At 47.9% G+C, this 140,596-nt stretch overlaps 5 protein-coding genes across 15 annotated transcripts; 4 read left to right on the top strand and 1 right to left on the bottom strand.

Moving 5' to 3' along the window:
- The first annotated feature begins 21,096 nt into the window (after positions 1 to 21,096).
- On the top strand, positions 21,097 to 72,165 carry RSPO1 (R-spondin 1). 4 transcript variants are annotated; one of them, XM_084816226.1, is made up of 6 exons: positions 21,097 to 21,609; positions 45,684 to 46,100; positions 53,276 to 53,467; positions 54,469 to 54,618; positions 59,583 to 59,771; positions 68,691 to 72,165. In XM_084816226.1, exons 2-6 carry the CDS (start codon positions 45,998 to 46,000, stop codon positions 68,837 to 68,839), a joined length of 783 nt encoding a protein of 260 aa, XP_084672352.1. In that variant the 5' UTR covers positions 21,097 to 21,609; positions 45,684 to 45,997; the 3' UTR covers positions 68,840 to 72,165. The 4 variants fall into 4 exon arrangements, with proteins under 4 accessions (XP_084672352.1, XP_084672353.1, XP_084672355.1 ...); XM_084816227.1 differs by having other exon boundaries at positions 45,684 to 46,128; positions 68,691 to 69,390; XM_084816229.1 differs by having other exon boundaries at positions 45,684 to 46,230; positions 68,691 to 69,390.
- A 9,772-nt stretch (positions 72,166 to 81,937) lies between these two features.
- Positions 81,938 to 105,462, top strand: GNL2 (G protein nucleolar 2). Of its 3 annotated transcripts, none has more exons than XM_084816253.1 (16): positions 81,938 to 82,060; positions 83,519 to 83,603; positions 87,025 to 87,119; positions 87,363 to 87,502; positions 91,091 to 91,275; positions 91,882 to 91,948; positions 92,291 to 92,449; positions 92,824 to 92,937; positions 94,806 to 94,934; positions 96,046 to 96,150; positions 96,400 to 96,558; positions 97,106 to 97,213; positions 98,052 to 98,449; positions 99,055 to 99,134; positions 99,569 to 99,669; positions 102,885 to 105,462. In XM_084816253.1, exons 1-16 carry the CDS (start codon positions 81,997 to 81,999, stop codon positions 102,894 to 102,896), a joined length of 2,001 nt encoding a protein of 666 aa, XP_084672379.1. In that variant the 5' UTR covers positions 81,938 to 81,996; the 3' UTR covers positions 102,897 to 105,462. The 3 variants fall into 3 exon arrangements, with proteins under 3 accessions (XP_084672379.1, XP_084672377.1, XP_084672378.1); XM_084816251.1 differs by lacking the exon at positions 102,885 to 105,462 and adding an exon at positions 100,718 to 100,875; XM_084816252.1 differs by lacking the exons at positions 81,938 to 82,060; positions 102,885 to 105,462 and adding exons at positions 82,322 to 82,730; positions 100,718 to 100,875.
- On the bottom strand, positions 102,518 to 108,512 carry DNALI1 (dynein axonemal light intermediate chain 1). The gene is made up of 6 exons (XM_084816258.1): positions 108,179 to 108,512; positions 107,945 to 108,081; positions 107,394 to 107,563; positions 104,480 to 104,658; positions 103,835 to 103,999; positions 102,518 to 102,565 (listed from the first exon to the last, which is right to left on the bottom strand). Exons 1-6 carry the CDS (start codon positions 108,257 to 108,259, stop codon positions 102,530 to 102,532), a joined length of 768 nt encoding a protein of 255 aa, XP_084672384.1. The 5' UTR covers positions 108,260 to 108,512; the 3' UTR covers positions 102,518 to 102,529.
- Positions 108,513 to 108,644: 132 nt separating this feature from the next.
- Positions 108,645 to 117,996, top strand: SNIP1 (Smad nuclear interacting protein 1). 2 transcript variants are annotated; one of them, XM_084816257.1, is made up of 4 exons: positions 108,645 to 108,797; positions 109,187 to 109,289; positions 111,077 to 111,663; positions 117,726 to 117,996. In XM_084816257.1, the coding sequence occupies exons 1-4, from the start codon at positions 108,715 to 108,717 to the stop codon at positions 117,859 to 117,861; spliced, it is 909 nt and encodes a 302-aa protein (XP_084672383.1). In that variant the 5' UTR covers positions 108,645 to 108,714; the 3' UTR covers positions 117,862 to 117,996. The 2 variants fall into 2 exon arrangements, with proteins under 2 accessions (XP_084672383.1, XP_084672382.1); XM_084816256.1 differs by lacking the exon at positions 117,726 to 117,996 and adding an exon at positions 115,823 to 117,315.
- Positions 117,997 to 120,793: 2,797 nt separating this feature from the next.
- Positions 120,794 to 131,948, top strand: MEAF6 (MYST/Esa1 associated factor 6). Of its 5 annotated transcripts, none has more exons than XR_014785224.1 (9): positions 120,794 to 120,950; positions 121,114 to 121,229; positions 121,536 to 121,623; positions 122,456 to 122,501; positions 122,997 to 123,186; positions 130,156 to 130,185; positions 130,332 to 130,390; positions 130,932 to 130,965; positions 131,367 to 131,948. XR_014785224.1 is itself a non-coding variant. In XM_084816255.1 (7 exons), the coding sequence occupies exons 1-7, from the start codon at positions 120,846 to 120,848 to the stop codon at positions 131,373 to 131,375; spliced, it is 588 nt and encodes a 195-aa protein (XP_084672381.1). In that variant the 5' UTR covers positions 120,794 to 120,845; the 3' UTR covers positions 131,376 to 131,948. The 5 variants fall into 5 exon arrangements, 1 of the variants encoding a protein (XP_084672381.1); XR_014785222.1 differs by lacking the exon at positions 130,156 to 130,185 and adding an exon at positions 123,648 to 123,813; XR_014785225.1 differs by lacking the exon at positions 130,156 to 130,185.
- The last annotated feature ends 8,648 nt before the right edge of the window (positions 131,949 to 140,596 follow it).

Here is a 140,596-nt window from a genome sequence, read left to right as displayed (position 1 = left end):
AGCACCCACCCACTTGGTCTCCCCACCAACTGGTTTACATAAGCACACCGCCTCTGAGAGCTTTTCTACATGAGGCTGTTAATTAGCTGTTAATCCGTTGTATCTTCTTTTGGTTTCATCACAGAATTGAGATCCGAGCCCTAGATGAGGAGTGTTTTCTTTCCTGCTTCATAATCTCTATGTGGCACCGTGGAATAGCAAAATAGTGCAAATACTCAAGAGAAAGTCGTGGTTTCTTTCACTTTCACAATTAAATGCCACATTTTACCTGCTCTAAAAACTCACCAAAAGTGGTGGTTAGACACAGAAGTGAAATTGGAGGGTCATGACATTGTCTAAAGAATCCATAAACTACTGTGGGTAGGGCATGACAAGCGCACAATAAATGCCTCATGATACTGGAATTAGTATATACCCATCAGGACTAGCAGCCACTGATAGCCTTATCCTCCATAAATTTGTCCAATCCCCTTTTAAAACTATTCAAATTGGTGGCCATCACTACATCTTATGGTAGCAAATTCCATGTGCTTTCTGAAGAAGTACTTCCTTTTATCTCCCACCAATCAGCGTCATGGGATGACAACTGTGTTCTAGTATTATGACACAATACATGTGGCAGGGCACATTTTGGATCTGGTTTTCTGTACTGGATTGAGAGAAAATAATCTGTGGGTTGAGGAGACTCCATTGGCATGGACAGATCATTATCTGATCAGTTTTGACCTTCAGGCCACCTGTAACCTCTGCAGGGTGGAGGACCAAGTCTGATGGTCCGCCCCCAGAGGCTGATGAATCCAAATGGATTTCTGAGGTTTATTGGGGATTCTCCTGTAGGCTTAGCTGACGGTCGTGCTGAAGCTGCTGTCTCTGCTTGGAATGAGGGGATGACCTGGGCTTTTGATATGACTACTCCCAAAAGTCTTTGACCCTGTCATAGAACCATGTGAGCTCCTTGGTATTCGGAGGAGCTGAGGGCAATGAAACTGCTGTGTTGACGATTAGAGTGCAAGTGGTGGAAGATTCATAACCAATACAATCAAACACAGGTAAGAATCCACTTGCAATCTTATTCTGCGGCAGTGATGGCGGCAAAGAAATCTTATGTCTCTGCCACCATTGCATCTGCTCAGTCTCATCCAGCAGAGCATTTTGGGTGGTTAAAGGCCTCTTGGGTGTAGGCTCTAGAATACTCAAACCCTCAATGGCCCACTATAAAGAATTTGCTGGACACTTTGCACATAAAATTGCTCATATCCGTGCTGACTTGGATGCCATTGTTTTGGCAGAGTCTAGTGCACCATCTAGGCATGTTATGGATGCCTTTCAGTTTGTACAACCTGAGGATATGGAAAAAGTGCTTGGAGGACTGAGGCCTACTACTTGCTCCTTATTTCTGTACCCATCCTGGCTTCTGAAATCTTCCAGAGCTGAGCAGGATATCTGGACTTCTGAGAAGGTCAATGCCCCATTGAGTGATGGTAAGGTTCCCACAGCTTTGAAAGAAGCCGTGGTGGGGTCCTTGTTGAAGAAACCAAATCTAGATCCTATGGTTACAGATAACTACCACCCTGTGTCAAATTTGCCATTCTTGGGCAAAGTGCTGGAGTGTGTGGTGGCCTCACAACTCCAAGCAGTGTTGGATGATACTGATGACTTAGATCTATTCCAATCAGGTTTCAGAGCTGGTTATAGGTTGGAGACAGGCTTGGTCACCCTGGTTGATGACTTACACTGAGGAATGGATGGGGGGAATGCAACCCTGTGGGTTCTTCTGAGATCTCTAAGTGGCTTTTGATACCATTGACCATGGTATCCTTCTGGATCATTTATCTGGGTTAGGCTTAGGAGACACAGTGTTAAAATGGTTCCAGTCCTTCCTGGAGGAGTGGTCTCAAAAGGTGGGGCTGGGGGACTTTTGTTTCACCCCATATCTGGTAGCCTGTGGGGTGCCACAAGTTTCCATCCTGTCCCTCATGCTTTTTAACATCTACATGAAACTGCTGGGGGAAGTCATCAGGAGGTTTGGGCTGAAATGACATCAGCATGCCACTGGGAGGATGGGTCCTGGGTGGGTGAGTGCTGTGGGGTAGGTGCTCTGGAGAGCCCCACCAACCGCTCTCCCATGGTGGCATTTGCCACAGTGGGAGAGTGGAGCCAACAGGGATCTCTGGAGCTGCTCCAGAGAGCCCCGCCAGCCCTGCTCTTCCACTGTGGCAAATGCCACCACGGCAGAGCAGGTGGTGGGGCTCTCCAGAGCAGCCATCGCCCATTCTCTGGCTTGACCTGAGAACTGTTCCATGACCAATCTCCAGGGACACCCCCTCCCACGATACTTGGCTCTGAGGAACACCCCTCAGAACCAGGCATTCGGTCTTCACTGGCTCTTTGCAGAGCTGCATCAGCTGCTTTTTATGGCCCACGTGGCTCTACACAGAGCAGCAGTGGTGATGGTGATGGGAAGGTAGGTGGGAGATATGCAGGGAGTGGGGGAGAGATGGTGGGGGCAGCAGTAGGGGGTGGGCAGACACAGTGGAGGTGCGGGAGAGCTTGTACCAGCCCTGCCCTAGTGAAAAATAAAGCTAGAGGCCAAGCACCTCTGCATCATGTCTCTCTCAGACTGAAGTCTTATACACACTTACCTGGGAGTAAGTCCTATTGAACTCAGTGGAACTCACTTCTGAGTAGACATGTGTAGGATTGCTCAGTAAGATATCAAGTTATCCAGGCTTTGGAGGCCTCTTTATGGATGCTGCTAGAAGAGATTTCCATTCTACATTGGTAGCTAGTAAACAAAGACCTTTAAGGCCAGTAATATTCTCCATATGGGATAGTTCAGCATCAGGCTGAGAAGCAGCTTCATAACAGAACTGAAAAGCTTTTCAACTGAAGACTCAGCCAGAGTTACCTTCTGAAGCCAAGACGCTGGGATGCTTCCAGGCCGAAGGCTCCCAGGATTGCCAATTGAAAGGTCTTGTGCAGCTATTCTGTCTTTTCCTCCTTAATATTTTTTTGTGGAAAGAAAAAAGACGGAAGAAGAAAACGTGAAAGTTTCTAACTAATGGAAGACAACATTGTCTGGACCCCCTGTCAAATTCTGTGAATGAGATGGAATGATTATAGCATCATCTGGAAGCATCCAGTTGGCAAACCAGGGCTGTGTTTCAAAAATTTACCTATATGCAATTCTTAGCTGCAAGGAGTTGAGATTTCACATTTAGAAAAGAAGCAGTTGTTGATCAGGAAGGATTCTGGGGCACATGGACAACCATGGTAAACAACAAGCAACCCTCCCCCCCAAATGCCAATAAAAATCTACCCACTGATGAGAGGGATAATGTATGATAAATTAATATCTGCTGGACTACAACAGAAATATTTAAAATGATCCACTTGGTCTTTAGACAGTTAAAAAAAAAAGTAGGTGGCATTCCTTCTTGCCAATGATCATCAAGAAATAACTCAGCACGATTATATAATGTCTACTCAGAAGTAAGATTCACTGAGTTAAATGGGACTTACGCACGGGGAATTTTGGATAGCATTGGCCATTAACATGATTTTCTTGCTCCCTAATTGTGTTTGCAAAAGGGCTGGTTGAATTCTGTGGCTAATGGCAGTTTTTTTAAGTGCCCCTTTCTCAATGGATGCACAAAGTGAGCTCCCTCACCAAAAGCCACCTATTTAAAAAGACAAATACAGCACTGCATCAAAGGAGGATACAATTTATTTTGGAGAGGTCAGCAACTGGTAGTGTGTGCATGGTCAATGCATGCATCACTCATTGAAATCCATAGGATCTTTAAAAGTGCTTGAATGTAGCTGGATCATGCCCAAAGAAAGTGGCAGAAGCCAGGTGTATATATGGATAGTTCTTATAACGGAAAGATTATGGGGTATCCCAAATCTATCTCTGGATTGGACCTTTTGGGGATACTATTTAATAACTTAGAAAAGGGTGTGAACTGCAGGTGACACAATTGGTGAAATGTATTATTTAAATTTACATTGTTTCAGAAAAGGCAGAGAGTAAGGTCTCAAAGTTATAGAACAAGAAGGTGGAGGCGGAATAGCAGATGAATTTCAGTGTGGATTAGTAAAGAGTGATGTACACTGAAGGGGGAAAAATAGCTTAAGTGTCCTTTCAGATCCCCTTCCTGGGCAAAGTGCTTGAGTGGGTGGTTGCCGGTCAGCTCCAGACACTCTTGAGTGAAACTGATCATCTGGATCCATTTCAATCTGGCTTCAGACTTAGTTTTGGAATGGAAACTGCCTTGGTCACCCTGTGAGACGACCTTTGCTTAGAGAGGGACAGGGGGAAAGTGTGACCCTGTTGATTCTCTTGGACCTCTCAGTGGCTTTTAATACTATCGACGGTGGTATCCTTCTGGTTAGGCTGTCTGGGCTGGGTGTTGGAGGCACTGCACTGCAGTGGTTCCGCTCCTACTTGGATGGCCAATTCCAGAAGGTGGTGCTGGGGGATTATTGCTCTGTGCGTTGGCTGTGGGGTTCCATGGGGCTCTATTTTATCTCCCATGCTATTTAACATCTACATGAAACTGCTGGGGGAGGTTATCTGGAGATGTGGGCTGAGATGTCACCAATATGCAGATTGGTGACACCTCATAATTCCAAGTGAGACAGTGGGTGTTCTGAATCAGTGCTTGGGAACAGTAATGTACTAGATGAGGGCCAATAAACAGACTCAATCTGGACAACATGGAGGACGGGTGGTTCGCATGCCTGGGTAAGTGATGGTCAACCTGTTCTGGAGGAGAGGTAACCTCTTGTTCTGGATTACTGCAATGCATTATAAGGCCGCCTTTGAAAATTGTCCAGAAACTTTGTTGTTGTTCAGTTGTTACGTCATGTCCGACTCTTCGTGACCCCATGGACCATAGCACGCCAGGCCTTCCTGTCCTGCGCTCTTTCCCGGAGTGTGCTCAAGTTCATATTCATTGCATCGGTGATGCTATCTAGCCATCTCATCCTCTGCCGTCCCCTTCTCCTTTTGCCTTCAGTCTTTCCCAGCATCAGGGTCTTTTCCAGGGAGTTTTCTCTTCGCAGTAGGTGGCCAAAATATTTGAGCTTCAGCTTCAGCATCTGTCCTTCCAATGAGCAGTCAGGGTTGATTTCCTTTAGAATGGACTGATTTGACCTCCTTGCAGTCTGGGGGACTCGTATGAGTCTTCTCCAGCACCACAGTTTGAAAGCTGGTCCAAAATAGGGCAGCAAAATTATTAATGGGGACTAGTCAATATGAACATATTACACCACTGCTTTATAATCTGCAGTGGCTGCCAGTCCATTTCTGGCCCCAGCTCAAAGTGGTGGTATTAACTTTCAAAGCCCTCAACAGGTTGGGTCCAGGTTACCTGAAGGACCGTTTTCTTCCATACATACCTGCCCAGATCCTACAATCATCTTCAGAGGCCCTTCTCTGGATGCCCCACTGAATGAGGGGAGGCAGGTGGCTACTAAGGAGAGGGCCTTTTCTCCAGGAACCCGAGTAGTGGAAGCCCCCCCCCCCCCGAGAGGCTTGTCTGGTGCCTACATTGAGGTCTTTTCCATGAGAGGTGAAGGCCTCGTTATTTTCCCAGGCATTTTAGTCTTTCAGTTTCTGTCATTTTTAAATCTGTTATTGTATTTTTCAGTATTTATACAGCTGCTGGATTTTACTCTGGTTTTATCCTGTAGATTTAAACTTTTAAAGGTTTACCTGATGTTTTATTGTGCTGTATTTTATGGTTTTCACTGTTGTGAACCACCCAGGGAGCTTCAGATATTGGGTGGTGTAGAAATGTAATAAAAAAATAAATGCCTAGACAATAAATATGTAATAAAGAAATAAGTTCCTAGCATGGCTGTAAAAATGCCTGGATCCACTTGAGCACTGCCTGGGGTCAGCCTTCGGCTGAGTCCACCTGGTTCTTCCCTCTGGCTCTGATGGCTTCCTCCCCTGCCTACTGGATCACCCTTGAGCCCCCGCCCTCCGGATGCCCACCCTGATGGCTCCTTGGGTTGCCTGTGCCCCAGCACCTTGACAGCGATGGCAGCACTGCTCCAAATCAGATTACTGATGGACTGGAGGGGGCAACTGAATGAAAATGACCAGTTGCCCGTTCCTTGCTTCTGTGCCACAATGAGTGCAAGCAACATCTGTCCTGCCAGTTCTTGAAAATGGAAGCAAACATGCCTTGTTTTCCATCCATCTTCCTGGGGTGGGGGTGAGTCACCAAGCTTGGCCTGAGCAATATGTCACCAACTCTCCAGACATGCTCCGGAGAGGCAAAAATGGGCTGGTGCTCATTAAAGCAAAGTTACAGCTTCTGCTTAAGTGGATATTCCACCCAAAACAAGTACCAAATTGTCCAAATGACTTCAAATGTCAATGTGGAAAGTTCAAAGCCATCTGGAGCTGATTGTGACAATAGCCAATGGAAGGAAGAATCAGGCCCCAGCAATACGGAAGAGCCAGAGGACAGAGCTGCTTACCTGTAACTCTTGTTCTCCAAATATAGTATACTGTGTAATCAACATCTGGGACTCAGAAAACAAAGGAAAGTTTTGACAGAAGCCAAGGCACTGATGTTTCTATGCTTCTGGCCAGAGTCCTTGAATCTCACTGCCCACAGCAAGCACTCCAAGCGACCCCTTTGAACTGGGTTGTGTTGGGGGTGCAGAACACGTTGTGGGAAGAAGACTGGGGATGTGGAGGAACACCCAAGGGGGGAAGGGAAAGGCCTCTGTCCAGTGGCCCCAGGGCGAAACAGACAGGCTGCCTCGGGTGAGGAGGTCCCTGGCTCGTCCTCTGGCACTGACTAGCATGTGAGCATGCTGGTTGCTATTCATACTTCAGAGCTGTCCTCCGTGGAGATCTGGATATGGGACTCACATTTCTGTCTTTCCAAACCATAGTTAAGCTCAAACCAGAGGGCAGTTTCAGACCGAAGGCTTAAATGGGTTAGTTACTGCACAAATGATGTGAATATAAAATCTCCACCAAACAGAATGTCCTCTTGTTTCCTCTTCCAAACAACATTCACATAAATAGCAAGGCAGAAGTTTAAAGACTTTTTAGGTCACACCCGAAGAGCATCTTAAGGCCTCTTCCTTGATGCCCCAGTTCTTTCTGAGAGGGGTGGGGATTATGAAGCAACACAAGCCAGCTATAATGGGTGAAAGGAGCTTCTGATGTGCAATAAACATTCCTGGCAATAAACATTAAAGGAATGATGGATAAAGAAGGGCTTAGCTGAAGAAGAATAGACAGATTCACAGACAACAACCAAAGGCTGAGAGTGCTTCCAGACCGGGAGGTGGGTGGCTCTGAGCACTACTAGTCAGAAGACATTTTGCAGCTCTTGTCTTTTCTCCCTTAACTGGTTTTCTGCAGTAAGAAACAGTACTGCAAAAATGGTTGGAAAACATGAAAGCCAGGTGTACACAGCTGCAGGGATAGCACCAGCCCTGCATGATGCATGCATGCCATTTTCATGGTCCCTTTTGCTTCTTTCTGGGCTCGTTCCATCGGTCTAACCATCAAGATGTATTGCCCCATATTCAACCAAGACCTACCCTCCCCTAGCTTAAGCCAGCTGGATCTAGTAGGGCTGTTCTATGATTCTTGCCCGCTGGGGCACCAGAAGGTTTGCCCCCTTTGCCTCCTTCTATAGGGCAGCCAGCCCTTCAGGCATTTGGAGAGTGGTGTCATGTCTCTCTTCAGCCTTCTCTTCTCTAGGCTAAAGACATCCATTTCCCTCAACCTTTCCTCAGAGGATTTGTTTTCTGTGCCCCTGACCACCTTTGCTGCCCTCCTCTGAACCTATTTCCATTTGTTTGCATCCTTCCTAAAGGGCGGCACCCAGAATCAGCCACTAGTAAGATGGATAAAGTGGAACTATTACTGGAAACTATGGCTGTATCAATGCAGGCTAAAACCTCATTGAGCATTTCTGCAATAGTATCACACTGCTGACTCATGTCTAGCTTGTGTCCGGGGGGGGGGGGGGGCGCTGTCACACCCGTCCAGTGGAAGTCGACAACTAAAAATGGTTGCTGCCAAGCTAAAACGATGCTGCCGGCTTGTTCTCTGAAGAACTGGGCTGTCCACAGCCTGCCAAGTAACTATTTGATGAGCCGTTGGGAGCAGTCCCTACTGGTAATCCAGGCACATGCTCTCTGCGTGCCCTGTTTCCCCGCAGAATCGCTGGCATTGCAGCACTGCAGCCACTTCTGGCAGTGGCAGGGTGCAGCCCGCAGCGGGTTGCATGGGGCTAATGCGCCCCCCACTCCAAAGTTGCCCACCCCTGTTGTATGTATTCCTGCCAAGCCAGGTATCCCCCATCCTTTACTGGTGTATTTTATTTGCCTAAATGCATAACTTTGCATTTGTTTCTGCTGAAATTCATTTTGTTAGTTTAAGCCCCATTTTCCATTCTATCAAAGTCCTTCTAGTTATTTATTTAAAACATTTTAAGGCTTTTCTCAAAAGACTTCAAAGCAGCTAACAACAGTCAATTTAAACCATTAACTGCCATAAACATGGCAAAAACGTAATTCAAAAGCACCGAATAAAACAATTAGAACACCTCACAACACATTTGAAACACTTGGCCAAAAGCTTTCCTGACAAGTAAGGTCTTTGCAGTGGGGAAAGGCCGTTAGAGGGGGAGCAAGCCAGGCTTCCCTCAGAAGGGCGTTCCCAAGCCTGGGTGCAGTGGGGCTTGCCAGGTGGGCTAGGAGGAGGATGGCAGCAGCTGTGAGCGGGAGGCCTGGGGCAGGGATGAGATCTTCCGACCCGCTAGGTCTTGGCAGCTGTCCGCCCAGGCCGGCCCCGATGCTGAGCCTATCTGGAGCTCCTGTGGTTGGCGAGGCACCACCACAGTCTTCTTCAAACACTGTTGCTGCTCTGTGGGCAGGCGGCGCATTAGTGAATACTGTGTGGTATCCACAACTAAGTGTCATGCCTGCAACTCCCATGCAACCAGTGCAGGGAAAGAGCAAGGAAGACTTATAGGAGAAAGACGTGGGGGGGCATGAGGGGCGGGGGAATGTCGCAAAAACAATTCTTCTGCTTGAAAGCCTCTCCCACAAGTGAGAGTGAAAACAGTGCCAGATTGGAACACACAGGACTTGGTATACAGAAAAGCAAAGGCAGCCATGCCAGCCACAAGAACAACCCCATAATCCATGTGGTGTAATACCTTTATTAGTCCATCAGAAAGATCACAAAAAACATGGACACTGTCAAGATCTCCTGATCTCTTCATCAGGCAAGATATCACAAAAGGAGGGGGGGGAGGGGAGGAAATATGGGGGGAGGGTTTCTACATCAGTAGAACACTGATGTAGATTGGCCCCTTTAAACATCATGGCCAGCACTTTGAATTGGACCCACAAGCAGGGCAGAAGCCAAGCAGGGCAGAAGCCAAGGCAGTTGTTTCCACAGAGGAGTCCTATACTCCAGTTAGCAATCTGGCCATCACATCCTGGTGTTGCAAGCAGACAATAAGAGATGCAAGAAAGCATTTTGAAGAGCATATTGCTAACAACATCAAGGCCAAAAATAAAAAAAAATTAAATATATCAGAGGCAGGAAACCAGCTAGGGAGACAGCTGGAACACTGGATGACAATGGAACTAAAGGAGTATTGAAGGAGGAAAAGACTGCAAAGAAGCTGAATGAATTCTTTGCATCAGTCTTTATTTATTTATTTATTTATTATTATTGCATTTATACCCCGCCTTTTTTCCTCTTGCAAGGAACCCAAGGCGGCTTACATTATCCTCCTCCTTTCCATTTTATCCTCACAACAACAACCCTGTGAGGTAGGCTGGGCTGAGAGTCTGTGACTGGCCCAAAGTCACCCAGTGAGCTTCCATGGCCAAGTGGGGACTAGAACCCGGATCTCCCAGCTCCTAGTCCGTAGACTGTCCTATATCTTCTTTACCGTAGAAGATATAGGACAGAAACCTCTGCCTGAACTGATGTTTTCAGGAAGGGAGTCTGAGGCAAATAGTGGTGACAAAAGATGAAGTTCTCAACCTTATTGATAAATTGAAAGCGAATAAATCACCCGGCCCAGATCATATCCATCCTAGAGTTCTCAAAGAACTCCAATATGAAATTGTTGATCTTCTAACCAAAATATGCAACAAGTCCCTAAGATCAGCCTCTGTACCCGAGGACTGGAAGATGGCCAATGTAACACCAATTTTCCAAAAGGGATCCAGGGGGGATCTGGGAAATTACAGGCCAGTTAGCTTAACGTCTGTTCTGGGTAAATTGGTTGCAGGCATTATTAAAGATAAAATTAGCAAGCATATAGAAGAACAAGCCCTGCTGAAAAAGAATGAACACGGCTTCCGCAAAGGTAAGTCCCACCTCACTAACCTTTTACAGTTCTTTGAGAGTGTCAATAAACATGCAGATGGGGTGATACGGTAGACATTGTTTACTCGGACTTCCAAAAGGCTTTTGACAAAGTCCCTCACCAAAGACTCCTGAGCAAACTTACCAGTCGTGGAATAATAGGACAGGTCCTCTTATGGATCAGTAAATGGTTAAAGAACAGAAAGCCGAGAGTAGGAATAAATGGTAAATTCTCCCAATGGGGGGAAGTAAATAGTAGGGTCCCACAGGGATCTGTATTGAGACCAATGCTTTTTAACCTGTTCATAAATTATCTGGAGTTGGGAGTGAGCAGTGAAACGGCCAAGTGTCAGGAGCGCCCTAGCTGCCTCTTGCAGTCCCCACCAATAGCCAACTCAGGACACAGACGACGAGGAATTCTTTCCAAGACTTTATTCCTTTATGACTCTTTCAGAATACTAGTAGCTAGCGCCAAAGCAAGGAACAGCACTGGGGAAAGATAGCTGAGTAGCCTAAGCTCCAGGTAAGGCAGTTGGTCCCCATCTGAAGGAGACTCATGGGAAGACCCTGAACTTATGGGCTAGGGAGAGATCCTCCCTCTTTCCCTTGGGTCCTCAGGATGCGACCGTTGTTTGCACGCCAAACGAGCGCTACGCCTCCTTTCCGGGCCCTCCATCTGTCATCGCTCGCTGCATCTGCGCCGAGCGTCCAGCAAGCCCCCCTCCAATGCTCTCTCGCTGCCAGGGTCACTATCTATCCCAGGAATGATGGCAGGAGGAATCTCTGCCAGCTGCTGTGCTTGTGAGAGATGAGCAAGCTCCTCTCCCACAGATTGCTTTTCCTCCTCAGAATCAGAACTGCTCTGGGGATCTATTGGCTCAGTTTCCACCCTGACACCAAGTTTGCCAATGACACCAAATTATTTAGGGTGGTTAAAACAAAAAAGGATTGTGAAGAATCATAGAATCACAGAATAGTAGGGTTGGAAGGGGCCTACAAGGCCATCGAGTCCAACCCCCTGCTCAATGCAGGAATCCAAGTCAGAGCATCCCTGACAAATGGCTGTCCAGCCTTGTCTTGAAGGCCTCCAGTGTGGGAGAGCCCACCACCTCCCCAAGTAATTGGTTCTATTGTCATATTGCTCTTATAGTCAGGAAGTTTTTCCTGATGTTCAGCCAGAATCTGGCTTCCTGTAACTTGAGCCCATTATTCTGTGTCCTGAACTCTGGGATGATCAAGAAGAGATCCTGGCCTTCCTGTCTGTGACAACCTTTCAAGTACTTGAAGAGTGCTATCATATCTCCCCTCAGTCTTCTCTTCTCAAGGCTAAACATGCCCAGTTCTTTCATTCTCTCTTCATAGGGCTTTGTTTCCAGTCCCCTGAACATCTTTGTTGCCCTCCTCTGAACCCTCTGGCAAATGCAGTTCAATGTAAGCAAGTGTAAAGTGATACATGTTGGGGCCAAAAATCCCAACTTCAAGTATAACCTGATGGAATCTGAGCTAGTGGTGACAGACCAGGAAAGGGATCTTGGGGTTGTGGTGGACAGCTCAATGAAAATGTCAACCCAGTGTGTGGCCACTGTAAAAAAAAGGTAAACTCCATGTTAGGCGTAACTAGAAAATGAATTGTGAATAAACCTGCCAATATCATACTGCCTCTATACAAATCTATGGTGCAGTCACACTTGGAATACTGTGTCGGGTTCTGGTCACCACACCTAAAAAAAAGATATTGTTGAGCTGGAAAAAGTGCAGAAAAGGGCAACTAAAATGATCAAGGGGCTGGAGCATCTCCCCTATGAGAGAAGGTTACAACAGCTTGGAATAAATTGTTTAGCTTGGAATAAAGGAGGGTAAGGGGAGACATGGTAGAGGTCTACAAAATTATGCATGGCGTGGAGAATGTGGATAGGGAGACATTTTTCTCCCTCTCTCAAAATACTAGAACCTGGGGTCATCCTATGAAGCTGATTGGTGGGAGATTCCGAACAGAGGGCATCTCTACACCAGCCTAAAATCCTGCATTTAAAATGGGGCTTTCTGCTTCCATTTTAAATGAAGGATCACAACAACTCCCTATTTCACATGCTTCCTTTCCCCGCTCCCCTTTCCCCCTCCTTCTCCCTGTATCAGTCCTTCATTATCTTTCATTCATCTCGCTCCGCTTCTTGCCGCTTTCTCTCTTTTTATGGAGGGAACTCAAACAGAACACAATGATGTAATTTGATAGCTCATTATCTGCGATCTATTTAAAAATGGAACAAAGGGCATTTAGTGCAGGAGACACCTTGGAGGTTAACAGCGTCATGTAAAAAGCCTGCAAACTTCCGTGAAGGAGCAATCTCAATCGCAGGATAAAAGCTCCATGTGAAGAAAGCCAGAGAAAAGGAAGTCCTTCTTCACACAGCACATAGTTAAACTATGGAATTCGCTACCACAGGATGTAGGGATGGCCACCAATTTGGATGGCTTTAAAAGGGGGTTGGACAAATTCCCGGAGGAAAAGGCTATCACAGTCTTGATGGCTATGCGCTATCTCCAGTACCAAAGGCAACGAGCCTATGTACACCAGTTGCTGGGGAACGGGGGGCGGGGGGATGCTGTTGTGTTCATGCCTGCTTGTGGGTTCCTGGTCGACAGCTGGTCGGCCACTGTGTGAACAGAATGCTGGACTAGATGGAACCATGGTCTGATCCAGCATGGGTCTTCTTATTCTGGACCAACTGTAGTTTCTTCCAGACACTTTTCAAAGGCACCCTGTCATAGAGCATATTGCAGTAGTCCAAACACGTTATAACTAAGGGTGCTTCCAGATGAGGCTTTTATTGTGCAATTGCCATGTGTCCTTCACAGAAGTTAACAGGGGGGTCAGATGTCAGTATCTTCCATTTGGAACCCTCGCATGTTTTCCCAGCACTTCTTTTTTTCTTATCACAGAAAATCTGTTAAGGAGGGAAAGACGGAAGGCCTTTTGATTAGTAGTTCTAGCAGCCCTCCACCTGGAAGGGTGGGGGCGTAGACTTCTCAGTTTCTTGGGGTGGGCGAGCATGGGGCTAAACCTGGGGAAGGGGGCTAGGCATTTATTTGTTTGCATTTATTTATATATTTCTATTTATACTTCTGGAAACCATATTTCTTCAACAGTGGATCCTAGAGTGTTTAAAGCCACACATTAAAATAACCAGTACTCAACAAAAACATTGCATTTTAATTATAATATTATGATAGTTTACTCACTACCCTACCAACCATAATTCTATGCAATATACCATCCAGGTTGAAGCCCAAGATAAAAACCAACAAACTCTTTTTATGAATTAAAACAAATGTATTATAGCTAAGCAGAGGGAGCAGTGAAGGGCAGATAACTCAACAAAGCACCAAGGAGAAGAAATACATTCAGCATTTGCACTGCCAGGATTCTTCCACACTGAATGCATTGCTTCCGATTGGTGCTGCCTGGATGAACTCATTAGCTGTAATGTTCAGATCCATCTCCAAACAGGTCTCTTTATGTCCCTGTAGAACAGCCATGTGATTGAGCCTGGCTTGCCCCATGCTTGACTGCAGAAAGGTCTTTATTCTACGAAGGCATGAGAATGACTTTTCTGATGAACATGATGAAGCAGGTATCATATGAAGCAGGTATCATAAGGCTGATTTTGATCAGCTTTGTCAGTTCTGGTAGTAGGTGCTGCAGATGTTTGCCTTGTTTCCCACTCGGAAGATCAACCACATCCTGAAGAGCTGAAACTTAACTTTCCTCTCCCTTGCAATATCCAACAGCATATCACAATGAAGCTGTAACTAAGAAGAATCCATGTCTGTTGTGTAAAAGCCTGCAATGGATGTGCTATCAATCTCTCCAATGACAAACTTCAGTTTTGCTCATATGTTTGCACACATTTGAGAAAAGTGATTGTGTGTAAACTGCTGCTGACATTAACAATCACATCATAAAAGATTTTCCTGTAAAATTCCTCAGGAGACTCAAACTGGTGAGGCTCACATCCAGCATCAGTGCGTCATGAAAGCTTTCTGCGCTGGGGGGGGGGGGGCTTTCTAAATCGAAGTCTTTTGCTGTCCTAGTGGTCTTTGTCCAAGAACTCTTCAAAGTTGTTCCTCGGTTGCTTCGTACTCTGCTTGGCAGACACCAGAAGAAGTTCTGCTTGATGAAACTAGGCTACTTTTTTGAAGTGCTACATTTAGTTTCTCCAGATTAGGGATGGACGGACCCGCCCCTGTTCAGTTTCGGTGGGCACCCATTGATGTGCTGCCCCCGCTTGAGCCCCCGGACCCACGCTCAAGCCGCCACGAGCTCGCTGAGCCTCCTGCACTCACCCTAGATCCCATCCACGAGCACCCGCCATTTTCCTGAGCTTGTTTTTATGAATAAAAGGAGGTCTTTAAAATGCGCATATTTACATATGCGCAAATTCAGGCTGGGAAAGCTTAATATATGTAATATTAGAGGTGTAAATGGGCCATTTATGCCCCTAATATTGCATAGATTATGCCTTTCCCAGCCTGAATTTGCATGTATTTAAATCTGTACATTTTTGAAGACCTCCTTTTTCCGTAAAAACAAGCTTGGGAAAATGGTGGGCGCTCACGGACGGGTCCAAGTGAGTATGGGGAACGTCTGGGAGGGGGCAAGTGAGGCCAGAGGTTCAGCGAGTGTGGGGGGGAGCCCAACGGATTCCTGGTCTTAGTCAGGCGCCTACGCCATCCTAGTCCAAATGGCCAAACACACTCACCAAGAGCAGCGTGACGAAAGAAGCCAACCTCCGCAAGCTTTGCACCTATCCACCTGCTTTTGCCCCAGCATCTCCCCTTTCCTCAGATGCCACATCCTCAAAGAAATCAGTGAGCAACTGACTGCAAGGAAGCTGCTCTAACAGTCCACCTTGTAGGGCAAAATTGTTTCAGATGTATGTTCTCCTCTCCCACTTGAAAGTTTTTAAACCAGGCAAGAACTTCCAGCAAAAGTGATAAAGTCAGCTACTTCACTCAAGCAGTAAGGCCCACGGGGAGCTGAATTCCCCTTTCTTTTTCATTTCCTTTTGCAAGCATGTTGGAATTACTACCACCCCAACTGCTCTCCCTCCACTGTTTCTTCATGAAGATTTTCCCTGGAAGATCCCCCTGTTTATCTCTGCATAACAAGCAAACAAACCCAGCAGTGCCTCCTAAAGGACCTGCTGAATATACAGACAACTGGAGACTGACTGAGGAATTCGCCAGCCAGGCTGTGAGCTTACTGATGTTACCTGGCTGCCTGGAGGGGGCATTGTCCCACAGGAAAATCCTGGGGGGGGCTCCCCCTCCCGTAGTTTACGCCCCTGTCTGCAAGCACCTTAAGGCATTTGTTGCCATGGTCAGATCTGCAGTCTCCAGGAATGGATGTAGCTGGTGAACCAGCTTGAACTGGGCAGGGACCTTTCAGGCCGCAGCTGTCACCTGAGCATCCAGAGACAAGATCAAGTCGAGAAACAATCCCAAACTATGAGCCTGTTTTCATCCTTCACAAGTTGACTCTCTGTCCCGGGCTCGGCAGCTCTACTGACTAGAAGCACCTCTTCCCAGGCTGGATTAAGCTTACATTTGTTAGTCCAAATCTAGTCCATTACTGCCTACAATCATCAGTTTATGAATCTGAAAACCTCCCTGGATTGTGATGGAAAAGACAGAGCTGAATGTCACCTGCATATAGACGACACCACACTCCAAATGATGTCTCCCAGTGATTTCATGTAGGTATTAAGACCAGCAACAGGGAGGCATAGAAAAAGAGGAGAACAAACGTGACGCTAAAACACGGAGTGCCTGTTTATTTTGCACTTGCTCAAAAATAAACTGACATTTTGTGATTTAGTGCCACTTTTGCTTTTTCATGTATATATTAAACAGTATGGGGAAGAACCCTGACAGACACCATAAGGCCAATGGCACAGAGTAACAGCCAAGGTGTAGAACAGGAGACCTGCAGCATCACCTACTGGAACCATCCCTCTAGGAACTATTAGAACCATGGGAACACCATGTGTCCCCTCCCGCAAATCCCAGCCTGGCCAGATGGTCCAGAAGGATACCATGGTTGATGACATAAAGAAAACCACTGAGAGATCCAGAGGAACTAACAGAGACACAATCCCCCCCCACACACACACACACACATCCAGGTCTTGGCATAGATCATCCGCCAGGCTGTTTTTGTCACCATACAATCATAGAATCCAAGCTGGATTGAAATAAATCTACATGATCCATATAGTTAAGAACAATCTGGAGTTGAGAGATTTATTTATTTAATGCATTTATACCCCGCCTTTTTTCCTCTTGCAAGAAACCCAAGGCGGCTTACATTATCCCCCTCCTCTCCATTTTATCCTCACAGCAACAACCCTGTGAGGGGGGTTGGGCTGAGAGTCCGTGACTGGCCCAAAGTTGCCCAGTGAGCTTCCATGGCTGAGTGGGGACTAGAACCCGGATCTTCCAGTTCCTAGTCCAACACTCTTGCCACATTTATTCCTGTGTTCTGATGTGTTAGTTTTCCCTCTCACGTTTGTGTCATTTGCAAATGTGAAAGGATTCCCTTCTAAGTCATAGGTTTAAAAACAAACAAAACAAAACTCTACCTGTCCTGGTCTGGGAGGTGGTCATGATGGACATTGGGTCCACTCTAGCCTCACACCAGCCCTGTGCTCTGGTCTGTCCCTTGCTTCCCCACCCTGCTTGTCTCAGACTGCTCGTCTGCTTTTGGTTTACGGATTTTTCCCATCAGTGAGACATTTTGGATCTGCTTAACCAGAGTTGATTCCTGGCCTTCTTGACATCTTGTTTTCTTGGTCTAAAGCCATGCACAGATCTGATCTGGTGCCTCACAGGCAGAAAGGGAAAGTGTAGGCAAATCCTAAATGGAAAGGCAGTGTCTTGGGTGCAAGCCAGGCTGAAACAGCAGAATCAAGACATCCTGGCAATCATACCTCTGCCTCATGCAACAGAGTGATATCAATTAATTAAATATCATTGAGATAACAGCACGACGCCTTTAGAAAGGCCTCCTGGGCTTTTCCTTGCAATTAATACTACACCTCATTCCCCTGCAGCATCATCCAGACGGGAACACATGAGTTGGCCAGACACTTACTAGAAGTCCCAACATAAAAACCCTCTTGTTTTTCCAAGATCCAACTACCTAGAATACACACCCACATCCATATCAATTAAGTTGCACATACTCCTTGTTGCTGTGTGGTCAAATCCACATTCCTATTCAAACTAGATGTTTTCGACAATTTGTTTTGAGCTAGTTAAATGGATGTGTGCCAAAGAATGAATGGTTTGACGGGGAGTAATAGATGACAGAGACATCATTCCAGGAATGGAGGGGTGGAAGACATAAGAATTCATTTCCCCTGGCCGTGTTTTGTGTGTGTGGAAGTTCTTCTCACTTCAGGTGCGTGCAGACATCCATTAAAAAGAGGCTCCTAGCAATATGAATGCATTTTCAGCTCCCTGTCTGATGTCCATGTAGCTGTAGCATATCAGTGAACTGCAGACTGGAATATCCTCTGTTCTGTGGTGGGGGCAGCCACCTCCTCCTCCTGTAGGGGAACAGCACACCTGGAAGCTGGTTGCCTGGAAGGAGCTACTCCATCTTGGCCTCTTGGCGGGCAGCTGCAGGAGGGGAGGGGGCAAGTGAGAGAGCAGTGAGCAAGCCCCTTCAGCCAAGGGCTTCCCCCCTCTGCCGGCCCTCTTGCTGCGATGCTCTTCTACTGCTTGGAGAGAAAGTGCCGAAAGGCAAGTGCCTGAGATGGGTGTGGCACTCATCCCACTTTTCTGATGAGACTCAGGGTTTCAAGCACTTACCCAGGGTTTGGTTTCTCTTGAATGAGGTCACTGGAGACTTCTCAGCATTTTGCAATATTTGCATTTATTTACAAATTTATAGATTGAATATGGGTGACGATATCATTGCTTAAACCCACTCCAAGAGACACTGTGTCCCCACCCCCCCAGATTTCTAGGGGGCTGCCCAGCTCCTTCAGAGCTCCAATGAAACCCCCCAGCACTGACCTTTTCTCAGACCGACTTGCCTGCAACTATCCAGCTGCTTTCTTTGTTCATACAGATTGAATTAGCACATTCCACAGCTGGGAGGGGTGGTATTGTAAACCCTGATTCCCAAATGGCTGTCTTCTTCCAGAAGAGTCCAGATATTTAGAGAAATTGCCATAACAAAGGGAAGGTACTTGGCCACTCCCCCAGGGCAATAAGGTAATCATCAGCAGCCCCAGCGGTTGGAGCAGTTTGGAATGGATCCCTAGAATACCACTTACTACATCTCCAAACCCATAATAATATGCCACAATCATACCTATATTAGAAAGACAGCTCAAAGTGCATTCACAGCACAGTGAGCTTCTTTTGATGTCTGTTTGTCTTCTCCCTTAGTTGGAGTTCTTCAGTTTAAAAACTCCATTCACCTTTCAGACACACACTCTATAACGTCTGTCGGTCTGTCTGTCTGGCCTTTGAAGTCTCTAATGGAGTGGCCTCAGACTCAAGGTCCATCTAGTCCAGCACCCTGTGTTTCATGGTGGCCTTCTGAAGAGGAAGCCCATAACAGGAGCTTGAGGGCAACAACCCTTCCCATCGTTTGTCCCCAGCACCTGGTATCCACTACACGTAAGATGCAGACATTCAAACCCAGCTCTTCTTTCCTACTGGCCCTAAATGTGACCAGAGGCAATTTTGCATTACTTTTAAAAGAAGAACCTGAGCCGTCAGTGCATTATCCCAGAGGTCCCAAACAGACACCTCCCTTGGCACCTACCAGACTCCCTGCACCCCCTTTCCTATTTTTAAAGACTATTGTTTTTAAGTGGGAGGTAGGCATGCTGCAAAATGAAGTGCTGGCTTGAGGGCCACCTTTATTTCCAGCAATGCCATACATGGCATCCCAAGGCATCCTTAGGAAATAAAAATGTGAGTCGTGACGTGACAACCCAGAACTGCAGCCTGAAGTGTATGAACTGCCCAGAAAAAAGGAAGGGGAAAGCTGGGGATGGTAGGGAACAGCAGGGCACCACGGGGGGAGGCTAGACAGCTTGGTGGGGAGCCAGAGGGGGTTCTGGCCAGTGCGGTGTGCACTTTGCCTTGGCTGGCTCTGTGTGCAGCAGCTTCTTGGCTAGTTCGTCTTTGTGTCACATGCACTTTGTCTCTGTGCGCGTTTGGCTGGGTTCTGGTGCACTGCAGTGCGTTTTCCTGGGTGGCTTTTGTTTGGCTGTGGCTGTGTGGGCGTCTTGCCTGTATGTGCGAGCTCAGACCCCACGTTGGCCTTGTACTTATGCTCTTGGACGCTTTACTTTTCTTTAAGGCTCACCAGTTTGGCTTCTGGGAAATGGGTGTTTTGTAACTCGCCACACCCACCATTGCAGCCATTTTGTGAATGGGCAAGGCCCTGGCAGCCATTTTGTGAGAGTGCCCATGGCACTCTTAAAATTCCAGTTGTGCCTGCCAGCCCAAAAGGTTTGGGAACCCTGTGGAGTAATATATTGCTTCAGAATGTTCATAAGGTATCTGCTGTTCATTTAGTTCTTTGGGAAAGATTTATGAAAATAACCTTCCTGTTTAAGAAAGGAAACGTGGTCCTACCCAGGGTGGGCTCATAGCCCTGGGCCATCCCAGTGGTGCCAGGTGGGACATATGCTTCTAACAGCTGCCATCCTCTCATGGCATGCTGCCAGCGACATCTGATCAGGGTTTTGACTGCCCTGCCTCTCCTTGTTTTGTATATATAATTTGGCAAATGGAGACACAGGAAAGAGGATGGCAGCCATGGTCCAGATGTCAACCTGAAAATCTCAAGAAACATTCATTGCCAGGGCCTGCAGTTTCTGTCTTCCAGGTGAGTCTCTTCCTACTATGGACCAACCCTGGCTCCACTTAGCCTCCCAGATCTGAGAGGACCCATGTGCTGCTGTGTGGCTCCCGGCCAGAACAAACATGATCCTGAGCATCATCTTTTAGCATGTCTCCTGGGACCAAAGTAGGCATCCCAACGTAGGCTGTCATCCACTGAGCTGGAATTGCAGGACAATGTACACTGCATTAGTGCCATCTGTTCCTCTGAGACAAGGAAACTGAGTTGCAGGCCAGGGCTCCCAATACAGGGGTCCCAGTTAACTGTTTTGAAACTGGCCTGATTGTTGCTGTTTGTTATCCCATGAAGATTAATTTCAAAGTAGCAATTGGGCCCTGGGGAGGGGAGGGGAGGAGACACCACTCTGCTGGAATCAAAATGTGGACTGCAGCCAGCTGCGTCTCAATCGCCCTCTTCCACGGTTCGCATCCAGCTCCCAGCCCAGGCCACACAGCTGGGATGCGATCCCTTCACCACCACCACCAGCAGCAGCCTCTGCTTCAGAAACCACCAGGCTCCCGGGCTGTCCTTCCAAGCCGCTTAATATGTGGCATGTTCATTAGCAGTCGCAGCGGCAGCTCTCGATGACCCCCTGTCGTCCGTGGCATGGGGAGAACTCTCCCTGATGCAGCTCGCTCCAAGGGGGCTTTTTGTCTGGGCCCGCCCCCGCCCCTGCTGCCCGCCCTCGGCGGTTCACTGAGCTCCTGCGGGCTCTGGGCAGAACTCTGCAAGCTCCAGTCCAGGTTTTGCGGCAGTCGCAATATTTTGGCAGGAGATTGTCTTAGGAGGTGGTGGGAGTGGGGTGGGACTCCCTCCTGCTGGAGCTCGCACTAGACGCCTCGCGAAGCTGGAGGCGTTTGGAGGAATGGGAGCAGTGATCGAGGGGAAACCGTTCGGGCGCGCAGGGGCTGGGACCTGCTGCACCACAGCCAGGAGCTTGTTATGTGCGAATTGCTCGGATAGGATCGCCTTCTTCTTTTGCTCAGCATACCCAGGGAGACGTGTGGGCTGATGGAGTTCGAACGAGCTCAGGCAGCTTTTCCAACTCACTGGAGAAGGGTTCATTTCCCTCCACAAAATTGGGGAACTGTTAGGTACCTGCGTGGCTTGGGAAGGAGCAAGGGTTTTTAAAATATTTTTTTACCCAGACCGAAGGTACAAAAACTAGCAGAGGAGAAAACTGGTGCTGGGTAACTTTTCTGGTGGAATGGATGATTGTTGCTATGACTGTTGAATCTGGAGTCTAACCACAGTAGCAGAGGAGAGTTTCTCCAGGCAGCAGTAAGCAACTGACAGCTCAGAGGTAAGAATTTTACGGGGGGGGGGGATTGTCGCGAGGAGGGCTAGTGGTCCGGTGTGCATGCCACATTGCTTGGGAAGAGCACGCCTTGTGCAATGTGGATCAAACTTTTGGCAATGCTGGGAAGCCACTGTAGGACAGAACATGGAAGGTTTCTCGCTATCAAACCAGGGACAGGATATTTCTGGCATGATTCTGGCTCAGTATTTAGGAAATTATTTGGAAATATTGCTCATGTTCTTAGATGACGGATCCAGAGTGAGAACCTTCTATAGAAAACTATACCGCTTGAGAATGTGTACATGCGGTATGAGGCTTCTTTGCTATAGTTCTACCTGACCAGTCCTTTCTTTTGGCATTAGCACGTAGCCTTCGACCTGATGGCCAATGATGGCACCCAATGAAATGTTTCAGAAGGGAAACTAGCTGAACAGCTGTGGCGGTGACGGCACATTGCTTCTAATTACATCCTCTACATTAACTCCCAAATCCTGGGCTGACATTCAAGAAAAATCTCTTTACTTTCCAAAACTGAGGGGGAAAGGTTGAATCCTATGCATACTTACCAGGGAGTAAGCCCTTTTGAACACAGTAGGACTTAGTTCTGAGTAACAATGCAAAGGATTGTGCTGAAAACTCTATCGGCAAAGTTCAGAGATACCCAATCACTTTTCACAGGGTTTAAATGGCATGATAGGACCATTCTTGCCCATGGTGTACAAATGCACGCCCTCTGCCTCACTGCCATCTCTGATTGTGCCTGGCATGCTGTCTCACCAGCAATTCCAGTGAGATGAGGGTGCATCAGATGGCTCCATCATGCCACCTTCGACTTCCTTATGCATGAGAACACCCTTCTCTTTTGAAGAGCTTGCAGGTGACCCAGTGGCAGCAACATTTCCCATGGCACACTGTACACGCTTGTTTCTTGGGTCCCTGTGTTGCCTCAGGCTGGAGAGATTTTGTAGAAGTTCAAGTAGTGGGATAAGTCTGCACAGCACGAGCAGCAGCGATGCCTCTCAGGCCTCCTGGAAAAGGAGCCCTTTGGCACCATGGGGGGGGGGGTCCCAAGCTCTGTGTACCTAGCTGCCCTTAGGGGGCTGTGCTGCCCTCCTGCAGCTCACAGGACACAAGAGCAAGACGGTGGAGGAGATCCCTTTCACCCCATGAGGGGAGGCAGCTGCTGCCTGGCTCCAAGGGCCCAGCACAGCCTTTCCCCCAAGGGGTTATCCAGCACCCCCACCTGCTTCACTGTAGGGTGACGGGTGATGAGCAAGGGCAGCATCTAGCCCTGCAGCAGGACCATCCACACCTGAAAGAGCAGCACCTTGGAATCTGGGTGTGTGTGGCAAAACACCAACAAGAAGTGTGTGCAGTTGCCCCATGGACACAGGGGCTCTCCCTCTCCCTGGACTCCCCCTGGGGCTGGAGCCAGGGGGAGCGCTGGGAGCAGGAAGCCCCAAGCAATGAGAAAAGTCAGTGGGAAGGAAAAGAGTCCTGCAAGCAGGTGATGGTTCTACCCTTGCAGGCAAGGAAAATGAGCAAGCTTTTTTTTTTAAGCCTCACTGAAAAACAACAGGAAATTGTAAGATCTGGGCACAATTACAGTAGTTAAAGGAGGACAGTATAAGTCCACTTCCCTCCCTCTAGCAACTCCAAAGCTGAGCCTGTGAGACATCCCTCTTCTCTCGCCCTGTCAGTCGCCCAGCAAGATCACACTCAAGCGAGTGCCACAGTGGACTTAACGGTAAACCCTCAATCCCTGAGAACTTGGTCTGCACCTGTGCACCCAGCTTGCTTCCTCTAAGCTGACACATCACACATCACAAGCCGGTTTCGCCATGCTGACCCAGTCTTGTGAACTTTACCAAGAACCTTCAGAAAGTACGGTGACCCCGGACCAAGGGAGTCATAGTCAGGGCATTCACAGAAGTGGTTCAGCCCTTTCAGATCCACTGAATAGGTGTGTGACAGGCCTTGGGCAGAACCAGTTTTCATACTGCTGTGCTCATGGACAAACTGGGTAGCTGCCTCCTATAAGAGATTTGTGAGCTGTCAATTTGAGTTCTTTTATATTGACTGTTGCTGAAACGACATCAGGAACGCTGGCATCCTGCCTGTGACATGGCTTTTCATTGTGCCTTCCTCCTTTAATTTTCAGAGTGCTGAGAAGCCTTGTGTCTGGCACTCACTCCCTTTAAGACTCTGCACAGAAGCTGTTGGGCACGGCTCCTGGGTTCTCAGTCCATTCCTGTTTTAGTATGTCTACATAAAATGAAAGAAGTGGAAAGGGGCACAGTAGGATATCCAGATATGCTTTAAAATGTCTTCATGATTTCACTGATTGCTGCCAGGGCAAGAATATTGCGGTTCCACTTCATAAGAGCATAAGAAGAGCATAAGAAGAGCATAAGAAGAGCTGGCATTCTGGTCACACGGTGGCCTCACTGAGAAGCCCACAAGCAGGACCTGAGTGCGAGAGCTGCACCTTCCTCTTCTTGTTCTGTAGCAACCAGCATATAGAGACATACAGCCTCTGATTCTAGAGGTGGTATAGAGTCGTCATGAGTGGTGGCCGTTGACAGCCTTTTCCTCCATGAACTTAGCTAATCCCCTTTTAAAGCCATTGAAGATGGGCCATCATCACCACTTCTTGTGGTAGCGAATTCCACTCTGCGCTGTGTGAAGAAGTCCTTCCCTTTATCTGTCCCGAATCTCCCACCAATCAGCTTCATGGGATGAGCCCATTGGGTTCTAGTATTTTGAGAGAGGGAGAAAAAAGTCTCCCTATCCATGTTCTCCACATCAGGCATAATTGTGGAAAGCTCTATTGTGTCCCCCCTTACCTTTTTTGTTTTGAAGCTTAAGGGCTACAAATGTTGTAACCTTTCCTCATAGTGGAGTTTCTCCAGCCCCTTCATCCTTTTTGGTTGCCCTTTTTGGCATCTTTTCCAGCTCTACAGTATCATTTATGAGGTGTGGTGACCAGAACTGTACACAGTATTCCAAGTCACAGCATGGCTTTGCATAAAGGCATTATGATATTGGCAGTTTTGTTTTCAATTCCTTTCCCAATGACCTCCCACACAGAATTTGCCTTTTTTACACCAAGCTATCCACTGCAAACCCAAGGTCCCTTTTGGTTGGTTCAGCTCAGACCCGATCAGTATATATGAAGCTGGGATTTTTTGCCCAAATGTACATCAATTTGCACTTGCATTGCTTTCATATACTGTATAAAATCTGATCACTTTAGAATCAAATCACTACCAGCCTTCCAAAAGGAATAGCACTGCTATGTGCATACTAATGGACTGGTGAGGAAGCAGGGTCCTGGAAGTAACGCATACAAGGCCTGTAGGTTTGGGGCAGCTCAGGATTCTAAACAGGCTCCCTAGCCAATAATCCACCTGGCCTCCCTCCTCCCAAATATTTTGTCAGATGCGGGGTGGATGTAATGTGCATGACATGACATGTGCGGAACCCCAAGCTACTGTACTGGGAAGGAGAATGTGAAATAAGACTGAAATGGAAGTGGGGGTCGATACAATGTTTCGCAAGGGATGCTGAGGCAAGAAAAGGCCGTGACCGGTGCTGCTGACACAAGGCTGCCCTGGACAATTGGGCCCTGCAGCTCAGCGGAGCCGATGTGAGCACAACCCAGAAGCTGGGGAGGATGCAGAGCTTGGCTAGACTGCTGCAAACCCAGTTGTCAGGATTTTTTCTGTGTTTCAGATTATGGTTTAGGATTTTACAAGCTCCTATCAAAACCAAATGGAGACCTTCTGGGTAGGAAACACAATGGAGCTCTGCCTGCTTTTGGGCGTGGAGGATCAAGCAGAACAAAGCGCTCTTTTGGCATCATGTGCACACAGAGGAGGCTCCCTGGCACACAGCTTTTTCTCTGGTTTCAGTGACCTTGTGAACCAAGGGAGACAAAAGAGCATGACTACCACGTGTAGGTCTCTCTCTCTCCTCAGTGGCAAAGCAGGATCTTGACCCCAGCACTGGAGGGAGGTGGCCTGCCGGAGGGGATGGAAGGGGTTGTCAGTGCGCCACTGCCAGGGAATGGTTCCAAGGGGGCTTCCCCCCAGGGGAAGACGAGGGCAGTGATCTTCCCATGGAACCATACAGATCCCTGGTTGGCCCACAGCACCGCCCTGCGTTCCAAGGGAGGGGCTGGGCTCAAGTTAGCCTTGTGTCCTGGATTTTTCTTCCCCAAATCCAGGTGTGGAGGTGGGTACAGAGTGGTGCGGAAAATGCGCATGCTCAAATGGATCTTCTACTTTGCTATTATTTCACATGCAGCAGGACTGAAAGATGCTCCGGAGCAAAACACTAGCATCGTGCGGATTCATCAGCACAGGCTGTGGATGATTGCAGCAGGGCTTGCAAAGACCAGCTCTGCTGGCACATCAGATCCATCCCCTGCCCACACATCACTCTGGAGACATGCCCTGAAGTGTCAGGATCATCACGAGCCATGGAAGAGCCTAGTTGCTTCTTGTCTCCTTTCAAATGCACGTGGGCACCAATCATGACATGCGGTCAGTGAATGAGTCCTGGGGGTCTCAAGGCCATTTTAAGCCATCCTGTGACTTGCTACTTCATTAACAGGGACACCAGATTTGTTTGTGTGTGCTACACCAAGGAAGAGGTGCTCTGATGCCATCTACTGTATCTCCTTCAACATTCTTAGGAAGAGAGCAAAGCAAAATGGAAATTGCTGGATGGAAACATGGGATGAATCACCATGTAAAGCTGATGCTGTTCTTGTTTAGCTTTCAGGAATTTATTAAAATCTCCATTTATGAGAGCAGTTTATTGATTCTCACAAGAGGGTTGGTTTTGGCAGGAGAAGGTTCACGTGTCTGCACCAAATCGCTTCCTAGGCAAGGAGGTCTGCAAGAGGCCCCTGCACCGACTCTGGGCCAAACAGAAACAGGAAGGGCAGCAGTCATCCCCACGCAGAGCTGGGAAGGCAGCTAGCAAGCAAGGCAGTCACACCGCTGCCCCCTGAGGGGCCACGGGATGTTCTGCAGTGGCCCCAGTTGCTTCTTCAGGTGTCGGATGTCCTACAAGCACTTTCACTGGTGTTACATAGGCAAACCATGAGGTCTCAGCCCAAGGGCGACCCTGGGCCAATCTACACGAGCATTTTATCCTGGTACTGTGACATCTGGCTGACACACGGGCATACGACGTGCTCCCTAACCCGTTTTCCTGTTGCTATTTCCCCTTCGATATCCAGGCCCCGCCCTCCCCACTTTTATGAAGGTTTTTTCAGTGCTTGCAGTTTCCATGTACTACCAAGATGTGTGTTTGAATCTAGTGGTATGATAGCTCTTATTGGTGGGAGTGTCTTTAAAGCTATTTTTGCAATATTTCCCCCCTCGCTTGGCAGGATCTACACTATCCTCCTCCTTTTGTTCCCTTACACTGACTTTCATGGAATTTGTAGGTAGGAAGCCCATCATCACCATTATTGTGGCCGTTTTTCACAGTGCGCTTCCCAGCTGCACAGCTGTGAACTACACATTTTATTTTGAAACCATTCCTGCCAAGGTGTGCATGCAGGTAATGGACTCAGAAGCACACCATGCCCTCCCATTTCTCCCCCAGGGGCAGAAGTATACTCTGGCTTGTCTCCTGCAATTGGAGCAGTGGGGGTTTGTCTGTGCCACTCCGGTGTGCTATAAGCACAGTTGAAACTGCACTGTATTCACTACTGCACCCCCCAGAGCAGCAGGTGCATTTTGGGGGGAAAACAAAAACCCAGCACCCCAGTGCTTCACAAATGAAGGGCTCTAGTGTAGATTCTCTCCCCGTGAGCATCTCTCAGAGATGGGGAAGGGAAAAGTCAGCTGTCTGGAGGGTAAGTCATTTAGGGTGCAATCCTATCCAGATAGGTGGCCGCCTCCAAACTCAGCGGCGACCACCTATCCAAAGCAGAGCAGGAGAAGCACGGAAGGGATCGTTCCCTCCACGCTTCTCCTGCCCTGCTTTTTTGGCTGGACAGCTGATGGCGGCTGTCTAGCCGCAAGAGGATGGAGTGGGGAAGGAGGCTGCCGTACAACATATAGGATGTGTCGTACAGGCATTTCCGCCCTCCCCGCCCCAGAACACCCCCAGCCATGCCCCTTTCCGGCGGCTCTGTGCTCCTCTTGTGAGCACAGAGGATGGGGCTGTCCACGCTGCCTCCGAGGCAGTGCAGAAGTGGGGGGAAGTCAGTTCTCTGGGAACCAACCTCGGACCGCGGGCTCTGAGGTCGGTTTCTGGAAAACAACATATCCTATGGCTGTCTAGCCGCTTTCTAGGAGGCATAGGATTGCTCCCTTATTGTATTTATTTAAAGTATGTGTCAAGGCAAATCCTCCTCAAGCCCTGTCTCTTGTGCCTACTAACCTAACAGATCTTACCAGCGGGTATGTGGGCAGTGGCTGATCGTGGGGCCCAGGCAGGTTCATATAGGTGCAGGTGGTCCTTCAGGTAACCTGGTCCCACGGTGCTTAAGGTTTTTAGAACTGATTGCTAGCACTTTAACTGGAAACACACTGGCACTTGAATAGCTGGCACTGAATTGGTGTTATATGCTCTGATTGCCCCCACAAGCTATGGGCAGCTGCACTCTGAACCCAGTGACATTTCTGAACTGACTTTAAATGTCTCAATGATGGATGGAGGGACAAAACTTCGACAGATATACATGCTTGCATTAGAGACATCAATGTGGCAAAGCTGCGATCTCTCGCCTTCTTATTTAAAACAGTGGGTGCCTTTCTTCCTTGGTCCAAGGCTGACCCTTCTGTCAGGTCCAGTTGCTAGACCACTGATTCAGACCAACTGAATCTTGAGGTTGGGGACCTTCAAACTGGGATTTTCTCCTGCTGTGTGAGCTCCCCCCCGGTTTGTTACTACAAAGGCACACCCCACACTGTTCCTCCATCTCACTCTTCACATGGGCAGTACAGTTTTTTCTTCTTCACATGCCTTACCAAGGAGGAGGGGGACGTGACTTTGTGACTGGTAGAAGAGTTGGACAATCACCCCTGTATAAATCCAACCTGCTGAAAAAATGAGCAACAGGTTTCTCATGAGTTTGATCCAAGGGAGAGGATGGTGCATGTACCCCTGAGCACTCAGTTTATGTTCATGTGTACAGACCTTACATTTATTTGATAAATGGCCACAAAAATTATGCTCAGGTTGAAAAATCAGGGAAACTGTGCATCAAAATGAAGTTCATTTCAGTGAACTGAGACTGGAGAACAGCCTGCAGAGGAAGAATTACAGGGGAACCTGCATGAGAGTGAGTAAGAGGATGAAGGTCAGCCAAGCCAAGAAGATGAAACCAAGGCCTACAACAACAAGGAGAGAAGAGTAGTAGTAGTGGGAGATTCCTTGCTGCATGGGATTGAAACCCAAGTATGTCACGAAGACCCGTGGACTCGCCAGGTATGTGGTCTCCCGGGAGGACAGATTAGAGACATGACTGAAAGGTTGCCTGCACTCATAAAGCCCACTGACAGGTATCCCTTTCTTCTCATCCATGTGGGAACAAATGATACCACCAAGCGGAGCTATGAAGAAATCATGTCAGACTTTGAAGGTCTGAGCAGGAAACTCAAGAACTTTGGGGCCCAGATAGTTTTCTCATCCATCCTTCCAGTAGTTGGAAGAGGGATAGCAAGGGAAAGAAAAATACTCCAGGTGAATGATGGGCTACAAAAGTGGTGCCGGCAGCAGAGATTTGGGTTGTGGGACCACAGGTTATGCTTCCTGGAAGATGGGCTGCTGGCAAGGGACGGGTTGCACCTCAAAAAGGATGGGAAGAATGTGTTTGGCCACAGCATGAAAAACTTAATCAGGAGGGCTTTAAACTGAATCCAACGGGGGAGGGAGACATAAAGTTGGGGGTAACAATGGACGAAGGCTCATGCACCGCAACAGAGAGAACAGCTCTAATAGCGCCCAATAATAGTCTTCAGAAACATGTAGGAAGAAAGCCAGACTATGAAGCACATGGTCTTGGAGGTCTATATACTAATGCCCAGAGTATGGGAAACAAACAGAACGAACTTGAACTCTTAATACAGGAGGGAAATTATGACTTGATAGGTGTAACTGAGACTTGGTGGGATGACTCCAATGACTGGAATACAGCAACTGAAGGATATAACCTCTTCAAAAAGAACAGGAGGAACAGAAAGGGAGGTGGAGTTGCACTATATGGTAAAAATACATATCTCTGTGCAGAAATACAGGAGGAGGAGCTTGGTAGCCCCATCGAGAGCATCTGGATCAAAATAAATGGAGCAAAGAATAAAAGGAACCTGATGGTCGGAGTCTACTACTGGCCACCCAATCAAGGAGAAGACGATCACGCCAATGTTTCAAGGAAGCATGATGTAATAGTAATGGGGGATTTCAATTTCCCCGATCTTTGTTGGGAGACAACTTCTGCAAAACACGGCCCCTCCAAGACATTCCGGACTTGTGTTGCTGATAATTTCCTCCTAAAGAAAGTAGAGGAAGGAATTAGAGGATCGGCTATCCTTGACTTGATATTAACCAACAGAGATGACTTAGTGGATAAAGTAGCAGTTACGGGAACTCTGGGGGAAAGTGACCATGTTATACTTGAGTTCTTGGTTCTAAAGGAAGCAAAAGCTGAGTGTAGCCAAATGTGTACCCTGGATTTTAGGAAAGCCAATTTTAATAAACTCAGAACAATGATAAGCAAGGTCCCATGGCAAGCGACTCTAATGAGAAAAGGAGTCCAGGATGGATAGGATCTTTTAAAAAAGGAAATTCTCAAGGCACAATTACAAACAATTCCAACAAGAAAAAGAGGTGGAAGACAACAGAAGAAGCCAATGTGGCTTCACAAAAAGCTTAGGGATAACCTGAAAACAAAAAAGGACACATATAGGAAGTGGAAGGAAGGCAAAGCAACAAAGGAAGAGTACAGGCAGGTAGCACAGAATTGCAGGGATGGCGTCAGGAAGGCTAAAGCTGAGAACGAGCTGAGGCTAGCGAGGGATGCTAAAAGCAACCAAAAGGCTTTCTTCAGATACGTGCATAGTAAAAGGCAGAGGAAAGAAATGGTTGTTCAGCTTTTAAATAAGGATGGCAAAAGGATAACAGATGACAAAGAAAAGGCAGAGGTGCTCAATTCCTACTTTGGCTCAGTCTTCTCACAAAAGAGGGTCTATGACCCCCCTGGCAACGGCAAAGTACAGGCTGAAGGGGCAGGATTGCAGCTTGAGATAGATAGGCATATGGTCAAGGAACACCTCCCCCTTCATGGATCACTGCCTTGTTGTGGCAAAGGGGCTTGCGTAACTCAGTGAAGCCATAAGCTATGCCGTGCAGGGCCACCCAAGACGGACAGGTCATGGCAGAGAGTTCTGACAAAATGTGGTCCACTGGAGAAGGAAATGGCAACCCACTCCAGTATTCTTGCCAAGAAAATCCCATGGAATGTATCACAAGGCTAAAAGAGATGACGCCGGAAGATGAGCCCCTCAGGTCGGAAGGTGTCCAATATACTACTGGGGAAGAGCAGAGGGAATTTCCAAGTAGTGCCAGAAAGAGTGAAGCGGCTGGGCCAAAGCCGAAAGGACACCCAGCTGTGGATGTGTCTGGTGGTGAAAAGAAAATCCGATGCTGTAAAGAACAATATTGTTTAGGAACCTGGAATGTCAGATCAATGAATCAAGGTAAGCTGGAGGTGGTCAAACATGAGATGGCAAGATTGAACATTGACATCTTGGGAATCAGCGAACTAAAATGGACAGGCATGGGCGAATTTAATTCAGGTGACCATCATATCTACTATTGTGGGCAAGAATCCCTTAGAAGAAATGGAGTAGCAGTCATAGTCAACAAAAGGGTGGGAAAAGCAGTACTGGGGTACAATCTTAAAAATGATAGAATGATCTCAGTATGAATCCAAGGCAAACCATTCAACATCACAGTAATTCAAGTCTATGCCCCAACCACTGAGGCCGAAGAAGCTGAGGTTGATCGGTTCTATGAAGACCTACAACACCTTCTAGAACTAACACCAAACAAAGATGTCCTCTTCATCATAGGGGATTGGAATGCTAAAGTAGGAAGTCAAGAAATCACCGGGATAACAGGCAGGCATGGCCTTGGTGTACAAAATGAAGCAGGACAAAAGCTAATAGAGTTTTGCCAAGAGAACATGCTGATCATAGCAAACACTCTTTTTCAACAGCACAAGAGACGACTCTACACATGGACATCACCAGATGGTCAATATCAAAATCAGATTGATTATGTCCTTTGCAGCCAAAAATGGAGAAGCTCTACACAGTCAGTAAAAACAAGACCTGGAGCTGACTGTGGCTCAGATCATGAGCTTCTTGTTGCAAAATTTCGGCTTAAATTGAAGAACGTAGGGAAAACCACTAAACCATTCAGGTATGACCTAAATCATATCCCTTATGAATATACAGTGTAGGTGAGGAATAGATTTCAGGCATTAGCCCTGATAGACAGAGTGCCTGAGGAACTATGGACGGAGGTCCGTAACATTGTTCAGGAGGCAGCAACTCAATCCATCCCAAAGAAAAAGAAATGCAAGAAAGCAAAGTGGCTGTCTGATGAGGCTTTACAAGTAGCTGAGGAAAGAAGGGAAGCGAAAAGCAAGGGAGAAAGGGGAAGAGATATCCAACTGAATGCAGAGTTCCAGAGAATAGCAAGGAGAGACAAGAAGGCCTTCTTAAATGAACAATGCAAAGAAATTGAGAAAAACAACAGAATGGGAAAGATTAGAGATCTCTTCAAGAAAATCGGAGATCTCAAGGGAACGTTTTGTGCAAAGACGGGCATGATAAAGGACAAAGAAGGCAGGGACCTAACAGATGCAGATGAGATTAAGAAGAGGTGGAAAGAATACGCAGAAGAACTATACAGGAAAGATCTGAATGTCCCTGATAGCCATGATAGTGCGGTCACTGAACTTGAGCCGGACATCCTCGAGAGTGAAGTCAAGTGGGCCTTGGGAAGCATTAGTAACAACAAAGCTAGCGGAGATGACAGTATTCCAGCTGAGCTATTTAAAATCCTAAAAGATGATGCTGTTAAAGTGCTGCACTCAATATGCCAACAAATTTGGAACACTCAACAATGGCCGCAAGACTGGAAAAGGTCAGTTTACATTCCAATTCCAAAGAAGGGCAACGCCAAAGAGCGTTCAAACTACCGCACAATTGCGCTTATTTCACATGCCAGCAAGGTGATGCTCAAAATCCTACAAGCTAGGCTTCAGCAGCATGTGAACCGAGAACTACCGGAAGTACAAGCGGGGTTTCGAAGAGGCAGAGGAACTAGAGATCAAATCGCCAACTTTCGCTGCATCATGGAGAAAGCAAGAGAATTCCAGAAAAATGTCTATTTCTGCTTCATTGACTACGCTAAAGCCTTTGATTGTGTGGATCACAACAAACTGTGGCAAATTCTTAAAGAGTTGGGAGTACCAGACCACCTTACCTGTCTCCTGAGAAACCTGTACGAGGGTCAAGAAGCAACAGTAAGAACCAGACATGGAACAACCGAGTGGTTCAAAATTGGGAAAGGAGTACGACAAGGCTGCATATTGTCACCCTGCTTATTTAACTTATATGCAGAGTACATCATGAGAAACGCCAGGTTGGATGAATCACAGGTCGGAATTAAGATTGCCGGGAGAATTATCAACAACCTCTGATATGCAGATGATACCACCCTAATGGCAGAAAGCGAAGAGGATCTCAAGAGCCTCTTGTTGAGGGTGAAAGAGGAGAGTGCAAAAGCTGGTTTGAAACTCAACATTAAAAAAACGAAGATCATGGCATCTGGCCCCATCACTTCCTGGCATATAGAAGGGGAAGAAATGGAAGCAGTGACAGATTTTACTTTCTTGGGCTCCAAGATCACCGCAGACGGTGACTGTAGCCATGAAATTAAAAGATGCTTGCTCCTTGGGAGGAAAGCTATGGCAAACCTAGACAGCATAGTAAGAAGCAGAGACATCACCTTGCCGACAAGGTCCGTCTAATCAAAGCTATGGTTTTCCCAGTAGTAATGTATGGCTGTGAGAGCTGGACACTCCGGGAGGGAGCGCAGGACAGGAAGGCCTGGCGTGCTATGGTCCATGGGGTCACGAAGAGTCGGACACGACTGAACACTCTTTGGCGTTGCCCTTCTTTGGAATTGGAATGTAAACTGACCTTTTCCAGTCTTGCGGCCATTGTTGAGTGTTCCAAATTTGTTGGCATATTGAATGCAGCACTTTAACAGCATCATCTTTTAGGATTTTAAATAGCTCAGCTGGAATACTGTCATCTCCGCTAGCTTTGTTGTTAGTAATGCTTCCTAAGGCCCACTTGACTTCACTTTCTAGGATGTCCAGCTCAAGTTCAGTGACCACACTATCATGGTTATCAGGGACATTCAGATCTTTCCTGTATAGTTCTTCTGTGTATTCTTTCCACCTCTTCTTAATCTCATCTGCTTCTGTTAGGTCCCTGCCTTCTAGGGAGGTGGTGGGCTCTCACACACTGGAGCCATTCAAGATGAGGCTGGACAGCCATCTGTCAGGCATGCTCTGACTTGGATTCCTGCATTGAGCAGGGGGTTGGACTCGATGGTCTCATAGGCCCCTTCCAACCCTACTATGATTCTATATGTACTGGCCTCTGACTTCCACTGTTGAATTCTAGACACAGTAAGAGGTCAGAACTCTTGATCTTGTCAAGAGCTTTGACTGGCCAGGGCAGGACTAAATAACTGAGGCATAGAAACTGCTACCCCAAGTCTCCAAAGACTAAGGAATACCTTTGGGAGGTCCTTATATTCTAGCCCCAGCTCTGGAGACAGCAGCTGGCTGGACAAGAGGCTTGGAGGAGGCTGTAAAGGCAGCACGATACACCAAGACCTTGGCAAGGATCAGCACTGTGCCAGCTAGGAGTGTTCTCACGGAACACAGGAATTCTTTCCCCACAAACTTCATATTTTGGAGGCACAGGCAGCCCTAGGGCTCACCTTCAGTGCCTGTGGTGTGTTTTCACATTAGGTTTGCTTCTCGTGTGATGGTATTATTCATGGCCATAAGTGCACAGAAGATGGTTTGGTCAGAGGTCGCTGTATGGTTTTAGTGGTGGCCTCAGGCTTTGAGATTTTAATCAAATATGGGGACAGATAAAGCTGCCATTTCCACCTCTTGTTTCTCTAATGATGGAGCAGTAAATCCAGGAGGCTTCATGGAGCTGCACAGAGGGAATGGCAGCTTCAGGAAGAACCCTGTATAAGCACTCGGAAGAGTCAGTCATACAAGCAAACGGGCAGGTAGATCTTGAGTGGGTGAGTCTGTCAGAGCCATGGCAAAGCTGGGAAGTCTATCTGTCAAGACAACTTCTGTAGAGAGAAAAAATCCCCCCCCCCCAATAATAAGACAAAATGAAAAGAGTATTTTGCTTATGCACTGAAATAAAAAGGATTTGGCTTGGACTTGGGTTCAGAAATATACTGTTCATTTACATACATTAGTTTTATTAAATTGTGCACATTAGGGCTACAATGGTTATTTAATTTAATAATTAATTTTGGAGATTTATATCCCATCCTTGAATAAAATTTCCAGGGAGGGGATTAATAAATTAATCTTTAAAAAATCATTTCTGATTAACTAAGAGAGCATCCTGATCAACTGGGCTGCAGACATTTTTAAAAAGTATTTTTAATACAAGTACTTGTAAAATGGCATATGGCAAGAGATACCATCTTGAAAGAAGCATTCCTCCTCCCTTTTCTCAAAGCAGGACTGGGGTACAATCTCTATACAGTCAGTAAAAACAAGACCTGGAGCCGACTGTGGCTCAGATCATGAGCTTCTTGTTGCAAAATTTCGGCTTAAATTGAAAAATTTAGTGAAAACCACTAAACCATTCAGGTATGACCTAAATCATATCCCTTATGAATATACAGTGCAGGTGAGGAATAGATTTAAGGGATTAGACCTGATAGACAGAGTGCCTGAGGAACTATGGATGGAGGTCCATAACATTGTTCAGGAGGCAGCAACGAAATCCATCCCAAAGAAAAAGAAATGCAAGAAAGCCAAGTGGCTGTCTGATGAGGCTTTACAAGTAGCTGAGGAAAGAAGGGAAGTGAAAAGCAAGGGAGAAAGGGGAAGATATATCCAACTGAATGCAGAGTTCCAGAGCATAGCAAGGAGAGACAAGAAGGCCTTCTTAAATGAACAATGCAAAGAAATCGAGGAAAACAATAGAATGGGAAAGACTAGAGATCTCTTCAAGAAAATGGGAGAGGGAACATTTTGTGCAAAGACGGGCATGATAGATAAAGCTGGTTTGAAACTCAACATTAAAAAAATTAAAATCATGGCATCTGGCCCCATCTAGGCAAACCTAGACAGCATAGTAAGAAGCAGGGACATCACCTTGCCGACAAAGGTCCGTCTAATCAAAGCTATGGTTTTCCCAGTAGCAACGTATGGCTGTGAGAGCTGGACTATAAGGAAGGCTGAGCGCTGAAGAATTGATGCTTTCGAACTGTGGTGCTGGAGAAGACTCTTATGAGTCCCCTGGACTGCAAGGAGGTCAGATCAGCCCATCCTAAAGGAAATCAACCCTGAGTGCTCATTGGAAGGACAGATCCTGAAGCTGAAGCTCAAATATTTTGGCCACCTAACGCGAAGAGAAAACTCCCTGGAAAAGACCCTGATGCTGGGAAAGATTGAAGGCAAAAGGAGAAGGGAACGGCAGAGGATGAGATGGCTGGATAGCATCACCGATGCAATAATATGAACTTGAGCACACTCCGGGAGAGAGCGGAGGACAGGAAGGCCTGGCGTGGTATAGTCCATGGGGTCACGAAGAGTCGGACACGACTTAACCACTGAACAACAACAACAGAGGTGGGAAAGCCTCTTCTAAGATTCCTGTGATCTAAACACATGCAAAGCATCATCTAAAACCAAAATATGCTTCTTCCTTCAGAACAATTCCTTTTTCTCATATGCAGTTTTGTGCAGATTTTACATTTATTAACTGATTTATCAACTAAGGTTTCTTTAATTGAGTGACTGCACTAGAGCTCAAGCCAAAAGGGTCTGTTGCCTACCGTAACTGGAAAAAAGTCGGGGGACCAAGCAAGGTGTGACATGGGGAATCCATGAATAGGATCCCTTACAGTTTTTAAAGTATTAACAGCAGCAACTGTGTGTGTGTGTGTGTGTGTGTGTAAAAGCATGGGCCTGGGGGAGGAGGAGCTAAAACCTTTCCTCCAGCACCATTCCCCTCTAGTTGCTATTTGCCTCATAGTGGAACACATGGAGATAACCTATATGAACACCTTTATGTTTTGCTGCACAGAGCAAACAACAGTTCTGTTTGGCCAATTAAAATTTTAATTGGCCAAACAGAGCAGATGGAAAGGGTGTAACCCTACCATCCCAGCACTCTGCTCCCAGTCCCAATAGGGGTGATGGGAATGCTATTAGCGCTGTATAATATGTACAGGAGAAGCTATTCAGGGATCATCTGCATTTAGCCCTCAGTGTGGATAAAATCAGACAGGTAGTATGAAGGCACTATTTATTTAACAGATTTTTACCCCCCTTTCCACCATTTAGATCTTAACAGTGACTTACAAATGTGTTTTGAATCAAGCTATTTTCAGGAACAGGGGAAGCTTCCACATGTACATCTTCCACTCTAGAGCAAACAAACACTTCCTTGCCTCAAGTCTGAAGTCCATACTGGGGATTCTTGCCAGAGGGCCAGTCTCCTCTGGCATTTCCCTCTAGTGATGCTCCAGCTGCGGCAGGAGGGCAAAGAGCAAACCTCCCCAAAAGCACCCACACACACACACAATCACGGTGTGGAATAGATGGCAATGTCTAGGTGTGGAAGTCAGGGCTGCTCCTTTTTTTATTGTATTTCTCCCTGACAGGTATTAGCTATAGGGCAACTAATAAATTTTAGACGTAAATAAAGTTGCCTAGCGACTATTTTGGGGAGGGTATGCCGGAAACAACTCCAGTACAGAAGAAGCCCCCATCCCTTATATTACACCCCCAAACAAACTGGAAGCCAGTGAAGATGTTTCAACACCAGCAGCATCTGGTAATACTAATAACTGAGCTGCCATGAGCTGCCATGTGCGATCAACACGAGCAGCATGTGTTAAGGAATGAGCTGCCATGTTCTAGGCCATTTGCCATTTCCAAACCCTTTTCATATTCAGCCCCACATAGAGCACATAATCTAACATGGGTTTTACTACGGCAGAGCTTTCAAAACTTTTCGTGTTGGTGACACACTTTTTAGACATGCATCATTTTGTGACACGGTAACTCAGTTTTACTAGCAAACCGGAGGTTAAACTAACCCGTTATAAGAGATACGGACACATACATAAATTGTAATAACGAAATGTATGGGGATACAACATATCTCATGAAAACCTTTCATTTATATTTTTAAAAATATATGATTTGTAAGATAATAATATACATTGTTGTCATTTATGAGTAACAGTATGTAAATATGTGCAATAATTTTAAAAAGTTGAATAACACCAATAACTCCTTACCATTTTAATGGGATGTATGAGGTTGATGGGATGAACACAGCTTTTCAATATTTGGTGGAATATTAGATAAAGACACTCGCATTTTGTCATCAAGCATTTTTAAGCTTCCACGTTTCAGTGTCTTTAAGTTTGCCATCGTTGAAAAGGATACTTCACAAATGTATGTAGTACAAAACTGCAGAAGAATTTTTAATGCTTTTTTAGCTATGTTTGGATGCATTTTTGAAATGTGAATCCAAAAGCTGTCTAAGTCACCCTGTCCATGCATCATTAACAGATTTCGATCATTTTTTATGTCAGCTAATTCTTCTTCAATAAGTGAAAAATTCCTCATTGCAGTTGAAAGAAATGGATTTCTGATCCAATCATAGTCTTGGATTTCAACATTTGGGAAGTAATGATGAACTTTCTCTCCAAGCAATGTTAAATGGTCAACAATTAGCGAGCTGATATCACATTTTAGCCGGCACTCAGCAGTTTTGCAAAACATTTCAAAATTTCCTTCTTTCACTTCCCTTTTCCAGATTGCTATTTTGTCTCTCATAGCACAAATTTTATCTACTGCTGTTAATATATTTTCTCCTTTTCCTTGCATACTGGTGTTTATTTTATTCAAATGTTCAAATATGTCAGCAAGATATGCCAATATTGTGCACCAAAGTTTGCTTTGAATTAGATCTCAGAATTCATTTTGCTGATTTTCCTCAAAAAGTTTAAGCATCATTTCCCTCAATTCATATACACGACAAAGCACTCAACCTCTTGAGAGCCAACGAACTTCTGTGTGTAGTAGAAGCTTTTTAAACCTTGCCCCCATGTTTTCACAAATATGAGCAAATAACCTTGATTGAAGAGGTCTACTTTTAATGTAATTGACCATTTGAACCACTTTGTCCAAAACTTTTCTTAATTCATTTCCAATGGTTTGCGCGATTAGTGCTTCACGATGTAAAAAGCAATGAGTAATTATAATATTTTCATTCTCTTTCTTTGCTAAAGCTATAAAACCTTTTGTTGAACCAACCATTGAGGGTGTACCATCTGTGCATATTACTACACAATTTAACCATTGCAAATTATTTTCCTTCATGAAGCAATCAAAAGTTTTAAATATATCTTCACCTCTAGTTCTCATTGGAAGTTCTAGACAACACAAGAATTGCTCAATAATTCTGTCAGTATGAATGAAGCGTATAAAAACTAATAATTGTGCTAACCCACTGACATCTGTTGCTTCATCTAATTGCAATGTAAAGATCATATTATCGTCTTGAAAAATATCCTTCATTTGCTGCTTAATGTCATCAGACATGTCTTGAATACATCTTCCAATTGTGTTATCTGCCAAAGGGATTTTATTAACTTCTATCTCAAATTCAGGCCCAAACATTGTTCGAACAATAGCACAGCAAGATTCCTTTATGGTGGTTTCGGCAATAGCGTGTGGGTCCTTGTTTTTGGCAATTATTTGAGCAACCAAGTAACTTGCCTTTTGAGCTTTCTCTGATGTCTTCATTCTCTTTGTGAATGATGCAGACTGCTTCTTTATAGATTTTGAAAGCTCAGTAAAGTATCCTACTGGTTTTTCTGACAAATGACAGTGTTTTGAGGTAAAATGACACTTTAATTTATTTGGTACCATTCTTTCATGTTTTTAGTGCTTATCTTTCTCTGTTTTTTCTTATGAAAATAACAGCACCTGCCCTCCACTCCCACAGAGATAAAGTGAGATAAAGATAGGAATCAGGACCAGGAGAAAATGTGAAAAATAAACAAAATTAACTAAAGTATTTACAATACATATTAGGACACATAGGTCCAGGTAGGAGCTCAGCTGCAAAAACACATGAAGTAGAGAAGCAAAAGTCCAACAAAAATGGTGTAAATATATATGTCTCACTACAAGGCTATACTGCTGTAAATATTTGCAACGCCTATGTCCAGAGTCCAGTTCCAGCACTCTCCGGTGGCACTGCCAGTGGGTGGTTAATCCACAATTACAGCAGAGTAAAAATAAAAATAAATGGCAGAAATCAACTGAGCTCCGTTCCGACTGGCCAAGATGGCGGACAGCCTGCTCGGTGCAGTCCCAGGTGGCGTTTCCACCTGTGTGGTACTTTGGCCTGGCCGCGTGGCAGCGCGGTGCAGAAGTCCGCGAAGGGCATGCCCGAAACCACGCAGGGCTGGTGGCTGCTGCCACTTCTCCGCGCCGGTGTCGGCCGAGCTCTGCTCCCAGGGCAGTGCCTCCCTTCCCCTCTCTTCACCCCGTGCCTCTACCTTTCTGGGGAGCGCAGGCTCGAAGCTCCTCACCTGCCCGGCGTAGCCCTCCCTGCTCTGGGGGCATGCAGCCGCACCGAGGACGTGGGGAAGCCTCTCGCCCGAGCTGATTGCAAATTGCTCGACTAATTGCTCTGCTAACTTCTAATTCTCCACACTCCTTGTGCAGCCAGCGTTACCACACTCCTCGCCATACCGCTCCAACACCGCCAATCACGTGCGTCCTGCATCAAGACGCCACGTGATCCTAAAGCAGCTAATGTTAAAGCACCTAAGCCTTAGCAGCTAAGCTGCTTTAACATTAGCTGCTTTAGGAAGTTCCGGGGGAGGGACCAAGCGAAGCAAACGTGAGTAAGGGAACTCCGCGGTGCCCTTCCGCACAATTTTCGTGCAACACACCTACACACTGCCGGCGACACACTACTGTGTCGCGACACACAGTTTGGAAAGCTCTGTACTACGGCATGGTCAACTGTGGCAAGATCATGCTTTTCAGGAGAAAATGCAGCTGGGAGACCAAGAGCATTTCTACAAGATTGATTTATTCCATGTTCCTGATTGGCCATTCACAGAAGTTTATGGGTCCTGTACGTGATGTCGTCAACCTCCAGGATGTCTCCTGTGTTTCCCCCCTTTATCCCACTTTCAAAAAGACCGGAGATAAAGCGACGAGGGAGATTAATCGGTTCTATCAGTTGTGTGTAATGACGGCAAAGCATTATTATCACAGCGCCATCTAGTGGCTGTAAAATGAAACGTATAGAACTTGCTGAGGGAGGACTTTCCTTTATTCAAACCATGTGTCTGCCCAAGTAAAGGAGCTGGTCATAATCCTGCAAAGAATCTCGAAGCAGAAGCCCTGGTAATGTCACGGGATAAAAAGCCCACTGTGGAGAAGCCCCAAATGAAGTTAGCAAAAGATGCATTGAGCCAAAGCCCAAAGCCATCTGAGAATCCATTAATAAAGCTGGATCAAAAAACACCAGCAAACTGTGGACTTGCCCTTAAGGGGAAATGCACCCCAATCCTCTTCTCCAAGCAAAGATGATCTACCAGAGTGACCAAGGCAGAGTCCCAAAACCGGAATGGAAGCCAGACTGAAATAGGAATTCAGTGACATCCCAAAATATCTGGAGCTGTGCCACCACTATTTGGTTGAACACCTTGCCCCCAAAGCGGAGATTTGCTGATGGCCGATAGTTGGGAAAACTGTTAGGGTCCACTGCTCGATTCACAGCTGCTTCTTTCCAGAGAGTCAGAACCTCTCTCTCTCTCTCTCTCTCTCTCCCCCCCCCCCCACAAAGTGTCCTTTTGCATGCAGCTAGAACCCTCCCGCTAGGCTAGGTGTTATCAGCCAAGATGGGCACAGGCTGAACTTACAGGTGGTGGGCTACATCTCTCAAGCACTTTGTCAACATTTTAAGGCTGCAATCACTGGAACTTACCCAAACAAAAGTGAGCAGAAGGCCAAATGAAATACCCTTTAACTGTTCTACATCCAAAGTGGCATCCAGGTCAGAGCAGATGCAAAAGTTTTTATTCACAAAGTGTTTTATTCACAGTGTGCTGCTGAGGGTTCAAGAAGACTATCCTGGAATCCCAAATAAAGGTGACCCCTCACTACTCAAAATAGCTGTGCTTGATGACACTGGGCAGGTGCAAGGGTGGCAGAGAAGTAATCCCCCCTTCCTCCATCACAGTCTCAAATTAGACCTTAAAAGGGGGTCAGCTTGTGTCTGGTTGAACTCAGCCCAAGTCTTCCACTTGCACTTTTGCCATTGTCCCCGCTGCTTCTTCACCACAAACATCCTGATATGGGAGGAGGCCAAGTAGGTTTAACAGTGGGAGAAGGTGCCCAGGAGTGATCACATTGATCATCTGAGTCATATACATATTCCAGAGACTGACCAGGGCTTTGACAGGTGTACCACCCATGTCAACTGCATCAACTGCCATATGAGTCAGGCCCAAAACATTCTGGGAGAGACTCATGGTTGTCATGGCAACCATGAAAGCCTGAGTTGCCCTCAGCACATTGTTGAAGTCCACCGAGGACTAAAAGAATGGGGGCCCATGACACCAGGTCTGAGAGCATCTTCAACAGCTTAGGTGGGGAGGGGGTGGTACATACACAGAATTCCTAATCTGTCTTGCAGTGCCTGATCCCAGGTATATACACTAAATATTGGGGCTCTGTTGGACAGGAGAAAGACATGGAATTCCAATAAACAACCATCAAGCTTCACCAAGAATCTAGAAGAGCATAATTGAGACAGGTCTCAGGTGGGCACCGTTCTCCAGGATTGAATCCTGGGTAGCCATTGTTTTTCCATGCATGTTTTCCCTGCGATTCAGTATCAGCATTTTAAGACCCAACAGTATGTTGACATGATTACCCTCAGTGTAAGAGAGAAAAGCTAGAAAAGGAGATGGCCCTGAAGTGTCTAGCCTCCTGCACTTCCTCTCTTCTATCTTGTCTACCTCCTGCTACCACATCCCATTCTGCCTATTATAAGACCCTCCCCACCCCAGGCAGAGTCAATATAGGAAGGTGGTTGCTGGTCAACTACAGACATTCTTGAATGAAACTGATTGTCTAGATCCATTTTAATCAGGCCTGGACCAAATCTACATGGCTGAATTAGTGCAGAGCAACAGCACATCAGCATCGTTCATGACAGATTGAGCTGCCACCAATGCACAGCAGCCCTGCAGCTTCCCTCTGGAAAAGGTGCATTTCCTTTTAGTGCTCCCTTTTTCCTTAAAATGGGCTCCTGCACTGTTCCGCTGCAGTGTGTCCCGCCCCACATTAAACTCTGGGTGTGCCTCTGTGATCTGGCAGTGATGTGGTCAAGGGGTGGGGCCGCCCCTTCCCCCCCTTCCACCCCCCATTTCCTCTTTTTCCCCATTCATACTAGGGCACTTTGGGACACAGGCTTTCTTTCCCACTTAGCACTACTTCACGCAGTTGGGCATTTCTACACCAGCCTAAAACCCTGCATTTAAAATGGGGCTTTCTGCTTCTGTTTTAAATGCAGGATCACAATGACTCCCTTTTTAATATGCTTCCTTTCCCTCCCACCCATTCCCCCCCCCCTTCTCACTGTATCTGAGTCTTCCATTATCTTTCATTGATCTCACTCCTCTTCTTGCCGCTTTTACTCTTTTCATGGAGGAAACTGAAGCTGAACACAACAGGGTAACTTGATAGCTCATTATCTGCAATCTATTTAAAAACAGAACAAAGGGCATTTAGCGCAGGAGATGCCTTGAATGATCACAGCGTCATGTAAAGAGGCCTCAAACTTCCGTGAGGGAGCAATCTCAATCGATAAAAGCTCCATGTGAAGGAGCCCTATATCACAGTCGTGCTTTCCCATTCACCACCTGTAGCCTAGCTCAGCAGCCGCTTTACCCATTCACGGTTTGCAGCCAGTTTGCTCTCCCCAGAGGGGCTCACCTGGCCCTTGTGTTTTTCGTGCCAGGTAAAGAACTCCTTATTCTCCCAGGCCTTGTTAAAGTTTTAAAAAATGTGTTGTGTTTTCAGATCTTTACACTATTGCTGGCTTTTACTCTGGTTTATTCTGTTTTAAACATTCAAAAGTGTTTATATTATGTTGTATTATGTTGTTGTATTTTATGGTTTTAAGTTCTGTGAACTGCCCAAAAAGTTTCAGTTATCGGACAGTATAGAAATGTAATAAAATAAATATAGCCAGCCAAACGGGGATGTTGAGGCAAAGAAAGGGAGAAAGTGACTCTCCCCTCCTCCAGCAAATCCTCAAATGCTCCAACCACAAGGCAGACTTAGGTAGCAAGGGCACAGGCAGACACAACATCTCCTACAGCATATCACCAGACCAGACTAATTTCATGGCTAAAATCTGCATTCAGGAATCTTCTTGACTCCCGATGCAGTACATTAGGAACAAGCAATGGTGCTGCTCTAAAACACGTCCACCTGTGAATCTTCAAAGCAATGAGTGTAGCAGTTTACACATCTCTGGGCCACATATCTAGTCTCCATGCAAATTCCCACAGTCTGACGTTTTCTCCATGGCCATAAAAACATTTCCTATACACTCAGTTAGCACCTCTGCCACATGGGGTGAGTGGATTCAAGAGAGGCTCCTCAGAGGAGGACCTTTGGAACAGAGATGGACTAATGACTTTCTACATGGCTATTTCTCATTCTCCTTTTGAAGAACAATTCTGCATGTTCCTAGTCCTCCCTTTCACTCAAGATGAAACCATGCTTGGCCAAAGAAGCTTAAACACTTGATAGCATTTGTAATGCAGGTGCATCAAACAGCCTTCCAAGCCAAAAGCCAGGCAGGATTTACACAAGCAGCTAATTGTTTATTTGAAATCTACACACACGACACAGACGAGTTTAATGATGCGGTGTCACTCTAAGTGCAAACACATGCTTGACACCAGCACAGTCTGGCAGCCTTGGCAACCGCCTGGATAGTGACGGCAGAAGTGCCGAGAGAATGTTCTGCTCCATCTGTTTGACTCAAGGGCGTGAACTGCAGTTGTTCCATCTCTGAGCCAACACACTCAGTGACCCAGCTTTTTAGGTCTGTTAGTTTGCATACCATTACCAGCCTAGACTCAGGTTATTTGTGGTGTTGTTCAAACCATCAGCAATGGCCCACTGGCAGGGACCAACCTTGTTGGATACCTCAGATCTGTTCAGGGCTCAGACCAGCACAAGGCCGGAAAACAGGGAGGGGGCTCCGGCTCATTTCTTAGGCTCTTAAACACTGTGTCACCGCCGTCGTCTTTGGGGCAGGGGCTTTGTGCATTTCAGGGTTTTAATCCTTAGCACGGGGTGGGGTGGGGTGGGGACTCCACATGTCAACAAAGGAAAGTTGTTCAGACTATATAGATGATGATCAACATTCCTCCTGTCACTTGACCTCTCCCCTTTCCTTCTCTCTTGCATGTAGCACATAGCTGGCAGGACTAGATGTTGTTGTTGGAGGAGGGGAAGCAGCAGTTAGATTTGGAAGCTGTCACAGACAGTCTCAGTTGCTTTCAGAAAAGCAAATAGCCAAAAGATCCTAACAGGAAGCCCTCCGGTTATCTAGAGCAATTGAGAGGGAAGGATGTAAAACAAAGGCTGACACTTAAATCAAAATTAACCAGCTTGCTTTCTTCCCTTCCAGCTTCTTGGTGAAAGCAGAAAGGCTCCAAGCAGCTCTGTGCTCGCTGTGCCTTGGCCCCCAGATGGGACTGTCACCTGCAATCTCTCACACTCCTTATGGAGTTGAAAACAGAAACATGTTATCTGCAACCTCATGGCTTGTGGCCAAGATCTTGGTTTGTGAAGATGGTCTCTTACCAGGCATCGTGTACAGACTCGTGGTTCTGATCAAGCCCCAAACATATTAGGAAAAGGGGTCACACACCACAACCCAGTTGTCGACCCGAGTCTTCCCATCACTCCGCCTTCAAGGGGCTGTGCTGCTGGGAAGTTACTATGCAGCTTGGACTGTGTGTACTGGTGGTTTTTCTAAGCTTGGTGGATCTTGCAGACAGCAACAATAGCAGCAAGGCATTGAAGGGCAAGAGGCAAAGACGAAGTATGTATGATGAGACTCCTTTTGAATGGCAAGTTCCACTATGAAACAGACCTGTCTTGTACAATTCTTCTTGCGTTGCATTTTCAAGCACATTAAGATTCAAGGTTGACAAGAACTCTCTAGCCTTCAGGTGGGGTGGCCCAGGCTTCGTGTGAAGAAGGCAAATCATACAGAAACCACCTCATCCTGCCTTGTATGGGTTGGAACAGGGGTGAGGAACCTGTGGTCCTCCAGATGTGGGACTCCAATTCTCATTAACCCAACGTGGCCAGTGGTGGTGGGGGGGACAGACTGGGGAAGAGTGTGGTCTTAATATCAGAATGAGAAGTGCCAGGCTTCTCCAAATGTGCTAAACACAATGCTCGACTAGGGATATCAGAGCTGAAAAGTGATGCCAAGTAAGGAACTTAAGCATATAGAAACCTTGGTGTCCATCTGTGTAAGGAGAATGGGGAAGGGGGTGTGTCCATATGCATGCATGGATGCGAGGAGTAATACGTGCTGGATGTCCTGGATGTTCCAGCCTCTGCCAAGTGTGCAGTCTGCAGCCCTGCAGCATTGCAAGCAGCTTTCATGACCTTGTTTGAGTCTGTCCCCTCTAGATGCACCTTCATTCCTGTGATGCTAGACCCCATCTTTCCGTACTTTGGCTATCTGAAATGTCTGTAGCCTTCAAGGATGAAACTGTAGTATTCTCTTTAGTCAAAAGAAGCATTAAAACTACTCACCCAGCGCTCCTTTGTGGCTTGTTAGGAACTCACAAGCTTGCTGACAGCAAGAGGGAAATTTTTGAGGGCAGCTTTGCTTTCCTCACAGGGCGTGAGTGTAATATGAGCACATCCTCACTTGTCTGATGGCATTTGTGTACTTTCAAAACAATAACGCAACATCCCTTCTGCATGTAATAGATGTGTGTGTTGGGGGCGGGGGGAGGCAAAGCATCCCAATAAGCATTTACCATGCAATTCCTTCCACCCCTACTCCCACTTAAACCCCAAACTTCACAGCATTGTGTGGGCATTGCTGCAGGGGGACTAGAATTTTCCAGTCAGTACTGCTTGCCATTAGAGAAAAGAAAACATGGCTAGATGTGCAGTCCTGTGCTTGAATTGTATGGAGTGAACAACCTTCAGAACAATAACAAAAAATTAAACAGAACTTCACAAAACCATGTGAGCATGGAAGGGAGAGTAGTAACACTTGCCATCCATGTTCCACACACAGTAATCTCTCAGGTACAAAATACTGTGCTTCAAGTACTCGGAAAAAGTGCAACAGTGCAACCTTAAGGATTTTTTAAAAAGAGAAACAGATGTTCTTGTTGTGCAATAAAAGCACACGTGTGTGAACAGTAAGTGATGTATCTCATCATGTCAGATGCAAGTTTGCACATTTTCTCCTTTACCATATGAATATGGGTCAGAGAGTCATGTGCATCATGTTGGAGGATGAACTGGCTCCACTTGAACAGTTGTTGGTGTAAATCCAGCTGGGGCTGAGCTATTAATTAGTGCTGGTGCTGCTGCTATCCCAATATAGTGGTGTCATGAAAGGCCTTTGTGGGCTTTGTCTCTCTCCTAGGAAAACTTTCCCTGCCTCTAAGAAAGCAGGCCTTTTGACTCTCAGGAATGTTGAAGCACTTGCTTTGGAGGAAGAAGAAATAATGTGTTTAAAATAAAGTAAAAAAAGATGTAGTCTTGCTATAAACAAAAGTCAATGCTTGCACAATTAACCAGTATAAATAACCTGTGACGATTTGTTTAAAAACCAGGCTGAGTTGTCTATGATAATTGATACCAGAAAGCAGCACAGACATAAAAGTGGATGTTTTTTTTGGCCCAGGTTGAGGGCCCAGGAGTGAGTCTGTCCCCAGATCTGGGCTTGTGACGTGCCTTGTGCTTCCAACTAAGAGAGTTTGGAGAGGGAAGCCTGCCTGGAGGCAAGCAGAGCAGAGAGTGGAGGGAGAGGGGGCCACTGGTTCTTTGTCTGTGCTTTTCTTCTTGGGGTCTGCATGGGCAATGCCTTACATCTTCCAAAACGCTCATGCTGAGAGAACTGAGGGAAGGCTGTGATTCCAGAGTGCCCCCAGAGCTTCTCCCTGCATCTGACCACTGTTTGTCTTCCATGTGCAGTTAAAATCCTTTATTATTCATGGCCACTGGCTGGCCCAGCCACACAACCATATATGGGTGGATGTGCCATTTCCCAGTCCTAATCCAGCTCAGATTTACCCCCAGTCTGCCTGAGGAGTGGGAGCCCATTCCAGGCTGCATACTGTTTCGAAGGGGATGGAGGGACAACTGGTCCCGCAGGCTAGCCATTGACATTGGCTGAAATGGCTTTTCCAGAACCATTGTCACCAGAAACCTCAGCAAACCAGGCCCCGTTTATGGCACATGGCTACAACCTTCCTTGCAATGCTGTGAGCCTCCATATCCTCAAGATGCCAGGTGATTCTGGCAGCAACAGACATTGCTCTGGGCGCAGGGCTAATCACTACAGCTATGCACACTAGGCACCCGTGCTCAGGACCTGCCCCTCAAGGACCCGCTGAGCAGCAGCCACAGGCCTGTGGGCGGGAGGTGCTTCGTCTCTGCTCCAGCTTCGGTCGCAGAATCATAGAATCATAGAATAGTAGGGTTGGAAGGGGCCTACAAGGCCATCGAGTCCAACCCCCTGTTCAGTGCAGGAATCCAAGTGAGAGCATCCCTGACAGATGACTGTCCAGCCTCGTCTTGAACGCCTCCAGTGTGGGACAGCCCACCGCCCCACTAGGTAATTGGTTCCATTGTCATATTGCTCTAACAGTCAGGACGTTTTTCCTGACGTTCAGCCGGAATCTGGCTTCCTGCAACTTGAGCCCATTATTCCGTGTCCTGCACTCTGGGATGATCAAGAAGAGATCCTGGCCTTCTTCTCTGTGACAACCTTTCAGGTACTTGAAGAGTGCTATCATATCTCCCCTCAGTCTTCTCTTTTCAAGGCTAAACATGCCCAGCTCTTTCAGTCTCTCCTCAGAGGGCTTTGTTTCCAGTCCGCTGATCACCTTCGTTGCCCACCTCTGAACCCTCTCCAGTTTGTCTGCATCCTTCTTAAAGTACGGTGCCCAGAACTGGACACAGTACTCCAGATGAGGCCTAACCAGTGCTGAGTAGAGGGGAACTAGTACTGCCCAGGATTTGGAAGCTATGCTTCTATTAATGCAGCCCAAAAGAGCATTTGCCTTTTTTGCAGCAACATCACATTGTTGGCTCATATTCAGCTTGTGATCGACAACAATTCCAAGATCTTTCACGCTTGTAGTGTTGTTGAGCCATGTATACCCCATCTTGTAACTGTGCATTTGGTTTCTTTTTCCTAGGTGCAGAATTTGGCATTTGTCCCTATTAAATGTCATTCTGTTGTTTTCTGCCCAGCGCTCCAGTCTATCCAGATCACTTTGAATTTTGTTTCTGTCTTCCAAAGTATTAGCTATCCCACCCAATTTGGTGTCATCTGCAAATTTGATCAGCATTCCCTGCATCTCCTCCTCCAAGTCATTAATACAAATGTGGAAGAACACTGGGCCCAGGACTGAGCCCTGCAGTACCCCACTCGTTACCTCTCCCCAGTTTGAGAAGGTCCCATTGATAAGCACTCTTTGAGTCCGATTCTGTAGCCAACTGTGGATCCACCGGATCGTTGTTTCATCTAGCCCACCTTAGTTTGCTCATCAGGATATCATGGGGCACTTTGTCGAAAGCTTTGATGAAGTTGAGGTATATGATGTCTACAGCATTCCCACGGTCCACAAGGGAGGTTACTTGATCAAAAAATGAGATCAGATTTGTCTGGCAGGACTTGTTTTTGACAAACCCATGTTGGCTTCGAGTAATCACGGCATTGTTTTCAAGGTGCTTACAAATGGATTGCTTTATCATCTGCTCCAGAATTTTCCCTGGGATTGATGCCAGACTGACTGGTCTGTAGTTCCCAGGTTCCTCCTTTTTACCCTTTTTGAAGATAGGGACAACATTAGCCCTCTACTGAGCGGTTCTGAGAGTTCTTCTGCCAGTTCATCCGGCCCTGGAGATTTGAACTCATTCAAAGTCATTAGGTGTTCCTTGACCGTATGCCTATCAATCTCAAGCTGCAATCCTGCCCCTCCAGCCTGCACTTCGCCTTTGCCAGCGGGGTCATAGACCCTCTTTTGGGAGAAGACTGAGCCAAAGTAGGAATTGAGCACTTCTGCCTTTTCTTTGTCATCTGTTATCCTTTTGCCATCCTTATTTAAAAGCTGAACAACCATTTCTTTCCTCTGCCTTTTACTTTGCACGTAGCTGAAGAAAGCCTTTTTGTTGTTTTTAGCATCCCTTGCTAGCCTCAGCTCGTTCTCAGCTTTAGCCTTCCTGACGCCATCCCTGCAATTCTGTGCTACCTGCCTGTACTCTTCCTTTGTTACTTGGCCTTCTTTCCACTTCCTATATGTGTCCTTTTTTGTTTTCAGGTCATCCCTAAGCTTTTTGTGAAGCCACACTGGCTTCTTCTGTTGTCTTCCACCTTTTCTTCTTGTTGGAATTGTTTGTGATTGTGCCTTGAGAATTTCTTTTTTTAAAAGCTCCCACCCATCTTAGACTCCTTTTCTCGTTAGCGTTGCTTGCCATGGGACCTTACTGATCACTGTTCTGAGTTTATTAAAATCAGCTTTCCTGAAATCCAGGGTACGCGTTTGACTACACTCGGCTTTTGCTTCCCTTAGAACCAAGAACTCAAGTGCAACATGGTCGCTTTCCCCCAGAGTTCCTGTAACTGCTACTTTATCCACTAAGTCGTCTCTGTTGGTTAGGATCAAGTCAAGGATAGCCGATCCTCTAGTTCCTTCCTCTACTTTCTGTAGGAGGAAGTTATCCGCCACACAAGTCAGGAATTTCCTGGAGGGGCCATGTTTTGCAGAATTTGTCTCCCAACAAATATCGGGGAAACTGAAGTCCCCCATTACTACTACATCTTGCATCCTTAAAACATTGGCTATTTGCTTTTCAAAAGTTTCATCCTCGTCTTCTCCTTGTTTGGGTGGCTGGTAGTAGACTCCAACCACCAGGTTCCTTTTATTCTTTGCTCCATTTAATTTGACCCAGATGCTCTCGATGGGGCTACCAAGCTCATCCTCCTGTATTTCTGTGCAGAGATATGCATTTTTCACATACAGGGCAACCCCACCTCGCTTTCTGTTCCTCCTGTTCTTTTTGAACAAGTGATATCCTTCAACTGCTGTATTCTAGTCATGAGAGTCATCCCACCAAGTCTCAGTTATACATATCAAGTCATAATTTCCCTCCTGTATTAAGAGTTCAACTTCGTTTTGTTTGTTTCCCATACTCTGGGCATTAGTATATAGACATCGAAGAGCATGTGCTTCATAGTCTGGCTTTCTTCCTACATGTGTCTGAAGACTATTATTGGGCGCTATCAGAGCTGTTCTCTCTGTTGCAGTGCATGTGCCTACGTCCATTGTTACCCCCAACATTACATCTCCCTTCCCCGTAGCATTCAGTTTAAAGCCCTCCTGATGAAGTTCTTCATTCTGTGGCCAAACACATTCTTCCCATCCTTTGTGAGGTGCAACCCATCCCTTGCCAACAGCCCATCTTCCAGGAAGTATAGCCCGTGGTCCCAGAATCCAAATCTCTCTCGTCGGCACCACCTTCGTAGCCAGTCATTCACCCGGAGTATTTTTCGTTCCCTTTCTATCCCTCTTCTAACTACTAGAAGGATGGATGAGAAAACTATCTGGGCCCCAAAGTTCTTGAGTTTCCTTCCCAAAGCTTCAAAGTCTGACGTGATCTCTTCGTAGCTCCGCTTGGCGGTATCATTTGTTCCCACATGGATGAGAAGAAAGGGATACCTGTCAGTGGGCTTTATGAGTGCAGGCAACCTTTCAGTCACGTCTCTAATTCGTCCTCCCGGGAGACAACATACCTGGCGAGTCCACGGGTCTTCGCGACATACTTGGGCCTCGATCCCACGCAGCAAGGAGTCTCCCACTACTACCACTCTTCTCTTCTTCTTGTTGTAGGCCTGGGTTTCATCGCCTCTGTTTGACTGACCTTCAGCCTCTTGCTCACCCTCATGTAGGTTCCCCTGTGATTCTTCCTCTGCAGGCTGTCCTCCAGTCTCATCCGCAAGTACCTGGAATCGGTTCCACAGCTCCACTGCTTCCACTGGTGCAGAGTGGCGTCTAGTTCTTCTTCTCCTAACTGTCACCATTTTCCAAGGAGTATCCTTTACTCCATTTTTCTTCACCTCAGCATTTCCCACTGCCTCATCTTGCTGTTGCTCTTCAAGCTTCTGGTCTTCCCTTTGCTGCTGTAGTTCCCCCATTCTGTCCAAGAACTCTTCGTGTTCTCTTATTCCCCGGAGGGTCGACAGTCGCCGCTCCAGTCCACTTACTTTTTCTTCCAGCAGCGTGATCAACTTGCACTTGTTGCAGGTGTGAGCCATGTTGTTCTCAGGCAAGAAAACAAAAATTGCACACACCTTGCAGGTCACCACCACTGGAGAGTCTTGTCCTTCCATAGCCTCTTTTCCCTTTTTGTGTCTAGCTTTGTGATTGTTCTAGACTAGCCTGTGCCTGTTCTTGTACTCAGTAGAGGTTAAAAGCAGAGTCCCACTTGTGTGAAAGTGTGTGTTACAAGACAAATAAATGGAATAAAGTTAGTTAAAAATAAAATGAAAAATGAAAAAAAATATTAGGGGCCTCTCGCTGTGGCCCCTGCCCGCTGTCGCAGCGTGGAGTGCCACGTGTCTCCTCCCAGGAACGGCTCAAGGCGCTGGCTGTCTGCTCTGCGCGGCCCCACGGCTCAGCAGCCAGCCTGCAAGACAGGCTGCTGCAGAGCCAGTCCAAGCAGGGGGCTCCAGGCAGCCATCCCGCGGGTTACGAGGGGAGCGCTGGAAAACAGTCTCCCTAGTTCGGACCTGCCCAGGGCCCTGGATCCATTTATTCCCTGCAACAAATAACGAGGGCCGGTCTCTGGGGAGGGGGACACCTTTGGCACTGGTTTCTGCTGGAAACCCACCAGTCCTTGGGAGGGAAAGGCCATTTCTCAGACGGGGAGCTCAGGGCCAGCCGGTCATATTCCCAAGTAGCCGACGGGTGATCTTGCTCTGCCCTGTTCCTTTCCCTCTGTCTCTTCCAGTCAGCACAGAGATGAGTCAGGGCTGTGTGAAAGGGTGTGACCTGTGCTCCGAATTCAATGGATGCCTCAAGTGCTCACCCAAACTCTTCATCCTTCTGGAGAGGAACGACATCCGCCAGATTGGCATCTGCCTGCCTTCTTGTCCACTGGGCTATTTTGACGTGCGCAATCCGGACATGAACAAGTGCCTGAGTGAGTCTTTTGGATGGGAGGGAGGGAGGGAGGGAGCGGGGGGGAAAGCAGCGCTGTGGCTTCAGCTTCACAGCCAATAACCCCTCATTGTTCTGACAGTTATTCCAGGCCAGGGTTTTTTTGTGCCATCGTCCTGCCAGAGTTTGAGGAGGGCTCCACACATTTTCTTCCATTTCTGGCCCTCCCATGTTTTCCCACCATTTCTTCCAACTCTTTTCTTACCACAAAAAAAGTTGTTAAGGAGGGAGACCTGGAAGAGCTGGTAAGAAATGTGCTTACTTCTATAACTTTCACATAAGAATTATTTCTGTTACTCCATTGGAATGAAAAATATCAAGAGGATTTCCAAGAGTTCCTTTCAACAAGTGTTTCTGTCGAATGGGCAGAGAAAATACTCTATCACCATAGCAAGGCTTGGATCCCAGGGTGCTGAATGATTTCTCCAGAGCGTACTCCACAATAAACTGCTCTTTTAAAGAGTCCTATTGAATGGGCCAATGCAAAAGAGAAAGGTGCCCACCGGGCCCCAGGTTGGGTACTCACTGCTCAGGAAAAATCCCTTTAAAAGTAGGTACATCATGCATAACATCACACATTAGAGAGCATCTACAGTTCGGCTTTCATGCAGACACAGAGAGAAGGAACAGTATGTGCTCAGCTCAGAGCAGAGAATGACCACTTCCACTTCTCTCCAGCAAACCAGAAAGTAGCATTTTTTTCCCACCCCACCAGGATCCCCCAACATTAGTGGCCACAAGGAGTTTTCTATAGTCTTTGTGTGTAGCAGACATTGTGCCAATTCTGTTTTATCTCAGTGCTGGTTGCATTTCCCACTCCATCCCCAGTCATAATAATTAATGCAAGGCACTTGTGGGGCTCTCTTAATCACCTAATTTGGAATCTAGTAGCAGGGAAGCCCACCTACAGACACTGTAGGAAAAGATTGCGTTTGAAGGGACAATTCTAGCTGGGTTTTTTAATTTCTCTCCCACTGGACACAGAATGCAAAATTGACAACTGTGAGGACTGTTTCAGCCGAAACTTTTGCACGAAGTGTAAGGAAGGCTTGTACTTGCACAAAGGAAGATGTTCTGCAACCTGCCCCGAGGGCTTCTCTGCTGCCAATGGTACTATGGAATGCAGCAGTCCGGGTGAGTATTATGGTGTGGTGGTAAGGATGGTGGTGTTGTCTGGATGTCCAGGCCAGTAGCTCAGGCCCATTTGGTTTCAGAGGTGTGACACTTTTCCTGCACTCCCCTGCCCAATGATGCACAAGTGGCCATTGTAGTTTTTATGTAAACGTCTACATTTCCTGGGACTCCACAGTACTACAGGCAATTCAAAAGCATATAAGTTCCATCATAGCAGAAACAGATCCTGTGAAGACCAGTGTCTCTTGGCTTCGTTGCTGGGACCAAAGCTGGCTCCAGATCAGATGCAGCTGATTTGCAAGGTTATTCAGAGCGATTCTTGATGCATATCAATCCAGGCAAGATTGAGATTGCTGACTCCTAGCTGAGCAGAGCAGAGGAAGCTGCACCAGCTGGTGTAGGGGCTAAACAACCAAGCAAGTTCCCAGAGAGTGAGTGATCAGAGTGAGTGAACAGGGGGAGCAAACAGGAGTTGGCCTGGGGAGGTCAAGGGGGAGGCCCCTAACATTTTTAAAATTTCTTTTTCTTGTAACACACACTTCCATACCAGTGGGACTCTGTTGTCAACCTCCAGTGAATAGAGGACAAAGCAGAGGCTATTGCAGTACAATCAGAAAGCTAGACGCTTAAATGGAATAGAGACTTGAAGGAAAAGACGGTGGTGACCTGCAAGGTGTGTGCCAGGTTTGTTTTCTTGCCTGAGAACAACATAGCCTACACCTGCCACAAGTGCAAGTTGATCACACTGCTGGAAGAAAAAGTAAGAGGACTGGAGCGGTGACTGTCGACCCTCCAGGGAATAAGAGAAGATGAAGAGTTCTTGAACAGAACAGTGAAACAACAGCAGCAAAGCGAAGAACAGAAGCTGGAAGAGCAACAGCAAGCTGAGGCAGAAGAGGAAAATGCTGAGGTGAGGAAAAATGGAGTAGAGGATACTCCTTGGAAAAGGGTGACAGTTAGGAGCAGAAGAACTAGAAGCCACTCTGCACCCATCGAAGCAGTGGAGCTATGGAACTGTTTCCAGGTACTTGAGGATGGGACTGGAGGACAGCCTGCACAGGAAGAATTACAGGAGACCCCACATGAGAGCGAGCAAGAGGCTGAAGGTCAGTCAAGCAGAGGCAATGAAGCCAAGGCCTACAACAACAAGAATAGAAGGTTAGTAGTAGTGGGAGACTCCTTGCTGCATGGGATCGAGACCCAAGTATATCGCAAAGACCCATGGACTCGCCAGGTATGCTGTCTCCCAGGAGAACAGATTAGAGACATGACTGAAAGGTTGCCTACACTCATAAAGCCCACTGACAGGTATCCCTTTCTTCTCCTCCATGTGGGAACAAATGATACCGCCAAGCAGAGCTACGAAGAAACTTTGAAGCTTTGGGCAGGAAACTCAAGAACTTTGGGGCCCAGACAGTTTTCTCATCCATCCTTCTAGTAGTTAGAAGAGGGATAGAAAGGGAACGAAAAATACTCCGGGCGAATGACTGGCTATGAGGGTGGTGACCGCCATGACTGGAATACAGCAGTTGAAGGATATCACTTGTTCAAAAAGAACAGAAGGAACAAAAAGGGAGGTGGAGTTGCACTATATGGTAAAAATACATATCTCTGAACAGAAATACAGAAGGATGAGCTTGGTAGCCCCATCGAGAGCATCTGGATCAAAATAAAAGCAGCAAAGAATAAAAGGAAACTGGTGGTCGGAGTCAACTAACGGCCACCCAATCAAGGAGAAGACGAGGATGAAACTTTTGAAAAGCAAATCACCAATGTTTCAAGGAAGCAAGATGTAGTAGTAATGGGGGACTTCAGTTTCCCCAACATTTGTTGGGAGACAAATTCTGCAAAACATGGCCCCTCCAGGAAATTCCTGACTTGTGTTGCTGATAACTTCCTCCTACAGAAAGTGGAGAAAGACTCCAGAGGATTGGCTACCTTGACTTGATCCTAACCAACAGAGATGACTTAGTGGATAAAGTAGCAGTTTCGGGAACTCTGGGGGAAAGTGACCACATTATACTTGAGTTCTTGGTTCTAAAGGAAGCAAAAGCTGAGTGTAACCAAATGTGTACCCTGGATTTTAGGAAAGCCAATTTTTATAAACTCAGAACAGTGATCAGTAAGGTTCCATGGCAAGCGACTCTAACGAGAAAAGGAGTCCAAGATGGGTGGGAGTTTTTAAAGAAGGAAATTGTAAAGGCATAATTACAAACAATTCCAACAAGAAAAAAAGGTGGAAGACAACAAAAAAAGCCAATGTGGCTTCACAAAAAGCTCAGAAATGACCTGAAAACAAAAAAAAAGGATGCATATAGGAAGGAAGGCCAAGCTACAAAGGAAGAGTACAGACAGGTAGTACAGAATTTCAGGGATGGTGTCAGGAAGGCTGAAGCTGAGAATGAGCTGAGGTTAGCGAGGGATGCTAAAAGCAACAAAAAGGCTTTCTTCAGCTTCATGCATAGTAAAAGACAGAGGAAAGAAATGGTGGCTGGACTATTAAATAAGGATGGCAAAATGATAACAGATGGAAAAGAAAACGCAGAAGTGCTCAATTCCTACTTTGACTCGGTCTTCTCCCGGAAGAGGGTCTATGAGCCCCCTGGCAAAGGTGAAGTACAGGCCGAAGGGGCAGGATTGCAGCTTGAGATCGATAGGCATATGGTCAAGGAACACCTCATTACTTTGAATGAGTTCAAATCTCCAAGGCCAGATGAACTGCATCCTAGTGTAATAAAGGAACTGGCACAAGAGCTCTCAGAACCACTGTCTATTATCTTTGAGAAATCATGGAGGATGGGTGAAGTGCCAGATGACTGGAGGAGGGCTAATGTTGACCCTATTTTCAAAAAGGGCAAAAAGGAGGAACCTGGGAACTACAGACCAGTCAGTCTGACATCAATCCCTGGGAAAATTCTGGAGCAGATTATAGAACAATCCATCTGTAAGCACTTTGGAAACAATGCAGTGATTACTCAGAGCTGACATGGATTTGTCAAGAACAAATCCTGCCAGACGAATCTGATTTTTTGATCAGGTCACCTCCCTTGTGGACTGTGGGGATGCTGTGGACATAATATACCTCGACTTCAGCAAAGCTTTCGACAAAGTGCCCCATGATCTCCTGATGAGCAAACTAGCTCAAAGTGGGCTAGATGAAACAACGATCCGGTGGATCCACAGTTGGCTACAGAATCAGACTCAAAGAGTGCTTGTCAATGGGACCTTCTCAAACTGGGGAGAGGTAACGAGTGGGGTACCGCAGGGCTCAGTCCTGGGCCCAGTGCTCTTCAACATTTGTATTAATGACTTGGAGGAGGAGATGCAGGGTATGCTGATCAAATTTGCAGATGACACCAAATTGGGCGGGATAGCGAATACTTTGGAAGACAGAAACAACATTCAAAGTGATCTTGATAGGCTGGAGTGCTGGGCAGGAAACAACAGAATGAAATTGAATAGGGATAAATGCCAAGTTCTGCACCTAGGAAAAAGAAACCAAATGCACACTTACAAGATGGGCGATACTTGGCTCAACATTATTACAAGTGGGAGGGATCTTGGAATTGGTGCAGTCAGGCTGAATATCAGCCAACAACGTGATGTGGCCGCAAAAAAGGTGAATGCTACTTTGGGCTGCATTAAGAGAAGTATAGCTTCCAAATCACGGGAAGTACTAGTTCCCCTCTAGTCAGCACTAGTTTGGCCTCATCTGGAGTATTGTGTCCAGTTCTGGGCACCGTACTTTAAGAAGGATGCAGACAAGCTGGAGAGGGTTCAGAGGAGGGCAACCAAGATGATCAGGGGACTGGAAACAAAGCCCTATGAGGAGCGATTGAAAGAACTGGGCATGTTGAGCCTTGAGAAGAGAAGACTGAGGGGAGACATGATAGCGCTCTTCAAGTACTTGAAAGGTTGTCACAGAGAGGAAGGCCAGGATCTCTTCTCGATCATCCCAGAGTGCAGGACACGGAATCATGGGCTCAAGTGACAGGAATCCAGATTCCGGCTGAACATCAGGAATATCTCCTGATTGTTAGAGCAATACGACAATGGAACCAATTCCCTAGGGAGGTGGTGGGCTCTCCCACACTGGAGGCATTCACTGGACAGCCATCTGTCAGGGATGCTCTGACTTGGATTCCTGCATTGAGCAGGGGGTTGGACTCGATGGTCTCATAGGGCCCTTCCAACCCTACTAATCTGTGATTCTGTGATTCTAAGCTGCAGCTTGTGCACAATGCAGCAGCCAGAATGACTGAGGGGACCAGAAAGTTTGAACATATAACATCAGTTTTGGCTGGCTTGCACTGGCTGCCTGCATGTTTCCAAGCCCAGTTCAAAGTGCTGGCTTTGACCTATAAAGCCTTACATGGTTTAGAATCAAAATACCCAATGGAACGCCTCTCCTGGTATGAACCTATCCATATGCTACATGGGCATTTGGCAGTACAAGGTTTTAACTGATCCTGGGATTTTTATGGTTTTTATATTATGTTTTATATTGTATATTTGAGGTTTTAATACTTTGTAAGCCGCCTAGAGAGCTTTGGCTGTTGGGCAGTATGGAAATGTAAATAATAACAATAACAGCAACTTTAGCTACCATGAGGTGGAAAAGAACCTAAAAAACTGTCGAAAGCTTTGTCATTTCTAACAATGAAGTATTCCAGTTTTTGGAATTCTGAAGATTTGAACTTGGTGGCATTAAACCCTCCACCTATGAAAGTCTGATGAGTATCTGTTAAAAACAAGAATTTCCCCAAATTGAGGAGGGCACGCTCCTAATTTCTCAGAAATCTCCAAATATTCATCCCACTGTGTATTAACTCAAGAATGAGATATAGTGAAAACTCATTCATGAGAAAATATTCCAAAATATGGTGGGCCGGGGTGGGAGGGGAGTGGCAAATGGCAAAGCTGAAGTAACAAAAATGCCTTCTTGTCTCTCTTCTCTTTGATAGCACAATGTGAAATGAGTGAGTGGGGCCCATGGGGCCCTTGCTCTAGGAAAAGAAGGCTGTGTGGCTTCCGGAGAGGCAATGAAGAGCGCTCCCGGAAGATCCTACAGATGTCCTCTGGGGATATGTCCGTGTGTCCTGCCACCACAGAGCTCCGAAGATGCACAGTGCAGAGGAACCAGTGCCCAGAGGGTGAGTGGAATACTACCCATGTTGCTGCCTCTAAATCTCTTTCACATGCTTGACATGAACACTTGGGAAAAGAATTAAACAGATACAGTTCCCGGTTTATACGTCTTTTTCTCCCCAATGAGAATGTCTTTATTTATTAAAGCCATTTATATCCCATATTTCTGTTCATGGAAAACCACCCAAGGCAGCTCACAATGATTTCATGAAAACGATATCAAACATCAGACACGGCAAAAGGCAAGAGATAACACCCAGTAAACAAACAATTCCAGTTCACTGCCAGAAGCATAAGTCAATCACCTTATCTATCAAGCAAACCAAATCCTTGCCAGGGCCCAATCTACATGGAAATGGAATGAGAAGTGCTTTTTGGTTACAACTGGATTTTCATGAAATCGCTTTGGTCCATCAGGGGCAGACAAAGCAAGAAAAGAAGAGTATACACTACCTAAAAGCCTGTTTCACTTGAAACCCCCATACTTCAGGGTTGGGTGGATGGAGTGGAACTGAATGTCATCAACTCCATAGCTGCTGCTCAGCGAATGAGAGAGAGTGGTTCCCTGGCCCTGTTCATGCTTAGGAATGGCAGAGAATTCCGCCACGGATCTCGGTGAGGCCGAATGCCAGTGCATTCGGCCCCCCAAAATCTGGCGGAATGAAGCCCCCTCGCCCCCCACCCCGCAAAATGGGCCCGGAACAGAGCACCTATTTTATTTATTTATTTATTATTGCATTTATATCTCGCCTTTATTCCTCTTGCAAGGAACCCAAGGCGGCTTACATTATCCTCCTCCTCTCCATTTTATCCTCACAGCAACAACCCTGTGAGGTAGGTTGGGCTGAGAGTGTGTGACTGGCCCAAAGTCACCCAGTGAGCTTCCATGGCCGAGTGGGGACTAGAACCCGGATCTCCCAGCTCCCAGTCCAACGCTCTTGCCACTACACCATACTGGCTCTCATACTACACCATACTGGCTCTCATACTACACCTACCTGCTGCCGTCCGCACTGCATAGCGAATGGCAGCCGCGGCCGCCATTCGCTTCGTCCATATAGCCGTGATAGGCTATGTAAATACTTACATAGCCTATCATGGTTAACGCAGGGACGCCATTTGCGTCCCTGAGGAAGCCGTGATAGGCTACGTAAGTATTTACATAGCCTATCGTGGCAAAACTAAGGGAACGCAAATGGTGGCGGCTACGGTGGCCGCCATTTGTGTTCCCTTTTTTTCCCGCCGTGATAGGCTACGTAAATATTTATGTAGCCTATCACGGCAAAACAGAGGGGCGCAAATGGAGTAGTGGCCACCATTTGTGCCCCTCTGTTTTGTCGTGAGAGGCTACGTAAATATTTACGTAGCCTATCACGGCAGAAAAAAAGGGAACGCAAATGGCGGCCACCGTAGCCACCATCATTTGCGTTCGCTGTTGTTGTTGTTTTTCCGTGATAGGCTACGTAAATATTTATTTAGCCTATCATGGGCCGGCGTAGGGACACAAATGGCGGCCCCTAAACAGGATGCCATTTTTGTCTGCACCAGCCCGGCAGCGGCTGGAGGCCCCGCTGCGGTTTGGCCCGGCCGGCAGCTCCATGACCTGGCTGCGGAGTGGAGCCAGCCGGGCAGGATTCCGGGGCGGAGGAATGGATCGCCTCCCCCCCCCATTGAGGATTCTGGGGGGAGGAACGGATCGCCTCCCCCCATCTGCGGAACCTGGCGGAGCCAGGTAAGCGGGGTTTCGTACACCCCTATAAATCACGCTCCCCTGCTCAGGGAAGTTTACTAGAAGCGCTGCATGAAGCCCCTGAAGTTTCCCCCACACCTCTCCCCTCTCATCCACTATTGGGATACTGAGAAAAATTAAAAGATACTGCTCTGTTGTGAATGGAAAAAACAGGCTACATAATGTGAATGGCTGAAGCAGCTACAGCACTACTGTGAATGCTTGAAACCTCTACTGTACTATTATGAATTGGGAAAAACAGGCTACATACTGTGAATAGGTAAAGCAGCTACTGCGCTATTGTGAATAATTAAAACTGCGCTGTTGTCAATGAGCAGAGTTCAGATTCCTTACTAGCCTGTCCAGTGCCACCATACTCCTCCTTACCCTTCTTGTCTGTCACTCACAGCAGGGCTGGTGTAACTGATGCAGGCTGATGCCTTTTCCTTCTGGGAGAAGGCAGCATCACGTCTGCTTCGCTGCTTCACTCAGCTCACCAAGGCCCTGCTGGAGTGTAGGCTCACACCTCATTCCCAAATTGTTTTGACAGAGTCTGAGATAGATAGGATTAGTGTGCTATCTAGTCATGTTATGGATGCTTTTTGGCATGTGCAGTCTGAGGATGTGGACAAACTGCTTGGAGGACTGAGGCCTACTATTTCTTCTTTAGACGTTTGTCTATCCTGGCTTGTGAAATCTTCCAGAACTGGGCTGGGTACCTGGACCTCCAAGGTGGGTAATGTCTCCCTGAGGGATGGTTAGGTTCCTGCAGCTTTGAAAGAAGCAGTGGTGGGGTCCTCGTTGAAGAAACCAAGTCTAGATCATATGGTTTTGGATAACTACCACCCTGTGTCAAATTTGCCATTCTTGGGCAAGGTGCTGGAGCATGTGGTGGCCTCACAACCCCAAGCAGTGTTGGACGATACTGATTATTTAGATCTATTCCAATCAGGTTCCAGACAAAAACTGGCTTGGTCGCCCTAGTTGATGACTTACACTGGGGAATGGATAGGGGGAGTGCAACCTCTCAGTGGTTTTCGATACCATTGACCATGGTATCCTTCTAGATTGTTTATCTGGGTTGGGCTTAGCAGGCACAATGTTAAAGTGGTTCCAGTCCTTTCCGCAGGAGCGCTCTCAGAAGGTGGTGCTGGGGGACTTTTGTTTCACTCCACGGCCATTAGCTTGTGGGGTGCTGCAAGGTTCCATCCTGTGCCCCATGCTTTTTAACATCTACATGAAACTGCTGGGGGAAGTTATCGGAAGGTTCGGGCTGGAGTGTCATCAGTACGCAGATGATAATCAGCTCTACCTCTTGTTTCCTTCTACACATCCCAGGGAGGCTGCGGAACTCTTGAACCAGAATCTGAAGGCTGTTTTGGGGTGGGTGAGGGTAAAGAAGCCCCATATCCAGACAAGATGGAAATACTATGTGTTGGGAAATAAAAAACTCTGGCTAGAGGTTTACAACTGGCCTTAGATGGGGTTGCATTACCCCAAAGACCAAGTGTGTAGTCTGGGAGTCCTCCTGGATTCTACACTAAGGGAAGCCCAGGTGGCTGCAATGTCCAGGGGGATGTTTCCACCAGCGATTTACTCTGAGCTGGCTGCGTGTTGAGGTCATTAGGGATACATGACGTCGTGGCCATCCAGCAGCCACCAGCAGCTTATCAGGGAGAAACCAGATTTCCTGAGACTGCTTACAGTCTGATTCTTTTCCTTAAGTCGGGTTCTCCCCAGTACAGTTGCTGCAGGCCCCAATCCCCACATTTAGCTCGGGTATGCTAGCCCAGCCCAGGAGTGTGCCTTTTACTGTGACCCTGGTCAAGGGGTATTTCCTCCCATTGTCCTGAATGAAGCTTGCCCTCTCAATGACCACAGAAATAACAGAGAAGCCCCTCAATTGACCCGGCACATGTTAAAGCCCAATTCCATAAGTGCAATTAAGTGCGAACTCGAGGCTCTGATCCATTCCCTTAGGAAGTAACTACTTCACAGCTTCATTACAGATGTCCTGCAGGTTACAGTGGGGGCTGGTTTCTGTCTTTGTGTCTACTGGTCTCTTTCCCACAACAAACCCATTACTGTGTCCTCAAAAGTAACTCTTATTGTGGTCAGTGAGGTCCTGTGGGTTAAAATGGGGGCTGGTTTCCATCTTTGTGTTCTCCCTTCCCACCCTTTCCCAGCATAAGCATGTGTGTCTACTCGGAAACAAGGGCGTCATTAAAAGAAAGCCCACCTGGGCACGGGCCCCAGATCTTTTTTGACCTGTGCCCCAGATCTTTTGAGCTGTCTTAATTGCCTTTTTTTACATTTTCCCATTGACTTGCATTGGAAAACAGAAATGGACGTAACTTTTTTAATTTGCATGAAAAATTCATGGAATTTGGAAATCTGGTAGCCTCAATGGAGCTGATTGAACCTGCCCAATTTCAGGCAGTTAGTCCAGTGACTTTTGTGTTAGTCACAGGTAAAATTTGCTTTTTTCAAGAAAAACTGTCAAATCAAAGAGCTATCATTTTTTTGTGCTTCCACATATGTACATACAGTTTGGGGACCTGGCAGCCCCCACGGAGCTGACGGAGCCTGCCAAAGTTCAGACAGTTAGGTCTAGTGGCTTTTCTGCTAGCTATGCGTAAAGTTTCCCTTTCTCAAAGACTAAAACAAAAAGTAAAAACTGCCAAGCCACATGGGATTAGAGGTCCTAATTAGAAGGTGTTTAAGGTGACCACTAGGAGGTCACTATCCCTAATTTCTGGTGTAGGGTTTTTCTGAGGTGCAAAAAACCTATCTCCTCCTACTTTTCTGCTTTTACATGCCCACTGTTGGGAGCTTGCCTGCAATTAAATTTTGACAAGGGAGAAGGAAGGAAAGAAAGAGCTCCATGTGAAATACTGGTATTTCACACAGCATCTCATTTTACTGCCCCCAACTGGAACCTTTGGATTCTACAGAAGTTTAGTAGCTTCAGTACAGAAAAGGTTGCAATCAGCCTCCACAAACTTCTTTCTCCCCCTCCACTTTAATTTCTCCTAAATAGCTGTAGGACTCAAATAATCCCAAAGGGAGGGTTAGGACTATGTGGCGTCATGATCGAGAAACTGCTGGGGCTTTTAAATAGGTTCTACAGTTTAAAAAAGCTAGAAAAAGCTCTCAGCCACCTCACCTCATAAAGTTCATTTAAGTACGTGCAATCCTTACAAATCCTCCACAGCCTCCTAAATTCCTCTGAAGTACCACCTCTCTGAAAGGAGCCATTTGGCTTAGGGAATTCTCCCCCCCCCCCCAGTGCATTTCCAATCACCATTTTTCTTTCCTTCTTCCCTCCCTTATCCTGTTCTTTCTTTCTCTTCTTTATTCCACCCAGAGCATAGCTTGGGGAATCCTTAAAGAGAACTCTCTTCCGTGGGCAAGAGAAGTTCTGAACTGTATTTGACTTCATACAAACGGACAAGAGGGTTGGTCTTTCTCCTTCTCCTCACTCAAGCCTTTGAGAAGAGTGGGTTCACATGGTTGCAGAGAAATAAATCTGGGGCTGTTTTGTCAGTTGCCATCATCCAGCAATAGGAAGGGCTGTAACTCAGTGGTAGAGCACATGCTTGGCATGGAGAAGGTCCCAGGTTCAATCCCCAGCATCTCCAGGTAGGGCTGTGAAAGAATCCTACCTGAAACTAGGGATGTACGAAACTCGCTTACCTTTGCTCCGTCCCTCCCCGCGGAATCCTCAATGGGGGGGGTGAGGCAATCCGGTCCTCCCCCCCCCCCCGGAATCCTCGACGGCTGGCTCTGCTCCGCGGCCAGGCCGCGGAGCAGCTGGCCAGGGCCGTCCACAGCCGGATTTCCGGCCGCAGACGGCCTGGTGTGGATGCAAATGGCAGCCGCTGTAGTGGCCGCCATTTGCATCCAGCTAGACAGCCGTGATAGGCTACATAAGAATTTACATAGCCTATCACGGCTAAGGTCAAAACAAAAACAAAAACACGCAGCATACACAAATGGCGGTGGCTACGGCGGCCGCCATTTGCGTTCCCTATTTTTCGCCGACTTCCCTTACGTAAATATTTACGTAAGATAAAACGGCAAAAAAAAAGGGGAACGCAAATAGTGTAGTGGACGCAATTTGCGTTCCTTTATTTTTCGCCGTTCTGGCCTACGTAAATATTTACATAAGATAAGTCGGCGAAAAATAGGGAATGCAAATGGCAGCCGCCATAGCCGCCACCATTTGCGTACGCTGCGTGTTTTTTTTGTTTTTTTTTACGTTAGCCATGATAGGCTACATAAATTCTTACGTAGCCTATCATGGTCCAAGGATGGCAATGGCGGCGGCAGCACCCTGCCGCAGCTGGCCAGGAGACCAGCCGCCACCGCCGGAGCGGCTGAATCCACCCCAGGTAAGTGCCATCCTGGGAGGATTCCGTGGGGGGACAGGGGGGCAGGAGGCCGTTCTGCCATGGATTCCGGGGGGCCGGATTCTTTAGAATCCGGCCTTACTGGAATCCGTAGCGGAATTCTCCGCCATCCCTACCTGAAACTCTGGAGAGCTACTGCTGCCAGTAAGTGTCAGCAATACTACGCTAGATGGACCCAGGGCCTGACTCAGTATAAGGCAGTTTCCTATGTTCCTATGAACAGAAAGCTTTAATAAAAATAGGAGTTTTGGGTTTGTTTTTTAAGTAGAGGGGAGATAAATACTGCTCATTTATACAATCCTATGTATGCCTACTCAGAAGCACCATTATGTTTAATGAGTTTTACCTCCAGGGAAGTGTGCATAAGATTCCAGCACAAGTTACTTTTGCAGGGAGATTTGAACCCCGATGTTCTGCATGTTTCCTCAGAAATAAGTCCTGAGTTGTGAGCATGGTACTGAAGGCTTAATACAGTGCCTACCCAGTTCTGTCTAGTCTAATGAATTGACCACCCTTTCACCTCAGTCCTATGCATGTTTTGTCATTTGTGGGTTTTTTTTTAAAAAAATTGCATGAACTCTAGCTTCAGTGGTGAGGGAAAGGCACTTAGTAAATGCTCAGAGTTTCTCCATAATTTAGCCCTAGTTTTCAAAACAGACTCATTGGCTGAATCCTGATGAAGTCTTGGCACAATTTAAGTTATGGGGAAGAAGATACAATGAGAGCTTGTGTATAACAAGGAGAAGGTAGAGGAGAGTTGTAAAAAATAAAGTATCTGTTTTTATGAAGAGTTGCTGGAGGATGGAAGGATGAGGAGGGATGGTTGTATGGAGGGGAATAGAATTGGTAGGGGGAGAATATAAGTGTTCAGTGATGAAAGAAAAGCATTCTGCATATGCTTGGAGGCACTCTATGTTTAAGAACACAAAGAAGAGCTGTGCTGCATCAGACCAAGGTCCATCTAGTCCAGCATTCTGTTCACACAGTGGCCAACCAGATGCCCACGGGAAACCCACAAGCAGGACATGAGTGCAATAGCACCTTCCCACCCTTGTTCCCCTGCTGCTAACATTGGTGAAATGTAAAGAAATTCTAGTAATTCTAAATTTGCATGCATGTATATCCTTCAGAAACTGTGCAGGTTTCTTGCATGGGGGACATCTCTAATGGCCTGTGCATTTTCATACAAATGTATCCAAAAACTGTTGGGGAAGGGAAAGCAAATCCCTCCCTCCCCCAAATTGGAGAACTCTCCTTCCATGTGAACTGCTGCACCTATCCTTCTGAAACCTTGCTGGTTTCTTACTTAGGGACACCTCTAGGCTGTCTGTAATTATCAGAACAATGTTCCACAAGGAAAATAGGGAGATAAGTATGTTCTCTTTTGGAGACCTCAAAATGTCAAGGCCACACTTGCACAAAAAGCCTGTGGCTATCATTCTGAAATTTGGCAGACATGATCTCCTCTGATGGGGCAATGAATCCTGAAATTTTTATCCAATTCTTCCAAGGAATAAAAATGCTATTGGCAGTTCCCGTTAAAAGAAAATCAAAATATGAACCCTGCACCTATTTTTCCGACATTGGGCAGGTGTAATCCCCTTCTAGGGGGCTACTATGCCTGAAATTATCATCCAGTTCTGACCAAGAGAAAAAAGTTATGTTTTTCCCCCTAATTTCCCATGGTAGTCAACAGGAAGTATAAAGACTCATTTTTCCAAACCTTGACTCAGGTTTGGTGCTGAGCTGAAGTGGAGCAGCTACAAATTGACCTGAGCAGAAGTGGGATGTTTTCCAAAACGCTGGCCTCAGTTATCTAGGCATTAGTGACACCTAGTCTGGACTACTCTGATGCACAGTATGTGGGGCTGCCTTCGAAGATCATCCAGAAACTTCAGCTGGTACAGAATACCTGAGTGTTGGTGGGGGCAAGGTGATCAGATCATATAATGCCTATACTGTCCTGGATACCTTTGTGTTTCTAAGCCCAATTTAAAGTCCTCATTTTGTCCTTCAAAGCCTTAGTTTGGGACCAAATTACTTGAAGGACCGCCTTCACCCCTATCAGCCTGCCCACGCTTTGAGATCAGCAGGCGAGACCCTTCTCATTTGCCCACCTTTGAGGAAAGTTAGGTGAGTCAGTAGACCTGAGAGGGCCTTTTCTGCGGTGCCTCCCACACCCCTGAAATACACTGCCAGTGGGGTCCACCAGGCCCCATCATTGCAGGCTTTTAGGAAGACCCTGAAAACAGGCTACATTGCTTTGGCCTTCCCCTGATTGTTTTATCAGACTAGATTGTAGCTGCCATTGTGTATAGTAGGTTTCATCTTATGCTGGTGTTTGTTATTTCTGAGAATGTTTGCTGTTTTTATTGCCATGTTGGCTTTTATTATGTGAGTTTTACTGTTGTATGTCCCCTTGGCTCCTGCCCTGGAAAGTGTACAAGAAATATTTTAAATAAATAAACAAATAACCACCATCTACTTCTCAAAGACAAGGCAAAGCACCATATCCTCCTTTGGATCCACCTGATTTCAGTTAAGCCCACAAATGAGCGAGTGTCACAGAGCATTTGCACCCTTTACAGTAAATATTATAGCATGGAAAAGAAAGGCTTCTCTTTCTCTCTCTCTCTCTGTTGGCAAGTGGCAAGTTTACAAGTCATGTTGATGATGTTAAAGTGATTCCATGCCTTTTCAGAATTTCTAATGTCCTTGTGTTAAACTCAACCAGTAGCCGATTTGTTCATCTGCCTCATTGCTAGTCTTTTGCTTGGTTGCAGGACGGAAAAAAAAAAAGGAAGAACAAGGTAAGCAAGACAGAATGAACGAGGATAGAAACCGGAAAGATGCGAAAGAAAGCTGGTCTGGCATCAAGAGAAGGAAAGGCCAGCCCAGGGGGACGGTTGTGCCTGTGCCCTCTGCTCAGTAGTCCCTCCACAGCTCTGTGATGACAATCTCCACCGCTGCTGCTATGTACATGAAAGCTTTATCGAACCAGAACACTGCACCACAACAAATCAGGCATGGCTGGGTGGACCGACAGATCCTTCTAGACACATGCGGACAAAACACACAAAAATGCAGGCCCTCCCATTTTCAGCATAGTATATCTGAAACATGCAGATTCATTGAGAGAACTGAAAGGTACACTCAAGGCATTCTTGAGTGCCCCAGACTATATTTTGGGAAGTGGAAAGGGAAGAAAACATGTCCTTCAAACAGGGCCACTGAGGGAACATCTTCAGCTGAAGTCACCCATGGAAATACAGTGTAAGACAGTTTCCAGTACAAAGGATGAGACTGGAATTAGTTTGCTGAAAATCTGGAAATGCACAACGTTTTTCTTTCAAGTCCTCTGTATTGTGATGCAAGCTGTATCGTTGTGAATTTGTATAAAATGTTTGTGATAATTGTTCAGGGGTGTCTGCTCTGAAATTGCTTCACAATGTCAAAAAAAGAAACTAAAATAGTCCAGTTCCTATGTTTGTACAACTTTCTCCATGTGGGAACTACAAAAAGGGTATCTACATGCTTCAGAAAGGAACTATAGTGGTAATCAAGGGTCTAAATTTTCTCTGTTATGGGGACATCCTGGAAGGATAAAAGAAGAGTTGCATTAAGTGGTGGTGACTTGACCAAACCTGTCTAGGCAGATGCAGAATGATTATGATCCTTGCCTTTCTGTGCAGTGACACAGCAACATCCTATGATATCATCTTGCTCGGGCAGAATTCCATATTTCACAAATCTACTGAGACTCAAAGATGGATCAGAAACCCTCTGAATGACATTCCAGACTGAAACAGAGTGTGTGCTGTTGGAATGGAATAGTGTTTGAAATAGGCAGGGGAGGAAGGTAGATAAAGGAGCCAGTGGAGAAGCAGGGGTGGGGGTGGGGGAATGCAGTGGCTGCATCCTCTCTTGCTGCTTCAGACCTTTAAAAAAATGGCAGGTATGGTCTCTGGGTGACCCAAGAAGTAGACAGATTTTCATGAGCAGTGTGGATCCGCACAGGACTCCTTCCTTACTAAGGGAGAGATCCTTAGAAATTGCACCACAACCCTTCCCTGCACCACAACCCCTCCAGACAGTGAATAATTGACAATAGCTGACCAATACACCAAGGCTAGGAATGGCTGCTCTTCCTGTGTTAGGGCTCCTGCATGGTTAATCGTTGAGCAGAAGAGGGGATTCTGGTGTCTTACTTCCTTCACCCCGGCACAGAGACATGCTGAGCTGCAGCTGCTGAAACGGCCTCTCCTCTTTAACAGTTGAAGTGCCTCGTGTTCAACGGCTGGCTTTCCAGACAGGAGAAATAGTTGACCATATAAAATGGCTGCTGGGACTTTTAGGTATATTTCAAAGACAAGAGAGACAGACAAGATCTTCTCAGTCCACAAAGAATTGCAAAATTGGCCCAGCATGGAAGGTTAACCCTCCATAGCTTTTACAGGGAAAATGGATGTAAATGTCAAGAAGAATGTAGGCCTGGTCATGTCATGTGTGTGTGAGAGACACACACACAACGTTTTAGAAATATGGGGAATGGAGAAGTTGTGCTTCCTAATGTGCCATGCAGTTACTAAAGACATAGATGGAATTCAGCCACCTTGGGGAGCATCGACACATGTAGAGACCCTCGAAAGAGATGTGCCTTACTGGGCTCTTCATTCCCCCCAAATCATGAAGGCTCCCCTAGGATGTTCTCCAAGTACAGTGGATGTGATTCCTGGAAGGGAAGAGGAAAGACAGGCAGGCTGTCAGACGTCTCCCATTCATGTGCCCCAGCCAAAGCAAGCCAGACAGCCTCTTTGCTGGATGCAGCCAGTTCTGTTGTCAAGCTAGGAATGTCCATGCTTGTTTCTTTTCTCAGCCAACGGGTTCGGGCAGTTGCATTTCTTGGAAAGGCTAATTGAATTGTCTTCCTGGCTCCATCAGGGGTGTGGGAGCTGCATAGTTGTGTCAATTCCAGAGCTGTACCAAGCTCCCCTGGACAGCTCGCTTCCAGCAGGGCCGCCAGGATCATCATCCACTTTGTACTTAAGTAAACATTGTACCGTTATATCTTTCAGAGGGGATTCCATTTCAGCATGATGATAAATTAGCAGCATACCAAGCTACAAGTGGGCAAGTGTTCCTCCAAGTTCAGCCTTTGAACTGTGTAGATCTGTTGAGGCAAAAGCCGAAGGAGGTCTCCTCAGCGCACTCTGAAGTTTCTCCTCCCAGCAAGCGAGAGATAAAGAGCTTGTTTCTGCAGCAGCATCTCAGCAGTGGCCTGTGACCCTTCAGAACTCTGAGCCTTTTTGGCAAAGGAAGAGCCTTTGTCTGAGCGGGGCCTCAAGTTACTAAGTGCCTGTGCCTCAGACTGTTTTTGCTGGAATAAGAAGCTTAGAAAAGAAGTGCCACTGTAACATAACTGCCTGGCATTGGAAGGCCAGTGCACTAGTAATGGTGACAGATGTGCCAGCATATCTGCTTAGGACTGGGGTAGAAGACTCCACACGTGGCACATTCTTGGGGCTGCCCTGCCAGAGAGGTAGAGATAGCAGTATTGCTGTCTGGCACAACTTCTGTAAGTAAATTGGCTGTGCGACCTCTGCCATGTTTCTCCCTGTAACATGCTTTTAAATGAATGGGAAACTTGTTTTTATGCCCCTCGGGAGGAACCATCAGAGTCTTGCTGCTGGCACCTCTTCCTTCTCCTCCCTCTCTTGGGCTCATCAGCAGCATCTTCAAAAAGAGACTGAGATGATCCCCAACAGAACACCAGAATTTGCTTCAACCTAAGTCAGAAGTCAATTCCTCCCATCTCCCTTTTTGTGCACCCAAAGGCCAGACCCTCAGGCAGGAGACCCACGGTTCCATTCTCTCCAGACATAAAAAACACCTCAGAATATTTAGCTAATGATACAGCACATAAGGGTGCACCCAGATGGAGGGCTCCTAACACTACTAATCAATAGACATTGTGCAGCTATTCCATCTTTTCCTCCTTAACAGTTTTTTTGTGGAAAGAAAGAGGGAAGTGGTGGGAAAACATGGGAGGGTTACAAGGGGAGGACGATAACTTCTGCACCTCCCATAAAATTCTATGAATCAGGCCGGGTGATTGCACAATAAATGCTCTGTCTGGAAGCACCCCAAGGAACAGTCAGACTGAAGTATATTTAGCAAGGTTATGGATAAAAATTCATAAACAAAACTGTGGTAGAGAATCAACAAGTACAAGAAAAATAAAGTATAACAGAACTCTCTCTCTCTCTCTCTCTCTTTCAAGTAACCTACCCAGAAGTTCAATCCAACATCCAGCACCCCCCCCACTCCCTGCAACAGTGACTGATTGAAAGGATTATCTTCTCCCATCCATGTTTAATATAAATCCCAAGTTCCACTAGCAAGCCAGATTTAACGTGCTTGTGTGCAGCCCCCCAATAATAACGTACTAGTCCTCTGCCTCCATAGCAACATTGGGAATGTATACACCTTGCTCGTTCATGTTTACATCAAAAGGACTTTTTGCACCAAAGAAATCGTGGTTTGCACGTTCAGCAGAGCAGGGGCCCTTCTCACATGAATCTTTAGTGCACTCGCTCAAGGACCCCGGAGAGGCGACTCTCTCTGTCAAATCAAAAGAGCAACAAGAAGAAGCCAGAAGATCCTTTCGCGGTCACCCCCTCCACAGGGACTCTTTTAAAGAGCCAGAAACAACAGATTTATACAAGATATACATTTAATCAAGTTACTCCAAATTACACATGGACTCTGACACACAATAACACACTGTGAACTCCGCACCCTGCTGCAGGTGAAGCAGCTCCCCCAGCACTCCAGCCCCGTCCCAGGAGCAAAGGGCTGGGGAGAGTGGGGGGAAAGAAAAGGAGCAGGCAGGCAGAGACTAGGCACCATCACCCCAGCCCATCGTGGCTTACTGAAGCCATGGTGGGTTGCAACACGGGCCAGCAGCCATTTTGCCATGGTTTGTCGTGTTGTCCAAATCTAGGCAGCAGGGGTTGTTTGAGGGCTAAACAACCCTCAAAAAACCCATGGTCTGTTGTAAGGTTTCTTACCAGAAAAAAAAAAGTTAAAGAAAACAGAATAGTTGCAAAATGCTTTTTGATTGTTTGTGCTAGGACTTCTGTGTCTAGAAGCACCCAAATACCTACCCATCTGATTGCCAGAGGTAAAAATGAAAATAGAATGATTGTGTACACATTATGAGCAGCAGAGATCTCTTTTCCAAACCACCTTCACCTCTTTGAATACATGACTGCCTTTCTCCAGCTAGTTGTTATTCAGTGGTTACGTCGTGTCCGACTCTTCGTGACCCCATGGACCATGGCACGCCAGGCCTTCCTGTCCTCCGTTCTCTCCCGGAGTGCTAGAGTACCTTCTTATCTCTTTAAAGTATTTATAAACAGCCTTTATGGCAAGCACCCCCCCAAAACAGCATCCATCAGAGTTAAAATACAATTACTCATAAAAATAAACCATTAAAAATAACAGAATACAATCCTAGAATGAACCAAAGCCATAAAATGGACAATACCAACCAGCGTAAAATCACTTAGAACTAGTGGAGCCATGGGTCCGTAAAATATGATTTAAACCAGTAAAATCAATACAATCACAGAACATTATCTAGAAAAAGTAATTTAAATACCTAAAGACTCACTGCACACCTGAAGCCTGGTAAAGAAGGGGCCATTCGTACCCCATGTAGGAGATAATTCCACAGTTGGGGCACCACTGCTGAAAAGGCCCTCTCTCTTGTGCCCACCCCCTAACTGATTTCACCAGTGACTTTCATCAGCCAGAGACACAGGCTGATCTCAAAGGACAGGCAGGCTGGGATGGGGAAGGTGGCCCTTCAAAGAACTGGGCCTCAGACTGTTTAGGGCATGCCAGGTCCATGCCAGCACGTTAAACTGGGCCTGGGAACACACCAGCACCCAGTGCGATTCGAAGTTGGTGACATATATGCTGACCACCTTGCCCCAGTAACCGAGCAGCCACATTTTGTACTAACTGAAGTTTTCAGTCCCTCTTCAAAAGCAGTTCTGCATAAAGCACACTACAGCTGTCCAGTCTGAATGTCATGTACTGCGCAGAAAACTGAGTCTAAGTCTGCGCTTTCTAGAATGGGTCACAGGCTGTGCATATCCTGTGGAAAGGCCACAGCTTAGTGGTCCCTGCTTGGCCCGCAGAAGGCCCCAGGTTCGATCCTCAGCGGCATCTCCAGGTAGGGCTGGGAAAGGGATCCTGCCTGCCACCCTGGAGAGCCACTGCTGCCAGTCAGTGTCAGCAATACCAAGGGTCTGACTCTGTATCAGGCAGCTTCCCATGTTTCTGTGATAGGCTGCTCATTATCTCCCTGCCACAGACAAGATGAGTGGAAGGGGGAAGAGGGTGTCAGGTCTTTTAAATGGTATCACTGGCTGTTGGTTTTGCTCTGGGAGCCTCCAGTTGTCGAGATTTTGACTTTGTCAAAATCAAGCAGCAACAAAATTCCTAACTGAAGTTCATTCAGGATTCCATTTGACTGGAAAATGGTAATTTCGTACATGGAAATGATTTCATAACTGTTGCTCAGTCTTTCTTTTTTAATAGTGGGGTTGCTAAAAGAGTGCACTGATTAAGACGTGTGGCATGGAGACCACATCATTCTGCTGTAATGCTCTGTAACACATAGGAAAGGACAACTCAATCCAGAGAATATTATAGTATAACTGTGCTAGCCTTTTGTTTACAAATGTAAGGATTAAGTGTAGCACACATAATGGGCAGTCTGCATGATTGCCAGCATGATCGCTTATTTAAGCCTTGGGGGATTATGGTGTGTGCCAGCCACCATTGTGAATATTCAAGCCAGGGTGGGCAGTTGCCACGGCTTACTGTGGTTGTGTGAAACTGGGTGGGGTTTCTTGTTGCTATGGGGAACAGGCCACCCCAGAACTCATGGGCTGCAGTAGGGTTCTGGAGTAGCTTGTTAACCACAGCAACAAGCCACCCCACCTGGTTTTGCATGTCACAATAAACTGCGCTGCCCACCTACCCACCTCGGCTTGAATATGCACAGTGGTAGCCGGTATGCACCTATGTGCTGCGGATCATACGAACCAGTCATAGACTGTTTTATTTGTTCATATGTTTTAATAAGTTTGCATGAGCTTTTGTGGGTTGCAGCCGACTTCATCAGATGCTATAAGATCTAATTTCAAATTACATCCCTCAGGAGATGTCCATAAAGTTTTGTAGGGTGTGTTTTTCTCTTTTGAGGTAGAGTCAGTCCAGAGAGTTAGTAATGGTAAACTTACTGGGAATACATAATAAGCACACACAATAGGGCAGATAGGGAACTGGTGATGTGAAACAAGAGTAAAAAGATATAAAGGAGAACCTTGCACAAACAACAAACACCTATCTAGGGCAACAGGCACTCAAAAGAGAGGCATTTTCAGATCCCTTTCAATAATTGTTTCACACAATCATTTCCTTTCTGTCTTAATATGTGTGCCTATGCACTCTGGAAGAAGTTACCCTGTTATTTCCGATGTGAGTGGCCTCTTAGCTACTTTAGGCATAACTTAAACTAAAATTCACTTTTTCTGCTCTTATGAAGAGACAGGACATCAGATTCCTGGGAAGATCCCAAGTTTTTTTCCGCTTAAACAACACACAAAGTGTGCTTTCCTATGGAAAAGGAGGGAGAGTGTGGGGTGAAGAGAGCAAGTATGACTCAACTATTTAGTCTGAGAGTTCGGAAATCAAAAGAGCCCTTTGACAGATGGATATCGACTTTAATAGAAACCACACTGAGGCTGGAGAAGTCTTCCATCTACTAAGCCTCCAGTCCAAGAGCTTGATTTGTTGCAATACGCTTTTTTAAAAAAAATCCCACATGAGTGAGTGCTTTGTACACAGATAAATCTATCCTGCTAAGAAGAGGGGGGGGAGGGGCACAGCTTTTCCAAACGGGAATGAAAATCACAGCTCTTGCTGGTGAGCTCCCACTAATTTCAGCCAACTTCAGACCAGAGGGACTATCCACTCTCAAGAAGCAAAATCCTGCGGATTGTGCTCGGGTCTAGGCCACAGCTCAGTGGCGGACCCCCTGCTCAGCATACAGAAGGTCCCAGATGCTATCTGTGGCAACTCCAGCTAGGGCTGGGAAAGGGGCCCACCTAAACCGCTGGAGAGCCCTGGCTGCCAGTCCGCGTGGAAGAGCCCACCGAGCTAGGTGGACCAGTGGGCTGGCTCTGGGGAAGGCCACTTCCTAAATTCTAGTCAAAGCAAATCATGCAGGGGGCTGAAGTGTGTGCCCCTCCCCAGCCCACTGCTCTTTTAAATAAAGGCCCACCCTCAGCCAAAGGAAAATAATTAAACAAACCAAAGGTGATTATTTCCCACTCGCAACACTAAAACCCCCCGCCAATTTTAAATGTGTGCCATTATTGTTGTTGCCATGATTCTTTTCCATTACTGCCAACAACATGCTTGTTGCACACAGGAAACGCCATCACCCCTGCCCAGAGATGGCCCTGCTCCAGCAGGGCCGAGGGATCCAAGGCCTGCCCCCCACCAAATGCCCCGGGGTTCTCTCCCAGAGACCGCTGCTCAGGGGCCACGCAGTCATCTGGGCGATCAGTGCGGTGCCCAGGAGTGGCCTTGGCAGTCAGAGTGCCGGGGACGGGGTGGCAAACTGCCCCCGCAGAGCACCCCCCCAGCAAAAGCCTTTCACAAACATTGCCTTGGCATTGGCTGTTCCCCTCCTGCCAAAGCCTTGCAGTGGCTTCAGCTTGCAAATTGAGCATGTGTGTCAACCATGCATGCTCAGTTCATTCCCTTGCACCAGGAAAGAACTAGGGAGTGTCTGTGTAGGGCACTTTTATTTATTTAATATTTATTTATTTAAAATATTTGTATCCTGCCCTATATCATTAAGATCTCAGGGCGGCGTACAGTTAACATCAATTTAGACAGTATAAAACAATAAATAATTTAAACAGCTAAAAGCATATTAAATCATTAAACAAGCTAATACCAATTAAAAATCTAAACAATAAGACAGTTAAAACAGTGTGCAACTTTAGGGAATGCATTCATCCCTCAAAGGCTTTGATAAGAAGCCATGCTTTAACTTGGTGCCAAAATGAAACTAACGCCTGCGCCAATCAGGCCTCCAAGAGGAGGGCATTCCACAACAGGGGTGTCACAGCGGAGAAGGCCCTCCCCCACGTTCCCCTATAGTGTACATCTCACACTGGTGGGACGCAGAGGAGGGCCCCTCCAACAGATCTTAATCCTCGGGCAGGCATATATAGGAAGTGGTGCTCCCTCAAATATCGAGGTCCCAAGCTGCTTAGGGCTTTAAATGTCATCACCAGACCTTGAATTCCATTCGGAAGCACATTGGCAGCGAGTGCAATTCCATTAAAACTGGTGTTATATAATCTTTACAAGATGTAAAGACTGAAAACAAAGCAGTGATTACGTGGAGCCAACATGGGTTCGTCAAGAACAAATCCTGCCAGACGAATCTGATCTCATTTTTTGATCAGGTAACCTCCCTTGTGGGCTGTGGGAATACTGTGGACATAATATACCTCGACTTCAGCAAAGCTTTCAACAAAGTGCCCCATGATATCCTGATGAGCAAACTAGCTCAAAGTGGGCTAGATGAAACAATGATCCGGTGGATCCACAGTTGGCTACAGAATCGGACTCAAAGAGTGCTTATCAATGGGACCTTCTCGAACTGGGGAGAGGTAATGAGCGGGGTACTGCAGGGCTCTGTCCTGGGCCCAGTGCTCTTCAACATTTGTATTAATGACTTGGAGGAGGAGGTGCAGGGAATGCTGATCAGATTTGCAGATGACACCAAATTGGGCAGGATAGCTGATACTTTGGAGGACAGAAACAACATTCAAAGTGATCTTGAAAGACTGGAGTGCTGGGCAGAAAACAACAGAATGACATTTAATAGGGATAAATGCCAAGTTCTGCACCTAGGAAAAAGAAACCAAATGCACAGTTACAAGATGGGGGATACGTGGCTCAACAACACTACAAGCGAGAAGGATCTTGGAATTGTTGTCGATCCCAAGCTGAATATGGGCCAACAAAGTGATGTGGCTGCAAAAAAGACAAATGCTCTTTTGGGCTGCATTCATAGAAGCATAGCTTCCAAATCCCGGGAAGTACTAGTTCCCCTCTACTCAGCACTGGTTAGGCCTCATCTGGAGTACTGTATCCAGTTCTGGGCACCACACTTTAAGAAGGATGCAGACAAGTTGGAGAGGGTTCAGAGGAGGGCAACAAAGATGATCAGGGGACTGGAAACAAAGCCCTATGAGGAGAGATGGAAAGAACTGGGCATGTGTAGCCTTGAAAAGACTGAAGGGAGATAGGATAGCGCTCTTCAAGTACTTGAAAGGCTGCCACAGAGGAAGGACACAGAATAATGGGCTCAAGTGACAGGAAGCCAGATTCCGGCTGAACATCAGGAAAAACTTCTGGACTGTTAGAGCAATACAATGGAACCCATTACCTAGGGAGGTAGAAGGCTCTGGACAGCCATCTGTCAGGGATGCTCTGACTTGGATTCCTGCATTGAGCAGGGGGTTGAACTCCATGGTCTTATGGGTCCCTTCCAACCCGACTGTTCTATGAGTCTGTGTTCCGGTCAACAGTCTAGCTACTGCATTTTGCAGTAGCTGCAACTTCTGAGTCATCTTCAAGGGCAGCCCCATGTGAAGTGCATTGCTGTAGTCTATAATTGAGAAGTTACCAGCACATGTACTACTGTGGCTAGGTTATCCCTGCCCAGGAAAGGCCGTAGCTGGCAAATCAGCTGAAGCTGGGCTCATGTACAAGCTGGGCCACGGAGTCCACCTGGGGCTCCAGTGACAGGAATGAATCTAAGAGTATTCCCAAGCTACGCACCTGCTCCTTCAGGGGGAATGCAACACCGTCCAGGACAGGTCACTTACCCAATTCTTGGACTCGGGAACCACCAATTCACAGAGCTTCCATCTTGTCAGGATTTAGCTTCAGTTTATTGGTCTTCATCCAGCCCACTACAGCCTCTAGGCACTGGTCCAGCACCTTCACTGCCCCAACTGACTCCGACAAGGAGAAGTAGAGCTGAGCATCATCAGCATAGTAGTGACACCCCACCTCAAAACGCCTAATGACCTCACCCAACGGCTTCATATAGATGTTGAACAGCATGGGGGATAGAACCCTGTGGCACCCCACAGCTTAATAGCCCTCTCTGGAATTGGCCCTGCAGATAGGAGTGGAACCACTGTAACATGGTACCCCCAACTTCCACCTTGCAGAGCCGATCCGGTAAGACACCATGATCAATGGTGCCAAAAGCCACTGAGAAATCCAGGAGGATCAACAGTGTGGCACTCCCCCGTCTTTCACCCGGAGCAGGTCGCCAGTCAGAGCAGCCAAGGCTGTTTCAGGGCCTGAAACCAGACAGAAATGGGTCCAGATAATCAGTTTCCTCCAGGAACGTCTGAAGCCGCCCAGCCACCACATGCTCAAGCACCGTGCCCCCAAAGGGATATTGGCAATGGGGCGATAGTGCTCACACAGCTCTGGGTCCAGGGGGGCCTCTTCAGGAGAGGGCGCATACAGCCTCTTTCAAGGCGGCAGGCACCACCCCCTGGCAGAGCGAAGCATTTACCACTCCCTGGACCCACCCAGCCAGTCCACCCCTGCTAGATTGTGTAAGCCAAGATGGGCAAGGGTCAAGCTCGCATGTGGTGGGCCGGACTAATTCAAGCATCTTGTCCACATCATCAGGCTGCAACAACTGAAACTGATTCCAGGAAACACAACCAGGCAGAGCACTGGACACCTCCCCAGCCTCTGCAATAACTGTGGTGTCAAGTTCTGAGAGAATATGAGCGACTTTCTCCTCGAAGTGCCTAACAAATTTATCACAGCAAATGACTTGAGTGTTCGAATCCCAATTTCTCTGAGCCAGATCCCAACAGGCTCTTCACCACTCAGAACAATTCTGCTGGGCAACATTTTGAGGATGAGATAATAGAGGTGTAATAAGATATTTTTGCCATCCTCACTGCTGCATAATAGGCACAACAAAGAGTTCTGGGGTTATTATTATTATAGTTGTTGTTACAACATGCAAAAGGATGGATTTTGGGTGTTCTGAGAACTTAATGCTGTGACTATGGGTTACATCCACACTGCAAAGTAGTCCAAGGTTGCCATACCCATAATGCTGGGAGGTGAGCAACAGATGACATAACTGCAGCGTAGTCCAGAGTTGTTATCTAGTCTGCTAGTGGGCTGGGTTTTATTTACTTGATTTGATTTGTACCCCGCCTTTCTACCAAGAAAAATGGCACTCAAGGTGGCTTACAATCACAAATAAAACTTGATAAAACAATAAAACAAATACATTAACACACAATTAAAAACACAACACAGCATCCAACCCAATAGACCCACTTACACACCAAAAGCCAGCTTGAATAAAAAGGTCTTTGCCTGCTGGTGGAAGAAAAATAGAGAGGGAGCCAACCTAACCTCCCTCAGAAGGGAATTCTACAGCCAGGGTGCGGGTTTGGGTTTTGGGGGGGAATGTAGTTGGGGGATGGGACTGTGACGTATTTAATGAAAAGAAGGGTACTTTCCTTCATTAAGTGCTTTCTGCATTTATGCCTTCGGACTTCACTGTTGTTTCTAATTCACCACCACACACGTCGCCACCACACGCCAGAAGAAATTTCATTGTTTTTGCCATTAATAGCGTTTGTTTGAGTTAATGTTCATGCCGAGGATGGAGGTGTATTGCTGGGCCATATGAAAAGCAAGAGGCTGTTTTCACGTTTTGAATGCTTAATATGAGTTACAAGAGGTGGTGTCAATCTATAGGCTCCCTCCCCAGGGTCTCTATAAATGTCCAAGAGAGGTGCTTGATGCATTTCATTTCTACTGCACGTGCACATAAATGAGTACACACCGTAACACAATGAACATATGGCCATTTTACATGCTAGGAAGGCTAATATGAACATAATGTAAGTCAATTACGTTTTCTAGTATGGAATTATTTATTATTATTACATTTATATCCCACTTTTCCCCCTCTTGCAAGGAACCCACGCTGGCTTACATCGTCCTCTTCCTCTAGTTTTTACCCTCACAACAACCCTGTGAGGTGGGTTAGGCTGAGTCAGTGACTGGCCCGTGAGCTTCACGGCCGGGTGGGGACACGAGCCTGGGTCTCCCCAGTCCCAGCCCAGCACACTAACCGCGACAGCACACCGGCTCTCGTGTCTATGCTCGCCTTTCCTTCACGAACTAAAGCTCTCCCACTTTTACCCTCACAACAGCCCTGCGAGGTGGGTTAGGCCGAGATGCCAGCGCACCCAGCGGAGGCTGTTGCCCGTCCCCTTCGGGCAGCAACGCCGCGGGCAGGGCCGGCGCGGCGCGTGTCCGGTCCGCCCGGCGCGCCGACGAGGCAGCGGCCAGGGCGCATCGCGCGCGCGGGCTTCGACGCGCCGTTTCCCGCCCGCCCGCCCCGCGGGGCGCCAGTCCCTCGCGCCGGGAGCCGCGCTTTCCGCCGGCACCGGGGAAGGGGCCTCCGCGCGGCTGCGCCACGGCCGGCGAGCTCGGCGCGGGAGCAGGCCCGGCCCGGCCCTCGCCGTCGCGCCCCGCTCTGCGGGAGGCAGCCGCGGCGGGCCCGGGAGCGGGGCTCGGCGGCGGCGCCCCTTCCTGCGGGGCCGCCCGGCTCGAGGCCGCTCCGCCTCCGGGCCGCCACCTGCTGCCCCGGCGGCCGCGCTGCGCAGCCCCGAGGCCGCCGCGGAGCTCCTGCCGCCCGCCCGCGCGCGCCGCGCCGCCTGGGGCCGCGAGCGGGGCGGGCGGCGGCGAGCGGGCGCGGGTGGCGCGGCCGCCGCGGCGAAAGGCGCCCCCGGCGGCCGCGCCGCTCCCCTCCGGAGAGGCGCGGGCGGGCGCGGACGTGCGTCACCGCGCCGGAAGCCCCTCCGAGCGTGCGCGTGGCGGCTGATTCTCCGCGCGGAGCCGCCGCCGCCGCGCCGCGCCGCGATGGGGAAGCCGCGCCGCCAGGGCCGCGCCAGCCTCGCCCCGTCGGGGGCCAGCACCAACCCCGGTGAGCGCAGCCGGGCCGGAGCCCCGCGGGAGGGCGCGCCCCGCCTGCCGCCGCCTCGCGGCGCCCGGCCTGCGCAGCGCAGCGGAGCGCGGGGCCTGCCTGGGCGGAGGCGGGCGCCTGCGCAGGGGCCCCCGCCCGCCCCCGAGGCCGCCGCGGGACGGGCGAGGCCCCCGCCCCGCGCGGCAGACTCCCGCCTCCTCCGCGCCGGGCCGGCGAGCGCCCGGGCCACCCGTGGGGCGCGCCCGCGCCGCCTCCCTCCGCGCGGCCCCCGGGTGCGGGCGCCCGCTGAAGCCTGGCTGAGAACCGCGGGCCCGGAACGCCGCACTGGAAGCCCCTGAACGACAGGGTGGATGGAAATGGATGCCTCAAAAAATCAAAAATTGCTTAGCAGATTTAAAAAATCTAAATCGGTTTTTATTTAAAAAAAAAATAAAAGTACAAAATTTATCTCATTGCAACAAAGAGCAATGAAATCTCATCATACCTGTGTTAAACTTACACTGGCAGTTGCATAGAAATGCAGTTACCTACCAATCAAACGTGGGCGTTCACGTAAGCTTTTTTATCTGGGAAAAAAGATTCTGCCCAGCCTCACCAGCAGCAGCACCTTCGTTAAAGTCCTGGGCTTTCCGTTTCTCTGACTGAACTCATGTGGAAAGGCACAGGCTAGGTAGGATGGTCATTCTGTCCTCATGCGGGGATGGAGTTGGGCCAAGCAAGGCAGAGGAGTTAAGGCAGAAAGACAATAGAGCAGGGTGGGTAAAAGACAATGTTAACAAATCTGATTTTTAAAATTTTAAATGCTTTTTATTCTGCCCAGAAACGATCAAACTTTGCTCTGACCTATCAGTCGTGGCTTTTTGTTTTTGTTTGCTTCTTTGTTTTTTGTGAGGGCAAGGAAGGGCCAAGACAGAGTGAAACAGGAAGGACCAATACTGGAAAGAAAAAGAATGCAAAATTATCAGCGCGCATCTCCCTCTATTCTGATACAGAGGCTGCAATCCCATACCCTCTTACCTGGGAGTAAGTCCCATTGAACTCTATGGAACTTATTTCTGAGTAGACATGTATAGGATTGTGCTGTTAACCTCAAGGTGTTATGGGTGTTGGTCATAGGAAAGGCCCTCCCTATCTGGGAATATTTTAAACATTCTCTATAGGTAAGAAAGGGGAGCATGTAAAATATATACAGTAAAACAAAGAGATGCAAAGCTTGATTGTAAGAATGAAACAGTGTAGATAGTACTCTAGTTGTAAATTAATATGGCTTAGTGGTCAAATTTGCGCCTTTGTTCAGGAAATATATGAACAGGTTTCAATGGGAAACTTGATTTAAATCAAGCTCTTTTTCTTGCTGATTGAAATTACCTTGAAAATCACTTTCAGTTCCTCCCTGTTGAAGGGCCCTGAACTTTTGGTCACTGTCTGATCTCTCCCCACCCTCCCCCATCTTTTTAGATCGGCCAGTTGGTGCTGGAGGCCACAACATGAGGGACCGGGCAACCATCCGGCGTCTCAACATGTATCGGCAGAAGGAACGCAGGTGAGAAGAAGCATATGTGTCACAATCAACATTCCTTATTAGACATCTCCCCAAAAAGAAGCAAACGCTGGGATGGTTTCTGAAGGGAACTTTTAATGACATATTAACAAATTATTTGGGATTATGTTTTATTATTATTTGAGATACGTTCCATGACACCGCCTCAACGCTCAACCCTTAAAGGCAGCCTAGAAATAAGCTTAGATTTAGATAATGAAGGCTGGTACAGAAAGGTCCTTTCAGCTGTTAAATTGCTGCAGTGTTTGAACCATAGTCAGTAAAAGAAAGGGCATCATAGTTGGGGGGGGGGGGCCTCTGTGGAGGCCTCTAGGGAAATAAAAACTTACTGGCAAATTTATTTCAGTGCCTAGAGTTCAGTAACATGTGATTTGGTAGTTGCCTCTTTTTCTCTTACGAAGAGAAGCCATACAAAGGGGCAGTGTGGACGGGGGCAGAGCTGCCTGTGGTCCGGCCCTTTGCTATGGTCCCAGTCCAACTCCCCCCCCCCCCCCCCGAAGCTGCTATAAGATGCGAGGGGAGAAGCGTGTGATCTTACGGGGGTAAGCCTGTATGTTTCCCCCTCATAGTTAATAGCAGCTCTGGTGGAGAGGGGATTTTGATCAGGGCTCTCATACAGTGCAAAGGGTTAGACCATCACACACCTCAGGTGTGTGGAATGGATCCAGCTATGATTGCTTTTTTAATAAAGATAGTAATATGTCATCCTAGAACTCTTCTATGTCTTGTGTTGTTTGCTCCTAAGATGTCCTATGTTTAGGTCTTGTTATGGGTTAGAAAATGTAAAAGCACAATGCAAAGTAACTAAACAAAAATAAAGTTAAATACTCTGAAAGCATAATACTGACTACCTCCAAAACCAGCTTTTCCTCCTACAACCTGTTGCACTCATGTCCTACTTGTGGGCTTCCCATGGGTATCTTGTTGGCTACTGTGTGAACAGGATGCTGGATTATATAAGCTTTTGGTCTAATCCAGCACAGCTCTTCTTACGTTCTTAACCTGCTGAAACAAGAAGTCTGCTGTTGCTCCAGTTCATTTTTGGGTTGTATCCTTGTGGTTTTTAGTTTTCTCTCCCATAGCAGTGATGCACTTCTGGAGGAAATGTTGTTGGTTACATAAATAGATGAAAACAAGCAACCACATGAGCAAATCAAAATGTGCTCCTTGAAAGCAGAATAGCTGCAAACTCCTGGCAAGCTCATGTTTTGGTCAGAAACTCAACACCTTAAAAGTGTAATCTGCTGTTGGACCACCTCGTGCCTGCTGGTTTCTGGGATTTTGCTTAAAACAATCTTGTCAGACTATTTTTCTGATCTAAGCCTTTAGAGGTATAAAACTAGGGATGTACGAAAGTCTTACCTTTTTGCAGCTTTGATTCGCGGTGCGGGGGAGGCGCTCCATCCCTCCCCCCGGAATCCTCCCTGGGCCGGCTCTGCTCCGCAGCGGCTGCGTGGAGCCACCGGCCAGGGCTGTCTGCAGCCAGAGTTCTGGCCATGGCCGGCTGCTGCGGCTGAAAATGGCGGCCGCCGTAGTGGCCGCCATTTGTGTCCTGCCAGGCTGCCGTGATAGGCTATGTAAGTATTTACGTAGCCTATCACGGAAAGAGCAGCGGTGCAAATGGCGTAGCGGCCGCCATTTGTGCCCCTGCTCTTTGCCGTGATAGGCTACGTAAATACTTACGTAGCCTATCACGGCAACCTGGCAGGACCAGCTGCCGCCGGAGCCGGAACATCCGCCCCAGGTAAGCTTCGTCCTGGGGGGGATTCCGTGGGGTGGCGGGGGGTGGGAGGCCGTTCTGCCATGGGTTTCGGGGGGCCGAATGCCAGTGCATTCAGCCTCACTGAAATCCGTGGCTGAATTCTCTGCCATCCCTATATAAAACTTCCTAGTGTTACCTGCTGAGTAGCTAGACCCCAAGTTCTTTTTCCCTTTTCAAAATAAAAATAAAATTTGGTCCCAAAACAGTAGTAGTAATGCCCAAGTCTGCTTTTAATTAGAATGTTATTATGTGGTTGAAAGAGGGTAGAAAGCAGACATGGCACAGTGATCCCCCCCCCCCCAACTAATGATTTATCTTGGTCATTACCAAGAGAGGTCTTCTCTGCACTTCTCTCCCCCAATATTGGTGAGATAAAATGTTTACTTCTCCAACATTTCTGTATCTTCACGTACTCTTCTCTCAGGAACTTGGCTCCAGCCACAGCCATGTGTATTTCTGAGCTGACCTTGTGGGTAACTAAGCTGTTGCCGCCCATCCCCACAAATCATAACTTAGGAGACAAGGATTTCGCTTTGGAGGCTCTTTGGAAAGCCACATTCTGTGCAGACCTTTCCTTCATCACTGAGCATGGGTAGCGACTGCTCTTAAGTCTCCTTTTTCAGGAAGCTGATTTAGAACAAAGCCATAGGTCTTTCAAGGCTTGTGATAAAAGTGATCAAGAAAAAAAAATCACAGTCATCTTTCCCTTTGTATGATGATCTCTGGTCTCTCCACCTCCCTATGCATGGGTTTGGCTGATAAACATAATGTTTGTGTTGTCAGGGAGAGCTGTGGATGTTTTGTAGGAAGGCTAAAGCCTTCCTCTGTTGTGAGGGTGAAGTAGCCATCTGTTTCCCTCAGACTTGGAGCCTACTTTCATCCCATCTGTAAACAAGTCAATTTCATGCCCAGTTGTGTGCTGGCATGTGCTCTATACCCATGAGCAGGTGCTAAATGGAAGCAGCCTTGTTGTGTTTTCCCAAACATCTCTGCCTGTGAAAGAGGGCCAAGTGCAAAATGTGGAATCTCTTAGCATTGTGTTTTTCAGAGGCTCTGCTCCATTGCTTGGCTCAGGCTGTGGAAAGTGTCATCCTTGGATAACAGGCATTCTTGCCTCCACCTCAGCAACCCCATTGCCCTCCCGCCTGACGTGTGGCCAAGGAACCCTTATTGCTTCCAGTTGTACACCTGGAGCTGAACGATTGCTTCTCAGTTGCGTCTGTGTTGGGTTTTGCTTGAGCGTTTGCCCTTTCCTTTAAACTAAGGAGACTGGGTGAGAGATGCACCAGCTTGTGTTCTCCTGACTTCAGATGGGTTGGGTTTTGCTTTTGTTAATCACACTTTCTGTAATCCTTCCATTCTCAACATACAATCTTAATTGTATTCACCCTGTCACTACATAGGATCCTAGTTGCAAGCCAGACAGTTGGTCCATCTAGCTTAGTACTGCCCACACTGACTGCCAGCAGCTGACTGGAATTTTTCCAGCCCTACTTGGAGATGCTAGGTATTGAACCAAGGAACTTTTGCATGCAAAACCTCTGCTGTATTACTGAGCTGCAACCCTGGACCACAGTATTCCAGTGGGAATGGCTGCTGCAAGACAGGATGAACATCTCCGGTGACACTCTCTTTTCATAGGAACAATCGTGGGAAACTGGTCCGGCCGCTACAATTCCAGTCTACGGTGGCACCAGGCACAGTGGCAAGAGTGGAGCCGAACATTAAATGGTTTGGTGAGCCTGCCTGTGGCAATGCTGCGGGCAATTTTTCCAGGGATGTGTTTCTTGGATGGAAGGTACAGTTGGCGGGGTGGGGGAGAGCTTTGTTGTCCAAGAGCTGAATTTGGAGAGGGTGAGATGGCTTGCTGAGATAAAGGGCTGTCTTGTAGCTGCTCTTGAAGCACTGTTTTGCTTCTGTTGTCAAACCAGGATGTGGCAAGCACCAGAGTGGACTCATTTATGGTTCTCTTCATGTAGGAAACACACGTGTGATCAAGCAGTCATCCCTCCAGACGTTCCAAGAAGAGATGGAGACAGTGATGAACGACCCCTACAGAGTGGTCATGAAACAAACCAAACTCCCCCTCTCTCTCCTCCATGACCGCATTAAGCCTCATGTGAGTCCTCCACTTTTTAAGATGGGGCTATTCCCACCCCCCACCAAGTATCCTCAGTTTGTTCCTTTGGGGGGGTGCATTAGTGCTGCTGCCTGCGCGCGCGCGCGCTCTCTCTCTCTCTCTCATACATACACACTTTCTTTCACTCTCTCAATTGAAAATCATCTTCCAGTTATATGGACTAGAGATGCAACAGGAAGATCAGAGGAGTGTATAACTTGGCCTTGCAAAACAAGTCCACAACAGCCCAGCTTCTCGTACATCTTCGTAGCCCTGGTCTTCTTAGCTCAGCTGCTCACACATGCTAACATTACTTTGGCAGGGGCTCCTGGTCCTTCTCCGGGAGCCCCCGCTAAAGGAAGTGAGGCAGGTCGCTACCGGGGAAGAAGGCCTTTTCTGCTGTGGTACCCCAGCTGTGGAATGAACTCCCTAGAAAGGTTTGCCTGGCACCTACATTGTACTCCTTTCGGCACCAGCTGAAGGCCTTTTTATTTTCCCAGCATTTTAGCACTCTAGTCTTTTAGCTCTGCTGTTTTAAATCTGTATTTTAAATGTCTGCATTGCTGCTAGGTTTTGTGCTGGTTGTACTTTTATATTGTAGTTTTAAGCTTTCATATTTATATTGTTTTATGTTGTACTTTGTGGTTTTAATTTTTGTGAACTGCCCAGAGAGCTTCGGCTATTGGGCGGTATAGAAATGAAATACAGTCATGTGAAAAAGCAAGTACACCCTCTTTGAGTTCTGTGGTTTTACGTATCAGGACATAATAAAAATCATCTGGTCCTTAGCAGGTCTTAAAATTAGGTAAATACAACCTCAGATGAACAACAACACATGACAAATTATACCGTGTCATTATTTATTTTACAGAAATAAAGCCAAAACGGAGAAGCCATGTGTGAAAAACTAAGTACACCTTATGATTCGATAGCTTGTAGAACCACCTTTAGCAGCAATAACTTGAAGTAATCGTTTTCTGTATGATTTTATCAGTCTCTCACATCGTTGTGGAGGAATTTTGGCCCACTCTTCTTTATAACATTGCTTCAGTTCATTGAGGTTTATGCACAGCTCTCAAGGTCCCACCACAGCATTTCAATCGGGTTGAGGTCCAGACTTTGACTGGGCCATAGCAACACCTTGATTCTTTTCTTTTTCAGCCATTCTGTTGTAGATTTGCTGGTGTGCTTGGGATCATTGTCCTGTTGCATGACCCAGTTTTGGCCAAGCTTTAGCTGTCGCACAGATGGCCTCACATTTGACTCTGGAATACTTTGGTATACAGAGGAGGTCATGGTCGACTCAATGACTGCAAGGTGCCCAGGTCCTGTGGCTGCAAAACAAGCCCAAATCATCACCCCTCCACCACTGTGCTTGACAGTTGATATGAGATGTTTGTGCTGATATGCTGTGTTTGGTTTTTGTCAAACGTGGCGCTGCGCATTATGGCCAGACATCTCCACTTTGGTCTCGTCTGTCCAAAGGACATTGTTCCAGAAGTCTTGTGATTTGTTCAGATACAACTTTGCAAACCTAAGCCATGCTGCCATGTTCTTTTTAGAGAGAAGAGGCTTTCTCCTGGCAATCCTTCCAAACAAACCATACTTGTTCAGTCTTTTTCTAATTGTACTGTCATGAACTTTAGCATTTAACAAGCTAGCTGAGGCCTGTAGAGTCTGAGATGTAACTCTTGGATGTTTTGCAATTTCTCTGAGCATTGCACGGTCTGCCCTTGGGGTGAATTTGCTGGGACGTCCACTCCTGGGAAGATTGGCAAGTGTCTTGAATGTTTTCCATTTGTGAGAATAATCTTCCTCACTGTAGAATGATGGACTTTAAATTGTTTGGAAATGGCCTTATAACCCTTCCCAGATTGATGGGCAGCAACAATTGCTTCTCTAAGATCATTGCTGATGTCTTTACTCTCTGGCATTGTGTTAACACACACCTGAATGCTCGAGACCAGTAAACTCCTGAGACTTCGGCTTTTATAGCGGTGGCCACACTTGCTGATGATCAGTCAATCAAGGGCATTTGATTAGCAGCACCAGGCTGCTACTTAGCCTCTTCATACCTATGGAAGCAGTAAGGGTGTACTTAGTTTTTCACACATGGCTTCTCCATTTTGGCTTTATTTCTGTAAAATAAATAATGACACGGTGTAATATGTCATGTGTTGTTATTCATCTGAGGTTGTATTTACCTAATTTTAAGACCTGCTAAGGACCAGATGATTTTTATTATGTCCTGATACATAAAACCATAGAACTCAAAGAAGGTGTTCTTTTTCACATGACTGTAAATAAATACGTATCTATGGCCTGAGAGAAAGACTTTGTAAGTATTTGCTGCCTGAAGGGGATGGTTACTTGGCACAGAAGGCCAGGCAAGAGGGCATTGGCGGGAGTGGTGTAAATTCCCTTTACAGTCTTTGTCCCTACTCATTTCTGCCTGTTCATGTGGACAGTGCGCTATTGAAGTGTTTTCTTGTGGCTAGCCCCTGGGCTTCTGTGAGAACACCTCTAGGCCTTTCTCTCTTCCCCAAAGCCTTTTCAGGACCTGCTTGCTGGTTTTGCGTCTACAGGAATCTTCCTTAAGTTGCACTTCTTGCAAGCCTGATTGGATGGAGGAGAGTGCTGTAGAACACACTCATGTTTACAACTATGGGTTATAATACCCCTTGCTGTGACATGCCTGCTCTCTGGACTGAAGCAATACTTCGTTCTTTGCCAGAAGGTGCCCAACACCAAGGGCTCAATAACCTTGGTGGCTCTTTGGAGCTGGATCCAAATCATTCTCTGTTGGATGATACACATGTGCATTTGGAAGGGACTTGCTTGTACAAGATCCATGTTTGTTTCTTTGGCAGAGGGTCCCAGATGAGGCTTGGTGCCAGCAACCTCCAGGCCATTATCCAGGCCTGGCACTAAAGATGGGGTATGTTGGCTTTGTCCCCTGCCTTGCCAGATCCACACACACACACCTTGCCTGTGCTTTCATCTTCATTCAAAAATCCCCCTTTGCTCTTGTTGCTATCTTTGGTTCTTTTCTTTTGTGTATCTTGAGCTCTCACTGGACAATTTTGTTTTCTCAGGAGTTTCCATATGTCTCTAATAAAACATTCTAAATTAAGAAAAGGGTTCTCTGCAACTCAAGTGCACATCATTACATGAGCAATTCTTGCTAGCTGTAGGAGACTGTTTTCCAAAAAAGGGGCTGGCTTTTTGCAGCTGGCCTTTCAAAGGAAAAATCAAAATATGAGGCAAATTATCCTTGACAAATCTGAATTTTGGCAGGATCTGGAGGCCTGTTGTTGAAACAAAGCAGCGAACAGAGATAACAGTTGAATTTTCATTCTTGTAGCTTTAATTACATTGGATGCGTGAATAACGAGGAGAAATGGAGCAATACTCTCTGGCAAACATGGCCTGGATTGGGTTCTCTGTGCTGTTACTTCAGCACTGAATCCCATCTTTGAGGAAAACTCAGAATTGGGGCAGTCTTTTTTATCCAACCCAGCTGAGCTCAGGGATCTTGTTCAGAGCCAAGGCAAATCAGGTGTGACTTCTTCCCAACTCTCCTTTCAGAATTCCAAAGTCCACATTCTTGACACAGAAACGTTTGAAACAACATTTGGACCTAAATCGCAAAGGAAGCGACCAAATCTCTTGGCGAGTGATGTGCAGTCTCTTGTGGAAAATGCCACAGCTGAGGCCAGTAGCTACAACCAAGACAAGGACCAGGATCTGGTGACAGAAGACAGTGGAGTGAGGTGAGTCATTGGAGCATCCTCCTGCAGAAGTGGAAATCCCCACCCTGGTTCCTTTTGGCTGAGTAGTGATGCAGTATATGGGCTTCCAGAAAATGAAGATTTTTGCCCTGCAGGTGGATCGTGTGTGGATTTGTCTTGTGGACTGGGCAGAATCCCTCCGTAAGACCAGTCCAGCTGCCTCTCCAGCCCATGTCACTAAGCAGCTTCCTATCATGACCACATTTGACAATTGTGCAGAATGCATCTCCATTCTGGGCAGCCGTTTGTGCCCAGATGGCAACCCCCAAGTGGATGCTTCTGCCTTATGTAAAGCACACGCGTTTTCAGTGACAATGTCCAGGCTTTACTTGTTGCCCTCTCTCCCTTCCACTCTGGACTTCCTGACCCCCCTGCTTTGGGAGCGTGCTAGTTTGCCTCTCATGGCCTTGAATGCCTGTGTGCCTTGGATGACCACAGTGCTTGAGCCGGGGGAATTGCTCTGTACTTCGTGGCCTCCCAGCTAGGGATGGTGCCTCACATCCAAGGGGCTGTGGCCTGCAGGTAGCTGTAGTAGATTGACACAGTGGAGCTTCTCATCTGCTGACTGTTCCAATCACCCCTTTGTAGGGAGGAGGTGCGAGAGGAGATCTACAAAAAGGGGCAGTCCAGGCGGATCTGGGGAGAACTTTACAAGGTATGTATGAGAAATGGAAAAGAGGGGTTCTCTGCATGGCTCTCTCAATTTTGCCAGGGCTTGGCCTAAGATGGCACTGCAATTGCTCTCAGTTTATCATCAGAGTGGCTTCTGGAAAGGTCTTGGGCAGGATATTCCTGCTGTGGCATTCTGTGCTGTGCTGCTTGCTCCTTCCTCATGCCCTTACTGGGAGGTGTGCTGGTGTTTGCTTTAGGTGGCTCAATGGTGGGGTGTGGTGGGCTGAGGTCGCCCGTTTCCATGGGATAAGTATTGTACAGACAGATCCTGCAGGGCACTGCCTTCCAGTCTGAGTTGTCTCCTGCCCTCTTTGTGAATTGCCAGGTGATCGATTCATCCGATGTCGTTGTCCAAGTGCTGGATGCCAGAGACCCAGTGGGGACCCGCTCCCCACATGTGGAGGCCTACCTGAAGAAGGAGAAGCCCTGGAAACATCTCATTTTTGTCTTGAACAAATGTGACCTTGTGCCCACCTGGGCCACGGTAAGCCCTGTGGGAGTGGAGTGCCTGCTGGCCCAGCAGGAGCTGCCCTCTGGAGGCTTCTGTCAGTGGAGGAGCAGCTCTCGTGCAAATGGACTTTTAAACCCCAGGGGCTGCAGCACTGCTGATTTTGCTGCCTGGAATAGCACTCTGGAGTTGTGCAAAGTCTTGGGCCACAACAGTTCTGGTTCCCATTAGATTGAACTAATTGCTTTGAGCTAGTAAGGAGATCAATTTTGAAGTAGTAGTTGGATTTTCGAAAGCCCTAAACAAGCATTACCTGCTGAGCTTGAGGAGCGTTTCTGAGCCTCTTCATGCTTGGGCAGCTGTACCTTGCGAGCTGAAATGGTGAATGGTACTGCCTTCTCTCCTTCTAGAAACGTTGGGTTGCTGTTCTCTCCCAGGATTACCCGACCTTGGCCTTTCATGCCAGCCTCACAAACCCCTTTGGAAAAGGAGCCTTCATCCAGCTCTTGAGGCAGTTTGGAAAGGTACAGCGCCTCTTTGTCTTGGCTATTCAGTGTCCGTGAGGGGCACTGAGGTGTGATCCCTTCTCAGGTGGAGATGAGGAGTTTCAGAAAACCCTGTTTTTCTGGATACTTGGCTCCAGCTGTTCTAGGAAATCTAATTTGCCAAAAGGGGCCCTGAATCTCCCATGGATACATAAGGAGGAAGCATGGATTCTTCCAAGTCTTGGCACAACCTTGTATGTGTGGTTCAGCTGGTCTCATGGTGTGCTAGTTGCCGGCATTGAGAGCATAGCTGAAGATCTGTCAAACGTAGCAAGAGAAATGATAGGCATCAATCTCTGCAGCTGTGCCTGCACTGGAGACATAAAATTTCTGGAAATTTTGAGGTCATGGAAAAACAGGGTTCTCTCCCCCCCCAGTTTTGTTTTGTTCTTGAAAAATTGGAGATTTTAGAAAAATTGAAAAATAAGCAATACTTATTTTTTCAGTGCTTTTTACAGATCTAGATTTACATTTTGTTGCTTTAAGACAGCCCTCCCCAACGTGATGCCCTCCGGATGTTTTGGATTTCAGCTCCCATCATCCTCAGGCAGCATGACCAATGGTCAAGAATGCTGGGCACTGTAGTCCAAAACACCCGGAGGGCACCAGGTTGGGGAGGGTTGCTTTAGGAACATAACACAGCCTTTCTGTTCCTAAAGTGATTTTGTGTATGACTTAGTTTGCTCATAAAATTATCATTTTATTTTAAAACTTTTAAAAGTAAACTCGGTAAATTTGTAATTATTGTCTGAACAGTTTAGAACTACATTAAATGACTGCTACAGCATCAGAAACACAGGACTCTATAGAACAAAACCCAAGCTGTCAAGAATGCACAGTGGTGACATGCTGGGAAACTGAGCATAAATGTCTGTCAGTAAAATATACTTTAGAGCAATAATTTTAGTAAGGAATGAAATGAAAGAACTAACTATGCTGGGAATCTTACAGAGGATTAAAAATATTTTTCCCCATGGCTTCATCATTTCCAGACATTTGACATCTCTAAACTTTCTATAAAAGTGTTCTTATTACATAGTTTTTAGAAATCTTTTTGAGGGGAGTAAAGGCTGTGTAACAATATATAAATACTTTGTCTTACATTCTAAAAAAATATTTCATAATCCAAAGCTGTTCAGTTTTTCCAATGGGGGGGAATGGTCCTCAAAATTTTTTTCCGATTTTTTCCGGATTTTTTCTGGGCCTTCGCATCTCTGGCCTGCACCCCAACGGCATGGCTTGTGTTGCAGAGGTGGAGGAGTTGGTACCAAATAGGATAGCTGAGCTGCTCAGCTAGCAGGTGAATGCAGGTGTGTGTCTGTCCTTTCCGGTTGGGACCCTGCCCCCCAGCCCTGAGGAGCCTCTGCCTTTCAGTGAGCATCAAAGTAGGGACACACAGACATGTGCCTGCTTTCAGAAAATGGCGTTCTGCTTGGTAGGGCAGCAGCAAAAGGAGTGGCTGCAGATGCTGTCACTGCCCTTCTGAACTGTGACTCTGGAACAGACTTCAGGTTTGCTGGTTGCCCTAGGAGAAAGATCTTGCTCTCCAGCTCCCCTCTCCAACTGTTGCCTTCTTGACTTCACTCCGTGCATAGAGCTGGTCTGTTTGCAGGGCACCAACGGAGGGTGTCTACATATGGCGCACTTACAAGGATGTCCAACTAGCAAGGGGTGGAAAGGAGCCCATCAGTTATTGGGCCCCTTTCAGATAGCCAACTCTTATTTGGCTCCCTCAGTATATCAACTGCATACTGAGAAGGACCAGCTTGTCTGAAACTGCCTTCTCTAACTTTTGCGGGATGTTAGTAGCCCTTCTACCTTTCTCTGCATACATTGTTCCCCAACAGCTACACCTGGACAAGAAGCAGATCAGTGTGGGCTTCATTGGCTACCCCAATGTGGGAAAGAGCTCTGTGATCAACACGCTCCGCTCCAAGAAGGTCTGCAGTGTGGCTCCCATTGCTGGTGAAACCAAGGCAAGCCTCCCAGTGGACCCAAATTAAGATGTTGCTGTGGTAGTCCTTGTGCAACGGAGTGCAAGGGGCAGTGTGGATCAGGACAGTGTGGATCCTTCCTTCCTTCCTTCCTTCCTTCCTTCCTTCCTTCCTTCCTTCCTTCCTTCCTTCCAGGATTGCACTGCTTGAGTGAAGATGCCTGATGTAGAGTTCAGTGTCCTCAGCAGCCTCTGAGCTTAGGTTTTTAGCCCAGGAGTAGGCAGCCTCTGGCACCCCAGATATATTGGCCTGCAGTTCCCATTACCCCTCACCATTAGTTATGCTGGCTAGGAGTGATGGGAGTTGTAAGCCAAAGCTTCTGGAGGGCCAGATGTTGCCCACCCTGGTTCTAGCCCTTAAGAACATAAGAGCCATGCTGGATCAGACCAAGGCTCCATTTGGTCCAGCATTCTTTTCACATAGTGGCCAACCAGCTGTCAACCAGGAACCCACAAGCAGGTCATGAGCGCAACAGCACCCTCCTACCCATGTTCCCCAGCAACTGTTATACATAGGCTCTCTGGTTCTGGAGGTAGCACATAGCTGTCAAGACTAGTAGACTACCTTATGGCTGAAGATGTGACGAGTGCATGATGAAATCTCAGGACTTCTCATGGCCAAAAGATTTTAGTGTTCTGGATGGCAGAATAAATTATGAAAAGTATTTGTGGGGGTGGGGGGAGAAAAGGTCTTTGGCACCATTTGGTGTATTTTTCCAAAGCAAAATGTACACCCATCTCTGATTAGTCAGCTACAGAAATTAATTTAAGCCTCTTCCTGCAGTGAAAATGCTCATTTTGGTTGGAAAGTACCAAATGACTGAGAAATCAAAATAATGTAATCCCTCTTCCAACAAGGGCTACAGTTTAGCTTCCCCCACAGTGTGATAGGACCAGCACATGATGTCTTGGTAGCGACCGCAAGAGGAACAGATAAAACGTAGATTTATTGCCTATCCTGCCCAGCTGGCTCAGAACAAGCTTAGTTGTCAATGCTTAGCAGCACCATGGCTGCTGCTTCCCAGCTTAAAGGAGTGGCTGCTATGTTTAATTCCAGCTCAAAGGTAAGGTCAGTCCCATTCTTTCCTCCACAGGTGTGGCAGTACATCACCTTGATGCGCCGCATATTCCTCATTGACTGCCCGGGGGTGGTATACCCCTCAGGAGACACGGAAACAGACATTGTGCTGAAGGGAGTGGTGAGTGTTCAGGGAAATGTTTGAGGCTTCTTGTGACCCAGCTCCAGTCTGACATCCATACTTTATTATCAAAACGCTGTTGCAGCCCAGAGGCTTGAACAGTCTTTGCGTAGACTGCACTGGCAATGGATGGAGGCCCTGAAGAGTCCCTGCTTTGCCCTTTGGAGCTGTCCACCTTCATTCTTGCTGCTGCAGCTGTGCAAATAATGTATAAGGACCTGGGGAGCTGATTTTTCTGACTGCTTCCAGGTTCAAGTAGAAAAAATCAGGAGTCCAGAGGATCACATTGTTGCAGTGCTGGAGAGGGCCAAGCCGGAATACATCAGCAAGACATACAGAATAGACTTCTGGCAGAATGCAGAAGACTTCCTTGAGAAACTGGCCTTCCAGACTGGGAAGCTCCTCAAGGTGAAGGACCGGCCTCTTTTTCACAGGGGACAGAGTATGATATGATGGGGCTACCAGGGAGGAGAAGTCACCTGCTGAGGGGCTGGCTGGCGAGCTGCTCTTTGCTTCAGCAGAGTGGGCGACTGGCCAGCCTCATTCTTGGGAAGTGATGCTATAGCAGGAAGGCGTTCCACCAGAGGAAGAATGAGAACAGGCGAGCAAGGAGGTGCTGTTGGGAGTCTACTTCTGGCTGTCCTTGTGGCAGGCTCTGGCTGCAGGGAGAAGGGCATACTTGTGGGGGATGGCCTGTAAGCCTGTCTTCTCCCTGCCAAAGAGGGTGTTTGTGGGGGCTGGGCTCTTACGTTGGGAGAAGATGGCCTTGTAATCCATCCCCAAGTATCCTCCCTGTAGCCAGAGCCTACTGCCTGGCTGGATTCATGGAACCAGATGGACACCCAGAAGCAGACTCTGCTCCATCTTGCTTCAGGGGTCCCCTATTCTACCCCTTTTGCTCCTTTTTAATATGGCTGTGGCTCATGGGCCTGAAAGAGCACTCCTGCCATTTCAGGGAGGAGAGCCTGATGTGTGTACAGTCAGCAAGATGGTGCTGAATGACTGGCAGAGGGGCCGTATCCCCTTCTTTGTGAAGCCCCCAAACATGGAGCAAGGCCCACAGGTAAGATCTGCATGAGCACTGTGAGCGGATGTTCCTTTAGAGACCGAAAGGCAGGATATAAATCCTCCGAAAGAAGTAAAATATATTGATTTAGGACAGCACATAACAATAACTGAACAACATCTAAGCAAGCGAAGAAGGTTCATTTATACCAGATCACTTTGATGACAAACTGTGGAACTTACAAAAGCAATCCTGTCCCAGCAGCCACGACAGAAAACAGTATGACCTTACTGGTGATGGCTGGGCAAATAATCTTACAGCTGTATTACTTCCCATTCTCCCTCTGAGTAAAGAGGGCAGAGCAAAAGAGCAGACCGCTAGATTTTTGAGGGCCTTACATCAAGCAACTTCCACGCCTAAAAGTAGAAGCCTTTCTTAATTTTAATAGAAGTCAGTTTATGTTTTTAAATATTTTCCCAGTTATTCTTTCTTACCAGTTAAAGCCATGGAGCAGCTGAGACCTGGCCTCCTGCTCAAGATGTGATTGAGTCATCCTTGTGAATATTAACTTGTAGTTCCTAAAAGAGGAGTCAAGCCACACACTCCAAACTGGACTCCCTGTTCCTTAATCTTTAGAGATTGGGGGGGGGGGGGGTCAAGTTTATTCTGTAACCATGGTGTACACTTGGCATATGCTTAGAGGTACTCCTTGATTTATCCTTTCACATGAGCTTGAAACTGGACCCTGGTGAGCCCTGATTAAAGGCCCATCTGCGGAAGGCTGTGCCAAGATTGTCTGGAGTGGAGCAAACTCAATGGCAGAGTGTGGTGGTTGTGGTTTGTGCGTGCTGGTAACCATGATTTGCAGAGTGAGTGGCATGCCTTCCTCTTTCAGCCGACAGCTGCTCTGGAAGTGCCCGCCGCCTCCAGTCAGAGCGAAAGCTCTGTGGAGAGCACTGAGCCAGCAGAGGTACTTGTGGGACAGGCCGGAAGCAATGGCTGCCCCAGCCTAGCAGCCACCGAGTGGCCCTTGTCCTGCGTGAGGCAGAACTTTGGGAAGATCAGCGTGGCCCCTCAGTTCTTGCAAGAAGACCTGGTCCCCGTGGATGTGTCAGATGCGGAGGAGACAGAAAGTGATCTGGAGGAGGGGGAGCCTTGCCAGCTTGGTAGGGCAGCCAGCAAGGCAGGCACCAGGCAAGATGCGAAAGCCGTGCTTAAGTCCCTGGATGAGAAGATTGCCAAATACAAGAGGTTCCTGGACAAGGCCAAAGCCAAGAGGTTCTCAGCAATAAGGTAGCACCTTCTGTCCCCTTCTCCACTAGGGGATGGAACCTCTCTGAGCTGGCTCATGCAGGTGGAAGGGCTCAAAGGATGGAGGCCATCCACTAGCCACCTTCCATCCACTGAGGCATTCCTTATTACAGCATACTATGAGCAGAGATGACTCTGAATACGAGCCAAGCCACACGCTGCAGAGGAAGGCTTCTGAACCTCTGCTTTGCTTGGTTATGTTTTATTGACATAACAATACTGCTCCCTCTCTACACCCCCAGGTTGCGGGCGGGGCAGTATATGTCTGTCAATTAATGCCCTCATAGCTTCATTTGAAATAGGATGGGTGTGGTGCAAGATGGCGTTGCTGCCCTGTGCCACGAACCTCAATGGACCTACCTACCTACGAGGTGTATGCAGCACCTGGTGGAGGCGGGATGCTTGCTGGACTATCAGACTCACACAGGCAGTATCTCTACTTGGGAGATGAGGGTTGAATTTTGACAATGCTGGTGTGTGTTGTGCGTATATTAGAATGGCAGGGGAGGGCTGAGATAGGAACAGTTGCTGGAAGGGGGAAAAACAAGATCTTGCAAGTGCCTAAACGCCTGCCTTCCTACTTGTAGAATCCCCAAAGGTCTGAGTGAAAAAGTATTTGCAAAATCACACTTGGACCCCATGGCTGTTGCGGCTGACGAGGCTGGAGGTAAGGGAGCTCTGCTACAGCATTGGTAGGTTTGCTTTTGAGGGTTTACACTAGAGGCGGCTGGCCTGGCTAGCCCTCTACAGAAGGGTTAGTGTGGTTGCAGCCAGCAGTAATGGGCCGTGCTGCTTTCACCATCTAGTCCTGCACATTCTCCATTTCATGCTAAGGAAGCGTGCTTGAGGTTATACAGCAGGTGGAGTACAGGGTGGGATCTGTCATTCTGTGTGCCTGGAGAGGGCCTATCCCCAGCCCACACATGGGGAAGGGGGGGGCTCTACCAACAGATTATTTGACACCAGATAACCCTTAGTCTATCGTTGACCTGCATTGTTTGGCTCTTCAAGAAGGCTCTGGCTACCTTGCGCCATCTTCCTGAACAGAGCTAAGTCTGTGTAGGATTTTTCTTCCCATCTTTCTTTGAATGCTGCTTTTAGGGAGCCTGAGGAAAGTCAAGAAAAGGAAAGCACAAGAGGGGGATCAGGACCTGGATACCAGTCCAGTTAAGAAGCCTTGCACAAAACAGAGTTCAAAGGAGGTACGTTTCAGCATCTCCCACAGGGCATGGATGCAATGCAAGGGAGTCTTCTGCAGGTCCACGTGAAGAAGGTTGCACAGCGTGCGTTGGCATAGAATCTATTTCTCATGGAAGCCTAGCTTTTGTGTCTTTAAAAAAGCAAGTTGCTAATTCTCATTAGCAAGCCATTGTTCCTTCATTGACCCAGACTTTCTCCTGTCTTCCTGTGAAAATGAGAAAGCATACAAAATCTGAATAGATCTGGTTTGGAATAAAGCATGCAGATTGAGCAGGCAAATACAAAACATGCCAGTTGTTAATGGTTTGGAAATTTTGCGTAACAGTGGTGGTGCTTCCCTGGACTGGTGTGGGGTGGGGAGAACGGCTGGGCAGAGGTGGTCTGTCTCTATTGGTAGGCAGCACTGCTGCTTCTGGGTCTCCCTCCATGAATCAGCAAGTACTGAAGCTTTGCACCTAGCCGGTATCCCAGAAATCCTGGACTGTGTTCCTGCACACCAGAGCAAACCGGGTGGGTTCTGCCCTTGTGGGCTGGGAGATTTTCCTTTTTGCCCAACTTTGCCTACAGTGTGTAAATCTCTGCTGGTATGTCCCCACCCCCTTGCCCTCAATTCAGCATCAAAGATCTTCCTTTGGGTCCCCCCTCCAACTTCAGGTGTAGTAAGCATGAGGGCCAGACCTTTTCAGTTGTGGCCCCATCATATGGAACGCCCTTCCCAGGGAAGTTAATCTGCCCAACTTTGCCATCTCATTAAGACCTGCTGTTTTAGGCAGGCTAGTGACTGAGTCTGATTAAGCTGTATGTTTAATTTGGTCCTGCATTGAGTGGGTAATCTCATCCCATTATTCTGTTGGCTGTCTGTGGTATGGATTTAAAAATGTGTTAACTGTCACATTTGCTTATCTTTTCTGCCTGCTTGGAAAATAGGGGAGGGAGGGATTTGAACATTCCCCGAAGTGCAGAAAGTAACAGCCTTTGGTACTGGCAATTTGTGTTGGACCTTCTTTGTCTGATTTAAATAGAAAGTATGTTTTGCTTCTGCTTTCACAGAGGAGAAGAGCAGAGCGGCGGCAGCACTCGAAGAAAGTTGGTGTCAGATATTATGACACTCATAATGTCAAGAATAAAAACAGGAACAAGAAGAGACACAATACAGGGGCACAGAGCCTGAAAACTAAGAGAAATAAACATAAGCAGTAGTGCCTGGACCTGTGTATTCATATCATAGATTCTGTATTCATATCATAGAATTGGAAGGGGGCTACAAGACCATTGAGTCCAACTCCCTGCTCAGTGATGATTCCCAGTCTGCTCTAGAGCCATTGTTCCTTTCTGCTGTCAGGATCTGCTAGGCACAGAAGGCAGCTCGGTCCACACTGCAGTACTTGCAGGATCAAGCACTTGGGCCTGCAGGTGCTTGCAGGGCCTCTAACACAGACCAGCTGGGAGCCTCAGGAAGCCCTAGAAAAGGCTTCATCCTCCCTCCAAGCTTTGCCACAGCAACATGAGTCTTTGTGGTGACAGCATCATTCTTTCATCCCTTGTCTCCAGTCTTGCTAATGCCTTGGTGATACTTGACCCTCACCTGTTGACACCTCTGGCCCTGCAGCACCCTGCTGGTAATTGACTTTCTGCTCTGGATGCTGCTCTTATCTCTGTCTGGCCTTGTCACCCCTTGTTTGTACCTGACCACTGCCTGCTTTAGACCCTGTTCTCGCCTCTGGCGCTCCCACACCTCCCCAGTGTCTGCCCAAGTAACGTTGACTCCACCCACTTCCATCACCCCTGGCGTTTGAGGCAAGCACATCTGCTCATGTCCCAGATGAAATGTTAATATGCTTTATTATTATAATTCAAATTATTCACATTCCACCTAGAAATCTTATCTCCCCCCCCCCCCCCCAAATACTGCAGTTTTCAGGGAGCTTGTGGTCAGCTTCCATAGCTAAGGCAAGGAAGTGTGGCTGATCACAAACAAGGATTTCTGACTAGTTCGAGAAAAAACATGGTCATCAATAATGGCAAGGGCAGGAAACTTATAGGGGCCATCTCTGCTTCTCCCCACAGCCACACCCCTGCTGTCACTGTTGCTGGAAAAAATAGGTAGCTTGCTGCAGAATTTTGGTGGTGCAGCACCCGAGAAGGGCTGGTTTAGCTTTAAAACAAGCAGGGGGACCATGTGTTGCCCACTCCTGCTTTATGGTTAAGGGGCCACACATAGCCTATGCTATGAATGACCTGACTGCAGTCCATATTATTTTACCAGATAGAGGACCTCCTGATCCTGATGCAGCTGCTTGTTACTGGAGCTAAAATGGTCTTTGAAACTTGCACACACACACATTCCATAAGAGGAGATGAGGCTGGTTGACTATTCATTGGGGAGCTTGGGACCCTTAGAAAAAGCTTCATGTATCAGTGGGAAAGCAAGGAATGAAATCTAAATAAAAAGCTGGTCAGACAGAAGACTGGTCATCCCCTTACCTAGTACAGGAGTAGTCAGTTATGAGGCAAGAGTTTGGCTTTGGTACTTGAGCCCCAATTAAACAAATTAAGGTTCAGAGCTGTGACTTAATTTGACTTTACACAGGCCTTTGCCTCACTGTAGAGCTGAGACCTGCCCAGTACTAATGCACTAAAAAATATCCAATGAGTATGAACTGGTAAGGCAAATCCCAACCCAGTTGAGAAATTACTAAAAGTATGGAGGGGGATTTGACCGGTGTTTTAATCTTGGTTGATCCAAATGAGAGGGGGTAGTTTGGGAATTGATCAATTCTGGAAACGTTTGAAAGAACTCTTTGAAGACATGTTCTTGTTTGCCACTTGGTTGGCACCTTTTGCACTGGGCTGTTGGAAGTTCTACTTCTTTGGTGCAATGATGCCTTCAAGCTGTGCCTGAAATGCAAAAGAAGACAAACGGGCTAATTGATGAGTTTCTCATTTCTGCCAGAAGGTGAGTTAAGTATCCATTGTGAGGCTGTTGCAGTATTGAGGGGGAGAAACCAGCCAGTTTTTCCCCCTCATTCTTGCATTCCTTATCCCATGTTTTACAAATTAGATACACTCATTCTTGGCACGCAGACCTGTTGTGTTGTGGAAGAAAATGGAGAGCTGGCACTCTTTCCTGGCAATGAGAGTCTCATTTCATAATATAAAGCACTAAAAAGGAAACCGAATCAAAGTTGCTGAAACTGTGTGCATTCTGTGCTTTCAGGCCTGGCTGTGAAACTTGAGGCAGTCCAAGGACTGGGCGCATCAACTTCAAGATTCAGGCTGGGAACACTGGCTGAGACAACTTGATGCCCAATTAGGAGAAACAGAACTGGCTACCACTGCAGAGAGTGGCTTCCAGGTGCTGTGTTCCTCTTGCCTGGAGGCTGGCAGACAGGGCTCCACCAAGGGGCCAAAGCTCTGCAAAGAGAACATGCTCACTCTCCTCTGCCCCATCACAAAGCCCCTAAACTGCCTGGAAGCAGTTAAATAGCTGCAGGAATCGCTAACAAGCACTATCCCTACTTGCGGACCATTGTGCAGGAGCTCCCACCAATCTGAAAAGTTCTCTACCTTGCAATCCCATTATGCAGCTGTGTACTCTGCCTACTGCTGTGGGCTGGATTACCACAATCTACATGTGTTGCTCTGCCAGCCAGGGTAGCTCTTAAGCATGCAGTCACTGTTCCTGTTCTAGGAGCCCCATTAATGCCCCTGTAAGGCTTCTACCAATAAAATATGCTTTGCATGCCAAAGAACGGATCCAGTCAACTCATCCTGGCCAGAGTCTTCTGATTCTTAAGAGTACTACATAATACCACAGGCTGGGGTTGGATTGCAATATTCTGAATGGGTGCCCAGCCCAGGCTAAGAACACAGCCCTTGCCATAGGGCTGTGCCTGGCATAGAGCGAGGCACAGATCAGTCCATATGAGCTAGATCAGAGGCTGGTCTGAGTGAAGCATCAGCTGGATTTAATAAACCAAACTGGTTCTAGCAAGCAAATTGCACCCCACAGGAAAGGCAGAAGAACCTTCTCAAAGTCAGCAATCCATCTGGAAGGGAGTGGGAGAGAGTGCTTCCTTGAGACTAGACACAGTGTCATGTAAGAACGATGATGAAACTAAGGAAATGAAGCTTCTAAGTGCACCAGAACCCAGCGGGGTAACTAACCTTGAGCTGCTGATTGGTCCGTTTCAGGAACTGGACTTCCTCAGTGTGCTTCTTCTCCTCTACCTGGCGCCTCTCAAGTTCCCGCTTTTCAATTGCTTCACACTTTGCCTTCTGCTCATTCACTTGCCTCTCCAAGTCTCGTTTCTCATCCTCTAAATCTGCAATCTTGGGACAGAAAACAAGGCCATCAGGGTTTGGCCATGACTGGTGCGAAGTTACTTACCCAGATCTTCTGACTGTGTCTTTACAACCACATCTGCTGCTGCCTGTGGTAGTAATTAAAATCGAATCTGCCTTCATTAGTCAAGTTGGGGGCAGCTCAGCCTCAGACCTGGTGCTTTATCTTGTGGCAGCACAGTAGAAAGACGCACTGCACATGTGGCTGTACAACTTGGGAGTACAAGTATGCAAATTCACTACTGCCTTGAGTGCCATTTATAAAGAAATGAACTTGGTATGTTGACTTTAAAGCAAGCTGGTGGACTTCATGGCAATGAAGCTTTAAGGTGTTCAGTCCAGCTTCCCATCTCTCCACAAAGGCCATCTTTTCTCTTCTGCCCTTCTTCCCCCAACCCCAAGCCCTGCCGATGACTCGCTCTGGTCCCAGTTAAAATGGTGCAGCAGCAGCTGCACACCTCCACTTACTTTCCGTTCCATGTCAGACTTGCCCTGCTCAGCCTGCAGTGCCTTCCGCATGCCGAAGGCAACACTGCTCTCATACAGGGTCTGGTAAGCTGCAATAGTCATCCGGATTTCATCCCGTACACGTAGCAGCAGCAGCCCCCGCTCTGCACAGTTGATGGTCACCTCTCGGATCAGCTCATCTGTGAGGCAAGGGCTACAAATGAGGCATTGTCTGGGAAGACTACAGATCCACCGGCACCTGCTAAGCAATGTGCAGTGCCACTAGGACCCAGGACTGGTGTGCTCTTTTCCCTACTATGACTGAAGCCAAGGAGAGTTTCAAGGCAGCCTTAAAGCCCAGGAGCTCCTCAGCCTGCAACTAAGGCACAAAACTCATCCAACCTCTGATACTGCCATTTTGGGGAATACCGCTCGCTGCAAACAAGTAAACTGCAGCTGGTACAGAACGCGGCGGCTTGCCTGATTAAAGGCAGCCGCCGGCGAGATCACATCACTCCAGTGCTGAAGGAGTTGCACTGGTTACCAGTTGTTTTCCGGGCCAAATTCAAGGTGTTGGTTTTTGACCTTTAAAACCCTATATGGTTTACGGCCCAGCCTATCTTAAGGAGCGCCTCCAGCAGCACCAGACAGGCCGCTTAACAAGATCAGCCTCGGATGGCCTTCTCTCTGTCCCATCAGCCAGGACAGCTAGACTGGTGGGGACGAGGGAGAGGGCCTTTTCTGTGGTGGCCCCCACTCTGTGGAACTCCCTCCCTAGGGAACTCCGCCATGCCCCCTCTTTAATGAGCTTCCGTCGTGCATTAAAAACGTTGTTCAGGCAGGCATTTGGGGTGGGTTAGGGTATTTTAGAAAATGTTTTTATTGTAGAATTTTATTGTTTTAAACTGTTTTTATTGTATGTTGTACATCGCCCAGAGTGGCTGGGTGACCAGCCGGATGGGCGATTAATAAATTTAATAATAAATAAATGGCTCTTGTATACTTCAAGGCTGGATGCGCAGCGTCAATAAAGCTACCTGATCCTAGAGGTCTTTCCTGGTAAGATAAGCTGCAATTATTTAGAAGAGAGAGAGAGTAAGAACTGGATAAACAGACAAGAGATTTGTATGGAAAATTATTACTACCATGTGATATTTCATGTAGAAGATTAAAAACTAGAGATGAAGGGATGTAACAGGTTGGGAGCAGGTGGAGTAAGGAGGAAGCTAAAAGAACTTGGCAGGTATCCACAAGGAGAAGGCTTTGGATTCAGCTGAATCCCAAACTGAACTGAGCTGATTCTGATAAATTTGGAAGATGTCCAAATCTGAACGCTCCTGAAGATTCTTAGAGGGACACACACAAATCAATGTGTTCCCAAAACATTTCTCCCCAAGCTCTCCATATAAGAAAAAAAAACCATGGTGAGGAGGAAGGGGTGTAGTTTTGTGAATGGCAGCTCAAACTCCTAATCACAATGGATGGTTTTCCCAGAGCTCCCCCATTCGAGTGCTTCTGAGGAGAGATGTTGAAGTAATATAGGACTGATCCAGTGTTCTTTGCAAGTTCTCTTTCGCAGGAATAGCGACACCGAAAAAGATTTAGTGGAGTCTGCGGGACCTGAGAGAGAGTAATATTGGGTGCTTGAAAAAAACCTGGTTATTCAAGTCCTGCCTCAGTATGCTGCACATTTCCTGTGGCTTTGGTGCTGAGCAAAAACAAAGTTTTAAAACTATTTTTCATTCATTATAACTCCCCTAGCACCTGCACTTATCCTTCTGAAATCTTGCAGGTTTCTTGCCTGGGAACACCTCTATGATGTCTCTTATTTTCCTACAAATGGACAAAAAAAAAAAAAAAAAAACGGGGAGAGGGGAGGTGAACACCCCCCCCCCGCCAACATTCCTCTTCCACAAAAAATGCTATACTTTTGGAAATTTTGCAGGTTTCTTAACTAGGGTCACCTCTGTGCTGTATATTGTCTTCATAATAATTGGCCACAAAAAACATAGGGTGATAAGCATACCCCTTTATGGAAACCCCCAAACTGTAAAGGTTGCTTTTGCACAAAGGTCCAGTAGCTATTTATCTGAAATTCGGCAGGCTTGATCTAGGGACGCTGGAGGAATTCAAGATGAACTAAAATGAGCATGGATTTCTAAGAATCCGGCCTGTGGAATCCGCTGTGGAGCGACCCCTTCAGGCTGAGCAGAGCCTGTGGACTTTCGGATTTATTTTTTTTTTACCTTCCCAAAATTTACACATATTTATTCCTAGGAAAATATGCCCATTTCTGCTGAGAAAAAGTTGAATGGGGGATAATGCGCTAAATGTTATGTGCTACGGTAAATTACGTAAATTCTTACGAAACCTCTTATGTAGCTTGTGTATTTTTCTGCATGAAGAAAAAAAATATTTGCATCCGTCTGTGAGCGGACGATGGACCAAACAGCACTTGACAATCTGCGAAACACAGACGGAGTGGATTTTACACAGTCCATCCATCCCTAGCTTGATCTCCTCAGAAGGGGCAACTTTCCCTGCAAATTTCATCCAACTCTACTAATAAAGACAAAAAACAAAATTTAAAAACATATAGGGCAAAAATGTTGGTACAAGTACGGCAGATGTAGTCCCTTTATAATGACTTACCATGGCTGCAAGTGTCATGCAATTATGGCAAATAGAAAAAAAGTTACAGCTGTTTGTTGCTTCCCAATGATAGTCAATGGGAGGCATGAAGATTTGGGTTTCTGAATTAAGATTCCAAGCCAAGTCAGATTGGTCCCACCCAAAGGGGGCTGCTGCCTGAATTGCTGAACCGGGGTCTGAGCCAATTCATGGGGCTAGTACGCCTAGTGGCTGCGGGGAGGGGGCTTTCCTCCTCTTCCTGGGCAAGGGCGGGCGGAGAAGGGGCCTGGCTGGCTGCACTCACCAAAGCACTGGGAGTACAGCTCGCGCCTCACGGGGCAGATGCCCGTCTCGCGGGCCTGGCGCTGCTGGAGTTTGAGGTCCAGCTGCTCCTGCAGATGCACAACGTCCATGCGCGTGCTGGGGGTGCTTGACACCTGCTGGATCCACAGCTGGTTCTCTTCCATCCATTCTCTGCACCAAAGCAAGCAGACGGCGCTGAGTGCCCGGGCAGGCCAAGCGGCCCGGCTCGGCCCCCAACGGCTGGGGCGCCGCACAAGGGCAGCAGCCGGCGTTGCCGCCCGGTCACGGCCGCGGGCGCCTCTGGGCCCCCATCAGGACGGCCCCCGGCCTGGCCCTTTGCTGGGGGGCCGGGTGGGCCCGGACCCAGCGGCGGGCCGAGGCAGGGCCTCTTCCCGGGCGCAGCTGCCTTTCGGCGGGCGCCGGCCGCGGGGCAGGGCGCGGAGCGGCGGCGCCCCGCGCGCTCGCAGGCCCGGCGCAGGGCTGCGGGGTGCGGCCCGGCCCGCGCGCCGGCGCCGCGGTGGGCGCTCTTGGCGGGGCGGGCGCGGCGCTCACCTGGGCGGAAGGATGGCGCTGAGGATCTCCTCGGCCGGCTTGCTGGGGTCCGCGGAGGGCGAGGGCGCCTTGCCCCTGGGCGGCGAGACGGGCGCCGCGGGCGGCTGGGCCTGCGGGGCGGCCTTCAGCGGCCGGGCCTGCGGGAGCGGAGCGAGCGGGGCTGAGCGGGGCCGGCCGGGGCCGCCCGCCGAGGCCCCGGCGGCGGCGCCGCGACCCGCCCGCGGCCCCACGTACCTTGGGCGAGCGCTTGTCGGTGTTGCGGCTGACCAGCACCGGCGTCTCGTAGCGGAGCAGCGAGTCCGCGGGCGGGATCATGGCGGCGGCGCGGTCGCGGCCTCCGCCCGGGGTCCTGCGGTGCCGCGGTTGCCAGGGCGACCGGACGCGCGCCGGGTCACGTGACGCGGCCCGTCCCGGGCGCGCGCCAGGAGGCCGGGCGGCGCCGCCTCCGCTGCTGCGGCCCCTTCCCGGCGCGAGGCCGCCCGCTCGGGCGCCGTTCGCCTGGGCCGCGACTGCGGGCCGCGCGCCTCGCGCGAAGGCCGCCTGCCTCGGGCGCTGGCAGCCCCGCCGCGCCGCCCCCGGGGCGGGGCCCCGTGGCCGCAGGCCCGGGCGGAGCCGCCAGCGGGGGCGCGCGAGGGGCCCGCGCGCGCTCCTGCGGCCGCTCCGCCCGGAACCATAGAGTGCGGGGAGCGCGCTCGCAAGTGCGCCGGGTCGCGCGCTTCGCGACGACTCGGCGGCGGAAGGGGGCGGCGAGGGGAGGCCGCGCCGCCGCCATGGAGGAGGCCGCGCGTCGGCGGCGCAGGAAGCGGAGCCCGCGCGGAAGCCGCTCCCCGCCGGGCAACTCGGGCGCCGGCAGGTAACCGCCCTGAGAGGCCGCCGCTGCCGCTGCCGCTCACGGCCGCCTGGGCCTCCCGGGCGGCGCAGCCCGAGGAGCTCGGCGCGGGCGGCCGGGCCCTCGCACTCCGCCCGGCCCGGCCCGGCCCGCCGCGCGAGGAGTGCCGCGGCGTGTGCCGTCGCCCGGCGGCAGAGCCAGGCCCGTGACGAGCGAGCCGCGGGGGCGCTTGCTTGCTTGCGCCCCCTCCGGCAGCCCCCGGCGAGCGCCCCTGTGCCCCTCGCAGTTGTGCGGCCGCGGCTGGCCGTCGAGGCCGGTGCCTGAGCTGCACCTGCGCGCGGGCTTCCGCGGTGGGAGGAAGGAGGCGCACGTTGGGAGACGTAGGTGCCTGACTTGGGTTTTATGTCTTGAAGGTCGCAGTCCAAAAGGAAAACCCGGTCCTCGGACAAAAGAAGGAAATCTCCCCGAGAAAAAAGAGGCCGAAGTCCCCATCATCCCATAGCTAAAGTGAAGCAGGCAAGTGGACACTGCACCTGATATCTGGGGGCTCCATGGTGGTTTTCTTGATGTGACAGAACGTGTGATAGACTTGGCGGGGGGCAACAGGTATGGACCCACGATAAAAGAGAAACACTGTTTGAATCAGGAATTACATCTTGAGCAAATGTTAAATTTGCCAGCAGATTAAAAGGGTGTTTCTTTAGAAGCCTTATTCCCTGGTAAGTGTGCTTAGGATTGTAGTTCAAGTATCTTAGTTTTATTGCCCAGTTTCTAACTGGTTAGTTAACAATTCAGTCGCACAGGCTGGGTTCACACAACACGCTAAGCCATGATGGTTTCTTTTCCAGAACAACCCATGATAGGTTACCATGTTGTCTCTTAGATGTTTTTCTGCCACACAGTGGGTTATTTTCCCCAAATAAGCCACCCTGAAAACCCATGGTCTGCAGTAAGGGTTATTTTATCCTTACTGCAGACCGGGGGTTACCATGTTATCTGTTGTGCCAGCGTGGGTTAAGGAGATTGCCTACAGAGCTGCTCAGCAAGAGCAGCAAAAAACACTGCCGCTGTTCTGCTCCTCTCAAGCACTTTCTATTCCTGCTGCAAATAAGGCTGGGACACCTATCTAGTTGGGCAGGAGCACTACAGGAGGAGGGGTGAGGGTGGGTGAAGTAAACTACACTGTGTAGTTTGTTTGCCTGACTGTCTGAGGGGAGCACGATACGTTGCTTGCATAGCCATCTACCCAGCAGAGCTTGCCGCCCACCATGAGTTAGCATGATTTGTGTACCCAGCCACAGTAACGTTTCAAGAGCGGTTTTTTTTCCACCAAGGATCCTCAATGAAGATAGATTTTGTTAAAAAATATTAAAATTCAGCTTGCTCAAGAACATTATTGTTATTCCTAAAATTTGGGAAGCCAGCAATGTTCTCAGGGGTGGGCAACTTGAGGTCCTCCGGATGTTTTGGCCTACAACTCACATCAGCTCTAGCCAGTGTTGAGGGATGGTGGCAGTTGTAGGTCAGAACGCCTGGAGGGCCACAAGTTGCCCACCCCTGCAACAACAAAGAGTATTTTGACATTTTAAAGACTTTACAAATTTCCATGAAAGCTTAAGCCATAATAAATTGTTAGCCTTTAAGGTGCCACAAGACTAACATGGTTACCCCTCTGGAGTCTGATCCTTGAAGGGTTGGGGGTTTCAAATTTATTTAAGGAAACAGGGAAAAAATATTATGGCTACTGTGTTCAGCAGACCGAGCACTACTGTACTGACTAACAGATTTAAAGCACAATCCTATCAATTGCATCCTTGGTGATCGGAAGCTCCCGAACTTGGCGGCATCCGGTCATCCAGGGCAGGAGGAGTGGTGGAGGCAATCTTCGCTTCCTCATCCTCCAGCTTTTGCTGAATAGACTTTTTAGCCCATCCAGGGAGGGTGCTTTGAAAGGAGAGGGTCTCTCTGGTCTCCTCCATGCCTACCGGAACACTGCCTTTCCTCCTCCAAGGTTGCTTTTCTTACCTCGGAGGGCAGCCAGTGCAGTTCTTTCCATGCAGGTTGCTAGAGGGTGGGGTGGGGTTGGAGCTCCCCACTCCCCCTTCCAAGCTTGCAGCACTGTCTCTGACTTCGGAAGGGGGAATCTAAACAATTCTGTGGTTCCTGCGACACTTGCCCAGGGTCCGTAGGATTGCTCTCTAAGTCTTTCAGTTCTAGAAAATATATTTGAAAATATGAAAACATGCATCATTTATATTCCTTAACAGGACTTTTAACTTTTTTCTTGTGTTCCACTGTTGTAGGAGCGAGAAGATCACTCCCGGAGGGGACAGGAAGAACGGCAGCATCGCGATCACTCTGAGCTTGAGCACAGGCGGGACAGAAGTGATGACAAAGACAGACACCGGGGCCATTCAGGCCGAAGGAAATCCCACAGAGATCGGCCTGGGAGTCACGAAAGGGAAAGAGACGCTCATCGTCTCCAGGATCAGCAGGCACAGAGGGAATTCTATAATGAACGACGGCGTGAGCATCGTCAGCAGATGGAAACAAGTGGTGATGAAGAGGAGAATCAGGAAGCAAGGGGGGCCAACAGCAAGAACACAGACAAAGAGCCAGCTAATAAAGAAAAGCCAAGCTTTGAACTGTCTGGTGCACTTTTGGAGGATTCCAACACTTTCCGTGGTGTCGTGATCAAATACACAGAGCCCCCAGAAGCGCGCATCCCCAAAAAGCGATGGCGTCTGTATCCTTTTAAGAATGATGAGGTTCTCCCAGTTATGTACATTCACAGGCAGAGCGCCTATCTGCTGGGCAGGCACCGACGCATTGCTGACATTCCCATTGACCATCCTTCGTGCTCCAAACAACATGCTGTCTTTCAGTATCGGTAAGTCTTGGCCTGCGGGGGGTGGGGGGTGGGAGCACTTAGATGCTTTGGCATCTCTGTGAACTTTCAAGTTTTGAATTAGCCATTAGTTTTGAATTAGCAGTTAATACTTCCATCTTACTGTCTGGAATGTATTAGGCACAGAACAGGTAACAGTGTTAATGATTTCTAGTGGATCGTTTTGTTGGCCAAGAGCATGCAACCACTCACCTGCAATTGCTGCCTCCTTGCCCATCTTGTCCAGCAAGTTTCTGTCAAACAGATTTATCTCCTGTAGTTTTGACCATAGTATCTCTTTTCTCATATACAGTGTTAGAATCAAGAAAATACTTCTTACTTTAAAACTCGCTGCCTGTGACTTAAATGCTCTCCTCCCTCGTCTCCTGCTAAAGCAATCTTATTTCTCTTAATCTTGAGACAATTAGCCTGTTAACTGTTTTGTCAGTTTTTGCTGGCTAGAGTAGGGACTGCATGTCAACAGGAGTAATAATGGTGCAAATGAAGGTTTGAAAGCTTGAGAAGTCGGACAGGGCAGACCCTATTGGGGAAGGGGGTTAAGTTCATTATTGATAACTACTCAAAGGAATAGTGTTGCTTGTGTGTTGGAAGAAATCTTGTTTGGGTTATTTATTGGTTCATGTAGTACATTAATGTGTGATCTAGATTTATCATTAGTAATAATTTAGTGCCATCTATGTATGTGGCTCTTTACAAAGACTAGGCCTGACAGGGAAACAACAAAGGAAGGGGAGGAATGGAGGCTGGGGTAAACAGGGTAAAAAAAAACACCCTGCATTTATTTCAATTGCATGTACTTCAGCTTAGTTGCAGTAGGGTATTGAGACTCGGGAGATGTTTCAAAGGCTTCCTGGAAAAGGTGAGTTTTGAGGAGGAAGGTAGTCACACGCAGGCCATTCTGGAAGCCAGTTCCAGGCTCCAGGGGCAGCAAGGGAAAGGGCAGAGTCGTTTCAGGGAGCAGGAAACCCTTGGATGGCTGAGGATGATAACTGTTGGAGGAACAAATGTTACAGGAAGGGATGTATTGGGATATAAGAGCAGAGAGGTAACAGGGGCGGGGGCAGAGCTTTTGGAGGTTTGGGAGGACAAGAAGTTTGCTCAGGATCAGGGAGTGGACAGAAAGCCAGTGTGGATATTTCAGGAAGGGGTATTACATGGCCAGATCAATTAGAGGTAAATAAGTTTGGCAGAAAAAGCTGGATAGGCATACGGGGTTGAAGGTGAGACAACGGAAGACCAGAGAGAAGATGATGACCAGGACTTTCCCTGAGGGGACCAAAAGGAAGGACCATATTTTTGTAATGTTGCCAAGGGAAAAGCAATATGATTCAGTGACAGATGTGGCGTGGAGGTGAAGGGGAAAGAAGAGTGACAGAGAAAACCAAGTTTTTATGCCTGGTCAACAGGGTGGATGGGGATATTTATCCATAGATGAAGAGAGGAGGGCTTGGGAGAGAAGATGAGAAGATCAGGAATATCAAAGAGGCACATCAAGATGTGGGATTGGAGGAATGGCAAATGTTCTTGAGTAAAGAGGTAATATATTTAGTGTAATGGGTGGCACTGAAAGCCATGGGACGTGAAGATGCTACACAGGGATGATATATAGAGGGAGAATAGTAGAGGGCCAAGCACTGAGTCCTGAGAGGAGAGAGGGAAAGCAGAGGAAGGATGTCCCCTATGAAAACATTGAAAGAACAATAGAACAGTTAGACGGGTAGGAAGAGAACCAGCAGAAGACAGAATCACAGAGGCCTACGGAATCAAGCGAGTCAAACAGGAGAAAGTGATCAGCTGTATTGACGGTGGCAGAGAAGTCAAGGAGGACGAGGATTGAGTACAAACTATTGGACTTGGCAGGGAGATGATGGTTGGTGGTTTTGGTAGAGGCAGTTTCAGTGGAGTGCAGAGGGTGGAAGCCAGACTGGAGGTGGGGAAGAATAGGAGTTGCAGGAGAGAAGGAGTAAGCCACACATTCCAGGAATTTTCCAGGTTTGGCGGGAGGCGGGGGGGAATAGGGGAAAGAATGGTATGTTTGAATGTCAAATGGAAGGAGACAGAGGAGCAAGGTAGGCTCATGACATGGTGGAAAGGATGGTTAATGACAGGAGATGGGATCAAGGGGGCATGTCCTCAACTCATCAGACATGACAGCTCTGTTGAACTGTGTCAGTTCTAAGAAAGGGGAGGAGGAGGAGCTGCCAGCAGAGGGAGAGCTGGAAGAGGGGAGAGGTAGATATGAATTAGCATTGAAGAAGGAGGCAAAATCTTGAGGCGAGAGGGTGAGGGGAAGAGGGAGGCCTTAGCAAGACATCAAAGGCAGAGAAGTGCTTGGGATTCCTAGAGTTGCTGTGGAGTAGGGACATGGAGTAGAGGAAGTGAGGCAGGTGGCTATCAGGAAGAGGGCCTTTTCTGCTGTGGCAGCCAGACTGGAATGAGCTCCCTAGAGAGGTTTGCCTGGTGCCTGTTGTGTTCTTTCCAGCACCAGGTGAAGACCTTTTTATTCCCCCGCATTTTAGCCTTCTTGTCTTTTAGCTCTGCTGTTTTAAATCTGTTACTGTATTTTAAATCTCTGCATTGCGGCTAAGTTTTATTCTGCTTGTATTTTTATACTGTAGGTGTAAGCTTTTATATTTTATATTGTTTTATGCCATACTTTGTGGTCTTAATTTTTGTGAACTGCCCAGAGAACTTTGGCTATTGGGTGGTATAGAAATGTGAGTGAGCGAGCGAGCGATCCTATGGGACATAGGATTTTTCAGTTTCCTGGCTCTGTGCTTGAAGAGAGGGCTCAGAGCCAGGAAACTACACTCTGGCATGGAGAGAACTGCGCCAGCTGCCTCTCTGCATTCATTAAATGGAGTGTGGAGATGGTGGGGAGGAGCCTGGGGGCGGGAGGAGACCAGGGCAGCTGGCTTACGCCTTGTCCTATCACTGCCCAGCCTCCTTCCCTCCCGCTCCCCAAAGCCTCCACTAGGTAGGCGAAATTGCCTGTCTAGCTAAAATGCAATGTGGGTGGCATGAGGCGCTTCCCTCCCTGCATAAGATACTCATAAGCCTCCGAGTTCTGGGGCTCATGAGTACCCAGGGCACAACCCATAGGATTGCACCCTTTTAACAGGTGAAATGGTATTGTTTAGCCACGTTGATGGCAGAAGACCCGACTCTTTGTTCTGTAGAAGCACGGAGCTGCACACAAACAGATTTTGAACGGAGGGAGTGGGCTGGGAATGAGAGAAACAAATAGTTTGTTGAGAGAATGAAGCAAATATGTCAAGAATTGCAGACAGGGATGAACTGAAGGTGCAAACTGCAGAGTTTAATGAGCAGAAAAAGCCACAGCAGAGAGAGAAGAGGACGACACTTCCGAGAAAGCAAATTGATCGATCAACTGGAAGTCAAGGAAAGGAAGAGGCTGCAAAATTGTGGGGAGGGTGGACTGTGAGCAGTGCTGGAGAGAGACAAGATGATACTCAGACAAAGGGACCACAGTAGGACCTGGTTTGCATGTTGTGCCAATTCATAGGTTAAACAACTTGCCTCCTCTGCTTTGTCAAACTCGGCAGTCTGGTTTGTTGAGGACTAAACAACTCTGTTTTACCCAAGCAACAAACCATGGGTTAAAATTCTGGGTTGTTTAACCCTCGACAATCCAGCATGCTGGGTTCATAAATCACGACTAACAACCCAAGAACAGGGTTGTTTAGCAAGCAGAAGCGGTGAGTGGGTGGGAGGCAGTGTTCTCGCTCATGCTGTGCCCTAATAACCCATGGGTGGTGGTTATATGCAAACCAGTTGTAATATGCAAAGCAGGAAAGGCAACAAATAGGGATGGGATTTGGAGAAAGAGTGGCGGGGGGGTGACTGTGTGCCATAATGTTAGAAACGGGTCTCAGGCAGTCTCAGGAGTGCAGTCAGTTCTGGTCCATCTGGGCACAGGCAGGCTCTTCACAGACTGCAGATAGGGGCAGGAGTCCTCCAGGTGGGAGGGGCACGGAAGTGCCACTTGGCCAAAGATGTGGTCTCTGCAGAGTTGATAGGAGGCTAGAAACTGGAAGGAATGTAATGTTCAGAGGTAGTGTGATGAAGCTGTGCTTTCAGGTGTTTTGCTGTTAATCAAAATGAATCTGTTTCTTGCAAGGCTCGTGGAGTACACCCGCCCTGATGGTACAGTGGGCCGGAAGGTAAAACCTTACATCATTGACCTTGGCTCAGGCAATGGCACATTTCTGAATAACCAGCGAATTGAGCCTCAGCGCTATTACGAATTGAAAGAGAAGGATGTGTTGAAATTTGGGTTCAGCAGCAGGGAGTATGTCCTCCTCCACGAGTCATCAGATACCACAGAGGTGGACCATAAGATGGAGGAAGAGGAGGAGGAGGAGGAGGAGGAGGAAGATGAAGAATCTACCTGACAGCAAGTTAGGGAGTGGACTGAACCTTTTTCTGCAGCTGAGCTCAAATCCTTAGTGTGGATGTTGGAGTCTTGCTGCACTGATGCCTCTCACTGCCTTAAAATCTGCTGTCTTTTGCTGGACACATTATTGCTTGTTTTGGGAACTCTTCATACACTCACTGTGTTGATGTTTAGTGGCATTGACTGGTAAAGCAAAACGTTGTTTTTGAGGTGTTTCTTATTAATCAAATGGTACAAGGAACTAAGGATGCTTTTGATGCCCAACTGGCATAGCAGCTGTGGTGCTGGAGTTCTTCAGTATATCTTCAATTTTAAAATAAAACCTTGAAGCAACAAACCATACTGGACAAAACAGGGCCTTTTCCAAATAACCAACACCTTAATTTGCTTTTTACTTCTTTTCCCCTTGCAAACGGTTTAAAAATAGATCCTACTTATTTTTTTAAGTGGAGTTTTGGGATAAACAAAGCCTGGTAGGTGTTCTGTAATGTCTCTAGTTGTCTTTTTAATGTATTAAGATAAAAGAAAATGCAAAACTTTGTATGGATTTCTATGGTTCATGTAGACAATTCTGAATCAAAATAGGTTTTCAGGGATATGCTTTGCAGATCCCAGGCAGTGCAGTCTGGGGTGAAAAGGAAGAGTTTGCTGTGTCTTTCTGGCTTTCTTTCCAGTGAAGTGGGGGGTTCAGTTTGTTTCTTTAGCGCCTGTACTGCCCCATGGATATATTTTTCGCTTAGTGTGGTGGGTATAATTTCCCATAAAACATTAAAATAAGGATAGTTTCCTTTGTTTAAACCTATGGATACCAATTGGTAACAAGAGAGAGACAGTGTATTAATTATTGGGAAGAGCACAAGACTTTGTTCCGTAGTAACCTTTTTGTGCCCTGAAAGCTTTTTCAGTTTGTGATGTTTTGTGCACAGCTACCATGCAATAAAGGAAACACAACTTGCTGTATCTGAGTCAATAATATTCCTTTCTGGCCCACACTTTCTGAGAGCACTTTTTGTTTGCATAAATATATTGTGTATATAGGATTGTGTGTGTGTAGAACAATATGAAGTGTACACTAGGATAAAGTTTATCATGTACATTTTGGGCCAAATTGCAGGTTTTCAGGCACATGGTAATGGAGACCGTCCTGGGCAGTAGTATCTCTGGGCTCCGAAGAGTCCCTATTTTAAAAATAAATAAATAAAGGATTTGTAAATTTAGCTTGAACACTCTGACTGTTGCTATGTTGTTGTTTTATCTAAAGTAGATAATCTCTCCTACTTCTCCAAAATATGACTAATCAAATTAATCGGAAAGGTAAGGGTTATAAGACTACTTTTGGTGTTTTTCATTTACGTGAATACAAGCAGCAGCTATCAAATGGAAAGCATTCTAGTCTTTTTGCAGAGGAGTAGTTGTTGCAGAACAGGAGTAGTCTGTTGCAGAAAAAAAAACAGTCTTGTGGCACTTTAAAGACTAGCAATTTTTTTCCAGCATAAGCTTTCAGTGACACTGTCCACTTCATCAGATGGTCTTTCATCAAGCCTTATGATCTCGTAATATTGAGCTGTCTTCTGCCTATTGCTTGTAGCCAACACCCAATAATCCAAAGCATTTCTTTTCCATGCAGTAAGGTGAATAGAAGAGAACAGCTGACCCCTCTCAGAAATATAAGGCTGGACCAGATGGACTTTACTCTGACGCCACAAGCTAATTCTTACGCTCTTTCTTTCATTGTGAATGCAGTATTCACAACCTTTGTGTAGATTACTGACTCTATACTATGTTTGATATGACTGCTTTTAAACACTATTTTATTTGTATACTGCTTTTTGACCCAAAGGGCCCCCAAAGCAGTGAACAACATATTAAAATACAGTAAAACTACAATAAAATAGATTAAAAACAATACATGACAGCAAAATTATATTTTAAAAAGCAGAACAGACAACAACTGAAGAAAGGACATTTACCTGAAACCTTTGTCTGAGAGGTTGAGGGAGGGGGAAGCAGGATTGTGTTTGCTGGCCTTGCCTGTATACACTTAACATACTGGGCTGGTTTGCATAATCACGGCAGCCTACTGTAGCTTACTTATTTAAGCCACAGTGGCTTGCAGTGTGTTCCAGTGGCCATTTTGAATATTCATCCCCCCAGTGGTTGGTTGCCATGGTTTGCTGTGTTGGTCAAACCTGGGCAGCAGGGTTTGTTTGAAAGTTAAGCAACCCTCTAATAACCCTACAACGGACCATGGGTTATTTAACCCTCCAACAATCCCTGCCACCTAGGTTCAGATGATATACCATAGCAACCCCCTGGCAGGGGATGAATATTCAAAGTGGCCAGCTGTATGTGCCACAACCACCGTGGCTTATACAAGCCACAGTGAGCTGCATTCATCACATGAACCCAGTCAGTGACTGGGTTCTCCAAATACAGTGATAGTCTTGCACTACCTCGCTACAGCGAAATTACACAATGGCTGGCTTCCCTGGTCGCTACTTTGAAACTGCACAACTTGGGAAATACGGGAATAGGGAAAGAACTGCTCCCTTTTCCATGAAGCGCGGTTCTGCTTTAATCCACTATAGCACCCGGTGGCTCCCCACCTGTGCAATTTCACCCCATTCCAGCAAACTGTCAGGGAGTTATAGCTCCCACCCCCTTTTTCCTTGCCTGTTGTCTTTTCCATGAAGAAGCAAAATGGCGGCACGGGGGTGTGTGTGCAATTTCACTGTAGAAGTGGTTCTGCCAGCAATGTCTGGGAGGGGGGTGAAATGTACAACTACACTTTGTCAATTTTGACAATAAAAGTTTTTGTGCCAGCAATGGCTATGGGGGCAAATGTGCAATTTGAGGGTTTTGTCCCAATCCTGCAAACCCCAAGGGTTTATTTGTGCCACCCCTTTGTTGCACCTGGAATTTTCCCTTCTCTGGGATTTTGATGCGCAGGGTTTTGATGGTGCACCTGGCGCCTCCTGACTAGGATTGGCTGTATGTGAAGTTTGGTCCTGATCCTGCAAATCTCCCAAGGTTTTATAGCCGCCACCCCATTTTGGTTACACAGAATTTCCTCTCTTGTGAGTAATCATGCAGGGTTTTGATGGTGTATCCAGTGCCTCCCAACTAGGGGAGGCTTTGTATCATGTTTGGTCCTGCTCCTGCAACCTTCCAGTGCTTTAGAGCCACCCTTGTCAGGGTGATGTTGGACGTCCTGAACTAAGCCCCCGTACCTCTCCCCTCTCCTTGGGATACTGTGGAAAGTTAAAACAGGCTGCTGCAATTTTGTCAATGGGTGAAACAGCACCACTGCTCAGGCAAAAGTACTGCAGCAGGACAGGGGTTGGGGGGGAGGCCTCAGATTATGCACAGTAGTTTATTAGCCCAGTCATGCAGCCAGGAGTTGTGGGTTATTTCAAAAAGAAGCTACTGTGAGTACCTTATTGAGCCACCATGGCTTAAAGTGTTGTTTGAAGGCAGCCAATGTCAGCATAAGGCCTTTGCCTGTACAACCTTCATGGTTCCTGTACACAAACAAGGCTGTGTTCACATAATTTTTAACCCCAACTGGTTTCATTTCTCAATCAAAATATACAAACATCTTAAAGCGAAAGAAGCTGAGGCAGCCTTTGGCCAGCCATGGGCCCTTTGTTCCTGGTGTTTAAATCTCCGGATCTTGCTGGAAGCCCATCTGGTCCAGATTCCAGTGCTGCTCATTCCTCTATTCCTTCATGGGTGGGAAAGAGCTACCAGAAACGACTCCAGCAGTCCAAGGCTGAGTGTTATAGGAGGACCAACGCTGGCTTTTGATGGTGGGATAGGTGGAGGGATGGCCTAATGGGCCACTGCTACTGAGTCCAAAAGACTGGGCAGCCAGGTTCATAACCCAGTGAGGGCTGGCATCTCTGCAGCTATTCCAGAAATGGTCGTCTCCAAGCCCCTTTTGCTTTCAAACCTACATTTGTTCACAGCCATTTTGTATCCACTGCCATCTTTAACTCTTTTGTCCTCCTCGTGTCTTCTGACTTTCTGGCGTAACCGTGAAGGGCCCCCCTGCCCCCTTCTTCTCCACCAATGTAAAGCATGCCAAGGGGCTCTGCGGCCCTCCAGCCTAGGCAAGCCCCGTGAAGAATCTGTCCAGTCTTGTGGGTGGGAAGCTCGTGGCCCTCCAGGTGTTGTGGGACTGCAACTCCCATCATCCCTCACCACTGGCTATGCTGGCTAGGGCTGATGGGAGCTGCAGTCCCACCACCCATTAAGAGGAGGATGCAGCCAGGCCTTGATGCCCGGCTTTCGAGCTGGATTCCCGGTGCGCCCCCGCGCGCCGACGGACCGAAGGCTGCGGACGGGCTCTCCGCCGGGCCGGGGCGCGCGCGGAGCGCTTGGACCCGCCGGGGCGCTGACGTCACCTGCCCCGCTCCCCTGTTCCCGCGGGGCGGGGGCCGAATGCCCTCGGCGCCGGGGTCTGGCGCCCTGCTGCGCCGCCGACGTCTCGGGGCGGCTCGCCGGCGATCGGGCCGCTGAGGCGCGCGCGCCGCGCACCGAAGGCCTGCCGGGGCCGCTCCGCCGCTCCGGAGCCGGCGCGCAGCGGCGTCGAGCGCCCCTGCCGGGCCGCCTCGGCGGGCTCCCCGCGCCAGCCTCCCCGGGCCGCCGCCCCTCGCGCCCGCCCCGCCCCGCCCCGCGCGCCCCGCCTCCTCCGGGCCTGCGCGGCGGCGGCGACTCCGGCTCCTCGTGCGCCCGCGGGCCGGCGATGGCGGCGCTTCACGGGGCGGCCACCAAGGCCGGCGCCCCTCCGCAGATCCCCGACACCCGCCGCGAGCTGGCCGAGCTGGTCAAGCGCAAGCAGGAGCTGGCGGTGAGAGGCCGGGCCGGGCCGGGCGAGGCTGCCGCGGGCGGGCGGGCGAGCGGGGCTGCGAAGCGGCGCCGCGGCGCGCCCGCGCGGGGCCTTCGCGGCGGCCGCCCGGGCCGGCGCTGCGCAGAGCCGCCGCCGCCCCCCGCTCAGCCGCTTCTCCCCCCAGGAGACGCTGGCCAACCTGGAGCGCCAGATCTACGCCTTCGAGGGCAGCTACCTGGAGGACACGCAGATGTACGGGAACATCATCCGCGGCTGGGACCGCTACCTCACCAACCAGAAGTGAGTGGCGCGCCGCAGGGGCCCGGCGGCGAGGAGGGGCGCGCCTGGCCGAGGCCTCCCGGCGGCCGCCGCGCCTCGGCCCGGCCCGGCCCGGCTCGGCGCGGGGCCTCCGCCCCCGGCGTCGGGGCAGCGCGCGACGCAGCACCAGCGGCCCCCGGGGCGGCCTCCTGGCGCGCCGGCCGCCGAGGCCGCCCTCCCCTGCGGGCCCCCGGGGAGGCGGGTTGCCGGGGCCAGGCCCCTCGGGGTCGCCGCCCCCGGGCCCTCCCACTCCCGCGGCGCCCTCCCACGGCGCTCTCTTGTGCCCAGGAACTCCAACAGCAAGAACGACCGACGGAACCGGAAGTTCAAGGAAGCGGAGCGGCTGTTCAGCAAGTCCTCGGTCACGTCGGCGGCCGTGAGTGCCCCTCTGGGGCCGGGCCGGGCCGGGCCGGGCCGGGGCGGGGAGGGCGCGGCGCGGCGGCGGCGGCTCTCCCTCCCCCAGGCCTGCGCGCCGCCTTGGGCTGCTCGGGAGGAGTCGCTGAAGCGATCCCTCTGTGGGGCCCCGGGCGTGAAAGAGGAGTGGCGGCGGCGGCCTGCTCTCTGCCTAGGCTCAGGCGGCCCCCTGCTCCCCCCCACTCCTGCCTCCTCTGGTCTGGACTGAGCTGCTGCTCGCTTGCGCCGTCTGGCACAGGCCGGCCCGGCGGCTTCTCCGGCACAGAAGGCTCCTTCCCGTCTCGAGGGTCAGGGAGCCTTTCCTTCTCCACATGTTGTTGGACTGCTCCTGCCGTCATCCCTGGCCATTGATCACGCTGGCAGGCCAGCAACATCTCAAGGGCCGCAGGTTCCCCACCCCTCTAATTTGGAGATGCCAGGGACTGAAAATGCAGCCCTTCCTGTGTGTGAAGCAGCTGCCCACCATGGGACTGTGGGATCTCCCTGAGCTTTCTTACTGGACTTCTGGGTGGCTTTTGGTGCGTCTCCTGGGTTTGCCCAGTTATTGTTCCACTTAACTTTATAGCCAGACAGGAGAGAAGCCCACTTTTCCATTTAATTTTGAAAGGAGGCATATGGTTCTCAAGATGCTGCCAGGTGGCAAACGCTGTGCTTGCCCATCACATAGCCACAGGAGTGCAGGCAGATCTGAGCATCATCTTCATGCTTGTGTTCCTCTGTGAGCATGCAGAGGAGTGGGCTGGAGTCTGCCAGGTGCTCTCACAATCCTCATTCAGGTCTTATCTGGTTTTTAGGCGGTAAGTGCATTGGCTGGAGTTCAGGATCAGCTCATTGAGAAGCGTAAGTTGGCTTTCCCTCTTTGTGACTCAGTCACATTTGCTGTGTACTACCCCCTGCCTCCTGCATGCTGTGCAAGCCCTCTGAAATCTGATGTAGAACTTCAGCAAATATGCATGGGCAGATCCTTCTGGGACTGGAGCACTTCAGGATGCAGGTGGAATCCCTGCCTATGGAAAGCTAATATGTCAAGGGGAAGGCCAGTCCTTGCATCCTGTCTATATGGATTGCTTACTTATACTTCTATCCCACTTTGCTGAAGGAAGAGCGGGATATATATGTAAAGAAAAAAAACAATCCCTTACTCATATGTGAGTGGGGCATGCATCACCCTGCCCCTCTTTTTGTTGCCCTGCCATGGGGGTTTCCTGTCAAGCTGCTGGGGGCTGCCCTTGCTTCTACCAGATGGGGCACCAAACTGCTTTCCAGCCAGGATTGAGGAAGGGGTCCTTCCTACAGCTGAGCTCCTGAGGCTTGCCTGGGTTTCTCCCATTCCAGGGGAGCCTGGCAGTGGGACAGAGAGCGATACTTCGCCAGATTTCCACAACCAGGAGAATGAGCCAAGCCAGGAGGAAGCGGAAGAGTTGGATGGCTCCGTTCAAGGGGTGAAACCCCAGAAAGCTGCATCTTCCACTTCAGGCAGCCACCACAGCAGCCACAAAAAGCGGAAGAACAAGAACCGGCACAGGTGAGCCAGGCGAGGCCCAGGTGGCTGGGCTGCCTGTGGTGGGCTGGGAAGGACCCTTCCCTTGGAGCCCCCCCCCCCCCCCGATCATTTCTCTGACTTGGCACAGATTTACATCTTGTCCGACCAAACCTCTCTTTTGTGGAGGACTTCGGGGGGGCATTGGTGAAAATAGCTTTATTTTATTATCTCATCCAAGAAGCTCAGGGTGACATATATATGGCACTACATCCACATCTGTTTTATCCTCTCAACAAGAGGCAGGGTAGGCTGAGAGAGTACAAGTGGCCAAAGCTTGCCAGCTGGGGATTTGAGCCTGGGTCTCCCCGATCAGAGCCAGGAATGTAAAATTTCTGGACATTTTGAAGCCATGGGGGAAAAAACAGGTTTTGTTCTGGGGGTGGGGCGTTTGAAAAAAGCAGAAATATCGGGGGAAATAAAAAAATGTGCAATATTTCTTTTAGTCCTCTTTGTAGATCTGAAGTCACTTCGTTACTTCAGGACAGCATTTTCCGATTTGGTACCCTCCAGACGCTTTGGACTTAACCTTCTGTCATCCCCAGCCAGCATGGCCAATGGTTAGGAATGCTGGGAGTTGTAGTCCAATATATTTTGAAAGAACTAAGTTGGGTAAGGCTGCTTTAGGAACATAAAATATATTATGTATAACTTGGTTTGCTTATAAAATTATCATTAAAATTAAAAGTATTTAAAAGGAAATTCAGTAAGTTCGTAATTACTGTCTGAATATACTTTTAAATTTAATATACCAAACGTAATAGTTTTATGGGCAAGCCGTGTTGTATGTTTTAGATTCCTATTTTATGTCTGACCAGAGGCAACCTTCTTAGAAGCCAGAAGAGCTGAAAGCAGAGGAAGATTGGTGTACAGTGCCTGTTCCTGTTTGTGAGGAAGTTTAGGGAGCAATCCTGTGGCCCCTGGAGGGGAGGGGGATAGGATAATTTGGATTCCTGGATCTGTGGTCAGAGACAGTGCTCTAATTGCGGGTCCAGGAATCCGCTCTCCCCTCCCCCTTCCTCTTGCAGCTGGCAGGGAAGGAATCGCACCCGCTGTCTCTCCGAGGTTGCAGAGATGACCTTGGAGAGGGGCTAAAGGGAGCGTGCCGGTGGGCAGGGAGGGAACGGGACTCGGGAATCTGGGATATGATGTATCCCAAGGCCCCCCCAGCCTCCTTCCCTCCTGCTCTGACGTGCCCCAGCTAGACAGGCAAAAAAGCCCGTCCAGCCAAAACGCAGAGCGGGAGGAGCACAGAGGTGAAGATTGCCTCTGCTGATCCTCCCACTCTGCATAGGATGCCCATTAGCCTCAGAGTTCAGGGGCTTATGGGCATCACCCTAGGAACTTCCTAAACCTGCTCCTGTTGTGGGCTGGAGTTTAGGGAAATCTGATCTAAAGGAAAAGCTTTTGAGATCTTACTTAGCTGAGAAAGCGTCTCATGCCTATTAGGATTCGTAACCAAACATATTTAATTTAAGCATTCTCAACCTATTATTTAAAGAGTGACATTTTATTCACTTTTGTAAATAATTGCTTTTAATAAACACCTTATTTTTTGTTCATTTAGAAAGGTTCTGTGAAGGTGGTGTCAATTCCATGCCTATGCCATAGGAACAAGGTTACTGAACTTCTTTAGTTAAAGAGGGTTTATTCTGGTGGCAGCAGTTAAAAGTTTTTATAGCTGAGGCAGCGTTCCCTAGCAGCGAGGTCTGATTTGGAAATTTTATTAAAAACTGTGGTAGTGAGTTCCATTGACCCAAAAGGCTTTTTGCTTTTTTGAAAGGAACATGGGTGGGATTACCCACGCACTGTTTCACTGCAATTAGTAGTAGTGATGAGATAACCTGTAATGCTTCTTCCACATGAGGGTTTTAGAACTCTCTTCATATACTGATGCAGAACAGGTCCGGAAAGACAGGACTCTATAGAACAAAATTCAAACTGTTAAGAGTGCACATTTTCTTCACATATTACTCTAGTCACATGTAGAGATGTCAAGGCCCTGAAAACCCCCAGAAAAATTAGAAAAAACGCAATTTTTCCCAGTTTTTTCCCAAGGACCATTTTTGTTTTTTTCCAAAAAATGGAACAGCTTTGGATTATGAAATATTTTCTTGTTGAATTTAAAGCAAAGTATTTACAGCCTTTATTCTCCCCAAAATTATTTCTAAAATCTATGTAATAAGAACACTTTTATAGAAAGGCTAGAGGTGTAAGAAGTCTGGAAATAATGAAGCCATGGGGAAAATACTTTTTTAATCCTCTCTGTAAGATTCCCAGCATAGTTAGTTCTTTCATTCCTTATTAAAATTATTGCTCTAAAGTATATTTTACTGACAGACATTTATGCTCAGTTTACCAACATGTGAGTAGAGTCACCATTGTGCATTCTTGACAGCTTGGGTTTTGTTCTATAGAGTCCTGTGTTTCTGATGCTGTAGCAGTCATTTAATGTAGTTCTAATCTGTTCAGACAATACTTAGAGATTTACTAACTGAGTTCACTTTTAAAAGTTCTAAAATAGAATGATAATTTTATGAGCAAACTAAGTAATACATAAAATAACTTTAGGAACAGAAAGGCTCCTTTATGTTCCTAAAGCAGCTCTCCCTAACCTGGTGCCCTCTGGGTGTTTTGGACTACAGTGCCCAGCATTCCTGACCATTCACCATGCTGCCTCAGGCTGATGGGAGCTGACGTCCAAAACATCTGGAGGGCATCAGGTTTGCTGTCTTAAAGCAACAAACGTGACTTTAGATTTGTAGAGAGTGCTAAAAAAATAAGTATTGCTTATTTTTACATTTTTCAAAAAATTCCAGTCTTTCCATGGGGGAAAATGGAAAACCATTTTCTATGGTTTTTCTCCATAGTCTCAAAATTTCCAGAAATTTTACATCTTTAGTCACATTTTGGGAAACTGATAATGACTTAGACATTTAGGGATGCTCCATCAGTAAAAGGTACATTCGGTCAAGAATTTTAATAGGAAATAGAAGAACTATGCTGAGAATCTTACAGAGAAGATATGAGGGGAGATATGATAGCACCCTTCAAGTACTTGAAAGGTTGTCACAGAGAAGAAGGCCAGGATCTCTTCTCCATCATCCCAGAGTGCAGGACACGGAATCATGGGCTCAAGTTACAGGAAGCCAGATTCCGGCTGAACATCAGGAAAAACTTCCTGACTGTAAGAGCAATACGACAATGGAACCAATTACCTGGGGAGGTGGTGGGCTCTCCCACACTGGAGGCCTTCAAGATGAGGCTGGACAGCCATTTGTTAGGGATACTCTGACTTGGATTCCTGCTTTGAGCAGGGGGTTGGACTCGATGGCCTTGTAGGCCCCTTCCAACCCTACTATTCTATGAGCCTATAAGATTTTAAAAACTTCCCTGTTTTTTAAAAAAAATTCCCTGCACCTCCTCCTCCAAGTCATTAATAAAAATGTGGAAGAGCACTGGGCCCAGGACTGAGCCCTGCGGTACCCTACTCGTTACTTCTCCCCAGTTTGAGAAGGTTCCCATTGATAAGCACTCTTTGAGTCCGATTCTGTAGCCAACTGTGGATCCACCGGATCGTTGTTTCCTCTAGCCCACTTTGCGCTAGTTTGCTCATCAGGAGATCCTGGGGAACTTTGTTGAAAGCTTTGCTGAAATAGAGGTGTATGATGTCTACAGCATCCCCGCGGTCTACAAGGGAGGTTACTTGATCAAAAAATGAGATCAGATTTGTCTGGCAGGACTTGTTTTTGACAAATCCATGTTGGCTTCGAGTAATCACGGCATTGTTGTCAAGGTGCTTCCAGATGGATTGCTTTATCATCTGCTCCAGAATTTTCCCAGGGATTGATGTCAGACTGACTGGTCTGTAGTTCCCAGGTTCCTCCTTTTTACCCTTTTTGAAGATAGGGACAACATTAGCCCTCCTCCAGTCATCTGGCACTTCCCCCGTCCTCCATGATTTCTCAAAGAGAATAGACAGCGGTTCTGAGAGTTCTTCTGCCAGTTCCTTGATTACTCTAGGATGCAGTTCATCTGGCCCTGGAGATTTGAACTCATTCCAAGTAATGAGGTGTTCCTTGACCATATGCCTATCGATCTCAAGCTGCAATCCTGCCCCTCCAGCCTGCACTTCGCCTTTGCCAGGGGGGTCATAGACCCTCTTTTGGGAGAAGACTGAGCCAAAGTAGGAATTGAGCACCTCTGCCTTTTCTTTGTCATCTGTTATCATTTTGCCATCCTTATTTAATAGCTGAACAACCATTTCTTTCCTCTGCCTTCTACTATGCACGTAGCTGAAGAAAGCCTTTTTGTTGTTTTTAGCATCCCTCGCTAACCTCAGCTCGTTCTCAGCTTTACCCTTCCTGACACCATCCCTGCAATTCTGCGCTACCTGCCTGTACTTTTCCTTTGTTACTTGGCCTTCTTTCCACTTCCTGTATGTGTCCTTTTTTGTTTTCAGGTCATCCCTAAGCTTTTTGTGAAGCCACATTGGCTTCTTCTGTTGTCTTCCACCTTTTCTTCTTGTTGGAATTGTTTGTGATTGTGCCTTGAGAATTTCCTTTTTTAAAAGCTCCCACCCATCTTGGACTCCTTTTCTTGTTAGCGTCGCTTGCCATGGGACCTTACTGATCACTGTTCTGAGTTTATTAAAATCAGCTTTCCTGAAATCCAGGGTACGCGTTTGACTACACTCGGCTTTTGCTTCCCTTAGAACCAAGAACTCAAGTGCAACATGGTCGCTTTCCCCCAGAGTTCCTGTAACTGCTACTTTATCCACTAAGTCATCTCTGTTGGTTAGGATCAAGTCAAGGATAGCCGATCCTCTAGTTCCTTCCTCTACTTTCTGTAGGAGGAAGTTATCAATATATGAACATTCCTTTTCATTCTCAAAGAAAATATTTTATAATCCCAAACTGTTCAATTCTACACATTGGGGGGACGGGACAAAAAGGGTCCTTGGGGGAAAATATGTTTCGCCTCCTCACTTTCCCAGGTTTTTTTCTGGGCCTTCACATCTCTGGGCAGAGCCTAGCCCTCTGTCCACTGCTCTACCATGCTAGCTGTCGTGAGCCAACTCCCTTTTGGGCTCCATGTAGAAAAGCAACCCCTTGCCCAAGAAGGCTTGTGGTCCACAGCAAAAGGGAGGTTCCTAAAGCAGCAGCATTTTTGCCAGAGGCTCTACGTCAAATAGAAAAGAGTCCTCTTCCCTTCAATGCATGTGAGATGGAAACTGCCAATTAAATCTAACAAAAAGCATCCTGTGATTAGGATTATTTACATAGTGCCATCTGTGTTCTTGATTGTGTACAAAGAATGAGAGGATTAGTCTGCCTTCCCCAAGGGTCATCTTACAGTGTAGAAAATGACCAAAGGGAGGGGAGGGAAACGCATGTCGGGGTAAACGGGGGAAGAAAATGAAACGATTACAGTTACATATAGGATGTTTAAGTGCAAAACGTCAGCTTGCAAGTACTTCCAGCGGTGAGAGGGGCGGGGAGGAAGAGTTTTAATGTGGTTTTAATGTTCTATATATTTTATATTGTTTTATTATGTGCTGTTTGGTTTTAATTTTTGTGAACCACCCAGAGAGCTTCGGCTATTGGGCGGTATAGAAATGAAATTAATAAGAAAGGAAGGAAGGAGAAGGAAGGAAGGAAGGAAGGAGAGAGAGAGAGAGAGAAAGCAAGCAAGCAAGCAAGCAAGCAAGCGGGCCCAGTTAAATTCTTCTTCACTGCTGAGAGAAATATGAAATTTTCCAAAGAACTGGCTACTGGCCTTCATTGTGTAGAACTCACAGTGGCAGAAAGCAAGCTTGGCTTCCATCTGGCAAACGAGCTCAGGCAAGGCCATAAGCAGAAAGAGCCCATCCTGAAAGGCGCTGGGCCTTCATGCCAGCAATGTTTGCGGTGGGGGCAGGGCAAGGTTGCAAAAGGTTAGGCTCTGCCACACTGCCCCATGGACTCTTGGAGGCATCTGGATCTGACAGCCCGTAGGGTCCTGAAGGTGAAAGCAGATGCAGGGACAGCCCTTCTTTGCCATTGCTTAGATCCAGCCTGTGCATCATACTTCCACTGTAAAGACGATGGTCATGTGTTCTGCCTCCTTTTAAGCCTGGCTACTCCGTCTATCAGGCAAAGCAGCAGCTGGGGGTTAGTTGTCCCTTTCCTGCAGCAGGAGTGGGCTGTTCTTGCCCTCTGGAAGGGCTCATGCTTGCTTTTCCCCTGCCAAACCCCTGTTGAGGGAGAGGATTAACCTTGCACTCTAGTCCAGAATCCTGCAGAACTGTGGTATCAGACTTGCTCAAGACAAGTGTGATTTGGCACATTCTGAAAGATTATTCCCCAAACGTGAGAGTTTTCTATCATTCTTTGCTGTTGTGGGATGTTCCTGCCTCTCCCTTCCTCATGGGTGCACACACACTGTGTGAGTGGTCTGTTATTTCGTGCAACTCAGTTCCCATGAGATTCCATTCTGAGTTTGTGAGTGAGACTGGTGGGTGGGTGTGAGAGAGAGAGAGAGAGAATGAGAATGAATGGATGTTTGGGGCAGAATCTGTTCTGGTGCTTCTTCCGTCTTTGCTTTTGCTGTAACAGGTCACCTGGAGTCCTTCCTTAAACTCTTACATCCTTGCATGTCAGCATAATGGCTGCTGCTCTGCCGTTGTACTTGTGGCTTCAAGAGCCACGTTTGGTGACCTTCCTTGCCTGCCTGCTGCCCCTACAGCTTTTCTCCCATTGATCCCCATAGAAATGCTTGTAGGATGGGAATCTCCAGGGTGTCAAACTGAGGGGCGGGGAGGGAGGAGGATTTTGCATTTCTCTTTTATGATATGTGTGTCGCTGGCTCTTTTTTGAAAGAATAATCTTGCTAGGGTGGCTAATCAACTAATTGATTTAATTTGTTAGTATATTAATTTCTATTGCTTTCTTCCTTTCAAATGCTTCCCCTCAGCCCGTCTGGCATGTTTGATTATGACTTTGAGTAAGTTTGACTTGTCTTGACTTAGTTTTTGTGCTGTGATGTTAGTATGTAGACCTTTTTCCTTCTCCTCCCCTTCACCTCCTCTCCCCCACCCTCCCGTCCTTGTCAAAGCTATTCTAACCCATAGTTTATCTGTTTAATTGTAGGTATGTATATTAGGTTAGGCTGGCAAGTTTTTTAAAATACAGACAAAAGCGCAACGGAGGTAATGTTTTATTTAATAACCTTGGCAAAAAAAAATTCAACCGGCTTCCCTCTTCCGCTTCTTTACATCATCTTAAAACGCAGATAAACTTCTATTGAGTTTTTAAAAACTGGTTTTTCTTGCTTTGCTTTCTAAAGCCAATTGCTCCAAGTGGATTTGGCAGTGTCCCCACAAATGCAAAATATGCAAGACCCTAGTTTGATTATCATGAGCAGAGCTAAATCCTCTTATATGCTGACATCCAATAAGTTACTGCTGTCTCCTCCTCAGAGCTGCACCTTTAACATGCTAACATAGTGCATGACATGTTCACAGTCTTTGTATGCTGCCTAACTCCCTAATTGGTTTTTCCTTTTGAGTGCGTGGGTGGAATCTACATTTTGGTGCAGGGTTGGGGTGTGGGCCTGGTTGAATTGGGATGCCGGGATGAATAACTGTGTGCCTTTGGCTGTAGCTGCTGCCATGGGCAGTGGCCATGTCTTTGGACCTGCCCTAGGACTGAATCCCAGCTGACTGCTCTCCTCTCTCCCTTCCCTTGCAGGATTGATCTCAAGTTGAACAAAAAACCCCGAGCTGTAAGTATTCACCTGTTGTCCTTGGGGTTGTCCTTCGGGCTCTCTAGGACCCAAATCAGGTGCTCATTCCAATGTCAGTGGAATTGGGGTGGAGTCCATACAAAACCTGTCCTAAATTTGCTAGAAAATAAATGGAGGGGCCTCCTCAAGTTTCCCTAAGGAAAAAGGACGCCAGTCTTCTTAGAATGCCTTATTTTAATGAATGAACATTGTTAGGTGGTTTAATTTCTAAGCTGTACTTTCCAAATGTGGGGTTGGTTTTGGCTTTTTCTGTGAAAATTCCCTGCTTTGCTCATTCTCCCTGCCTTTACCCATACAGAGCGTGGGTGTGCCTGGAGGTGTTGCGTCAGCTACTTGCATAAGCATCCGCACTGATGCTCTGTCTCCTCTCCTTTCAATAGGACTACTAGGCTCCTCCATGCTGAATCTTCCAGGAGCTGTCCCTCTCCCCCACTGCCACCCCTGACAGTCCACACCAAGAGACTGAATAAGCACAACGACAGCTCCCTCCCAGACCACGCACCTCTGTTGCTTGCGGCCCAGATGTGATGGCAGCAGTCCCTGGTGACGGCTGGTGCTGCTGCTTGTCTCCTTGCTGATTAGAAAAGGACGCCCTTCTCTGGCTAGTCGCTGCCACTTCATACTGTGTCAAATAACCATTCAGAGATGTGCTTATGGATGTTTCCTTCTACTTTTGCTGCCTCCTGGTTTAATGTTTTGTCTCCTGTATGTTTATTTTTTAATTAAACCTTGATATTTAATTTTCCACTTTTTTAAGATCAATTGTACAGCCCTCTTGTCTGTTAAACCCTCTTTCTTTTGTGGGGGCCTGAACAGGGCGACCCTCTTCAACATGAAAAAGGTGGTTTCATTTAATTGTCCTGAAGCTTCTGCTGACAACTTGAGGAAAAGGGTGTGGTGGGTCCAGAGTCTCTTTTTAATACTCATGCCTGCTGTTTGTAAATAAAACAATAGAAAATCTTCCTCTCACCGAGCTTGTTTCTTAGTGAAAGCCAACCCTGGAAGTAGGTGTGGGTCAGTTCTGGATGCTGCTTTGTAAGCTACATAACTCAGACATCAAGGCAGGAGAAAGCAGCAGCTGCCTCCGGGGACAACCAAGGACTAGGGCTGCAAGCAGAGGCGCTTGGGTGGGGGTGCCTGCGGCAGAAGGGCCGGTGGGCAAAGAGCTTTATCCAACATGGGTGTTGAACTCCCAATGAACAGAGCTGGATAGCAGAGGGATGTCTTAACACTTGTTCTGGCGTCTTTGGGCTTCCCTGCCCATCCCTGGGCCAAGAGGCACAGCCACAGCTGGCAGAAAGATAAGGCAGGAGGACTTCAGTGCCACTGAAATGTCTCGCCTCGTACTGGGTGTGTAGAGAAATCCTCTCCCCCGCTGGAGCAACGGGCTTTGGGCTTTGTGTGGTGTATGACTGCCTACCTGCTGGAGAGCAGGAGTTTGGGGCTTTTCAGCACAAGGAGCTCCTTGTTCTAAGGGGACATTTGTTCCCTTGAAGTAAAGGTTGCTGCTCTGCAAAGGCAGCGCGATATCTGGGCAAGATGCTATGGGGCATGATAGCAGCATCCCCACCCCAAGCTTTGTGTGACTGATCCTCTGCAGTCACAGAGAATGAGGTTCTTGGGGGAGGGAGGCCATCCCTCCCAGGAAAGGGAAATGATCCCTTGGAAGAGACTTGGTGCGGGGCGGCGGGGGGAGAAAAGTGGATATCCTCTCATCCTGAGGAAGTGCCTCCAGCAGGTGGGGGGGCGCAGTAGGCTTATCGTGTTGGATTCAATGATTTAAAACATAGTTGGGTTTCTGACAGGCATGTAGAAGGCATGGTGAATTGTCAGCCTGGGGCAAAGGTTATAGACATAACATGTCATCTAATGAGTGTGGGGAGTCAGCAGCTCTGGTGCAAGTGAGGAAAATGTAGTCGTGAGATCCTGGAAGCCAAATTCAGGGTGCTGGGTAGGAAGTTGAAAGCCAGCATCTCAAGGCTGGCATTCATGAAATGCTACCTGTTCCAGGGGCAGGGGCAGCTGGACAGGTGAAGCTGAGGAGTCCCTGTGCAGATGCGATGGAGGTGTGTGTGTGGGGGGGGTAGATTGGTTAGGCACTGGGAAACATTTTGGGACAAACTGGGCCTGTCCAAGAGGGATGGGTAGAGCACATAAAAAGAGTGGCAGAGCAGCTTTTAAAATGAACTCGGGGGGGGGGGGAGCTGATGGCCTGGGGCATGCCTGTTTGGGTTGAATCATCCCTAGGGCATGGCTGTGATAATGTTTCCAATTCTCCACATGAGGAGAGGGGGGAAATAGGCCATGAGCATGCAGTAAAACACGATAGTCAAAAATGCAGATGCCAGAGACACCCGGAGAGGTATGCTGATCTGGGTTGCATGATCACTGTAAGCCACGGAGGGCTGTGACACGTGCCAGGCGTTTTTTGAATATTCAAGCCACAGCTGTGGCTGGTGTTGCCCAAACCCAGGCATAACAGTAGAACAGGCCATGAGTTATGCAAGGGTTGTTTAACCCTAGCACAACCCCCACTGCCCAGGTTCGGGCAACATGACAAGCTGCAGCTATGACTTGAAATTTCCAAATGACTGCCTGTGCATGCCACAGCCCACCATGGCTTATTTGATGGTGTGAACCAGCCCACTTTGTATAGGTTTTTTTGCTCATGGTAAGCTGCTTGGTAGCAGAGCAGCAGCCACCTCCTGTCATATTTGGTAACATTTTTGGTATGTCACTTAAAGAAACTCAGAGCCAAGTCATGCAAAGGTGGAAAAACCTGACAGGATGATAACCCAAGTGATGCTGCCCAAAGCATTTCTAAAGGTCACATATGTAAGGCTAAATATAGCGAAACCACTCACATCAGAGCTGCACGTAATCAAGAGCCCCCAGGTTGGGTAGCCAATAGTGGGATTACCAGATATGCAAACATACTCCAACCCTGGAGTGATCCCCACCCCCCACCCCTATGATCTAATCACTGGTCCAAGCGCGGATGGGGAATTTCCTGACTTCTCGGAGATGCCGCCCTTCTGCAAAACCTTGGGTGTAAGCCCTGCCTTTATTGCCTTGCCCACCCCAATGGCCCTTTTAGAATTCTTGATGGCTTTTGCAACGAGTCATTCTCACCATTTGTTGGTCCAAAATTGCTGTTGATTCTTCAGGAGACACTTCCTCTGGCCCTTTTATGTTCTTGATACTCTGGTCCCTTTGAAGCATTTGTTTTCACCCTATAAAAAGCAGGGCTTCAAGCCCTCGCCATCTAGAGGCAAGGTTCCGTGCTGCTGAAATATCTTGGTTCTGGTGAACCCAGCCAGTACCAAGCTGTTGAAATCGCTAAAGTCCTGGCCACCCAAGGTGCAGGCACTTTTTGCTAGAATCACTTGGTCTCCTGGCTTCCCCACTCCCAGCCGGACTCCAGATGTGTGGCAAAGGCCGGAGGTCCATGGCTGGGCCAGGGCTCAGCATTTCCTGCTGTTTGCAGAGAAGCCCCCGTTGCCTCCGCTGGTGCTTATGAGCCCAGCTGGAAATCACTAAGCCACAGAGCACTGTTGTTCTGCCAGCCTGCTCCTCTGCCTTCTTGCCCAGACTTCCCAGAGTGGCTGCTTAGGTCTCTGCTTTGTCTAAGCAGGGACCTGCTGCATCCCTACATACACAGACCTCTTTTTCTTTGCCAAGACTGCAGGAATTTCAGTGCTCCCCAATCTTCAACTGCATATCCAAGGAAAGATGTCTTTCAAAGCCCTGTTCTGGCGGTCTTCCATTTACAAACAGTAGCCTGTCCCATCTCTGTTCTGGCGTGTGTGTGTGTGTGTGTGTGATCTTTCTGTTAATTCGGGATTTGCTTGGGAGCCCTGCCACATTCTGCAGCTGTCACCTGATCATGGGAGGAATGGCGGCCTTGGGTTGGGGACTTCTCCTGTTTCCTCAGCATTACAGTTACGAGCGCGTCATCTTCTCAAGAGGTTGCCTCAGTGCACAGCCTTTTCTCAACAACACAGTTCTTGATAACAAGAGAGGATTGCACAGAAGGTGCTGGAAATTGGAATGGGCGTGTGAAAGAGCAGTAAGTGAGCCCTGTCCTGACAGCTCCAAGGAAGTCCATTTGACATCAAAAGAGGAAACTACTGATGGATTGAATTGGGTTGGGCTTTTGGAACTGAGGGGAGTTGTAGAGGTTGGGGTTGGGCAGTTTGGGGCCCGAGCACTACTGGGAGATAGAGAGAAGGAGAAAGGCCCCAGGGTGTAAGAGGGAGGAGGAGAGAAAGACGGTGTGGGAGGTTGGCTATGAGGGCAGGCTGGGCATCAAGACTACTCTTGGCTCACAGACCCTGTGATTAAGGGAGAGGTCAGTGGGAGATGTGATGTTTTTTAACCACTGGAAACAGTGACCAAGTTCTAGCATGTGAAAAATGTGCCAAGCAATTTTATAGTAGTTTTACCAGGAGACTGGTAACAAGGAAGCTGAAAGAGAAAGTCAAGAGGGTCAAATCTCCCCAAAATGCTTCAGGGTTACTCAAAACCACATTAATAAAAGTTCAGGTTGAATGTATACCACAGGTCAGGAAAGACAGCACTGAGTCGAAGAGGGTCAACTTTGGTTGACAAGCAGTGTCAAGGAAGCTTATTAGAGATATGTACACTTCCTTCAGAAACTGGAGTGTTGCCCAAATGAGAACAAAAGGAACACAAACCTGCATCATAAGAAACACAACCAGGCAAAAGAGGATTAGACAAATTTATAGAGGATAAGGTTTTCAATAAGATCACCAGTTTGCCCTGGTGGGTGACTTATACTGGGGAATGAATGGGTTCTGGGGAATGAATTGGTTCATTTCATCTACATGAAACCTCTGGGAGAAGTCATCCTGAAGACTGAGGTGCATCAATTTGCCAACGACACATAGCTTTACTTCTCTTTTCCACCATCCAATCCCAGGGAGGCAGTTGAAACTCTGGACAGGTGTCTGCAGGGCAATATTGGGATGGAGGAGGGCCGAGGAGTCAGAGCTTATTTTCCTGCGGGGGGGGGGGGGGAATGTCCTTACGTGGGTTGCTCGGCCCACTTGCTCCAATAGGCAGGAGCATGCAGATCAGCGGAACTGCCCCTCACACAGGAGAGCAGCCGACTGACGGTTCCATTGCCTGCCTCGGCTCGGAGCAGGCTGTGGGCGTAGCTCCTCCCGCCTGCCCGCCCGCCCAATCTAGCCACAGTTTTGCCTCACTTTCTCCTTATTCCTTCCTCGCTATCCTTCTTTACCTTCTCCCCCAGGTTCCAAAACTTCCCCCCCTTCTCGGAGTTGGGAGCTTTTCTAACTGCAGGGGTGGCCAGGCCTGCGCCTGCCACGCCTGATTTCACCTGGGAGACAGAGAGGCCCGGAATGCTGGGGGCTCCTTTCTGGAACCTCAGGAAAGGGCCAGGGGCTCCGAGAGCAAGCCCGTCTGCCTGGCTAAGACGCCTCCCGGCACCATCCGGCCACAGGCTGAAGCGGGGCCAGTCCTCCTTGGCACAGGTGGGCCAAGCTGGAGCAAGGCGGGCCTGGCACGGCATCGTGTCCTGATCCTGCCTGGGGACTGGGAACGATCCAAGGAGAGCTCAGGACGGGTACGTCCCAAGGGGCCTGCATCCCAGCAAACTGCCTCCACTTTGCCCCCGCTGGCGATCATCGACAGCCAAGCCCTTCGCCCGAAGTTCTGCTGATGGATCCAGCAGATCGTTGCAGGGAGGGAGTGCGCCTGGCCATCCCCCGTGGCAACTCAGCACTTGGGCCAAGTCCTCTGGCCTTCCCGCAGAGCCAGCTGGGTGCAAGCATTGCAGAGGTACCAGGGGCTAGGGGAGGGGATTGTCTTTTCTCCTCCCTCTTCCCCCCGGTCAGGCATTGAGGGTGTCCCTCCACTGGCGCCCCACTGCCGTTTGCATTTCCATCATTGTCAGTGCAGCTGCCATTGCGAGCAGACCACACGGAACGAACAGGCTGACCCCCTCCTCCACACGTCTGCAAGGCCAGCCTGTTCTGCATATGTCCTGCCTCCAGATCACTGGATTCAGAGGCGGCTATTTCTTCATTTCTATCTGAGGAAGAACAGGCAGGCCTTTTCAGCAGAGGAAGTCCCTGCTGGAAGCCCAGCCTCACAAAAGCCTTGTCAGACTGAGGATTCCCTAGTCTTATTAAATAATGCTGCTAATACTGTGTGCTGGGGCTGGTCTGAAGGCCCATGATGCAGGCAGCTTGCTGAAGCTAAGTTGGTCAGCGCGTGGACAGTGTTTGGATGGGAGGCCACCTGGAACTTGGTGTAACTGACTGGACATGAATTCTGCGGGGCGAGGACAGGAAAAGAAGCAGAATTCTGGTCATCCAGAAGGGGTGGCAGATGTGTTTTCCTAACCACATCCCTTCCCCCTCTGTTGTTCCCTTCCCCAGGACCTTTATGGAATGATGAAGGCAAAATGGGTTGAACCAGGCTCATCTGGACAAAATAGCTGCTGTACCAAAAAAAAAGTTTTGTAATCTGCCCCAAAGAGGTGACGAACAAGTGGCAGGTGCCCTGGCTTTTTTTTTTTTTTTATACCCCTGCAGCTGCCCCACTTTTTGGTGCAGTATATTAAAAAAATGGGGACAATACCCCCAAGAGCCCAGAGGACTGAAAGGGGGAACTGGGCCTCTGTGAGGCTCATGAGGCTGCCCTGAAGGCTCCCTTCACAGAACTGCTTATGGCTAGGGCCTCCTATCTCTGGGTGAAGGGCATTCTAAAAGATTTTATAGGGAATAATATCAAGCTCCACCAAGGAGTTTATAAATGGCTGAAGTCAGTAGCCCGCATAGCCAATGCCAGCTTGGATGCCATCCAATTCACTGCCAGAGCCCCAAGCAGCAGCCATGTCAGCCAGACCCCAAATATGACTTAAAAACTGGAATGTTTCTGTGTGCTCAAATCCAGTTTGATCTTGGGCCCCCTTGGGGGCGATAAGCTGTTGGAGGACTCTTGAAGAAGTCCTTATAGAAACAAGAGGCAAAAAAGAAGCCATGCCTTCTACTTCTAAGAAAGAGGAGTGTAAGCCCTTTTGCTGGGGGCGGGGGTGTCTTCTTTTTATTCCTTTATATAGGGATAAAAGATGCTGGGACAGCAGAGGGTCCAGGTCCACCTGGGGCAGATGGAGATCCATACCCAGGCACCAGCAGAGCCAGGGGTTTTGACCCCCGCCCCCATACAGCCCTTAAGGGGCGGCAGAGACAGCAATAAGCCTAACTATCCAGCTCCTCCAGTGGGAGGGAGGTTTCAGACTTGTTATCATCAATGGAAAGTCTCCAGCTTGGGTTAATGGGGGCTATGCACAATCAGGGAGAGCCATATATATTTGATTTTCTTCAACTTCCTCACAACTTTTTCATCTCCTTCCTGAGGTCCAAGAAATTGGAGAAGAACCACTTAGTCCTGCAGGCCATATCTCACCTCATCAATGTCGGAGGGATCAAGCCATCATTGGAAAGACTGAAAGGCTGCTACTCGGTATGTTTCATTGTCCCCCCAAAAGATCAGGGACTGGAGGATAATATTGTACCTGAAAAGACTGGATTTTTTTTTTTTAAATCCAGAATGTTTTGGATAGAAACCCTTGCACCATTCCTGAATCTCTCCAGACAGGAGATTTTCTGGGATCTCGGGATCTCATAGAAGCATATTTGCATGTCCAGATTCACTCAGCTCACAGACAACATTGTGGTTTACCTATCAGGGAAATATTATCAATGCAGAGCCCTCCCATTCAGTCTGTCCTCTGCCCCCAGGGTAGAATTGGTAGCACTCCTGAGAAGGCAGCAAATTCACCCCTATTCTCACCTCAACAGCATTCTAATCAAGTCTCCCTCACTCCAGCAGTAAATTCTGGATGTCCACAGGAAGTTAGCATGCCTTCAGTCACATGTTTTCCTGGTGAATGTCAGAAAAAGTCAGTTTTGCCCTTTTAGGGAACTGCAGCACCTTGAGATGGTACTGAATACTCAATTAGGTATAGTTCTGCCTTCTGCTGGAGAGATCAGAAAAGCTCCAGGCCATGGTAAGACTAATCCTTCAGAATCCCATCCTAGACCTGATGGCCCTAGGACAATTGCAGGGGTTGTGACTGCTACCAAAGATGTGTCCCATGGGCCAGAAAACACTCCAGGCCCCTTCAGTGGCTTATCCTCCTTTTTTCCAGAAGGATATAGCTGTCAGAGACACAAACCAAGCCAATTATCTCTGGAAGTCCTTGACTTGGTTGTTCTCCCCTTCAATCCGTAGGGGGCAGTCCAAATTACAAGAGATGCCAGCCTTCTGGGTTGGAGGTGCTGTGAAATATAGATTTCAATTTACCCAGGACCACTCAGTTATCAGGCTGAGAGGTTTCGGATCTTTTGAGGTGGAGAAGAACACGCACACAACCAATGTAGATGAAAGGAAAGGAGATTTATTGAAATAAAAGAAATAAGCAAAAGTAGAACCTCCCCAGAGAGTTGCACGCTCTCTGAGGCTGAAGAGGTTACAGGCACAAACTTAATTACAAAGAAATCTCAAAGAGTTTCAGGCCCTCTGAATGATCTCAAGAGGTTGCGCACCTCTTAGATAAGAGCCCCAAACCAACAATCCTCAAGAAGTGGCACCCTTCTCTGAGGCTTAAGAAGTGGTGCGCCTCGTAGGTAGGAACTTAGTTACCCACATGTGGTGCATTAAATGACTAAGTATACCGCTAGCCCCTGTTTCTTGCTCAGCTCCAGATCGGTCCACGCTGCAAATGGCCCACTGAGGCAATGGTGATACAGTGTCAGCCAGGCCCAAGCCTACGCCTGCTGTCTTATATCCTAAACCCAAACAGTTACGTATGACAGAACAAAGATAACTGCGCCCTATCTAAGCCCTGGACGGTAAAATCCTTTCCCTGAATTTTACCCAACACATACTCACCACAATGCTATCAAGTACTTGGCCAGGGCACTTAATACGTGTCCCGTGGATCGAGGGCAATGTTGGTATGTGCCCATACAAATGATCCAGGTGCAACCACGCCCCGCCTGAACAATGGCAGATTCAGGGGTTTTATACTCTTTTTCCCTCATTGGGGCTCATGAGATCAAAGAGGGGTTCTGTATGTTCTTTGTTGATAATACATCATGTTCCCAATTCCCAAGATTGATGTTTGTTGTAGACAGCCTGGCAGCTCCTTCCGACTCCCCGACATCTCTATGGTCATAAAGTGCCATCCTTGTTCTCAGAACATCTGCAGATTGTTGTTGTTGTTGTTGTTCAGTCGTTCAGTCGTGTCCGACTCTTCGTGACCCCATGGACCACGGCACGCCAGGCCTTCCTGTCCTGCGCTCTCTCCCGGAGCGTGCTCAAGTTCATATTCATTGCATCGGTGATGCTATCTAGCCATCTCGTCCTCTGCCGTCCCCTTCTCCTTTTGCCTTCAGTCTTTCCCAGCATCAGGGTCTTTTCCAGGGAGTTTTCTCTTCGCATTAGGTGGCCAAAATATTGGAGCTTCAGCTTCATTATCTGTCCTTCCAATGAGCAGTCAGGGTTGATTTCCTTTAGGATGGACTGATTTGACCTCCTTGCAGTCCAGGGGACTCGT

The sequence above is a fragment of the Heloderma suspectum genome, chromosome 10 (genome assembly GCF_057233095.1).
Source record: "Heloderma suspectum isolate Gila_16-S chromosome 10, 16-S_ref, whole genome shotgun sequence".
NCBI classification, from domain to species: domain Eukaryota; kingdom Metazoa; phylum Chordata; class Lepidosauria; order Squamata; family Helodermatidae; genus Heloderma; species Heloderma suspectum.
The sequence above is the reverse complement of the archived record's forward strand: the minus strand, read 5'-3'. Positions and strand labels throughout refer to the sequence as shown.

Coding starts and splice junctions, on each gene's coding strand:
- RSPO1 (XM_084816226.1), top strand. CDS start 45,998: ATGCAGCTTGGACTGTGTGTACTGGTGGTTTTTCTAAGCTTGGTGGAT. Junction 53,468..54,468: donor GGACATGAACAAGTGCCTGA/GTGAGTCTTTTG, acceptor CACTGGACACAG/AATGCAAAATTGACAACTGT. Junction 59,772..68,690: donor GAGGAACCAGTGCCCAGAGG/GTGAGTGGAATA, acceptor GCTTGGTTGCAG/GACGGAAAAAAAAAAAGGAA.
- GNL2 (XM_084816251.1), top strand. CDS start 81,997: ATGGGGAAGCCGCGCCGCCAGGGCCGCGCCAGCCTCGCCCCGTCGGGG. Junction 92,938..94,805: donor TCTTGAGGCAGTTTGGAAAG/GTACAGCGCCTC, acceptor GTTCCCCAACAG/CTACACCTGGACAAGAAGCA. Junction 99,135..99,568: donor TGCGGCTGACGAGGCTGGAG/GTAAGGGAGCTC, acceptor TGCTGCTTTTAG/GGAGCCTGAGGAAAGTCAAG.
- DNALI1 (XM_084816258.1), bottom strand. CDS start 108,259: ATGATCCCGCCCGCGGACTCGCTGCTCCGCTACGAGACGCCGGTGCTG. Junction 108,082..108,178: donor CCGACAAGCGCTCGCCCAAG/GTACGTGGGGCC, acceptor CCGCTCCCGCAG/GCCCGGCCGCTGAAGGCCGC. Junction 104,000..104,479: donor AGTCTGACATGGAACGGAAA/GTAAGTGGAGGT, acceptor TTCTGTCCCAAG/ATTGCAGATTTAGAGGATGA.
- SNIP1 (XM_084816256.1), top strand. CDS start 108,715: ATGGAGGAGGCCGCGCGTCGGCGGCGCAGGAAGCGGAGCCCGCGCGGA. Junction 109,290..111,076: donor CCATAGCTAAAGTGAAGCAG/GCAAGTGGACAC, acceptor CCACTGTTGTAG/GAGCGAGAAGATCACTCCCG. Junction 111,664..115,822: donor CATGCTGTCTTTCAGTATCG/GTAAGTCTTGGC, acceptor GTTTCTTGCAAG/GCTCGTGGAGTACACCCGCC.
- MEAF6 (XM_084816255.1), top strand. CDS start 120,846: ATGGCGGCGCTTCACGGGGCGGCCACCAAGGCCGGCGCCCCTCCGCAG. Junction 121,624..122,455: donor CCTCGGTCACGTCGGCGGCC/GTGAGTGCCCCT, acceptor TCTGGTTTTTAG/GCGGTAAGTGCATTGGCTGG. Junction 122,502..122,996: donor GGATCAGCTCATTGAGAAGC/GTAAGTTGGCTT, acceptor CTCCCATTCCAG/GGGAGCCTGGCAGTGGGACA.